Raw genomic sequence first — 128,008 nt, 5'->3', positions numbered from 1 at the left:
GACAAAAAGAGAGAGAGAGAGAGAGAGAGAGAGAGAGAGAGAGAGAGAGAGAGAGAGAGAGAGAGAGAGAGAGAGAGAGAGAGGGGGGGGGGGAGATGGGAGTAAACTAAGGTGGCTGTTGTCAGAATGAGCACATCCCTGAGCACATCATCTCTTAAAGGGACAGTTCAGCCAAAAATAAAATTTCTGTTATCATGTACTCACCCGTATGTCATTACAAACCTGTATATTATTCTTTCTTCAGTAGAACACAAAAGAAGATATTCAGAGAAATGTCTTTGTGGTTTTGTGTCCATACAGTGGAAGTCAATGAGCTCCAATGTTGCTTGGCAAAAAGTTATCAATCAATAAATACAATTAAATGCTTTTTTCTAATTCTTTTTTTCTTTTATTATTGTCATTGCTCAGAAGACTGTCAAACAAAGTCTTTATTCTAACTGTTGATTCTAACTTAATCTGGTTTATAAGAATGGTGTTACCCCGGATCGGTTATGCTCAGCTCACATCACCATATCAAAATATAAAAAACTGGTAAACTGGTGCTCACACAATTTGTTATGTAGGAAAACATTGTTTTTAAACCTCTGCATTTACAACCGGAATGGCTAATGACAAAAATGATTCAAATGGAAATTAACCCTTACTTGATTCAATGGTACTATTCATTTTAGAACAAACAGGTAGAACACAATAAGACATATACTCAAATCCCATTGTCACTTATTGACACTTTGTATACAGATGATTGTAAAATTAAAAAAAATAAGGGACCATTCCAAAATGTTCATTTAATCATCATTTCAAGAATTGTGGTCATTCCAGTCCAGTGTCTGTTGAATTTCAATAAAATCAAACCTCAGTAGACATAAAGTCATCCAACAGCAATGTGAAAGACACATGAAAACTGTGATAAAAATTGAGGTCATCACGTAAAAAAAAACTTTTCCTGAATACATGTACAAATATTACTGTTGTATTGCTTAAATGTGAATATAAACTTGTTTTCTTTGCAGCATTAGAGGTCTGAAAAATATAGAACATCTTTTCTGTTATTTTCACATGTTTCTCTAGTTTTCATTTTCTGCAAATAAATGCAAATAGAAACAATATTTTTATTTGAAATGTGTGAGATATTTCACAGAATGAAACATAAATGATCATTTTACCTAAACACATACCTATAAATAGTACATTTTAAAATCAGAAAAAAGGGTCTCTGAAATGGTCTCTTAATTTTTATCCACGGCTGTATTTTCTTAGGAGACTACAGATCTTGCTCTTGTTTTTTCAATTGGTAATAAAAAGTGTTGTGCAATATATGCAATATATGAGCCAAGTTTAGTAACCTGTGTGAGAAAAACAAAACAGGTTAAAATGATGTCTGATCCTTCCCATATTTTTTACTGGGAATATTAATTTATACCATCAAATAGAAGACTCAGAATGAATAGACTACTCAAATCCTTTGTTTATAAGACAATAAAACTAATACATCAGAATTGGGGATCTAAGTAGATCTAGGACATGGGAATTGCAGTTGGATGTGTGTATGGTATTGTTTGGTGTTGTCTGTTGTGGTGTCTAATCTTTTTGTGATATTGATGTGAATAAAGTGAAAACTGAATTGAACTGTAAAGGTGAAAAGACAAGACACAAGACTGAAACGAGTAAAAACCAAGAATAGAAAGTCTTCATTGCCATGTATTGTGCAAAATTCAATGAAATTTGGAAACTGTCTGAAAACACATGCACCATCTTGCTAATGATATATATGCTTATTAAATATACAAATAAACCTTACAATGACATCCCAATAAACAAAACATCTGAATGACCGACAATGGCACTGTGTAGTAGTGCACTATGTCTAAAGCTTCGAAGCATCAACATAGTTTGCTGTAAAAGCCTAACCGTTTCAGAAGCCTCGCTTGGCACATCCCTTTCCGAAAGGACTTTTGTCAGCATTTTTACAAATATAAATGACTCAATACAGGTATGCTTTCAATATGTTATGATTTTGTGTCCATTTTGTGTGGAAGAATGGAAATATTTGTTCTCTCAATGCTGGTGCCGGTTAATTACATGGCACATCTGAAGGTCCTGGGGAGTTTTATGGCTGCCCTGGCCTGAATCGTAGGGTGAGAGAGGTGATTTGGTGAAAAGGCAAAAACCTCTGGACCAATGAAACTTTAGTTTATTGACTACCATAGTAGGAAAAAATACAATGGTAGTCAGAAATGCCCCAGAACTTATTGCTGTCCTACATTCTTCAAAATCATTCTTACACTCAAAATGTCTTCTTTTGTGTTCAAGTAATCTTTCTACTATGGGAGTCAATGTGGGCAAAATCTGTCTGGTTATGAGCATTCTTCCAAACATCTTTCTCTGTGTTAATCAGAATAATGAAATGCATACAGATTTGGAACAACTCGAAGGTGAGTAACTGATGAGAGAATTTTCATTTTTGGGTGAAGTATCCCTTTAAAGATATGTCAGTGAGTCATTCCAAGAAACCGGTATGATTTGAGTCCCTCTGATCTTTTTAAGTGTATTTTATCTATTGGGTCACCAAAATCAATTTTCAAATGCTTTTATCAATTGAAATATCTCCTTTAATAAAACTTATAAACATGACACACATTTTTCCTTCATATTAGAAATGATCTTGTTTTTTCAGTTGACACCACCTATTTTGCCATGTCCCTCATGGCCTTCTATGAAAGTGTACTTACAGTAAGATATAAATAATAAAATGAGAAAGAACTCCATGTCCATTTTCATTCAAATCAAATTATTTAGTTCCTTACCTCAGTAACCCCTCAACCCCATTACACAAGTAATCCCCCCCTAAAAAATAATAAACTGATCCTTGTGTGACATCAGTAGCAGGAAGTGACATCATTGAAGTCTTCTGAACAACATTATGTGTTCGAGCTCATGCGGCGCTGCGCAGACCGATCGGCGAGATTAGCCGCTTGCAGTAGATGGAGGAGTTGAAAAAGAAGCAGTCAAGTCGGACACCTGCTGCTTGCCGTAGTGACGTTCGCACCGTGTTTCCTTTTCAAAGTGCGATTGAAGTGGATTAGAATACTGGATTTGTCCAATAAACAAACGTTTAAATTAAAAAGTAGCAACCATAAACTCTTCATATTGCAAATGTTATGTGCTGCTTAACACTGTGTGCCTAAAAATCACGGTAAACATAAGTATATATTATTAAATTACCAACGGAGTCTGTATTCATTTCATTTTTATTTTATTAAACAACACAAAATAACATGTTTATTATATTTGTACGAACAGAGTTTTAGCTGTTTTAAAACATGCATTAATAAGTATTAGTTGAACTGAGGGTGTTATAATAAACCCGAAACGCACGTGATCGTTGTCTAGCCAATCATGAAAAGCTATGTCGTCATCACAGCCTGGTGCAGGCGCTCGTGAGATGCTGCTCCGGCTGAGCAAGCCGGCTGTTTTCGAAACGCTCTCGCGCTACTTTAGAGCTCCACGTGAAAGTCACGTGGCGTCGGCGCCGGTTTTAGTCGGACAAAATTCCTAACCGGCATGCACTGCTTCAAATCAGATTTCGATCGATCGGCGCAGCGCCGCGTCAAGTCGAAACACCTATTGTGTGCAGACACAGGCAATCACCTTCTTTCATAACTGTAACTTATTTATATTGTGGTTGTCAAGCTCAACGACTCAACCATTACATCAAATAAAGATGGAAAAATGATCTTGGTTAATTAAACAATATACATGATTTCTTAATATCATGCATGAGGTCTCATGTTATTCACTACATGTAGAACAGTGGCCACTTTAAGCCAAAAATCACAACCCTGTTACCATCTTCAACCACATTACCCTAGTCTCAAACCCTCACACCTACATTTATATATATTTTTTAGTTGTTCATGAAAATGTAGTTTAATATTTGTTGAATTCATTCTGAAATTGTCAGTGCAATCATAGGATACTGATTTTAGTTCAAATTCTGAAATTAAGCCACATCTTTGATAAGAAATGAAGAGGTTGCCATCAGTGTTGGGTGTAACTAGTTACTAAGTAATTAGTTACTGTAATTTAATTACTTTCCTTTGAAAGGGTTTAATTACAGTTACTTCTGATGTAATTAAACTAAATACTGTGTAATATATTCAATAGTGGAAATGACATCAAAATTATAAATCTAACTTTAAAATGTATGCTGTAATGTATCCTTCTCGCATTTGAATACTTTGGTTGGTTAATAAGAATAATTTATGTTGTTATTTATTATTTATTTGAATGAATTAAATAAGCCGTTTCACATCTATCCTTGAATCAATTATAATCAAGGTTGATGTAGGATATAGAAAGTAATTAGTAATAAGTAATTAAATACTTTTTGGAGAGAGTAATTTGTACAGTAATCTAATTACACCATTGAATATGTAATTAGTAACTAGTAATTAATTCCTTTTCAGAGTAACTTACCCAACACTGGTTGCCATCACAAAAAGTGTTAAAAAAAGTGTAAGACTTTATGTAACTTTTATATTTGCAATTACTGAATTAGTGTGAGGGACATCTGATTAATAGGAAAATGTTGATTTCATTACAATTACATTTTATAATCATATTCAGAGGGCTTCTATAGTGTCCATGACTAAATACACAGGAAAGTTAGTTTAAATAAACAATTTCCACACTAAAATGCACAATTGTGTTCCAACTCAACAGAATAAACAAAGTGAAAGTACGGTTTGATACTGAGTGCAAAGTTGTTTGTAAAGTCAAGGAATCAAAACAAAATAAACCAAGTTTAAGTAGTCCTTCTTGCTCCTTTGTGTTTACATATTATCATAAACATTATACTGTAATATTACTGAATCCTTGTTATGTGTGGTCGAGGGAAGAAGGCGCACACAAAAACATCCATCAAGCAAACAACACCAGACAAAGAACTATGGCAAACACATGAGTTTAAATAGAGGACATAGCAAGGGGGAGGAGCTAATCAATCAATCAATCAATCAATCACCAGGGAAACTAACAAGGTGGGAAAAGGAACAAGGGAGAACAGGGATTAAACAAGGAAGTGAAAACAGAAACAATGGGGAACAAGACATTTTTGGAAATAGAAAACACAAAACCAAGACAGTGTAACATAGATCATGACAATTATACAAATAAAAAGGGGTGGCAAAATGGAATTACTACTACTGGCAAAATGTCAGATAAACAGAGAAATTGTCTCAAAGCAGATCCGATGAAATAGATATAAAGTAGAAAATAGGAACTTATTAGAGAGAGCTGCAAGATTAAAATAAATCATTATTGTTGATTATTGACTTTGATATTGTAATCATGATTATTAATGTCAATTAGCACAATACATTATAAATGTCATGTTTTTATAGGCTATATATATACAAAACAAGCTGAGAAGCATTTAGGAGTGTTTTTTTTTTGCTGTTTTATGCATTAGAAAACATGAAATTGTATATACTGTACAGCACAAACACCTTACACGTCCACATTTTAAAACAATTACTTTAGCTTTGAAACAATTGTAATCCTGATAGTAATCACATTTTTTACTCATTGTAACTGTAATCTGATTATTTTGTTTTTTCATGTAACTGTAACGGATTACAGTTACCAAATTTCCGTATCGTTATTAATGTAATCCTGTTACATGTAATCACTTACTCACCAACCCTGGTGTGTGTATGCAAAAAAAGCTTAGTGCTGCTCACAGAAACATAAGATTCAAGATACAATTGGTTTAAATAAAAAAAAAAACAAGGCACACTGTTATACATTTTATTCAATCATTCATTAAAGGGTAAATAAATCACTGATGAAAAGGATATAATGAAAATGAGGTAGAGCATCAGAATCCACCCCTTCATCATCAGCAACCAGAAATTGGGAAAAGGACAGAAACACATCATCACCCAGCACCACACACACACACAGGTTTCCATGTTTTATGGGGACATTCCAGCGACTTCCATTTATATCAGGCTTGTGATATATTCTATCCCCTACCCCAACACCTAAACCTAATAATCACACAAACCTTTCTGCTTTTTTTAATTTTCAATAAATATCATTCTGTATGATTTATATATGGAGCGATTTTAGTCTCATTAATTAGTATTATACACACATGCGTAAACAGTTTCACATAAATAAAACCTAATTTACATGCACAAAGTATAAATATACATTTACAAAAAGCAATTCACGTTCGTAAAACAAAACAATTTTCTCATAAAGTACGTTTCGCAAACATACGACTGTGCACAAATATTTCAAAAGTTTAAAATGTACACGTTTATCGTCTTATGTGAATGTGCAAATCGTCACTCACGTGAAAATCGCCTTGGATGTGGGTGTGTGTTTTTTGAGACTCTCCTGGCAACCCAACCCCTCCCACGTGGGTTGTCGTACTCTTTAGCCAATCACATTCAACCTTACCATTCAACCAATCATAAACGCGGAGAGCACAGGACTCAAGGAAAACGGCTCTGTGCACCTTTTGCGCAGTTTGACTCACTTCCTGTGTTGCCAATTTAGTGACTTTTCAGCCCCCTTTAGCGATATACAGTATTTCCCAAAAGGCAGCTAGCTACAAATCTATGCACCCATACAAAACAATGTTTCCAAGAACTAGTAATTTATTGTCCTTGTTTGCCCTTGTTCATTTAAAACATACATTGTATGGACATACAATCTCAAACAGGCAGTTTGTTACCCAGACGGATTTTAGCAGTTCAGTGGAAGTGACTGCTGGTTGTATAGTTTTAAGTGGTCATGTTCACTCACTATTTCATACTTTTTTTCTACAAAATAAGTTAATAAAAACAGATTTATTGTGTGGCTGTATTATGTTTTAATACAGCATCACAACTCAGAGAGTAGATTAGCGAAGCTGTACAAACGAGCCTTTAGTGCTAACACTAGTGCTCCTTGAGTTCTGTGCTCTCCACGATTATGATTGGTTGAATGGTATGGTTGAATCTGATTGGCTAAACAGGATGACAACTCATCAAAGTGGGAGCGACAAAAAATGGGAGGGACAGCGCTGCCAAGAGAGTCTCAAAACACACACAAACAAATCCAGGGCGATTCACACGTGAGTGACAATTTGCACATTCAAATTCAATGATAAACTTGTACATTTTAAACTTTCAAAATATTTGTGCACAGTTGTACGTCTGTGAATTGTATTAAGCGTTTGTGAAACATATTTTATGAGGATATCATTTTATTTTACGCACGTGAATTGTTTTTTGTGAATGTATATATATATAATTTGTGCACGTGAATTAGGTTTTATGCACGTGAAACTGGCTACGCAAGTGTACATCGTGTTTTATGTGTGAATAATTAATGAGACTAAAATCGCTCCATATTTATAAGCTGTTTTCCCTCATGGCCGGGGACCTAAAAATGTCACCACAAGGTCAAAATATATTGGTATTACTATCTTTGTGGGGACATTATAGGTCCCCACACAGTGATGAATACCAGTACACCTACACGCACACAAACTGATCTTACTGTCTATATAAGGATTTATTACACACATTTAATCTGGAATGTTATTTCACTGACAGACGTTCAGCTGCAGTATTAATGAAATGAAGAGAAAATTCTCTATAACATCTCACTTTTACTGATTTATCATGCAGCTCAAAGCAGTATGGGTAGAATCTCCCGTCAGTCTATTCTGATTCATTAACACAGTTTCACTGTTGATCCATTTTCAATACCAAACCCAGGATAGAGCGGCTGAGTGAATTTGGCCTGGACTGTGTGGATGAGGCTCATTGTGTCAGAAACGCTGTAGAAGGACAGAGTTCCTGCACTGTGATCCACATACACTCCTATTCTACTGCTGATGGGCTCTACAGGGAGATATGTAGATTCGCAATTGTGTATGAAGTAATCTTTGGAGGGATTACACCACAAAGTCCAGGATTTATTATTATATCCAAAGAAACACTCATCACCCCATCCATTCCTGCTGATACTCTTATATGCCACTGCTATATACACACTCCCACTCCACTCAACCTCCCAGTAACAGCGTCCCGACACACTCTCTCTACACAAAACCTGATAATTACTGGCAAATCTCTCTGGATGATATGGATACGGCTCATCTCTTTGAGCGAAAGTAATCACTCTGTTCCTCTCAGAAAGATGGAGCCAATTATGTGCTGTGTTAGGATCTAGAGTGAGCTGATGGTAATCTGATTAAACACAGGAGGCAAAAGAGATAAAACACATCAGAATCCGAAATGAGGACAGGAACACACATAAATGACTCATGACAAAGTCACTGAATGTGTGATTGCAGCTCTAGTGACTTACATTGTTGGAGCTCATTCCTGGTCTTAGAAGCAATGTTGTTGAATGTGACTGTGGACATTGACAGACATGAACAATGGGATTCTCATGATCCTGCATCCATTCCTAAGACATTTCTAATAAGATGTTCTTCATTATATGACATGATGGAGGACTCGTTTCCGAGAGTAGATGCACCTCCAGTACTTTACCTGTGTTAGAGATGCTCTTGATCTCTTCTTTGCAGAAATCCTCCAGTTTGTCTGTCAGCTGACGGATAGATTCTTTCAGGCCATCAAAAGAGAAGAAAGAACTGAAGGGAATGTTGGGTACTTCTGTTGATTTGGGAGGTGCTGAGAGAGACTGGAAACTCTGCAAAAAAAAAAAAATCAAAAATCTCATCACCTCAAAACTGATTAATGAAACATAAATGAAAAACATAAATGTGACCCTGGACAACAAAACCAGTCTTATGGGTCAATTTTTAGAAATTGAGATTTTTACATAATCTGAAAGCTGAATAAATAAACTTTCTATAGATATATGAGTTGTTAGAATAGGACAATATCTGGCTGAGATACAACCGTTTAAAACTCTGGAATCTGAGAGCGCAAAAAAATCAAAATATTGAGAAAATTGCCTTTGAAGTTGTTAATCAGGGGCCTGTGGCAGACCATCCACTCACAAAAATAAAGTTTTTATATATTTAAGGTAGGAAATTTACAAAATATCTTCATGGAACATGATCTTTACTTAATATCCTAATGATTTTTGGCATAAAAGAAAAATCGATAATTTTGACACACACAATGTATTTTTGTCTTTTACTAAAAATGTTCCCGTGCTACTTAAGACTGGTTTTGTGATCCAGGGTCACAAATGTCCATATAACAGCACATTCATGGCTGTACACAAGATTATGTATGGCATAAAATAGATGCTATTTACACTAAGTGAAAATAGCAGTAGGTTCTGTTTACACTAAGTGAAAATAGCAGCATTTCTTAGTGATATGCTATTTACACTAAACGAAATAGCTGTGTTTTCTTTGGATTAAGTATAAACAGTAGTTAGATGCTATTTACTTAGAAATAATGCAGGTGACGTTACTATTTGCACCTCAGTATTGTTGTGAATTAAATAGTATGCAATAATAACATAATGTTTATAATATAATGGTATAATAATATAATGTTTAATTTTGAGTGCAAATCATTATATTTATAAAAATGATTAAAATGATGGCAACTTATTGAGATAGTAAAGCCCTACACCTACCCCTAACCCTAACCTTACCCTAAAACTAAACTTTATGAATAAAAATGAATTTTAAGTCTTAAATCAATTTTATTGAAAACAAATGTCTTTATGATCTGTAATGTGATAGAATAAGGTAAAAGAGCGTTTTCAGCATGGATTTGAACCCCAGACTCCCATGCCACACTATATAGACTTTACACCTTTACGCCTCTGGAGTCACTGTTCAAACATTCCAATCACATATTGGTGGGCGGAGCTAGTGCAAATAGTGTTACGGTCTTGGTCGGGTTGGGGTTTCATCTGCACGTGGGTTGTGTTGTTATTGTCGAGCACGTGGTGAGCCGCTGGCTGACTGCGTGCTCGGTGTCTGCTATTTCACCCCGCCCTGGTGTCTCCTTAGGCTTTCCCGCACTGGTGATTTTCCACTCCACACCTACACGCCTGCTGTCACGTTACTCATTAAGCACTCGTTCCCGTAATTACTCCACACCTGCCAACCCTTTCCATCTCGTTATTTTCCCCCCTTATATTCTTTCAGTGTATCTTGTCTGTTGTCTGATCGTTGCTTGTAGTAACTTTTGGTTTCAGACTGCCCCAGAAGTAGCTGCGGCTCGTCTGTAGAAGTTCTTTTCCTTAGTCGTGTCACAGTCTTGGTTTTCTTCTCGCCTGGTCAAGTTAAGTCTTCCTCTCTCCTGTTGTCTTGTTTTTGTCCCGTGTCCCGGCAGCTCTCACTGGAATACTCTACCTCTACCCACGGCAGGCAGCTCTCTGCAGACGGAGTTCTGAATCTTCTTCTGGTCGTCTTCATCCGTCTGGTTCTCTTCGCGGGTCCCGGGTCGAGTGTGGTCCCAAGATACTTCCCTCCCAGCCACAGTGTCGGGGACCTATCCTCAGCCCGAGTCGCCGCGGTCGTCCTATTGGGGACACAAGTTCTTACCACCGCGGACAGCACGTCCGCGGTTGGGATTGTTATTCACCTTTTGTTGCCGGTTGTCTAATAAACTACTTCGGATTCTCACCGCATCTGGGTTGCCTTGTTTCTCTGTCATGACAAATAGTCTCTGCCAACAAGGCGGGCTATTTGTACTCTGTGTAATTAGACACTCCGATTATGTAAATATGAGGTGCAAAATGTGGGCTTCAACACAGCACTGACTCCCTATTAAACATCGTATACATTTAAAAAATGATATAAATATAAAGCCCTGAACAGGTTAGCTCCCCAGTTGTATTTCAGCCCTTCATGTCCATTATGCCTACAAAATTCTGGCAGGTTGATAATACCTAGAATATCAAAATCGACTGCAGGCAGAAGATTGTTTTCCTATTTAGCGCCCCCACCTCTGGAACAGTCTTCCTAGCATTGTTTGGGAGGCAGACTAACTCTGTAACACAATTCCCTAACTCCCTTTGATACAATTCGAAGGGATTGATAGGCTGCATTACTTGCAACTGGAAATGGGAACTATTTAGTTGAATCATTAGCGAGGTTCATTATTCCAGTTACTTAAGTAACATTTTTGGTGATGCTAAATTTATCTTCCAGAAGAAATGCTTTTTCCTAAGACCAGAAACTCCAACCCTGTTTCTGAAATCCCTCAACAATGAGCATTTTGCATGTATCCATAATTAAACCTGATTCAGGTTAGTTTAGCTCATGAATTGAGGCTCCAGGATCAGAAATGGGCGTTTCAGACAAATGAGACATAGCCTACAAAATGTGCAGATTGTCATAGCAGGATCTTGCTTAAGTCTACTAGACCTCTGATACCTGCAGGAACTGGATGTGATCCTGTGTTTGTGAAAGCTGCTCCAGCTCAGCGTCTCTCCTCCTCAGATCATTGATCTCTTGCTCCAGTTGCTCCAGTCCTTCTTCAGCTCGACTCACTGCGGCCTTTTCCTGATCTCTGAACCTCTGTGTCACTTCAGAGCTGCTTCTCTCAATGGTGCGGATGAGCTCTGTAAACATTTTCTCACTGTCCTCCACTGCTGTCTGCGCAGAGCACTGTTAGACACACATCATAACCACACAACTTCAGTGGGACTGAAAGAGCTTTAGAGTAATTATGTAATTAGAGCTTTAACTGAGACTCACAATCTGTGTTGTATAAAGCGCTGTATGAATAAAGGTGACTCGACTCCTTAAAAACTCACCTTATAAGATTTCACAGCCTCTCTCAGCTGCTCAAGATCTTTCTCTCTTTGCTGGATTTTCAGCCGGAACATCCTCTGCGTTATCTTTAAATCGATCTGGAAGACAAACCAGTCAACCCAGGTATTCCGCTTATTCGCTTTTTTAACATTGAAAGCGGAAAAAATGAAATAATACTGAATTTTAGTCTTTTCGTCAGACTAAATGTTACAAAGTTATTGGTTCAAAGCACAATTAAAATTAAATTATAAATGAACAAAGTGTCAGCATCATTTCACTAGCGGCTAGTTTTTAAGGTTGTTCATTCAAAAGTTTGACATTTTGTCATCATTTACTCACCCTCATGTCGTCCCAATCTTGTATGATTTTCTTGTCTGTTGTTGAACACACACAATAAAAAACATTTGAAGGCAAGTCATGACAGAACAACCATGAGTTTATGTTATTGGTGTATTGCCACATGTGACGGGATATCTATACATGAGCTGACCAATGATATTATTTGATTTGAGAGTGAAAATGCCTTAAAATTTGTTCTGTTTATCATACAAAATCATTGTATCACTTATACTTTCTCTATCAGGACTCTGCACAAGGAGTCCATTTGACTAAAATAAAAATAAACCAACTACAAAAATTGATTAATATTTACCCCCAATTGGTTTTGATTCAGCTCCAGCAAGCACAGGAGCCTCAGTACTGCCCTCAGCCTGAGCTGTATGAAAGAGAAACATATCAGAACTCAGTGCCACAGTGAACTCACATTATGAATAACATTCCTAAACCAGTGGAATGCTTTTCCTTTTTCTATAACAATCTCATATCTTCCCCATCAACATCCAACTATGCAGCTCCCTCAGTCGGTTTTGGGGGATTTTTTCAAGGATGCTGGACTGTTGCTTCATTGCTTCCCCATGGGCCCCCAGTCTTTACCCTCTCGTAAAGACAATATTTTAGTGCATTGTGACTATGAAGCAAAAGTCCAGTTCTCATTCACCCGCTCTGATTTCACTTTTAAGACATCTCATCTGGATCTCAGCATGCGACTAATTTATCATAATTAAACTAATCTGTTCTCGACAGTGAAACAATCTCCTATTTGATACATTATGTTTTGCTGAAACATACAGCGACTGGTCATGTGACTTTTTCGTACGCCACGTGACTTGTAAATATGACAAAAAGTGTTTACATTGCAATTTTGCGAAAAATGCCTTTATCTTACTGCCTGAAAAAACACTTCATGCAAGCGTGAATTTTGCGATATATGGGAGTTTTAGCAAAATTGACGTGTTTCCATTGGGCGTTTTTCAATGCACCTTTTCAATTTGTGCATTTTGAAGGGTAATGGAAACGCAGCTAGTAATGCTGTCGAGTCAGTTGAGCCAAGGTCAAAAAGATTATCTGTGCAATTGATCACTGGTCACTGTGAATACTGTTGTTATGTTTGTTTGCTGGACCATGGTTAGTCATTTTTATTTTTCGACATTTTACTTTAACCTGTTACCTTGCTTTTGTTTTTTCTCCAACTCCTCAGCCACATGGTTTTGGTTCATCTTCCTCAGGATGTCCACCGTGATCTTCACAGCTTCTTCTGGTCCAAAACGCTTCATCATAAGATCTACTGTATCAGGTGCATCTGCCTTATCCAAATCAGAAGCTGAAATTCTCTTGAAACTCTTAAAGTGCCATTTAAACCTCTTCAGTTTATCTGCATCTAATTCATCCAGAGCGCCCAGAAGCTGCTCTGAAACCGACGCCATAATCCTTCACTGATTCACTCCTACAGGACTAGCAGGAAAACAGCTGATACAAAAAGATACAAAAATATATCTGATTTGTGTTAATCACCTATAATTACTTTGAAATTAACTTTGAAAAGATTAGATCAGGGATGGACAACGTCAGCCCTGGAGAGCCACAATCATGCAGAGTTTTACTCCAACTTTAATTAAACAAAACTGAACAATCTAATCAAGGTCTGTGGGTTATTAGAAATCTAGAGTCAGGAGAGTTTTTATCAATGAAGTCATTTTATCAATAGTAACTATTCCAATGTCCCTAAAATTACATTTCATGCAGTGTGTAATGTTACTGTATGTGAATGTAAGCAGTCTGCCAAGTTGTAAAGCCGAAAGTGAACAAACAGTTGTTAACAATAAGTTATTGGCTTGTGAAAAAAGGAGTCGACTCTGAATCACGCAAACAAGTCGTCTGTCGTTCTAATTTTAGTTCTGGTTCGGATTTGCGTCACTCCGTGTAATGCCCGCCTACGTTCCATTTGCGACACTGCACCACAACAAAACGGGCCCTCGCACAAATGCTCCCAAATATGCTTTGAGGACGCACAGGCTAAATTTCGAGAGCATATGCGACCATTGTGGCCGAATTGATCAACGAGCCCTGTCAGCGGCGGCGTTTGTTCAAGTACAGATAGTTGAAATGTTCAACTTGGAAGAGAGCGCTCAGCTCATCATAGCACTCTTTACTGTCCAATCACAGTGCAGCAGAGACGGGACAAATACACACCAACCAATCGATGCATTGTACTTGTACAGCTGCATGTCTTTATATAGAGCATTGTATTGTAGTTCCTCGGCTTAAAGGTGTGATAAACTGTTCTTGTTTATTGTTTTATACTGTTGTTTGAGGTTTACTTATGATGTTCGCGTGTTTTTTACATTCAAAAACATTAAAATCAATAAGTAATAGGCTATTTTCTACCCGGGCTTTTAGGCCGGTTTGACAAATGATCGGTTTGAATGGGCGTTCCGCCATGAAGACTTGGAAGTAAACGCCCACTGCTATGATTGGATAGCAGTTTGCGTAGTAAACTTAGTTGGAGCCTTCTGTGAATTTGGTTAGACATGTAACGTTAGGTTACACATTAGCACCATTCGCACAAGATTTGCATTATCTGGGGACCTCGTGTGATTTATAAATTACCTCCCCACATCAGTATTTCATGTGACGCATTCGCATGGGATGATTTTACTCAAATTTACTGACTTATTTCCCGGATGTGATGGCAAGTCTTTGCGTATAGTTTGTATAGCCTATAGTTGTATCGTGTTTAATGATATATGACCGTACCTGTCAGCATTTGAGACCCGTGATCGCAAACCGGACAGAAGATCACCGCGATCGCGGGTCTCAAATGTTACGAGAGTTTCCATGATAAATAAACAAATGGGAGACTCCCGGTAATTTATGGATATGACCCAGCACCCGAAATAATACCAAAACACTTCAAAACAGCCTCCATTATTCGCAAACGGTGGATAAAACCTTAAAAAATGATATATAAGCCCTCCAAATCACAGAGATCCCGATTCGCAAGGGATTAAGATCACAGACAACCTCTGAAATTATTACAAATGACTAACGTTACAGTTCCACAAGTAATACTAACTTAATCGCGTGGGCATATCAAGCGATCTCTAACAAAGCAATAGTGATGCATGGTACAGAAATGTTTTACTCACATAGATTTCTCCTATTGGATTCAATATTGACGGCACAGCACTGCTTTTTAATTTTAGTCTCTCCTCAAATCCAGCGTCGATCTGTGCCTTTTTCACGAATGAACCCTCTGAGAAATGAAACGATCAAACGCTCCATGTTTTTCCCATGTGAGCTGGAACGTCTTTAAACATAAACTTTAACCACGCATTCCTAATATCGGAATCCGAAGGAAGGTTATGCAGCAACTGTGTTCTTTCACAACCAGGCACTGCACAATATTTTGCGATCTTTAACGGCATGTTTATTGCTTGCTCGCTCTATCTGGTTCCGCGCTTCTTGTGTTACTTCAGTACTGTCATGCGCGAACCAGTGGGCGGGGCTAGAGAAGTAGTCGTTGATATTCTTTCTGTGGAGGCGGTGTTCAACCTATCAATGACGTCATAGATTGGTGCATTCCAGAACCTGCCGTTCACTACATTACCCATACTGCTTAGCGTAACATGGTAATACATCACATACGGATGTGTTGCTACCGGCATGTTCCGGTAGCCGAGTGTATGTGTTACATGTGAGTCTAACACATGTAACACATTATTAGACCACACTGTGGTCTAATAAAGAGTTATTATTTATATATAACTGTGTGAAGTTATATGACATGGTGTCAGAAGTTCGTCGTACTCTAACTCAAGGACCAGAAGATGTCGATGTTTCAAGCTCTGGAGAAGATTGACTTCAGTCAGCCCGCCACATGGCCCACGTGGATACAGCGTTTCAAGCGATTTAGGATTGTATACAAAGCTGGATAAAGAGGACGAAGAGGTCCAAGTAAATTCACTGATGTATACTATGGGGAAAGAGGCAGAGACTATATTCGCATCATTTCTTTTCGTGAATCCGGATGACTATAAATAAAAAATACGAAGAGGTAGTGGAAATGTTTAGTGGACATTTTGTGCCATGAAGGAATGTCATACATGAGCGTGCATGTTTTCATCAACGTTCACAACAGATGGGTGAAACGGTTGAAGCTTTCGTGAGAGGATTGTACAAATTGGCAGAAAATTGTGAGTTTGGAACACAGAAGGATGAACAGATCCAAGATAGATTGGTGATCGGAATAAATGATCATGGAGTGTCACAAAGGCTAGAGATGGAAAGTGATCTGACCCTGGGAAAGGCAGTGCAGATAGCAAGACAAGCGGAACTTGTTAAAACTCAAAATTCTGCAGAAACGACTTCCGCAGAAGTGGTGGAATTGTACCAGAGGTCGCGAACAACAAAAAACTACAGTACCGGTAAGGAAAGAAACAAAAACACACAACAAGTACATAGACACACAGAAGAAAAGATGTGTTTACGTTGTAATTAGCATCATAGACCACGTGAATGTCCCGCTTACAATAAACAGTGTCGCAAATACAACAAACTAGGACATTTTGCTACAGCGTGTTTTAGCAAAGCTGTTAGAGCAGTGCATGTTCAAGACGGAGAAGAGCAAGAAAGTGAGACATACTTTTTGGACAGTATCGAGAAAAGAGAATCAGAATCAGACTGGTTAGTGAGTCTTCCTGTAAAAGCAGTGACATTTAAAATAGACACAGGAGCGGATATTACGATTATGTCCAATGACACATATGAGAATCTCCCACAACAGCCATCGCTGATGAAGACTGGTATAAAGCTAAACAGTCCGGGTGGTTATGTCAAAACGCTGGGGAAATTCTATGCAGAGACTGCGAGGAAACCACGTGTCATCAATTCTGGATTTATGTCGTGGATGGATGTTATGTTAACAATCTTAGTAGAAGTGCAGCTTGTGCCATGGGACTGGTGGCCAGAGCGGATTACATTCAAGAGGATGTGTTTGGGGAAATTGGCTGTCTGAGTTGCCAGTAAAGATTGAGCTGAAACCGGACGCACAGCCATAGATTCTGACAACTCCCCGCAGGGTACCTTTTCCATTGATGAAGAAATTTGACGAGGAACTACAGCGGATGCAAACAATGCAGATTATACGAGAGGTGACACAGCCCACTGATTGGTGTGCCCCGATGGTCCCTGTAGTAAATAAAAACGGATAAGTAAGAATTTGTGTAGATCTTAAACATCTCAACAAAGCTGTAAAAAGAGAAAAATTCATGCTGCCGACTTTGGAAGACATTTCTACGAAACTGGCAGGAGCCACAGTGTTTTCGACTCTCGATGCATCATCAGGTTTCTGGTAAATTCCGCTGGACTCAATAATTTCAATGTTCACAATGTTCATCACTCTGAGAGGCAGATTTTGCTTTCAGAGGCTTCCTTTTGGGATCACATCAGCACCTGAGATCTTCCAGAGGGAGATGACAAAGCTACTGGATGGACACGAGGGCTGTGTGGTAGTTATGGATGACGTCTTGGTATGCAGTAAAGACAAAGAGAGTCATGATAAGAATCTGGAGAAAGTAATGCAGACGATCAAAAAGTCAGGTCTAAGGCTAAACAAAGACAAATGTCATTTCGGAAAGAAGGAACTCTTCTTTGGACATATCATCAGCAGTGATGGGGTTAAACCTGACCCTGACAAAGTGAAAGCGATCACAGATCTCCCATGTCCCAAAGATATCGCACAGCTTAGACAAGTGCTGGGAATGGTGAATTATCTAGGAAAGTTTGTGCTTACAATGTCTACAATATTGCACCCACTAAATGAACTGTTAAAGAAGGAGTCAGCATGGGTGTGGGATGCGCTACAACAACAAGCTTTCGACAACGTAAAGGCTATGCTTTCGTCAGCTCCAGTTTTAGCCTTCTACGCCATTGAAAAACCTACCATTGTAACTGTAGACGCGAGCAGCTTTGGGCAAGGTGCTACTTTGCTACAACAACACGGTAACAAGACACTTCCTGTTGCTTTTTGTTCTAGAACACTGTCATCAGCTGAGTTGAAATATTCCCAGATCGAGAAAGAATGCCTGGCTGCAGTTTGGGCTTGCGAGAGACTTGCCTGTTATCTGCTGGGTCTTGGTGAGTTTACACTACAAACAGACCACAAACCGTATCGCTGATTAACACTTACGATTTGGACAAAACTCCTGTACATTGTCAATGTCTACTGATGCGTTTGATGCGGTTCAACGTTAAAGCTGTATATGTACCGAGAAAATCACTGGTAGTGGCAGATACATTGTCCCGTAATCCACTGGAAGGATTACAACTCTCTAACACAGAAGAGGCAGTACAAGCTTACATGGAAGCGGTGATCAGAACAAGACCAGTGTCTGAACCTAAGCTAAACAAAATTTGTGAGTTCACTTTAACAGATCCAGTGATACAGAAAGTGAAACAGTTCATAAAAGGAGGCTGGCCACATCACATGTCACAGGAATGTAAGGATTATTATATATGTACAGAACGAGCGTCACTCTCATGGGCTGAGGAATTGCTTCTAAGAGGTGACAGAATTGTAATTCCAACAGCACTATGATAAGGAATTCTTGACAAATTGCATGATGGGCACCAAGGACTAAACAAATGCAGGGAACATGCTAAAATGTCAGTGTGGTGGCCTGGAATTGCAGCAGACCTCAATGCCAAAGTTTCACAGTGTGTTTTTTTGTCAAGTGCATAAGTCCACACAGAGAAAGGAACCTCTTATCATAACTTCTCTTCCTCCTGGTCCATGGCAAACCTTCGGAGCAGACCTGTGCGAGAATGGAGGTAAAAACTATCTAGTAGTAGTAGATTTGTATTCTAGAGACATTGAAATTGCTTGTTTACATATCACTAGTAGTCGCAGCGTAATCTCCGCGCTAATAGGAATGTTTGTGAGATGGGGAATTCTGAGATAATTGCATTCAGATAATGCTACCCAGTTCAGTAGTCTGGACTTCGCAGATTTTTGTAAAACTTCGGGTGTTTATCATGTGACCAGCAGCCCTCACTACCAACAATCGAATGGTGCTGTTGAGAGAGCTGTGGGCACAGCGAAACACTTTCTGCGTCAGCCAGATCGTCATTTGGCTCTTTTGAATTACAGAGCTCCAATTGCAGCTACGGGAGTGAGCCCTGCACAGCTAATGCAGGGACGGCAAATTCGTACTACATTGCCTGTTTTGAAGAAAACTTCAGAACAGGCAAAATCACATCAGCAGCTACAAAATCACATCAGCAGAAAACTAGTTGCTGAAAAAGACAAACGTTCAAAAGAGGATTACAAGCTATTACAAAAAGAAAGCTAATTTTGGACGTGCAATTCCCTTTTTCACCAGTAGGGGTACAAAGAGAGGTTGTGAAAGATGGCCACTGTCCCCCTCTATTGAATGACTCTGTCTGTCTACCTGCTGGACAAAGCTATTACAAAAAGGAGGTTAATTTTGGACCTGCAATTCCCTTTTCCACCAGTAGGGGTTCAAAGAGAGGTTGTGAAAGATGGCCACTGTCCCCCTCTATTGAATGACTCTGGTTGTATAGGTCTGTCTACCTGCTGGACAAAGCAATTACAAAAAGAAGGTCAATTTTGGACGTGCAATTCCCTTTTCCACCAGTAGGGTTAAAAAGAAAGGTTGTGAAAGATGGCCACTGTCCCCCTCTATTGAATGACCCTGGTTGCATAGGTCTGTCTACCTGCTGGACAAAGCTATTACAAAAAGAAAGTTAATTTTGGACGTGCAATTCCCTTTTCCACCAGTAGGAGTAAAAATAGAGGTTGTGAAAGATGCCTCCATTCCCTCTCTACAGAACTAAACTGCTTTCATGTCTCTGTCTTCATGTTGGACAAAGCTATTACAAAAAGAAGGTTATTTTTGGACCTGCAATTCCCTTTTCCACCAGTAGGGGTACAAAGAGAGGTTGTGAAAGATGGCCACTGTCCCCCTCTATTGAATGACTCTGGTTGTATAGGTCTGTCTACCTGCTGGACAAAGCTATTACAAAAAGGTTATTTTGGACCTGCAATTCCCTTTTCCACCAGTAGGGGTACAAAGAGAGGTTGTGAAAGATGGCCACTGTCCCCCTCTATTGAATGACTCTGGTTGTATAGGTCTGTCTACCTGCTGGACAAAGCTATTACAAAAAGAAGGTTAATTTTGGACGTGCAATTCCCTTTTCCACCAGTAGGGGTACAAAGAGAGGTTGTGAAAGATGGCCACTGTCCCCCTCTATTGAATGACTCTGGTTGTATAGGTCTGTCTACCTGCTGGACAAAGCTATTACAAAAAGGTTAATTTTGGACGTGCAATTCCCTTTTCCACCAGTAGGGTTAAAAAGAAAGGTTGTGAAAGATGCCTCCTTTCCCTCTCTAGAATGGTTTCATGTCTCTGTCTTCATGTTGGACAAAGCTATTACAAAAAGGTTATTTTGGACGTGCAATTCCCTTTTCCACCAGTAGGAGTAAAAAGAAAAGTTGTGAAAGATGGCCACTGTCTCCCTCTATTGAATGACTCTGGTTGTATAGGTCTGTCTACCTGCTGGACAAAGCTATTACAAACTATCACCGTTTTCTATAATCAACGCAAAAAAGAAAAAAAGCTTGATTCCCGATTTTGGTTTTCTAATTTCAAAAGGGAAATCCGTTGGCCGCTAAGTACACGGACCCACTGTCCCCCTCTATTTGACCCTGGTTGTATAGATCTGTCTACCTGCTGGACAAAGCTATTAAACAGTTAACAGTAACAGTAAACAGCTATTAAAGTTATTTTTGAACATGTTGTTCACTAACCGTCCACTAGGTTCAAAAGAGAGGTTGTGACAGTTGTACATTGTCCCCCGCTACAGATCGATACTGGTCTCATGTCTTTATGCCTGTAACAAAAAGCTATTAAAAAATACCCACCGCGCTATTTAAAAAAACGAAGAAAGCTTGCACATTTCCCTTGGTCCCTTACTTACAGCTCCGCAAAGAGTGAGCTCGCCCGACTTAATGCACATTGCGACGGCTTTTGCGGTGCAGTGTTTATCATATCGAGCGAAAAGAATATAAAATAAGGTTGTGAAATATTATCAGCTTCGTCCTTATAGCGGTAATATTATTAAGATATTTGAAAGGCAAGTCGTTTTGGAGTTTTTGGCGTTTAATCGCTGAATGTGTCGGGAATATCGAAAACAAAACTAACTTTACCCCGCTACAAAAGCTCGTGTTAAAATTGTGGTTTTAATTCATGGCACCTTTAAACGCTGTCAAATGCGTCTTCCGTTTTCAGCTGCGTAAAAACGATTCCCAATCCCGCCACTCCCTCTGTATTTTTTTCCTGTCCCGTCCCAATCCCGTGATGAATAGTGATTTTGTTTCCCATCCCACAGGATTCCCGAAAAAATGTCCGCCTCATATCGTGTATGTACGTAAACTTGTTGTTGGACACACCATAAAACAAAGTAGGACCTTAAAAATTACAAAATATTTACTCTTTAAATAATTACCTACAAAACTATTGTGATGTCTAAATACTATCTGATGCTGAAGCTCTAGAATCAATGGTAACATGAGATATATATAAGTCAGTATTTACTAACTTACCGTGAAAAATTAGGATGTTCGTAGGCTTCTCGTTTTACCTTTGAACTGCGATCGTGAGAAAAAGCTCTGAAATTTACCTAAAGCGAGTGGAACCGGTTTTTCAAGAGACACAAGAAAAGCTCCCGAGGAAAATCACAGTAAATGCTGTCAAACAAACATAATGTTTTTCTGATGTATGAGAAAGACTGAGGAATTACAGGCACGGTCATTTCAGACAGTATTTTCAACTTTTATAGCGCTTTTTATGATTTGCATTGCATCAAAGCAGCTGTACAAGAAAACCAAAACCAAGAAAAACAACATAAATTGAACACACACAAAAATAAGATAAACCTTAAAAAGAATATGAAATAGGGCAGGTAAAGTAAAAAAGCTAAGGCACACACATATACAGACCAGGGGTCTCATTTATAAAACTGTGCGTTACTAAAATTGTACGTGCGCCCGAAAACCAAAAAATAGCGTACGCCAAAAAATATTCAGATTTATAAAACCGTGCGTAAGCACACCTGTAAGCAATATTCGCTTTATAAATCACAGATCACCCGCAAGTGTGCGTACGTGAATCAGCCTCATATCCCGCCCTGTACACGCCCATTTTTACCCATAAATAGTCAATGCAAAGCACCTCATGAATACTGATTCGTATATTAATAAACCTGACATCCAATCCGCTTGTTAAGACTGACGTCACGCACCATAATGGACGTATACCGTTTCCGGGTCCAACCGCTATCAGATGCCATAGAAAAATAACTAAAAATGATGTAAAACTGCCGAAAACACCCGATCCCATCCTTTATCTCCGTAACGAAATCACAAATGGCCACACATGAGATTCACTGAGATTTCCAAATTAATAATTGTTATAATTATTAATAATAATTATTATATTAAAGCCAAAGAAGGTCTCTGCAGCATTTAAATGTTTACAGCATTTAGACTGATCATTAACACCTCATTAAAATCACATCAATAATTAGTGGTGTCCTTCACCTGAGATAACATTTGAAGACATAATTGTAAAAAAACGAATGTTTCTTCATTTTTTCTTCATTTTGTTATGAACATCGTTAGGACTGATAACATAAAGAGAAACGATTGTGCAAGAGCTTAATGGCTGAATTTTCAGACTTTGACATTCGATGATCAGTATTTAAGGAAAATATATTTAGTATTTATTTACACTGTGTTCTGCAGTTATCATAGTTGATGCTGTCCCTATTCAGTCGGATCATCTCCTACTCATGCGCTCAGTGTGATGGTGAGACAGCGCTGATTAAATATTTAGATATCATTTTTATTTAAGATTTGAGTTGGATTTTACAAGAAGGTGCATGAAACAATTATCGCTCAATACAAGCGCAAACAACTCCGCAGATTTAATCTTCGTGATAATGTGGATCTTTAACGGATATGAGGTCAAATTAAATGTGTGTGAGGAATTAATGCTTATAATTGTTTTTATCTATCTTAGTATCTGCAATCTAAGTTCACTAACTCACCATTTGTGTTGCCCCTTGTCTCCAGAATGTGCATATGCATGGGTCAGAGTTTGCGTGCAGGTGCGCATATTTTTCCGTCAAGTTTGTTTTTATAAATCCCATCTTTTGCATGGGAAGTGGCTTACGCCTCTTTCAGGGCATGTTTTGTGCGTACGCAATGGTTATAAATGAGGCCCCAGGGCTGTACATTTACGCGTTAATAATAATTAATACGATATGGAACATTAACGCGATTAAAAGTTTTAACGCACCCGCCCCAGATATAAGTAGGTCATCTTACATTTCATACAGTTGACTGGTGACAAATATGACGCTGGCAACAACTTGATATAACATACAGAATACTGTCAGAAAGAACCTAAAATTCTATGCAAAAATTACTCTGAATGAGCTTTTGTCTCATTTTTATTTAGTTATGCAATCACACAAGCGCAATATCATAGCACTGCTATTTTTGTCCAGAAAACTACGAGTGCGTTTCATGTTGATTTTATACAACAGTTAATTAAATAAGAAATACATTTTAAGATATATTTTATAGACAACACCGTCTGTTTTCCTAATTTTTCAACAAAAATGTTAACTAGAAAGCCTCAGGAGAAGTGATGCGCATCTCTGAGGAACATACAGCGTGGTTTCATTTCTAAATGAATATGTTTCTGTAGCGAATCAATTGGGTGAATCAATATTATCAGTGGCTCATTCATAAAGAGTCATTTACTGCATTCCTGAACGTAATGAATTAATGACATTTACTGCCACATACTGGCAGTTTTTAACAGTATTAAAGTAAAAAAAGTTAAATAATAACAATACTAATAGATTGGATATATTTTGCCCCCTAAAAATTCGGTAACGCTTTAGATTACAGCCCGCAATGTACTGCATGATTAAACAGGATTTACAGCATAACTACGTGTAACAATAATGTACCTCTACAGTACATATGTCGTGCCGTAGTGGTGAGACAAGGGGACAAGGATAGAGGACCCAGGTGCAGACAGTGGGTAAGGGGTTAACAAGACGTTTAATAATAACAAAGACAAAACCAAAAACAGGGGAATATAATACATGACAAGACAGGACTAAGACTAACTACACTTAAACAAGACTAAAGTTACATATGACATGAACTACAAATAACTAAACTAGACTTTGGCAAGGCACAGGAACTCACCATACAATCACAATGAACCAGCACAAGACAGAAAACACAAGGGCATTATAAAGGGGATAAATCAAGAGGGGAACAGGTGCAGGGCATGAACTAATTAACGATCAATAATGAGGAGGGCCAGAACAGAGACGAGACCGGAGAGAGTGTATGGCATGCCATAACAACAATAAATGTCTCTCTCCACACTAAACATGAGGTTCTGTCATGATCCTGCCACTAGACCAAGAGAAACATGACATGATGCGGCAAAATCATGACAACATAGGTAAAAGGGAACAATATGTAAGGTTTGGGGAATAAAGGGGTAAGCGTAAGGAAAATTAAAAATAATATTTATTAGGGAACTGCATGCCTTATAAACATCCAAATCAAACTGTTCTAGACCTACTTGATTATAGTCTCAAAAGACCAACATTGATTCTGCACATTTTACAATTTAAAACTCATCAAAATAACACATAGTGACCAACAATCCTTTGAACAATCAACAAATTCATCCTAAAGCCAAAACTTAAGTTGACAGACACAGTGTTGCCCCCAAGGGGGAGCCAGGGGGGTCCGCGGCCGCCCCAACCAGAATGAGATTTTAAATGTTTGAATTTTTATATTAGAATAATAGTTGTAATATTTATTAATTAAAATGTACATTAACGAAGCACTATGTAGAAAATATAATAAACTTGTATAATGTGTTATGTAGAATACGATCTCAACCCCTCCCTGAGATTAGTCTATAGTCGCTAAGGCATCTTTTTGAAATTTTCTGTTGCTCATACTCACATGTCGATCGATCACTATACTGTACATGTTTGGTTAATATTACTCCATCAGCTGATCTTTAAATTATTGGATTTGCAGTTTTTGGCAACATTTGATGTACAGTAATGTTACTATCATTGTTTTTTATAGTCAAATATATGTAGCTGTAAATTGTCCATGGGTTAATGTGTACATTATTTTCTTTTGTATTAAAGTTGTGAAATTTACATGTGCTGCAACAAATTATTATTTGGGGTCTGCAGGAGAGAAAGTATTCAGACAGATAAAGGGACTACTCTATTAGCTAATGCGCTTTATGTTTTCTGTGTATTGTAGATTTCTGTGCATATAAATGCACTCATGTAACCTTAATAAAAATGTGTATATCTCCATGCTTTGTTTTTGATTTTATCCTAACAGACATCACATATTTTCAGTTAGGTTTTTATTTTTCCCATCAGTTTTATCATACAAGTGGTTTTGGTGAGTGAATATAGAAAATATGATGAAAAGTATATTTTGCATAAATGCCTTTTTAAAAAAACTTGGCATAGAAATAGGAAAATACGGTATTTTAAATGGTACATGGAGTGGAAATATTTGGCCCAGAAAGTGCTGTGAAAAATTATTTTGTTTTCTAGTACAAATATATGATATTTTAGGTACAAAATAGGTATTACTTTCTGAAGTTGTTAATGCAGTTTTCATGTGAAACAATGCAATATAATAACTACTGTGGGATGTTCTATTGATAACTGTAAAATGCATCCAGTGGTTCACTTATAATTTTCTTTTGAATTAGAGATGTAAGATTTGCACTTTTCTTGAAATGTACTGCAACAGTAATGACAGTTTTATGTCAGGGGATAAGCATATATTTTTGTACTTTACTCTCATTTTAACTTTTAAATTTGCACTCCAAATAAACATGAGGGTAATTGCAGTTGAAATGTGGAGTAACTTTTTTTCTATTTGGCTCTAGTAAATCGTAATACTAGTAATAACTTTATATGCTCCCAGTAGTATTAATGGCAATGCCAAAACTCTTTACCATTAGATTCAGGCATAATACATTTTTTGAATTGTGCCCCCCTAAGATTTGTACTGGCCCCTTTGTGCCACCCCATAAAAAAAATCCTGGGGGCGCCACTGGCACAGTCTGCGTGCTTCATTTGTGCTGTTTTGCTTGTGCAAAAACTGAACACATCATTTCCCTTTATTTCATGTTTGCTATGATAAAAAACCCTGCACTTAATTGATAACCACAGTAGCTTATTTATGGGTACATTGTGATTACAAAAATGTAGTGTATGTTCATGCTAACATTGTTGTATAGCATACTGCAGGTCATGCATACCACGTTATATTAAAATAGTTACCCCTTAGTTTTAAAATACTTACTGTATCATTTTTTTTTATTTTATTCCTCACACTTTGCATATGTTCCCCTTTACCTACAAATATGTACTGTAAAGGAATATTATTGTTACAATTAGTTACAATGTAAAATTCAGTTTAATTATGCGGTAAATTGTGGGCCGTAATCTAAACCGGTACCAAAAATTCTGCTTATTTACATTTACTTACCATTTAACTTGAATTACTATTTCTTTGGGGAAAAGGAAGATATTTCTTAAGAATGTTTGTAACCAAACTGTTAATTATAATAATTCAGCTTCTGAAACAAGAAAATTGGCCGTTTTACATTCTGAACATCTGAAGCTACTTACTGTATTGTGTGATTAAGTTGCGATTAATTAGATTAATTAATCGCAACATCATGTAATTAATTAGATTAAAAAATGTTAACGCTTCACAGCCCTAATAGAGACACATACAACTATGTAAATACAAATACAGGCCCTGTATACTTTGTAATATTAGTACTATGTTCATGGTATTATTGTAAGTCTTACAAATGAGCTAGAAATACTTGATTACATATATTATTGCCGGTTCGATTCCCAGGGCCGGCGGGTAATGACTGAGGTGCCCTTGAGCAAGGCACCTTACCCCTACTTGCTCCCCGGGCGCTGTAGTGATAACTGCCCACTGCTCCGGGTGTACGTGTGTTCACTACTCTCTGGATGGGTTAAATGCAGAGGTCACATTTCGGGTATGGGTCACCATACCTAACAAATAGGTCTCTTTCACTTTTCACTTATTAATAGGTCAAATGTGAATTTTTAACAATATCATGGATTTTGCAAAACTGCAATGATGTAAACAAATGGAGAACAAACCTTGGGAAAAAACAGACTCGACCAGAAGAGCCAGTTCTCCACTGGCTTGTCAAGAAAAACTGCTGCATCTTGACAGGCTAAGCTTGTACAAGCTATAGGCCTAGATACAACAATTAATCGTAAGAACGGGCAAGTAGAAAATAATAATGTGATAAATAAATTCAATGTTTAAGTATTTATCTATTATCTACTGTAATAGCTTGTTGCCTGGCCATCATCAGTCTGAATATGAGCCAGATTGAGTTTTGGTTACCAAAGGAAAATGAAAAGTCAGACATACTGAGAGTTGAATACATTCAATACCATTCGGTGTATCAATAAATCTCTTTAATACTCTTGTTGTCAACATTGAACATCCCAATCACATCTATCCTGTTGGCATGACTCTCCAGTAGATGTTCATTACAAAACCCTGCATAGTTCATCAAGTGCACTTAACTAATCCAGGCATATTATGAAATCGGGATTAGACATAGGCGTAAAACAGAGGGAGGGGTAGACGGAACACAGTGTGATGTTCGTCTCTAAGGATGAGCAAACATAAATAGATTAGCCAATCAGAACATGCCTAGACAATCTCTAGTAGAGATAGACAACAGCTTGACAAATGTGATGAACACACAGGGCTTATATATCTCCACATCTCCAGCTTCTCTTGCTACAACCCATGGACTTCATAGTGACCAAGACAGTCCAAGAGAGCTATTGCATGAACAATCATGTCTTTAGCTGTGAGTGATCAAACTGATTAACAACACTGCACATATCACATCCGGTACGCCTTTATTGGCCCCGACTCAAGTAAAATTAAGGCACCGGATCGTCTATGGAAGACCAGTAAAAGGACTTTGAGGAGAACATCCAGCAATGGACTGAAGCGAAAAATCAGAGCAGCCATGAGGACAGCCAGGCGTGCCAGCACCATGGAGGTGCCCTCCTTCCTCCGACAGCTGGTGAAGGAGACCGAGAAGATGGTGACCTTTCTCTTCAAGGGTGGGCGAAGGGTAGATTACGACTTCGAAAATGAAGAGGACATTCCCAGTGCGTACCTGGAACGGCCAATTCTGGTGAAGGACACGGAAGAGGGGGGATCAAAATGGGGGATTTACTATGCCATGGCCAGTGTGCAGGGCTGGCGTGTCCACATGGAAGATGCCCACACCTGCATGCCGGAGATGGCTGTGGGATATCCAGACTGGAGCTATTTTGCTGTGTTTGATGGACATGCTGGAAGAACAGTTGCTCAGTACTGCTCCAAACATCTGCTGGATTTCATTCTGGATACAGGTACTAGGTTTACACAATTTGTATTGTGGTCACAGAAACACAAAAAACATTTGATAGATGGAACTTTCAACTATCTACAAAGTAAGATAAAGTCACTGATGTTATGCTAATATACAAATTAACAACTAATAAAATATGCAATAAATCTAGGACTGTGAAGCAATTAAAATTGTAATCTAATTAATTACATGATGTTGCGATTAATTAATCTAATTAATCACAATTTAATCACACATCACATTTGGGGCCAAAATATAATTTATAGCCAAAATATGACAATACAGAAAGTAGCCTCAGATGTTCAGAAGCTAAAACGGCCATAATTCTGTTTTTTTCAGAAGCTGAATTATTATAATTAAAGACCAAAACAGTTTGGTTACTAACATTCTTAAGAAATATCTTTCTTTCCCCCAAAGAAATAGTAATTCAAGTTTGAAACGACATAAGGGTAAGTAAATGTAAATAAGCAGAATTTTTGGGCATACTATCACCATTTTATTAGTATTGTTATTATTTAACTTTTTATTTTAATACTGTTAAAATTCTTTGAAGAATTAAAAACTGCCAGTAGGTGGCGGTAAATGCCATTAATCCATTAGATTCACTGAATTCGTTCAGGAATGCAGTAAATTACTACTTTATGAATGAGCCACTGATTATATTGATTCACCCAATTGATTCACTCAAGAAACGTGTTCATTTAGAAACGAAATCACACTGTGTGTTCCTCAGAGATGCGCAACACTTCTCCTGAGGCTTTATATTTTTAATATATTTTCGTTGAAAAATTAGGAAAACAGACAATGTTAATTTCTTATTTAATTAACTGTTGTATAAAATCAACATGACATGTGCACTCATAGTTCTCTGGACAAAAATAGCACTACTATGATATTGCACTTGCTCTTGCTTGATCACATGAATAAATATGAGACAAAAGTGTCAGAACATCCAGACACGGGTAAGGTAATCCACAAGGCAGGTAGCACAAATAACAAGGCTCGAAGCACAAATCACAGGGCATGAAGAACAAAACGAATCAGCACAGGACTGCAGACACAAGGACATTAAATAGGGGAACTAACAAAGGATAATTAACAAGGGACAGGTGTTGGGAATGAAACACTAATGGAAAGTTAAACGAGGAAACGAGAGGGGTGGGGCCAAAGACGAGACCAGAGAGAGCGCATGTTATGTCAGAACCAACAATAACATGCCTCTCTCCACACAAAACATGAGGCTCTGTCATGATCCTGCCACTAGACCAAGAAAGACATGACATGATGAGGCAGAATCATGACACAAAAGCTCATTCAGGGTGATTTTGCACAGATATCTTTAATTGTGGGTTCTTTTTGACAGTATTCTGTATGTTATATATCACGCAGTAAGTTATTGCCAGCATCATATTTGTCACCAGTCAACTGTATGTAACAACTGTATGTAAATAAAAGATAACCTACTTATGTCTGGGGCGGGATGGGTGCGTTAAATGCGTTAAACATTTTAATCGTGTTAATTTTCCATAACAAGTTAATTATAATTAATGTGTTAAATGAACAGCCCTAAATAAATCATTATCTTTGTCACCGAAACTAGCATACAAGCTTAACTTCTAACAAGCTTTGGTCAAGTAGGTCAAAAGGCAGGTCATTGGCAAATGTTACTGACTCTGTGATTATGTAATCAGGCTGTGTGACGGCAGATGAGGACCCAGAGCAGGTCAAAGATGGCATCAGGGATGCTTTTCTTGCCATCGACCGACACATGCACACCCTGGCCCGTAACCACAGCTGGGACCACAGCGGATCAACGGCTACAGCCGTCATGATCTCTCCGCAAAACATCTACTTCATCAACTGCGGAGATTCACGAACCTTCCTTTGCCGTGACGGCCAGGTGGTGTTCTACACAGAGGACCACAAACCCTGCAATCCCAGAGAGAAAGAGCGCATCCAGAACGCCGGCGGTTCTGTCACCCTACAGCGCATCAACGGCTCTCTGGCCGTGTCCAGAGGGCTTGGAGACTACGATTTTAAGGAGGTGGAATGGAAGGCCCAGACGGAACAGTTGGTGTCACCTGAACCAGAGGTGTACGAGCTGAAACGGACACCGGAAGATGAGTTCTTGGTGGTGGCTTGTGATGGTGTCTGGGATGCTGTGGGAAACGAGGAGCTATGTGCGTTTGTGCGTAACCGCCTGCAGGTGTGCAACGATCTGAGAGACGTCTGTTCGCAGGTCATTGACCTCTGCCTCTACAAGGTTGGTATCAGAGATATCCTCGGTCTAAAGGTCTATGGGGTCATTCATAGTCTGTACACAAATAGCAAGCTTTGCCTAAATTGCAAACGCTAATCAGATTTCCCTGACTGCTTGCCAACTTCAGGTTAGAAGGTGACACAAGTTGTTTATAGCTCTACTTACATGTATTAAAACAATAGTGTTTCCGGTCAAACTTTATACAAGGTGACCTTAACATTAAATGCTTGCGAGATTGACTGTATAGACCTCTTTGGATGAAGTAATCAACACTGGTCCAGAAGAACTTCCTGTTTCAGTTCTTTAACACTACACAAACGTTTGAACAAAATTACAACCAACAAAATATTTATAACTGTTCAACAAACATCTTAAATTTAAGATTTGATTATACATTTAAGATTAAAATACTACTAATAAATAAATACATATTCAAATCATAAGTTCTTCTGGACCAGTGCTTACATCTTGCAAAGTGGTCTATAACTAAATGTTCTGGAAATCTCCCACATTTACTTCTAATGAGTTATGGTTAGGTTTATGAATAAGGGCATGGTTAGGGGTTACATTTAGGTTTTATGGATTGGGTTACAGTGAAGGGTATTGTTAATGTAGTGTATTTTGAGGGGTAATGTATATTCACATGTTAGCCTAGATAAAGTCAAAATGAAATCAAAAATTTCATTTCTTTTTTTTGGAATATTGAAGTTCTTATTATAATTTATCAGTGAGGGTCATTTTTTTTATTCATGTGCCTCTAATCTTTAATCAAAATCTGAAAATGCACCTCCGCCCTCTAGTGGCAACTAGGGTTGTTGCACAGTGTACCAGTGCAACGATAGCATCGCGATGCTAAAGCTTAAAAATACTTGCGACGCCATTCAATTTTTTTAACTGTAGTATCACGGTTTTTGCGATAGTAATATTTTCAGAATTTGTTTCACTCAGAAATATGCTAGGATACAGAAGACGGTCACCATTTTCAGACTAGTTCAAGTGGTCATGGTAGTTAAGGCCACCAAATATAAAGTGTGGCCTTCTTTGCATCTTTAATCTTGTTTTATGTACAAAAGCCAACAGTTTAATTAAATGAATGATCAAAAAAGGTCATTTAAGGTTCACTCGTTTCAATGGAAAATAAAAGATCAGTAGCTACATAATGTCACAATCAATGTGTCATATTTAACAATCTGATATTAATGAATTGCTGGCACAGAAGCTGTTGCTAATGATAAACATGATTACTAGCAGGCACTTGGGTTATGTAATATTACAGTATATAATGCTGCATGTTGTGGCAAGTAAGATTATAATGCACGTAACAGAGTCAGCTTGATCTGTTCTTCAAATAGAATGATTACGAGAGAGAGAGAGAGAGAGAGAGAGAGAGAGAGAGAGAGAGAGAGAGAGAGAGAGAGAGAGAGAATGGATTACAGGTGAGATACGGTCTAAGGCCTCAGATATATGAATATCCAGAGTTACACATCAACAACATTCACAAGCCAAATGGTCTTTAGATCTCTTTATATCTGTTATCTATTGTGTTGTTGTTTTTTTATTCCAAAGTAACTATTATGCAGGATTTTAAAGAATATATTTAATTTTTTTTTAAATAATTAAAATAATTATTTAATTTTAAAATTCTTGAAATGTCTTGCAAATGTTTCAGGGTAGCTTAGACAACATCAGCATCAACATTGTCTGTTTCAACGGCGCCCCCAAAGTGACACCAGAGGCACTGCAGCGTGAGGCAGAGGTAGAGCAAATCATTGACCAGAAAGTGGAAGGTAAACTCAAACTCACCGATTTATTCTTAAATATAAATTCTGTTAAAAAAAACATCAGAAATCATTTTATGTGATAGCCATTCCAACCATTGAGTGATATAAGTTCTCAAAAAGAGTTTTTCTTTCTAAAAATATCTTCCTCTCACGTCACCCAGAGATCATTCAAGAGATCAGGGCTAAAGATGAAGATCCTGACCTACTTTATGTAATGAAGTTCCTGGCATCTGAAAACATACCGGGTCTTCCACCGGGTGGCGGAATTACAAGCAAGTGAGAGACTGGAAACATTTACAGAAAGTTTACTTAAGGAAACACGTTTTTGTAAATAAAAATAGATGATTCCTTTTGTTAGTTCTAGGAACACCTAGTTACTGTATGTGAGTTTTATCTCATTTAAACTCTTTTCTCTTTGTTGCAGGAAAGATTGCATAATTGCTGCATATCAGAAATATGCATCAGCCTTTAGATCTCTTGAGTCAATGGTATGTGTTTGAAATCTTTGAAAGACAATAAATTAATGTTTTTATTTGATCTCCTGTTGTATGATGTCAAAAAAAAAAGTGTACACTCTAAAAATCCTGGGTCATTGGTTGGGTCACATGGACAATCTCCGCCATTGGTTAAAATAACCTAGAAAATTCAATGTGAAGCAACACAGAATTTTTAGAGTGTAAAGATGAATAAATCAATATTTGTGTTAATTTTAAGGTATGAATTCTCATATATCTTTGTATAATTACAGGAGGTTGTTGGCTCTGAGGATTCAAACTGAGTTTTCCTGGAACTGGAATCAAACCTTGAATGTGATTTCTGTACCTAAAAAGAATACAGTTTTGAGCCAACTTTACAGACGTCATGGGTAGCCAAACGGTTTACCATCTCAAATCATTGTTGTTTATAGAAAGTCAGAAGTACAATTATCAACAACAACAAAAATCATGAAGCAAAGCATTCCTCATACACATGCTAAAGTGAAGTTTAAATACAGTGTGTCTTGCATAGACATGTGTCTATGGCATCTTTAGCACCCTGACCACCCCAACACTGCAAGACTGTTTCAGTCTTGAGTTTGGGGTGGAACTGTGCCCAGCTAATAACCAATGAGGAGTATTCAATCAAAATTATTATTTTTGCAATTTATTATTTGAAAGTATTATTTTTACAGTTCCATTTAGCAATGCAAGTGACACAGGACTTACACTTTCCAGCTTTAAAGAGGCATCTTGTGGGAGATTTTACTTTTTAGTGACCTTAATTTTAGTTATGTCACATTAAATCTATTTTAATCTGAAATGTCACATTGTGGGATTTAACTGTTTTACAACATGATTTGGCACCATTTGACTCAAAATCCTTATGATTAGCATATAAGTGCAAAAGGTTTTCAATATATAATATAGTATTCACTTTTGTTTCTTTTCTTGTTGTGACTAGTTATGACTAGTTCCAGAACACACACAAAAGTTAAATAAAAAGTTTCTATTTATCTTAAAGATCCGTATGCCTCTCTTGGTGAGAAGAAAGACACATACTGAACATATATATATATATTGAAGGTACTGTAAGTCATTTTTAATTAAAAAAAAGTGTCTGCCATGTACAATTGTAAATGTAAAATGGGATTCATGAGTTGGTATTTTTCAAACTCAGACACGAGGTCCTCTGGTGGCAAGTTAAAGGAACTGTATGTTTAGGTAAGCTAAAAATGTTCTTACAAGTGAGGATTGCTGCACAGTTTTTTGAAAATGAATTCTCACTCGTCCACTCTCCAAAATTATTTTTAGTTTTTCTGAAATTTTAAATCAGCTTCCATGTGTATTTCAGCTCTCAGTCTTTTACATTGCTGTTGGGGGAATTTGTCACTCTTTTTGTTGGAAACAGGTTTGCTTTTGTTGAAATGCAGCAGACACTGGATTGAAATGACTATGTGCAGGAATATTAAAGGCAAATATGGATTGGTCTCTTATTTTTTCAGAGCTGTACATATAGAAACCCACAGCTTCAATGTGGTTAAATTTTCTCTAACCACAAACATCAACATCTCATGACATACAGATTACAGTTTGCTGTCTGTATCTACATCTCTAACAATGTTATCGTTGTGCTTGTGGAATAAATATACATGTGTCTTTTAATAACATATATGACATATTTACAGATGACTAAACCAAATTGCCTGTTCCTGGCATTGGAACGTTGTGTCTACTTTAAAAAAGGTCTGTATTCTATAAAAATGAGCTAAAAAAAATTTCACACCTTAAATCAGCCTGCAATGCATTTATTCAACATTTTTCCCCAAAATAACGGTATTACTGGCAAATACTTTGATAATAATTAGACTTAATGGACTGTCTCTAGAAGAACAGCGGAATCTTTAGAATCTCAAATGTTTTAAGTAAAGGTTATGAAATAAGTAGATTACACACAGGTGAAGAGCTGTTCAATCAAATATTAATTTTGACTTACAAAATAAAGAATGGAACATGAGAGCTTATTGGCTGAACTTATGACACTGATAAGTGCAAATCATTTAAGACATTTAAGAATAACAAAATTTTAGAAGTGTCAAAAGACTAAAAGTCCATCCAGCTCTATTTATAAAGCACTTATGCTTAACTAAAATAAACAACTGCTAAAACTTTGCTATTACAAAATATTGTTCAATATGGATAGTTAATATGGATGTCAATATTTCACCAATCACATTGCATGTCCTATATTTCTGTAGGCTGTGCTGTATCGGTCAATAGGTTTTTTAGAATTTGAATGATGCTTTTTAATTCAATAAAACAAGCATACTACCAACTGAAATTATCTGAATCTGAAGTAAATACACAAAATAAAGTAAACTATAAATAACAGGCCCTACATTTAAAGTGATAGTTCGCCCACAAATGAAAATTATGTAATCATTTACTCACCCTCTTGTCATTCTAAACCTGTATGACGTTTCTCAGAAGATAAAAAAATGATAGAAGATATTTTAAAAAATGTTGGTAACTGACACCCATTGACTTGCATTAGTTTTGTGTCCATGCAATAGAAGTGAATGGGTGCCGGCGCTGTTCAATTACCAACTTTCTTTAAAATATCCTCTTTTAAAATACCTTATTTCATTAAATATCTTCTGTTCTGCGGAAGGAAGAAAGTCACACAGTTTGAANCTCTGCATTTCAAAACGACAATAGAAGTCGTTCAGGTCGTCAGCCAGTCGTTGATTACCCATAGACTGAGGGGATGATGGCTTGTAGTTGGTAATTACCAACTTTCTTTAAAATATCCTCTTTTAAAATACCTTATTTCATTAAATATCTTCTGTTCTGCGGAAGGAAGAAAGTCACACAGTTTGAAATGATAAGATGGTGTGTGAATGATGTTATAAATTATAAGTTATAAATCCTGAAAATAGGATATGTACTGACTATAAAGTTCAATAGTGAACAGTAATGACATCTAGTGGCTTTGCGCTGTAATGACAGGATCTTTTTATGTAAAAGCCTAGATAAGACAAGCGGGCATATGGATGGATGTGAATGATTATGCTCTACAAAAAAATAAAATAATTGTACATAATTATTTATGTTTATACTTTATTTTGAACATCTTATTAACGTTGTTTACTGAAGAACTGACGTTGCTAATATGTGTGTAATATAGATAACACACAGCAATAGATTGAATGCTGTGATTGATCTTAAAATGTCTGATGTGTGCATCTGACACGTAACGTTTTTATTATTATTATTTAGCCCGTTAAAGCGTAGGTTAAAGATTTTTTCTGCTCAAAGGGAACTTTAAAACGTCAAAATATTATCTACATTTTCACTATATCTAAATATACTGTGATTTTCACAAAAATGATACGTTTCTGAAAATATTATTTTAAAACAATATGATTTTTTCCTCGAAACAATAACCCACCAGTCTTTATAAATAATATCATCTTTTGCTATTACTCACAAACAATGATTGTGATTGGTCCATTCCGAACGCGCTGAAAAAAACAACTCTGACCACATGTAAGTTGTCGCCTAAATATTGTCACTTGATCAACTTTAATATGGCTAATTCTTTTCGTAAGTGAGCATTCCTATCCCCTATTCAAGTCGAATAGCAGATTTAATGTGTGAACACTGGAGGAAGTAACTTAGCTCTATGTATTTCATAACGTGACTACACCTTGACGAATCGCGTAGAAAAACAACGTAATTTCTCTTTACCTGGAACAAGGTTTCCTTCAAGGGCGCAAAAATGCAGTTTTGAATAGGTCTATAGTGTTTCAATACTTACATTAAAAAGAAATAAACAGTATCATCCTTTTGTTTTTAATATCATCCATTGTACCTGATTAACAAACGGCCACGTTGCCCCTCCCATGTCGTGTGTTAATTGGCTGAAGTGACGTTGTAAAGAGTGTTGTCCAATTAACATTGAGCTTTGCTGCCATTTAAACCCACTGCCTTCCTTAATGTTAACAGTATACACAGGCCCTCATAACATGAGCTGTTCCGGCTCCATTCGAGTTGACAGGGTGTAAAAAGATGGCAGCAGGTTGTTGACAAGAACAAGACCCTCTCTGTTTATAAACTGGTGAGGATTAAAATGTATTTATATTTTTATAACAGAAAAACTAGACATTCAGTACACTTGATTGTGTACAGTGGCCTGTATTTGGCAGGGTGTACATGTAATATTTACACTTGTTACATCAAGCAAAGCTTGAAAAAAAAAGTTAGGAGTTCAACGATAGATATACGTAGATATTCTTTTAAGGCTGCCAAAACAACCCCTTTTCACTGTTCCAAAGCGTAAGATCTGTCAACCAAAATAAAGCATCAAAACACTGCAATTCAAAATGACCTTAAAAATCGCTGTCACGTTCCTTATTGCAAAGTTATGTTATTTCATACTTGAATATGCACGTGTTAAGTTATATTCGCATATAAACTGTAGAATGTGTCACTGGAGTGTCATGGGCCATGGCACCTCTGTACTAATGACTTAAACATCATCTTTAGTGTTCCTGTCATGCATTTATTTTCAAAGAGGGTTAGAAACAGAAGTTCAAGGATAAGAGAGCGTTTGGAGCTCACAGGAGGTCAGCTGAACCTGTTCTTCGTTGCAACTGCCGTAACATTATAAATTGAGTTTGTCATCACTATAAACTGAAAGGAACGTCACGATCGGAAAGAGACTTTCACTTTAAGACGTCCTCAACAGCAACAGGTAATGTGCGGCTTACAGAACAACCAACAGCTTTTTAGCTAAGTGATGTGGTTTTCTATTCTTTATTTTGTTTCTTCTTCTAAACTCGTGTTACTTTCTTGTGTAACATCTCCTTTTGTGTTACACAGAAGAAAGGCCATTCAAATGCATTTAAAACAACCAAAGTCGCAAATGAGAGAATTAAAAATTTCTTGGTGAACAATCCTTTTAACACACAATTGTCAAAAGTTTTTTGTGCCTCTTCCAGATGACGCTGAAGGTAGAGGGGGATCCAGGCTATGGCAGCATGTCTGCCGGATGTCGATTCACCGGTCTGGATGACTCGGAGACTGTTCCCCTGCTTATTCCAGACCCCGAGCTTCGCCAGCACACCTGGAAGCCACTGAACAAAGAAGAGCTGGAGAAGTGCGCAGGTGGACCAGGATGGAAAAAGATTCGTTCTTGTCTGGTTCTGGCCTTCTGGGTGGGTTGGGTGATCATGCTGGCAAGTGCAATCGCAGTGATCGTTCAGACGCCACGAATGGTGACTCCTCTGCTGCTCTGGTGGCAGAAGGATCCCTTCTATCGACTGCAGCTCGTTGTTGATGCAGAGAATGGTAAAACCAGCAGTATCTCAAGTAAATAATGCTGAATGAAGTCATTTACAGTAAAAAGAACTGCAGTTTGCTTTGTGAACATTTGATTCGGAATTCACACCTGCATGTCAAAGTCATTAATACTTCTGTGAAGTGTCCATGAAGGCTAGAAGATTATGATGTAACAAAAACACTTTTTAAATGTAGGTTGAACACAAAATGTAAGACAAAACATGCCTGATGTTGTATCCGCAGAACACAAAAGAAGATATTCTGAAGAATGTTGTTAACTGGCCGCCATTCACTTGCATTGGTTTTGTGTCCACACAATAGAAGTGAACCCAGTGCTGTTCAGTTACCAACTTTCTTCAAAATATCTTCTTTTGGGTTCAGCGGAAGAAAGAAAGTCATACAGGTTTGGCATGACAAGAGGGTGAGTAAATGATGACAGATCATTTCATTTTTGGGTTAACTATCACTTTAATGTGTGTAATCCAATGTGGGTAAAGCCTAGTGCAATGGCATTTCTCTCTCATTCAGGGTTGTCTAAGCAGCTGCCGTACCTGAAATCACTGGGGGTCGGGGTCCTGATTCTGGAGGGTCTGTTACGTAAGGACGTCTCCCTGCCGAACCTGACGCAGATTGATCGAGGTCTAGGCACTCGTCCACAGTTCAGACAGCTTATGACAGAAAGTCGTAAAGCAGGTAGGCTACGTATTTTTCTATCTATTCTTTTTGGTAGTTTGCTCACATTCATGTCTCCTTATCAATGTGTTGAAAAATAAAGTTGTTTGGTTTAGGACTGTACCACCCTTGAGATTCACTAGATGGTGATGTTTAGCCATATTTGATCAATCTATTGTGCACAGTCATTTGGATACTTTGGGGTCCTTGTAAACTTTCATGTAAACAGTGGTAGTGTGGGGGGATTGAGGCCGTAAATCATGAATGAATGAATTTAAAATGTGAATTTGGTATTTGGTTTAGGTCTGAGAATAATGTTGGACCTTTGCGAAATGGGCCCGTTTGAACCAGTGTTGAGCAATGACACTGAGGTTCGGTCGGCTGGTTCAGGATACATGCAGGTAATGTATATTTGTAGAGTTTGGTTCCAAAATGAGAACTCCGTTTTTGAAAATTTTCAAAAATCATGTTTTTTTATTGTGCGTTCCAATTAATATCAAACAAACTGCAGTAGGTAGGCCTATGTTTTGATTTATGCAATAATAACTAAAAAAATACAGCTAACTAACACAATAAAACACAATAAAAACACGATAACTTAATAAAAAACAAGATTTTTGAAAAAATTAAAAGTGGAGTTGTCTCATTTTGGAACCAAACTCTTCATTTGCACTCTTACCATGGTAAAGCGACCTATTTGTCAGTTATGGGAGTACGATATAGATACCATGGTATATGAATATCCCAGGCATTCAGTGCTATTATATATAAAGATACTATAATGCTATTACTATCTGATACTGCCCATCTCGTATGTTTCTCTTAGATATCAATTTCTATTTTCATTTCTCTTAAGTGATTTTAGGGAAAACATCTGAGGCTAAATTGATACATTTTCACTACAACAATGGATTTATTTGATATACTGTATTTTGTGTTTTATCCTATCCAGGACTCGTTAAGATATTGGCTGGAACAAGGTGTGTCAGGGTTTGAATTCTGCGACACAGACGTGACCTCTGTGAAGGTAAAACTGTCTGAAACTTTACTGACGTTCTTCTGGCAATGTGGGGAGAAAGTGTGTTGATGTTTTGCTTTGAGTAATGATCTGAGAAAGCTTGTGTATTTTACATTTATTATTATTATTTACAGTAATTGATGTGGTTTATGGTTTGCAGACGCTAATGGAGTGGGGTGTCCTGATGCGAGAGTTCAGTTCACAAGATGACGAAAGGTAAACTCATAATGGAGATCAAACCCAAACCAAACAGCAGCATCCGGAGTTAACATGGAATCTAAACTGAACCTGTTTACTTAAACACCTTCCTGGTTTTATTACAAAATTAATCTGCGAATGTTATTTTATAAATGGAAAAATGTGTGTTTGTAATGACATTAGAAGTCACATGGAAATAAAATGGCTTGCGATTGCAATGTTGACTTTATAGTTTTCTATACGTCCACAGCATTTCAATACCTGTTACACTCATATCAAACAAATGTCTGTTAACAAACGTGCTTGCTTTGTTTAAATAAGCCATGGTTACTAATGTTCTTGTCTCATTTGTAAAGAATTTTGATGGTGAGGCAAACAGGTGTCACGCTTCCAGAAGTCACTATGTCCAATCTCGTTAACGGTTCACTGGTGAAGATGGTTACAAAATCACTGATTCCTCCATCGCATCATCCGCTGTCGGCTCCTGAAGTAGCTGAGGCCATAGAAACCAATCTGCAGATGCCACAGGAAGACTGGCCAAGCTGGACTGTGAGTGGACATTTCTATGTGACTTTACAAGTGTATTAAACCGTAGACATCTCTTGTGGTTGTACGTTCAAACACTGCAAGGGATGAACTATCACTATTTGACCTGTAAGGTTACTCCAGGTGCACTGTGCCTTTAAGAATTGTTGAGCTAAATGTAATCTTGACCCCTCTGAATATTTACTAGGAGCCTTTTACTTTTGCCAACATACTTTACTGAGTTAAACGCTTGAGTTTCTGATTAAATCTTCATTTTTTTCTTTTTAATGGTTTGCGGGAAAAGAGAATTTTGCAGAGAACAAAGAGAGACTTTGTTTGGAAGTAAACTCTGAGGTAGTGTCTTGCATATGGGAATCATAAACTTTTCACAATGTTTTGGTAGGTTTTTTATCTTGCAAAAAAGCTGAAGAAATTTAAAGTGACAGCACCAAAGTGGTGAATATTTGTTTACAGTAAATAAATACTATAATCTATAAATAATATAAATAAAAGTTATCTGATGGTGATTCTCACGAAATCTTGGTTTCAAGATGTCAAACACGATTTTACTAAAAACACTTGCATCAACACATTTCCTTTTGATTCATTTAAAACAAGGTATCACATGTTTAAAAGCAATAATTAAAAACAAATTACTGACAGCTTAACAATTTTTACAACAATTTTTTTTACAAAAAAGACCTTCAATTCTCATTACCGCAACCATTTAAAACTTTGAATCCCATAGTATGTTTTGCTAAAAATGCGAAAGCATGATGCAAGTATGGAGGAATTTCATGATATGTCTTTATGTTTTTGATCATTATTCACTATGTATTGCTCTTCGTTTTAAACACATTTGTATGAGATTCTGAAAAGCACCCTGCACAGCTGTGTTTTTGATGTCTGGCAGTGTTTATGAAATCTGGGGACTTTTTCCGGCCCCAACCCTACAGTATGACCAAATCTGGGCATGTTCCGCCCCGTTACTATGACTATAATCTACATTGAGCAAGGCCACAGTTTTACCACAGGAGGTGAAGAAGGGGAAACAGGTCATGATGACCATTACATAATTGTGGTGGGCGAGGATATATAAAAATATATTTTAAAAATTAGGTAATAGCCAGCCTACCACGAATAAATACGCACCTTGTTGCCTGGGATATATTGGTGGCAGAAAATAACAATTGATTAATAGAAATAAGAGATAACGGGAATCTACTTGATTGGTTTTAGAAAGGACCACCTTTCAGAAGTTTCACTATAACTGTAGACTGAAAACACTTGGTTTTTAGATGACTTTGAACATCTCACTTTGTTTGGCTCGAGCAAATAAAGTTAACTCCTCAACATCCGGACCTTCTCTGAGAGATTTTTGAACTACAAGACTGAAATTTTTCCACAACACAAGTTTTTATTAATCATACATAATAAGACACGAATTAAGTATATTTTAATAAAAAATGATACCTGTAATGTTTTCTTAAATGCAGAAAACTACCTGTATCGGTAATGATGATGGAAAGTCTTGTACACAGCACATCAATTTGTGAACATCTATTAGAACATCCAATTGTTTCAATTTTACTCTGTTTCAGTAGAAAAAAATGCGATAAAATACATAATTCATTCCTGTTTTAAAATTATGCTTTGTGCAAGCTAGAGAACACAATTATGCTTATTATGATCATTTCTTGTGTTGCCGAATTATGTTTTATGATTAAAATCTTGCCATGATGTTTCAGTGGCTTCATGAGAATGAAGCTTATATAATTAAAAGTAAAGTGATAAATACAGTGATGTCACCTGCTTTCAGTGTAATACTACAAAAATGAACATGTGAACTACCGTACAAATACTAGTGTTGACTCAAGTCGGATCATCTGAATAAACACATTTGTTACGATGAATCAAACTTTCCGACACTAGCGAAAGGTAAATCGTAAACATGTGTCTTAAATAAGATTCTTTTGGTCTCTATATACAGTATAATATAATGCCACAATTTCCTGATGCAATGAGTGAACTATATTTCGGTAGGCCTACATATATTTTCAGAGCAGTCACTGTGTAATGGAGAAATGATCACCTGAACATTGTATTGGCTATTGATACAGTTTCTTGAGTTAAACCTGACAAGCAAAATTTGGATAGCCTTTTTAAATCAAAAACATTTATAACACTTTATGGTCGTAAAGTTGAACAAAAAACCTCTGTTATGAATTTAGTGAGGCAGTTTGGCATATGCTATGTGTGGTGTATGTGTATAGACAGTCCTGCTGCGTCCCAATTCGCCTACTTATACTATGCCCTATGGAAAAGTATATACATTTTAGTGCGACGCAAAACTGTATGCACGCACTGGGACATACGAATGCAAAACGACACTGTGATCCTTAACTGTCACGAACATCAAAATGCAGCTCTTCCTTGCATTTGAGTATATTATTTTGCATGTAATATTTACTGTATACTTACATTTATTAACTTAGCATCTTTTATTTAATTTGATTAATGCAATGTAGCGTCCCTGAACTTCCGCCCTCTCGCGGTGAATTGTGTGTAATATCAGCCATTAAGTGTCCATGGATTTACACTTAGAATTTTCACCGGAAAGAGTAGACCATCCGGGTACTTTGTGAATACTCATTTCAGCATACTATGATTTGGGACATACTAGCTCTATTTTCTAATACTATTTAGAACGGATAATATGCGAATTGGTACGCAACTTCCGTTTCATCAGAAGTGCCTTACTGGACTGCCGTTAACTTCCGGTCTGTGTTTATCTTTTGGCTAGTGTCTAATAATATAACTATTTATATTTTATTTCATTTGTGTTCATATTAGTTTATATAATTATTTTATTGTGTGGTAATTGTACTAAATAAACAATTTGTTGAATGCGTTGTGTATCTTTGTCGCATTTAAAGAAACCATATGGGACATTGACATCTAGCGGTTGATCTGCGTATCGCGGTCTAAATTCAAAATATTGGGACATTGACATCTATCGGATGAGCTGGGTATCGCAGTCTAAATTCAAAATATTGGGACATTGACATCTAGCGGATGAGCTGGGTATCGCAGTCTAAATTCAAAATATTGGGACATTGACGACATCTAGCGGTTGAGCTGGGTATCGCAGTCTAAATTCAAAATATTGGGACATTGACATCTAGCGGATGAGCTGGGTATCGCAGTCTAAATTCAAAATATTGGGACATTGACGACATCTAGCGGTTGATCTGGGTATCGCAGTCTAAATTCAAAATATTGGGACATGGACATCTAGCGGTTGAGCTGGGTATCGCGGTCTAAATTCAAAATATTGGGACAGTGACATCTATCGGATGAGCTGGGTATCGCGGTCTAAATTCAAAATATTGGGACATTGACATCTAGCGGTTGAGCTGGGTATCGCAGTCTAAATTAAAAATATTGGGACATTGACATCTAGCGGTTGAGCTGGGTATCGCAGTCTAAATTCAAAATATTGGAGAGTCAAGTTAAACCAAGTAACGGTTCTTCTCGGTTTCTTTTGCTTGTTGTCATAAATCTACAGGCACTCTATTGTTTGTGAATGTGTACCGGAATTTGAAGGCAGTCTACGAACGTGCGCATGCGCAGCAATGTTTATGATGTTGCTTTGGAACCGTCTACATGGTGTCATAATGTATGTTTGTATAAATCACAGGTCGGTGGAGAAGTACCGTGGGAGCTGCAGAGAACGATTCTCATTCTGATAATGACTTTACCTGGAACTCCCATCATCAAGTATGGAGATGAGATTAATCCAATACAGGTGAGTATTTTACAAAGTGCCAATATGCCGCATTCATATGATGCGAATTATACAAAATCTCTAATTATTAGAAAAAAGCAAGAATGAAGTTCCACCCCTAAACCCAACATCACTGGGGTTTAAGCAGATTGTCCTAAACAAACAAATGAGATCGTACAAATTCAAAGAATTTGCAGCTTGTAAAATAGTTATGAATTGCCATGAGCTACTGCTGGTCACAGTTTGATATACATACTTTAACGGTTGTTTTAATCTGTTTTATTTAGGATATTTATGTGAACGTGTCTGATGGGAATGGAGATGCCACAAAACAGGTAAGCAGGTGTTGTTCGTTTCACATTAACAGCTGCTAAAGAATGTAGTGTTGCTTGTTGCAGAATAACATTGAGGCTTTCAGGTTAAATGCTGATTTTTACCTTCATCTGAATGATTCTCAGAGTTTGGATGAGCTCAGACGTCCTCTCGCCCTGTTCCGTTCTCTGAGTCAGTCACGCGCCCGTGAAGAGGCTCTCCACTTCGGCAGCTTCATCTTCCTCCCCTTCAACACCACCATGTCTTCCTCCACCTTCAATGCCACAGCCACACCTCCTCTAGCGTTCCTGCGCTCATGGGGCTGCGTTCAATTCCTGGTGGTGTTTAATTTGGGACCTGAACCCCACGCTGTTGACCCGGAGTGGGCTCAGAGTCTACCTGATAGTGGGGTGTTTGTTACCAGCACTGGTCTTGACCGACTGGGCCCTGTGTCTCTTCAGTCATTAAAACTGCAGCCACACGAGGCCATTGTCATAAAATTGTTTCACACCGATAACTCTTCCTGAGATGTTCATGTAAAAGGCTTGTGATTGGTTAAGTCTAAATTTATGGATAAACTGGAACTGAGAATACAATGGTATGATTGGTGGTTTAAAATATTATTATATTAACCAAAATATTTAATAAACACTATAGGTGAGGGATGGAGGGCTTTAGGTAAACGTGTATTTGATGTGCAGTGCTATTTAATTCTAAATGTTAAAGGTTTTTAAATGAATAAATATTTACAATGGCATTAGAGTGGACTTCAGATACAACATACCAATACACAAACACTTATTCAAAACAATTGTGCACACTATTGTGTTAAAAAATCTATCTTGTTTGTAAAATCTCAAACTGCAGGTTTCACGTACAAAACCTTGATTGCAGTTTCTTGCAATGTTGCACAATGATCACGTCCACCCGTCTTTTTTATTTATTTTTGTCACACGTTCTTACACAAACAAAACGTTGTGAAAGTTGTCATACTTAAAATGGTAACATGAACTGGGTTGCACAATTGAGGTATCTGCATGAAATAAGATATTGCTGACACCAAGTTAGTGTGCTTAAAAGTTTGACTTTTTTTTTTCTTCCCCTTTGAAAAAGGCACTGCATGTGAACACTGATCTAGTTTTTTTCTTATATTATTTTTGGTCTTACATATTGAATTAAATCTTAAAGATATTTGTTGAACATTTTGATAGTTATAAATGTTCTGTTGGTTGCCTTTTGTTCAAACGTTCGTGTAAAACAACTGGAAGTTCTTCTGGACCAGCATTGTTTATGTCCTCTGAAGTGGTCTATAGAAAAGAAGGAAATGTGATGGATTGTAGTTAAAACTTGAAAAAATTGTGCTGTCTACCAGTTCATGCCCGTTACTAAAAGCTATCCTAAGGATATATATATATGAAGAGTTTAAAATTGAGAACTCAATTTTCAAAAATCAGGTTTTTTTTATTGTGCATTCCAATTAGTACCAACCAAACTGCAGTTGGTTTGTTTTGATTCAAGCCATAATAACTAAAAAATACAGCTAACTAACACAATAAAACACAAAAAAAACCATGATAACAATGAAAAACATGATTGAAGTCATCTAATTTTGGAACCAAACTCTTCATACATATATATATATATATATATATATATGAAGTACACATTTAGCAATACCCACAAACCATTATATTTCCAGAGGTAACTAGTCTTAACAGTGTTTAACTTGTGCTAAATTTCCAAAGACCGAATACGAGTACTGATATTTTTTTCTGTACTTGCCGATACCAATACCGAGGCCTGCTCCTTTTTTGGGGGGTGAGGTGGCAATTTCCCAAGCACAACACACTGAAACTAATAACTCTGCCTCAAACCACATTATGAAAAAATACACTTTTATGTGCTTGTCACAAACTTTCAAAGCACAAATTTCAGTCAGTTCTGTCAGAATTGTCACGTGAGATATCGGTCTTTGGTATTGGTGTATCTTCTGTATATGAGTACGAGTACATGAGCTTGGTATCGGGTCCAACAATAACATTTTTACACATCGGGCCCGTTTCAGAGAGGAGGTTTAGTGAGAACTCTGAGTATATTAACCCTGAAATGAGGGAAACTCTGGGTTTTCCGTTTCAGAATGTGAGGTATGAGAACCAGAGAAAGCGGGGTAACTCAAGCCCGTTTCTAAAAGAGAGGTAATTTATACTCCGAGTCAGTAAACGTAGTAACTTACTCTGTGAACCTAACCTGGTCGGGAGCAGGTTTTCTTTGGTAAACCCAGAGTTTCTTTCGATCTCCTCCCCCTTTACGTCGCAAGTGGTGTACCTCATTCATTCATTCATTAATACAGTCATTCATGGCATGCATTTTGATCACACAGAGACCATCTCAGCAGTTTTGTGCAAGTTACTTCCAAACTGTAATACATTACAGATTACTTGTTACTGTTAATTAAAAGTAATCCCTTACCTTGCAATATTACTGTCTCAGAATTGTAATACGTTACATGACTCCTGTATTATTTTTGAGTTACTTTCACCAAAATATTAGTTTGTATTTTAAATGGATGTTTTTGAAACACTGCCCATCCATGCAGTCTAATAAGGAGGTTGATTGGCAAAAAGTATTTTAGTTTGAAAATACAAAAATTCTAAGATTAAACACATTTAAATACATTACTTTTTTTTCAAAGGTATTTAAATACATCTGAGTATGAACAAGAATCTCATCAATTAACATTTATCCTTAGAATATAAATAAACATTTTGGTGGCCGCAGTACATTATGAAAGTAGAAAGTTAATTATAGGTATCGGGTCACTGGTATCAGAACGTTCTGGCATTGTGGTTTAGTGTTTTAATTTTTCGCTGCAGTTGACAATCCAACATGGATTTAATCATGTCAAATGTAAATCAAATGTTGTGGTGGGAAGCAATTTATTTGTGACAATCAACTCCAGCGTTTCTCATATGCAGATGTTTACAAACACGATTCAACAACTTCACATGATTGTGCACAAGGGGGAAAAAAAATGTGTGTTATGCATCTGGATGTTCCTATATAGTGTCCTCCAAACTATTTCATTTCATCTTTAAATAGTTGAGTCATGAACTAACAAGTCAAACTACATTCCTGTTAGTTTTAAAGCATTTTTTAATACTTATTTCCTGTAGCTCAGATGAAAAGTTTTGCACTAGTAACACCAAGGTCATGGGTTCGAACCCAGGGAATGCATGTACTAATAAAATGTAAATCCAGAATGCACTGTAAGTCACTGTAACTCGCTTGAAGAACTTCTAAAAATCTGAATCCAGTTTTTAAGACACAAGCCCAAACATGTCTGGTGAATTAGCTGCTTAATGGAAAGAGTTTTGAATTATCCCTTTACAAAATTCTGTCATATCTGTTTCAGACTGAACATCAATCCAGATTCGCCCTGCAAATCAATATTACCTTAAAATTAATCTGGCTTCCCACAGACATTTGTGACTGAAACACTAGGCCTTTACATCATTTTCAGACACTCCAATTTAAACCACATTTTGGTTTTGTACACTAAAATAAGCAATTGTTTTTAACGTATTAAATATGCAGACACAATTTTGACCTTTCAGCCTAATGACGTGTGAGGTGCATGTATCAGATCAAACGGCTCTCTGTAGTACTTCATTCTGATTGGACAACTGTAGCATTGAGCCATTAAAATATTTTTAACTGCTGGAATATTTTGTATGACCAGAAAAGAAAACTATTTTTTATTAGAAATAAACCATCACCCCCTGGTGGCTGGCTGCAGTATTTGTCATAAACCGTGACCTCTCTATGTAAACAAACGGGAATCAGGCAAAAAAATTAAATTACACTTCAAATATGTTGTCTAAAATATGTAATTTTAGTTGCCATAGAGTACCTCAGAGATGACATATTTTTTGTATGCAAACCCCGAAAGCGAGTTAGCATTTTAGCACTTCCGGTTCCATCGCCCCAAAGTCTATGGGGTTTTTTTTTTATGGGTTTTTGGTAAATCGCCTGAAATAGGGTCTGTGGTTAAGGTGTTATATGACATAAAACACACCAGTTATAACCTGCTTGTGATTTTATACCTTTATTGTGTCTTAAAAACGGCGGTTGCTAACAATTTGCTTTAAGTGAAGTCCTCCTTTGGCGTGCATGGGGACGTTACACGTCATCGCTCATATAAATCTCACAAACATGGACACAAATCTCTAAAAACGTAAATGGAGATTCATTAATGGAGTAATAACTTCCAGGGAACATGTTTTTAATAAAGTTTGAAAAAGTTGTAGGAGTCTTCGTGGTGGTGAAGTTGACATCGAGCGACCGTACCGTACTGTTGTCTGTTTATAGCCTCATGTTAGCATTTTACTTCTGCTGATTGTACTGTATTTAGGCTTCAAAAGATTATCTTGGTAGACAAAATGTGTAAACATCATAAATTTTTGTTAATCACAGATCTTATTTTTGCGATTTGGGAAAAATGCATAGGCTTTCTGTCGAGGGAACCAGTCGTGCAAAACTGGTTGAAGCAAATGACTGAAGCCCCACCCCTAAACCTCTAAATCGTACTAAAATTTACAAATGCGATTGTATATACAAAGGTTTGACGTTCTTGGAACCCGGCCGGTGTAATGCCGAGAAATGCACCCCTGCCAGATTATGCACCCACCCTTCCCACAATGGTTAGGGTGAGGATTAGGTGTTAGGGGAGGGGTTAGGATTAGGATTAGGTGTGGGGAGGGGTTAGAATTAGCTAATCGGACATCGTGTTATTGGAGGAGGTGCATAATCTGGCAGGGGTGCATTTCTCGGCACAACACCGGAGCTCTGAGACAAAACCGCGCCTATCCCGACATCAGAAGCATCGACCTCGACAATAAACTGCCGTTCAGGATCTGGAAGACAAAGCACAGGTGCAGAGACAAAACGGGACGTGAGAATATCAAAGGCTACCTGGGCTTGGGAGTTCCATTTGAATGGAACCTTGGTGGAGGTCAATGCTGTAAGCGACGCGGCCACTTGGCCGAACCACCGGATAAATCGCCGGTAAAAATTGGCAAAACCCAGGAACCGCTGTAGGGCTTTGCGTGAGTCGGGCATGGGTCACTCGGCGACGGCTTTGATCTTAGCAGGATCTTTTTCAATGCCTTTGGGCGAAATGATATGGCCAAGGAATGAGACGGTATCGCTGTGGAATTCGCACTTCTCCGCCTTGACAAATAGTTGATTTTGAAGTAGGCGCTGTTTTAACACCCACACTTTTCCCGGTGAGAGGGTTCAACACCCGCACTTTTTCTGCATTTTTTCCGCAGTTTTGCACAAACGCCTTACAGCAGTCGCTCCTCCGTTTCTCTGGCCGCTCTGTGTCTGCGCTCACTGCGGCTGCCTCCTCTCCCCTCCCTCTCAAACATGACACCGGCTTTGGGTGTGACCGGCTGATGATTGGCTGTTCTGCCATAATTCCCGCCTTTCTTGGTGTGTTAGATTTATCGGTCAGCTCGTGCTGAGGAGGTGGGAACTTTTGGTTATGGTTATTTACATCTCCCTTTTCCAGGTACTTTAAATGAGTGTTTATGCTTTCGAGGTTTTTAAATAAGCTTGATATGTGTTTGGGAAGATGTTCTGTTTATGTTTTGTTGACATGTCGAGTGTTTTCTGTATTATATTTCGTTTTTTAGACTAATGCTAATTGCTAATTGGGATATTTTTCAGCAGCTAGCTAAATTCGGTTATGTATGTGGCATGCAATGTATAAAGTAACTGTGATGAAGAAGGTAGGGAATTGACGAGGAGGAGGGACAAATTGTCATTGTTAAGCAGTGTATTTATGGGTTTTTTCCAGTGCAATTGATTTTGATATTTTGAGCATTGTTTGTTGATTAGCTGTATACTTTTGTGGATACTTACCTGTTGTGTTTGATTGTACCTGTTGAGGAGAAAAAAGTGAGAAATTATGTCATTGTTTGCATACCTGTTGAAGAACTATGAAAGAAAAGTGTATATTATTTTAATGTTTAAAAACAGTAAATTGTTACATTATTTATACCACCAGAGAAAAAGCTTTGTGCGTTTTTTCTTTGTTGTTTTTTATATCCCTGTTTTTTATATCCCCCTTTTCAAGGCGCAAGTAAGCAAAATTTAGCAGTCTCAGTCACAATCCTGTCAGACCCATGTCACTATCAAGCTTACCACCGAGTGTGTTTTTATACTTTTATAGTATCACTCATTTAAATGGGAAGCTTTTTTTATCTTGTATGTTATACCTTTTGTACCCTTCTGTCATTGTATTCATCGTTTTTATTGTTAACAAACAAGCCACATCCATCCCCCGCACTTTTGAAAAGCTTGCTACGCCCCTGGGTCAAACCAAAAGGGAGTACCAAATACTCATAATGTACCGATGGTGTATTGAATGCCGTCTTCCACTCGTCCCCCTCACGAATGCGGACCAGGTGAATTTAATTTATACTTAATTGTTCTTACTGTCAGTTTAAGGTTTTTTGTCTTTCAGTTTTAATTTGTTTAAGTGTGTTAATTGATTTATCATTTTATTTCTTATAGTTTACAGTTATGCTCATCTAATTTTAACTTTTATGACAAGGGCCCCTCACAAAAGTTTGCATAGGGCCCCCAGACGTCTAGGATTGGCACTGAAATACAGTACAGTTGTGATTTAACCACTCATTTTGTTATTTAGATATTTCTTAGATAAATATTTTTAGCATTGTACAGTATTATCCATGCCTTAGAATACGGTTCTTCAACTACTTTTATTTGAGGGCCAGATTCCAAAAGTATATAGGATGTGGGCCAGTTTTCACCATATTCTCATCTGTTATTTTGTATTTCTGTCATTTATTGCATTTTGTTTATTTTATACTGTTTTTGTTGCTGTTACTTATAGGTCATATATTAAAACATGCACACAAATATTGCATCCAGTATTTTTTCCTTTTCATGATATTTAATTAAAAGAGATAGGCCTATTGTCTTTTTATTTTTTTCTTATATTCCTTGACGAGTTAGTTTACCCTAAAATAAAATTGCATGGGCAATTCCAGCGTTATGGACGTGACATTTTGCGTTTTGGACGTGACATAAAAATGCTCAGAGAATGAATTTGTTATGATTATATTGAACCATCTGTTTATATTTTACTGAACACTTGTGATAGAGTCTAAACATCAAAAAATGTCAGTCTATGAATAAAAAAATATTTAAAAAAGGGAAATAAACATGCTTTATGGATGTGACAAAAAAAGGACGCGGTTTTTGTGAGACGATAAACTTTGTAGGATTTCTGTCAAATAAAATGCACAATCCTGAAGCAATAATACCCAATGAATGGAGAAGGGATGCCTCTTTATAGAACATAAAATAGTTACTTTATATTCATTTTCATGTGTCCATTTATGAGGAATATGTAGCGTTATGGATGTGACAATCCTGAAAATGGCACTTACCTGACTATGAAAAATCATGCACTAAAAATAAAACAAATGCTTTACAAATTTGAAGAGAGATCTCACATGGGTATTTGAACCACCAAATGTTAAAAATCTGTGCTGTTACCATAGTAAAAACCGCTGGTAAAAACTTAATTTTTTCGTGGCTAGGTTGACATTTTCGCGGAATTGCCCTGCTGTTAATTTACTCACCCCCAGTCCATCCAAGGTGTGGGGGTGGCATTGTTTTTCAAGAAGATAGTTATGAAGATATTTGCTTGGATTAATGAAAGTCATCTCAACTCACTATACATTCAGCGCAAAAGTAATCCCTGCCTCTTGTGACGTTAAACTGGCCTTAAAGCGATTAAGCGAATCAATTGATGTGTGCAAAAAACTGAACGCTATTATAACATCTTAGGGTGAATTACAATCTTATTCATTTTCCCTACGCACTTAGAAGGGCAGATCCTTTGCAGTTTGAGTTATGGAGGGAGATGAACAGATGTTTTTTTATCCTTTTAAATCATACATAATGAATGCAGTAATAAAAACAACACAGTTTTCCCATATCTGAGACAATCGTTCACGTGGTGTATCCTTCCTGCAGTTACATTCAAGGGCACAAGACGCGTTTTGGACCGCGACCTATCGCGTGCTCAACCCGACTGCCTGTCGCTGTGGATTGCCGATGATAACATTGTAAATAATTACGTTTCTTGGACAGACCGATCAAATCGCTTTATAAGACCTCAGTATATCGTTATGAGCCGCTGAAATTACTTTTGCATTGAATGTATCAGCGTTTGGGACTTTCAAAGAGGTTGCGTCTCAAGATCGACGTGCATTTCTTAAAGCACACCGTTCTTAAAGTCCACTTATTTGAAATGTTAAGGCGGGCCAGGTAAAGATGATTGGCGGTCCCCTAGTAGCCCTGTCTTAGAAGTTGCTTTGTCATAGCTCTGTCAAATGTATTGAGCTCTCATGTTTCATTTAGGTATCAACTTTGTCTCAAAATTCCTTAAGAGAAATATAAATAGATCTAAATGAGACCGTTGTTGACTCCATAATAGTAAAGCGAAGTGGGATAGCACATTTGGTCTTGGAAAAATGTGATGAGAAATTAGTTATTGAACACTGGACTTTGTATGAGGACATCTGAACTCAGTCTGACCCTTATTTGTAATAGTTGCCTGGGACAAACAGAAATATTAAAAAGATCTTATTTGTAATTTTTCGTTATTCGCATATATTTCTTTTGATTTATTTCATACTTGTGTTAAACTGCGACTTCGACATGATTCATCTCCAGGACAAGAGAATATGATACCGAGTAAAATCTGTACTGTAAGCAGCAGAACCATGTGTAATGGGATGGGGGGATAAGCCATTAAGTCTAAAAGGAAAGAATTGCATCTGTTTCCTGTAGAAAAGTGCTATATAGTTATTTCCCATGGCTCCAGGGTACTTTTCAAAGATTTATAATGCATGCTGATGGACAAAAACAATCAATGTCAATATGAGCTATATATACACACTGAACACACGCACACACACACTACTGTGTCAATCTAATTTTAGACTTGGATGTTGTATTCATTTACATTAATGGCTGGATAACACAGTCAGTGTGCTGATTTTGGCTGTCTATGGTTTTATACAAGCAGAAGAGTTATGGAAAGCATGCGAGTTAATTTAATCTCAGACCACAATAATCTCTCCCTTTCCTTGCCTTCACAAAACAAACACACGTTTATCCTGCTTTCTGCAGGTCTCTGGAGACAAAACAGGTCCTTTGAAGCATAGGTTAGAAGTAGGCCTAAGTCTGTTTACATCAAAAATATGAGGTTGAAGGAAAACACTTAGATTTCTCTCTTGACATTTCGAAAAAAAACATCAGGTTTGGATGTTGTAGCAATATTCATTTGTAAGGTCAGTTAAGTACCATAAAACGTTTTTATTTTATGCAAATCAATAAAATGTTGAATAACCGAACACATAAGTGAAGGCTGTCAAATGCGAACTGCCCCTCCCCTCTCTCTCTCTCTCTCTCTCGCGCGCGCGCCGTTTATCTGTCAGCCACAGGAGGGTTATTGAGTCATTGTAGTCTACCTTGACATCGAGCTGCAGGGACTTCAAGAAACTGTAGACAGCAAGAAGAAAATTATTACCTTAGAGGCGAATAGGTTAAATTGCTGTCTCCGTAATACACTCTGGAGTTGTTTTGTATTTGAACGTTGTAAAACCAGTGGGAGCGGGAACTGGACGGGCAAGTAATCCAATTTACAACTGTTTGTGAACGTATAGAAGTAGAAGAAACGGAAGCCCGAGGACATGGCACATGAAGTTCGCATTAAAATGTTGTGTTTGGAGTGACAGACTTGAGTTCAGAAGTTAATGGACGCAGCGCATCAGTGACATGGACATTACGCGGACAGGTACGCGCTCACTTTATATTCAACGTAATGCTTTTTTCCCACGACACTAGGTGTTCGGTTTTGCTTTTTTTATGGAATAGCCTACAAGTTTTTTATTTAGTTATGCCATCTAGCCTACTCCCAGGAACACACATGCTGATAAAAATGTATAATCTATGTTTTTCAGCATTATTTGTTACTAAATGCATCTTGTGCAAAGAAATCTGAACATGATCAACGTCACTAATTTGCTTGCATTTTACTTTAAATATTTCGTATTTCATACAGAATGAATTATAATATTTTCCTTTCCATCTTGTCCCTTTTCACATTTCACATAAAAAATGCTGTTTACTTTTATGTTCAAGCAAAACAAAGTTTTCAATGTGGTCTTCTGTATACGTTACATAGGCTATAACAAAAACAATCTCTACACCACTACAGTTACATATACACTGTTGCCTTAAAGGGACAGCCCCCCCCCAAAAAAAATAAAATAATTCATCATTTACTCAACCTCATGTTATTCCAATCATGACTTTCTTTCACAAAACACAAAAAAGACATTTTGAAGAATGTTGGTAACGAAACAACATCGGCTCCCATTGACTTCCATTGTATGAACTCAAAACCACTGAGATATTTTTCAAAATATCTTCTTTTGTGTTCCGCAGAAGAAATAATCATGGGTTGAATAAATGATAACAGGCAATTTTTTAAGTATTTAGGGTTATGTTCAATATAAGACAATAACAAAACCAAACTCTGAACATTTCCTAATTTGTGTCTTCACAGTAAACATCTGCTATAAGCAACTGTGATAGAAATCATTGAATCTTAACAAAATATGTATTTTTTCCTTACAGATTATTTGCATTCTCAAAGAAGAAAAACTGTACAATAGACAAAAAAATCTGGCCTCTGCCAGATCCCAGCCTCAGGGATCGGGTGTAAGTGCAAAGCAGTTCCAACATGCTTTCAAACAAGTCCTGTGAGAACATCACTCGAATAGACGTGAACGGGAACCCGGTGATGAGCACTATCATGTTCATTGCTGGAGTAGTTGGCAACCTGGTTGCTCTGGCCATCCTGGGGGTCCACCAGAAGGAGCGTCGCACCAAGTCCTCGGTCTTCTGCATTCTCGTGACGGGACTCGCTCTGACAGATCTGTTGGGAACGTGTTTACTCAGCCCACCTGTTTTCGTTTGCTACGCTCAAAGCACATCCCTGGTGGGCCTTACGGGAAATCATTGGCTGTGCGGACTCTTCGCCTTCGCCATGACGTTCTTCGGCCTTGCTTCTATGCTCATTCTGTGCGCGATGGCTGTCGAACGATGCCTCGCTATAAGCCACCCATATTTTTACTCCAAACACGTACGGCGAAGCTTCGCTAAGATCAGCCTGTTCCTCATATATCTCTTCACATTTGCTTTCTGCTTGCTGCCTTTTTTTGGATACGGACGACACAAGCAGTACTGTCCTGGAACGTGGTGTTTTATCAAGATGGAAGCGGAGGGTGAAGGCGAAGATGAGGAGAGAAGAACTCTGGCCTTTTCGCTGTCCTACGCAATGCTGATGGCGCTCCTAATCGCCATAGTTTTCTTGTGTAACGGTTCGGTCATTGTTAGCCTGTGCCGCATGCACCGGAGTCAGGTGACTCGCCGGGGTTCGGTGGTGTCGGCCGGACGCAAGAGGAGGCTGAGCACCTGGTTTGGACAGGGAGAAGAAGAGATGGACCATCTGCTGCTGTTGGCCTCCATGACCTTCATCTTCGTCATTTGCTCCTTACCTCTGACTGTAAGTACTGGTTTTACGCTCTGAAATGCTTCCTCCAACCCAGATTGAAGTAAATCCTTGAATAAATTTCAATCTCTTAATTTGTTTACTTCATGCATTCTGCCCTACAAAGGCAAAAGACCTTATTGCTAGAGACTACTCGCTTCACCCAAAAATGACAATTCTGTCATCATTTACTCACCTTCGAGTTAGGGTTAGATCAAATCTGTATAAATTTCTTTGTTCTGATGAACACAGAGGAAGATATTTGGAAGAATGCTTATAACCAGACAGATTTTTCCCCCCATTGACGACCGTAGTAGGAAAACAGCATAATTTACTCAAGATACTTATCCACATGATAAAGGAGGTCTTGAATGTCTCAAAAATATCAATAACTTATTTTTGACCAAAGATGAAGTTACTGCCTTTTGCATTTGCAGGGCAGTATTGATGGTGCGGACTTGCGTTCAAGTCACGTTGGAAATAAATTACGAAATATTTACGAGCACAATGTCCTAATTACGACTGGGAAACATTTCCCATCTCGAGTTCCCCAGTTGGGGGTGTGTCTGTGAGAAAACACATATGATTCTTAAATACTGTAGAATGATTCTTCTCAGAAGCTGATTTCATTTTTATTTGGTTTTATATGTAGCTTTTTTTATTTACTGTATGTAGTTAATAAAAACTAAGAAAATCGGTTAGCCTAAGTTGTAAATGTCTATGTAAAAGAAATTGTTAGATTTTTTACTTCTTTGGAATCTAAAAGTTTTAATATCGTCATTAAGAGAAGGTACACCACCATCTTGCTGCAACCAAATTGACTTGAACGCACCTGAAGACATTATTACGACTATCCTCCTCGAAAATACGAACTTCCCAGGTGGACCTAATTGCACCATCAGATGTGCTGTTAATCAAATGCATTTAATACGAATTCATTTCATGATATCGTTGCTGTCCTACCAAAACCTTGTATGTCCAAATTCACAATTTTTCAGGAAAGGAAAATGAACACTGTACTTTTTAAATTTTAAATACTGTGTTGTCAAAGTTGACAAGCACTTTTTATACTTTTATTGGTTAGATATTGGCAAAACCCAGTGACAAACATAAAGGGTGACTAATAAAAATGATTTATTATCACAAAATATGGAGGTACAAGGTTTCATAAGGACAGCAGCGATATGCTGATGTATGCTCAACTCAACTCAACTCAACTTTATTTATATAGCACTTTTACAATTTTCATTGTTACAAAGCAGCTGTACATGAGACACATTGACTACAAGCAAAATGCTGAGAATGAAGATAATTTATTGTTGTGTCAGATGTGTAAATAATTGACAAGACATTACCAAAAGTCGGTTTAAGTGAATATATTATTTATTATTTTGGTATTCTTTCATTTCAGTTTCATTCAACTACACTGGAGTTTTTACGCTATTTTTAAATCGCTGGTCAGACAGACGACTTTAGTCATTGCGGGTTTTTTTAGCACCTCACACCAAGTCAAAAGTTCATCATTTAAAAGCGTGTCTTCTGACCCCTGCGTCCCGCTCCAGTTTGTTCCGCTCCATCTAGCTGTCTTTAAACGCAGGAACAGACCCTTGCTCATGAGACATATTTCATCACATTATTTTTATGATCAATTTCAGTGTGTTAAATTGACTGACTTAGTTTTCAATAGACTAACTGAATGTCAAATATTGATGTCATCGACCTTTTAAAGGTCATCTAAGTTTCTAATGTGTAATCTGACAGTAAATTATTTGCATTTGTGGATTTACAATTGTTTATTGTTTGGTATCTATAGTAATTTCTATATTTCTTAGTCATTTTTTAAATCTAAAACTAAACCTTTTTGTTTGCATCCCCCCAACGAAACCACAGTTCATATGATTCACAAAACACAAGCGCTTTTTTAGGAATTAGTCAGCTGTGGACAAAAATATCTGAGCGTTTGTAAGCTCATTTTTACCTGCTGCCTACTCAGCGAGCTGTAGGTCAAATGTGTTTGTTACGTGTAGTCACTGGGCGTGTACCTCCCCCAAAGGGATCTGGGATCAACTCTGCTTTTCAGTTCTGAATTGCATAACAAAGGCTATTATTTCTGAATGATAACTCCAAATGTCAGTTGATGTGTTGATTTAGCACACCGTCAGTATTGTCTTTTTTATGTGGAGGCGTGCTACAAACCTGACAACCCTGGGTAACTGGATTAGACCAACCCTGCTTTTCATGTAACAGTTCAAAACAAAAATAGATCCGTGGTGTTTTTGGTGTTATTTTGGTATATTTTAAAACAGGTGGAATAAATGAAGAGAAACTTTATGTTTGTGTATATAAGCTTAATGCTTAACCTAATTATTAACCATCTTTGTTGAGGCAAGCATTACTATTAAATGTGCACCAACCCCTAATCTAAATATTACAGACACTTGACTCGTCCTTGTACTATTTTTTGTTACAGAGATGAATGACTCTCAAAAATGTGCAGATTTCGAGGAAAGGTGTGCTATTGTGTTTCCAAGACATTAGGTTTATGATTTTTCATTTTCGATATAAGCAAACAAGCATATATAGTAACTAGAATATAGGCATGTGACAGTATAGATGTTTCACACCACAATAACTGCTCAGTCTTTCATTGCGATATATGGTATTATTGTGGTATCTTGATATATTCAGTGTCATCAATGGCAACACTTTCATATACAGCTGGTGCCGGGTAGCTTTTCATTTATTGATTGCATTATAGATAACTGCATGCTATACATAGACAAGATATATACAGTACATTCCTCCCATCATTGGTTTTGTTTACACTGGCTCTCCATAAGCAAGAGTTGTGTTAGAGCATTCTTAATCGTCACTTATTGATAGAAAATGAATCAAATTTCAGAAAAATTTAAGTAATTATGCTTATGTTATGTGGAATTTTTCAAGGTATTTTAAACTGCCTATTGTAATATTATTGTTCAAATCAATTATCACCTATCAGGATTCTAGCAGCCAATCCGAACTGCAAAGCAACACACATAGACACACAAAAAAAACAATCCCAGCACCTCAGAGCCGCTAGGACATTTGCATTGTAACACTGAACAGGCAGATTTAGCGTATAAAAAGGGTAAAAGGATGGGCAATATTTACATTAGATAAATTTCTATGGGTGGATCAATATGGCGGTGCTGGGGCTTCAGTGTTATGATGTCATGAGCATCCAGTTTTTTTTAGATCAGCGGTTTCAGTTAGGGGTGTGAATCGTCACTGGTCTCACGATTCGATTACGATTAGTATGTCACGTGCTTCTTTGATAACGTGAGGAGACATTTTAAATGCAGTGTGGCGTCTTTAACATGTCTTTGGAGTGCTTTCTATTTTAACAGTAGTCTCAGCCTCAGACGTCACGCCCACGGACCGTTGGCTGAACATCTGATGCAGAAGGCACACTTTTCTGGAAACACTTCAGCACTTTTCAAGTCGTCATCTGATTGGTTGAATTTTACAGGATTTCCTAGAGACATGCGTGTCACGTTCTTTAACGGTCCGCCTGGAAACAACACGAAGCCATCTGAACGAAGAAGTAAGCTGTCGTGTTTACATCGGTTGCAATAAGAATTCAGCACGATCGACTAAATGCTAAATTCTTAAAAGTATGCGAAGATCACGGCATAAACTCATAAACATTGTTTTCGCTGTTAACTCTTGGCACGTTCGTGAATGTACACCGGTCTGTTTTTGTGGGGACATTTCCGCGCCTCAAAACATGACGTGCACAAAACTAAACGTGATTGGTTGCTTTACCTGTCAGTCATAAGGCCTCTTGGGTGGGCCTTGACCAAAGAATGCGGCCAAAGTTCCCAGACCTTCAGTATGAATGCGAAACTAATAAACAGTAACCACTGGCACATATGATGCTTAATTGCATGTTTTAATAATCAGTTATTTGATTTTATGCATCGATGCAGTAAGCGTTTGCATCTACATCGCAATGCATCATAAACTCAATTATTTTTGACAGCCTTTTTCAATACTGTATTGTGCAGGATGACATGAACCCTTGTGTGATTATTTGTTAATGCATTTTTTTTTCAACTTCAGACATTTATATTTATGCGAGAAAAACTTTTACTTCGGTTTCAATGAGAATTCATCACAATCGACTAAACGCTAAATTCTAAAAAAAAAGTGTGCAAGGTTCATGGCATAAACTCATAAACTTTGTTGTTGTTACAGACATGTTCGTAAATGCACACCGGTTTGTTACTGTGGGCTGGAGACATTTCCACACCCTATATATGACGTGTCACAAAACGAAACGTGATTGGATGGTTTACTTGTCAGTCATACAGTATGGCTTCTTGGGTGATCCTTGGCCATTCAAAGGTTCTGCCAGGCAAACATGAACTAAGAATGAGCAATATAGTTTTAAGCATTTATTAATCTTTGCTAATGTCAATATGCACATTAGTTCATGGTGCATTAACTAATTTACAGCATTCGATTTAAAATATGTATTAGTTAATGCTGATATTAACATGAACTAAGATTAATAAATGCTGTGGAAGTATTGATTATTGTTAGTTCATGTTATCTAATGCATCAACTAATTGTTTACAAATACAACCTTGTTAAGTGTTACCATTTTTCTTTTTAGTAAATTTTTACTAAAATACGTTTGTAATTGGGATAAAATAAACATCTGTATAGTATTTTTATATACATTTTAATGGCTGTATTCATGTTAAAAATGAATAATGCTGTTGGTCCACCAGACCACCGAACAACAGCTGAGTAACAAAAACATAAACACGGACAAGGGTTATTCTTCCTTTTTTGCACAGGAATCCATGTGTAATAGTTGGACAAATTACAAAAAGTGGGAAAGGCTGACAGATTGTACTTGGAAACATGCATTTAATGATATTCTATATCTGTTAAAAACACCCCAGAGATGCAGTTTTCCTCTGGAAAATGACAGATGACATGAGTGGTCTCATGAGAGCTTTTCCTTCTGGAAATAAACACTAGATACTTAATCCAAAGCAAATAGTTTACATAACAAAACCATTGTGATTTTCTTTCCATATACACACAGACTCACAATGAAATCGATTTACACGCATACACACCCACCCAAATGTCATATATGACCTGTGTAACAATAACCCATGACGCTTTATGCACTTAATCCCGCAAAATATACAGCTTGTGTCTTTCTTGTTACATAGACCGTATATATCCAGCCTTGTGTGACAACATTTGATAAGACCTGTTCGGTAAAGTTAAATACATAGGCCATATTTTAATAGTTTCGATGTCAAGAAGATGTAAACCATAAGTTTTGTCAGCTGTAGTCATGGCACTGGCCATTTGCCAAACCCGGATGTCTGTCGCACCACACGCACCAGGAAATGACACGAAACCTGTAAACGTTCTGTCATCTAAATTTAATTTATTGTTGGACTGCTGTCAGACGTAACTGTTTGCTCAGATACAGCCGTTGACCTTGAATCCAATTCGCCAGGTGTATTTCAGCACGGTTAATTCAATGTTCTCTAGCTGCTTTAAGGGTTGTAATAGGCCGCCTGTTTCTGAGCTATTGGACTCATATATCCTTAAATTTCCCTTTTATCATGTGACGTTTATTATTGCGATCAGTTTTATTGTGATTAATTTATTGTGAAAATTGTCTTTTTTTTACCTTGACCAATAATAAGCTCTCGAAGCCAGGGCTGGACTGGAACCTTAATTCGGCCCTGGCATTTTTGACCAGCTTCGGCCCTCCACCATTTGTGTCGACGGGGGGGGGGGGGGTTGGGTTTGTTGAGGGGCGTGGTGCGAGTGGTAGGTTGTGCTGCTGTCATTGCCTTTCCTGCATACATGTCCGATTCGCAATTGCATTCGCGTTCCGTGCATACGTGCCCGATTCACGCTTCTAATCCTTCCATCTCTCCGGTCCATGCGTCTGTTTCGGCCCAAAAACTACATCGGCCCACCGGGAAAATTCCCTGTATGCCCGATTACCAATCCAGCCCTGCTCGAAGCCCCAAAAGAAGCCTAACATTTCATAAATAATGCCTTCCATTGATGAGAATTCACTCTGTTTTATATAATTATACAAATAATTTCTATTCAGATATGTTTTTAATATCTCACTTAGGAGGCGTTTATGGATGTAACTGCTCAAAATGCCTGCACTACTAACAATATTTCTCCCAAATTTCAAATAAAAATCTTATTTATTTGCAGAAAATAAAAACTGGAGGAACAGGTGAAAATAACAGAAAAGTTGCTCTCTTTTTTTCAGACCTCAAATACTGCAAAGAAAACAAGTTCATATTCACTTTTAAGCAATACAACATTAATATTTTTTTATTAATGAAAGTTCAAATATATACAGTATATATATTTTATGTGAAAACCTTGATTTTTGTCACTTTTTTATGTGTCTTGTCATGCTGTCAGTCATTCACATTGCTGTTGGATGACTTTATGTCACTGCTGAGGTTTGATTTTGTTGAAATTCAACAGACACTGGACTGGAATGACCACAATACATCTAGTAATGAAGATTAAATGAAAAGTTGGAATGGTCTCTTAATTTTTCAGTGGCTGTATATATCAAAGCTTCACGAAGGCAAAACACAATCCTAATTGCCATATCTGAAGTTTCTCCACTAAGTTTATCTGAAAGAAAGTAATGGCCGCATTAAGGCATTGATCAATACTGAGATCAATACTGTGGTAAGTTTGTACATTACTGAAAGACTGCTGACATAAGGAACACTATGATATCTGAAACCCTCTGTAGTAACTTCTAGAGACCAAACAATATATAGTTGCACACGCAAGCTGAATAGGGTCATGTGAAACCCACCCTGTCGTAGAAATTCGAGGATATTTGACCATGTTGGAGATGGAACCGTTGACTGAGGACCCAGTTATATATTACACAAGCCTGTATCAAGACTATTGATAGAAACCTTTGTCGGATTGGTGAGCCAAAGAAAATAGCTAGTCTCCTTTGGGGAAAGGTCTGGATTTCGAGAGCAAATCGACTTTCAGAAAAAGACTTCAGAATGTAACGTGACACGATCAACTTTTTTATATCCACAGTAACTTTCTCTTTGTAATCGCACTGGCACCTGTGCTGCGCACTGTTTGGGTGGTGAAGAAAGATGATATGTCGTGTTTTTATATACAGTTTACAATTAAAATATTAAATAATTAGATACTGTTTGACTTTCTTCCTTCGCCAGAACACAAAAGATATTTTGAGTAATATAAAGAAGATAGAGTGAGTAAATGATTACAGAATTTTCATTTTTCAACTGTCCCTTTAATGTAATAAACCTTTATTGTACAGCTTCCACTGTGACAACTTACCCCAGATAGTGTGACAACATGCCCCACTATTATAGTCAAGAAACTGGATGTTCTTTCCCTCTTTCCAACAACGGGTAGTCAAATATACATAACTTTCCAAATAGAACTGACCTAAAAATATTCTCCCCCTATTAGGTGTGTTTAAAGCATCCAAAAATACCTGCCTGTTAAAAAGACGTCAAAAAGAGGCATGCCAGTGTTTGGTATGTATTGGGGTATTGTTCTATTGTTTTAAATAAGACACAATGTCACACATCAGAAAGCCTCAAACTTTACCAATGGTCATGTTTCCTGCCCTACCCATCTGAAAATTACAAAGTGAATATTAGTGCAGTTGTGGCTTGTGGTATTGTGGCTGTCTGGCTAATGCTCTAAAGTATTCAGGGCTCCAGAATCAAAACCAGAAATATGCCAACTCCAGATCATGTGTGAAGATCATTTTATTTTCATAGGAGATGTTTTGTTTGGAAACTAAACCATTAAGTTGTTGCAGTGGATGACTAATTAAAGAGCTCAAGAAAGCTTTATTGAATGCCTTAATCCTCTAGAACAAACATTACGAGTACATCAGTTCAGCTATGAAACAGAATATAGGTGAAAAAATGAATGCAACACAAGTGGTTCACTCGAGGAGTAAAATATAATTTTGCAAACCTAAAAGGGATACTTCACCCAAAAATGAAAATTCTGTCATCATTTACTCACCTTCGAGTTGTTCCAAATGTGTATACACTTCTTTGTTCTGATGAACACAGAGAAAGATATTTGGAAGAATGCTTTTAACCAAACAGATCTCAACACCCATTGACTACCATAGAAGGAAAAAAACAATGGTAGTCAAAAGTGCCCCAGGACTGTTTGCTGTCATACATTCTTCAAAATGTCTTTTGTGTTCAACAGAACAAAAAATGATAAAGTAATTTTTCCTATAGTCAATGGGTGTTGAGATCTGTTTGGTTATAAGCATTCTTCCAAATATCTTTTTCTGTGTTCATCAAAACAAAGACATTTATACACATTTGGAACAACTCGAAGGTGAGTAAATGATGGTGAAGTATCACTTTAAGGGCGTCAAAACGTTCATTTCTGTGCGCGAGCTTCATTGTGAATTGTGAACAAGAACAAGCAGCTTATCGTGGACAAAAACAGGCTCTTATTGTAATACAATGATTTATTACATTAAAATTCAACGTATTCTTGTAAGGTTTTCACATGTATAGTCTCTTGTGGAATGGTACTACCTGTTATTACACAAGATGGAAATAATGAATTGAAACGTGCGTGTTGTTGTACACAAATTTGAGACTTAATTTTTATATCAATTGTTATAGTTTCTTAAATATGTTTTTTTTTTCAAAGTAATGTAAACATTTGACCTGACCTGTAGACGCTTCTGAACCTCAAAGTCTTTCCTTGTGTATGCATCTTCACCTTTACATCTGCATTTCAGATCTAGAAAATGTGGCTTGTGCTCAAAATGGGGAATTCCCATTGGTATTATGAGTTAAACAGTGTCTGAGCTGTAATAAAGGATGCAAATGAAAATGTAAATGCATGGCCTTCACTACAATATGTTGTTTAAGCATTACTCTGATTGAGTTGCTTTCAAATCTCTGCATTAATATACAGCTAGCTGTACTGTAAACTTGAATTATCATACAGACTATTGTTTTTCCTTAAATAAGCATCATTTAGCATGTTTATTATAATTGTTTTCTCATTTGGACCGCTGGCTGGGTCCAACAATGTGGATCTCAGGTTTTACTATCCTTGTGTGAATATTTGACCTAAAGAATAATCCCCCAACCTTGTTAGACTAAAATACAAAAGAACATTGTACTACTGTACTGTCATATCATCTCAGAAAATATACATCTTTTAAAGTTAATCAATTGTTAAAATCACCTGTTTTGTATCTGTGCCGTATGTTGTGCAATGGTCTTAAATAGGCAATGACATGCATGTTACAATTTATTTACATTGCATAATGCATAACTATTCATGTCAATAGATGAAATACAAAACATTTTAAGTAATGTTTTAAAAAATTGACATGTGGCTGTGGTAAATTCAATGCTTCCATGGAACAGCTAAAAGCATCTCTACAGAATTGGGGTCTGTGGTTTGAGTTCACCAATAGCCTATCATGTTCGTTTCTGAGACTTTCTGAGGTTTATGATGTTTCTTGTGCGTCAAAGTGGGTTAACTCTCAAAGCATGTGTATGAGATAGTCCTGCCTTTGTTTTCTGGAGTGATGAAACATTCTTGTGAATTCACAATATTCCAAAGTGAAACATTTCCCTTAAAACCCAAGATGTTTTTCAGTTAGAAAATCTGAAATGTGTGTTTGGTGGGAATAGCAGAATACCATTGGGATTGTTGGAGCAAGGTCAGTTCTGTTGAAAGAGTCTGCTTGTTTTGTATCTCATGCATTGTCTTTTTTGAACAGATGTACATACAAAATAACTGATCCTGTTCTCTTTAACCACAGATATTCATGCTTTCTCCTCAATGATGGCTTTGATGGAAATTGTTATTGAGAGAGGACATCTTGACATTGATTTATAATTTAATAAACGTTCTTTTAAGACACCTAACCGGAAAGTACAGTGGTAATTTGGGTTGTGTATTTCTTGTACTCTCGTACAGGGGCGTAGCACAGAATCTCGGGTTCTGTGCAAAGGCAATGTGTGGGGCCCCTCCACGCTATATATCAAGTAAATTGTTATATTTATTTATAATACAGCACTGAATCTAATTTCTGTAGGAATTGTGATATGCTTAAATATGAATAGATCATCTCAGTCTCCCCTTTAACATGAATTGACAGTTGAACTATAATTTATTTGAATTGTATTTCATTAATAGAGACACTGTGCTGTGCAGTGTAGTCCAAAACATTACACATTTAACTATTGAACAGTAAAAAAATAAGAACATGCTAGTACTCCATAATGGTAGTAATAATGCCACTTCATGACTGTAACTGAGACTGCCAATTAATATTTCTTAAAAAGTTTAATGCCAAGTCGAGAATGTCAAGAAAAGATGGCTCCCCTCTTATCAATTTTTATTAAAAATAAAAAGGCCTAAATACACTTATTTTATTTCAATTTTATTACTTACATATTATTGACCTTTTTAACTTTGGCATGTTATTATTTTAATTTAATGTTTATATATTATTACGGATAAATCGAATATGTCAGAAGAACTGCCTCAACGTCGTACATATCCAAAGTTTACCTCAATAGGCAGATAAAAACAAAAAGCGCAAGATGTTTGTCCCTTTATGCGCTCCGTAGTCCGGTGTACATTGTTTTCAAGTGATTGTTTTAAAGTTAGCAGCTTGCCCTGTATATTCAATTCGAACTGTTTTTGGGTTGTCTGCTGAACATAACTCACAGTCCCCTGCCTTAATTTTGTAAAGGCTAAGAACAGCGAATTTGGTATTAATTTAGACCCCCGAGATCGATTTCAATCTTTTAAGCAGGCTTCCAAAAATACTGCTACTGCACTTATACATTTCTGAAATAAATACTAAAAACAAACTACCCAAATACTACTTTATCGGATCAAGCACTAGCTGTTAAGTGTATTGTACTTCATCTACCTGTTGATGAGACTATCCATCATCTGCTGTGAGCGGAGTCAGAACGCAGACTGTGAGCGGGAAATGGAAACCCGGAGCGGAGTACACAGATATCTAGCGGAGTGATAACAGAATGCTTTTAGCAGGGATGTGAGTCCATTCCACTGTCCTCGTGTGAGGCATTTACACAGACGTCTGCCGAAGCTTCTCAAAATTAGCAGAGAACAGAGAAGTTGTACAGAGTAGACGCGCAGTATAGGCGCACAATTGTAAAATAATAATAATCATAATTTCAGGAGCTTCAAGGCCCCTCACATGCCAAGGCCCTATGTACTCACTCACCGTTTTCCCCCCACTTGCGATGCACCTGCTCTCGTATATGTAAAAGAAACAATGGAAATATGAATAAATTAATTTATCAAATACAAACTGTTCCAGCACATCTCATTCTGTTAAAGCTTCTGTCCCGAACATCTTTCATTTCAACCACTGCCAGAAAAGTGATTTCTTACATTATATGGCCTTTAAGCACAATACATTCCCAATTCCCAGACTTACTATGCCATTACTTCATTTCTCTAAATGGTGAGATTCAAAAGTCCCAAACACACTATTAGCGTCTTTTCCTTTGTTTTTTCCTGCTGTCTCGTTCATAATGACCCTATCGTTTTTCCCTGGTTAGGTACATTTTGCAGTCAGCGAGTCGTCTTGGCTTGATATGAGCTGTTTTGTTTGATATTATGATGTAGAGTCGAGTGTATCTGGCAAATGTCCTGCCTGTGTGGTAAAAACACAGTCGGTTCCCTCACGTGAGCGCCGGCTAATGTTTAACTGATACACTTTGCAGTTGAAATATCAAGTCAAATTTAGGTCACTTCTTCAAGCACTCTCTTTCCCTACCCACAAAACATTTTCAGTTGCTTGTGGTGCAGAATTCAACCATTGCATAAATCACAAGTCCTAATCACAAGTCACAAGACATACAGAACGAGATGAGATTCATTGATCTGAAAGGTTTAATTACACCAATGAATGACCAATGAAATGTTGCAGTGGTTTTGTATATATTGATATGTATAATGTGGGCAGAGCCGGCAATAATTATTTAGTCGTTTCCCGTCTTAAATGAATCTAAAGACATTCTAGATTTTCCCACAATGGATATAGTGTGAACACATTGGCTTACGAGGTTCATAAACTATATTTGTAACTATAAAACGAGGTTCGTATAAATGCTATATAGCGCCAGTGACGTTGGATTTAGGGGTGGGGTTAGGGGAGGGGCTTCAGTCTAGCTTTTTTCTAATGATGTACGTTGTTTGTACGATTCACATCAAATTCATACAAAAAATTGTGAAAAAAATATTCTTTAGCATAATAATATAATTAGTGCATATTTTACTAAACATTGTCATAAATATCCAGTCAGTGACCACGTTTACATGGACGTCAGTAATCAAATTATTTGACTTATTCTGAGTAAGCTAATATTACGATTAAGGTGTTTACATGAGTTGCTTTAAGAATATACCTTTCATGTCCCCGTTTTACATGTTACACTACATAGTTCGATTAATGGCATACGTCATTACATCCCTAAGCGACGACGTTCCCTTCATAATTTCATGTATCAACAAACAGTTCGTCTTCGCCATGGTACCACATACAGTTTTTGGTGTTTCATTTATTTTCTAGAATTGTTGGCATCTTTCTTGTTAACGTTCGGACCAAAAATGTGCTTTCTTGCTTGAAGCCATGTTGTTTGCCGTAAAACAAATCGGCTGTCCACTGCCGTGCGTGTGTGTAACCTGTCGCAAAGTGCCGTGAAAGTTCCTACACGACGGTAATGGTGCGATTAAGGTGTGTACATGTCTATACTGCACTTCGATAATGCGACTAAAATAGGAGTACTCCACCCGTCTTAATTCGATTTGTGTTTGCTACGATTATGATTTTAGACGGATTAAGCTAATCAAAAAGCTCTGTTTACATGGTCCATTCTTAAATAGAGTATTGTCTTAATCGTGTTAATATCGGATTATTGTTGTCCATGTAAACATGGTCAGTGAGTGAGTCACTTGATATTTAAGTAACCTCTCTGGGGTGCGTTTCCCAAAAGCATTGTTAGCTAACTACGTTCACAAGTTCCCTCGTACCTGTATAGTTCAACGATTCTATTGTTTCCTGAAACCATCGTCATAACGATCAATGGCGAACAGCATCACAAAATTGCGTGGTGGGAACTACTGCTCTCGAGCTGTGGTTAGAAGCATAGTTCCTTGTTATTACCACCTGTGTGATGTCAACAACTAAATTGTTAAACCAACGTGGTCCAAACGACAAATGTATGACAAATGTACTACGTTTTCGGGAAACAGTCGTGACTGTCACGGCTGGCGTGGCGGAAGAACCCAAGTGTAGGCGGTGGGTAAGGGGTTAACAAAAACTTTATTTTACAAATAACAACCAAAATACCCATGAGGGGGTGTCAAAACGAGAACAGAACTGGTATACAAAACTTGAAATCAAATACTTCCCTCGATGGGGCAAAAGTAAACTAAACGAGGTACGACACAACGTCACAAAACAGGGAAAGGTAAACCAAATAAACAAACAAGGCAAGGGGATAACACGAAGCACACTAGGCACAAAAACTCACAAAACTCAGGACGAAGATGTAGTGCATTAAACTCAGGCCGTCACATAGACCACAAGCACAAGGTACACAGTACAACAGACGAGCAACAAGACAATGAAACGTGGACTATTGAAAGGGAACACAAACGAGGGATAATAACACAGGGCAGGTGAGGGTAATGAAACACAGCAGGGAAGCAATACAGGAAACGAGAGGGGCGGGGCCAATGACAGGACACGAGAAAACACATGGAGTGTCAAAAAGATAAACACCCCATGGCTTTCTCACACTAACCCAAAGGCTTTGTCACGACCAAGAAAACCATGACAAGATAAGGCAGAGTCGTGACACGTGACTAGGTAGTTAATTTCTCCAACGATGCATCGTACTATGGTAGTTAACCAGTGAGTTATGTCGTCATTCGGGAAACTCACCCCTGAACGATTGACTAATTTAAACTGATAACTTGGTTGCTTCTTTTTTTACCGATTTGTTAAAAGATCCTACTCTTACGTTGCTTTGTCATGAACTACCACTATCGTGCTGTTTTGAAGACAGTGAAGACAACGAAATAGAAACAATAGTAAAAAATATTGCTGCGTTGCCGATGTGTTGTTAAAGAGTGCCAAATAAATACTGGTACAAAGATAAGAATCTTGTTCTTGCTGTTGCTTTGTAACTCTTAACAAATGTCATTAACAAATGTCAGAAAGCCATTGGAAGCTTTCGTCCTGTCAAGACTTTCTGATGTGCAAAATGAAAAAAATGCTTTAGTAATCTTGTTTGCTTAGCAGTCAGCACTTAATATCATATTGCATAGATTTGTTGTTGTTTTTTGTCGCTCGGAGTAGTCTGTGACCTTACATGAAAAACAGAAATCTCAGGCTCACAAGAGTGAGAACAAAGAAACCACATGGAAATGAGCTTTCATGTACATGCAAATAAGTAACAGAGACACCAAACGTCTGAGAACCTCTGACACACATTGAGAACATTGTTTTGGCATAAAATACCTCCAGGTCAAATCTGTCTATTGGTGGGCATCAGTATGCATGTTCAGTGCATGATATTCCACACAGACCGCATGTAAGGTCAGTCAAAGGTCCACAAGACAAACGAGCACCATCAATGTTTATTTCAGTGATTAAAGCAATTGTTCACAAACGATGTTTGTGTGCAGACCTGATCTGCTGCATGTTGCTGATTTTTGTATATTGCCGTCTTGTAATGATACTTAGACCTGCGTGTGCCTGCACATATTCTGGGAAACATTTTTAGATTTCTGTTTGATTAGTCCCATGTGTAAATGATTCTATACAATGGCCTTAGAGTTGCTAGGGTCATTGTATACTCCTAATGTTTTGTGAGAGAGGAACCACCTGTTTTATGATGGAGGTACAGCTACATGATCTTTCAGAACTAAGTACTCGAGTGTCAATTTTTTCAAATGTTTCTGTTTAAATTTCTCAAGAGGAATATTAACAGACACAAGTTGCGAGGCAATTGTTAACATAAAGTAAAGAATATAAAATAATGTGAAGAAATGGATGAAAAGTGTTTGTGTTCATATTGAAATCTTTGTAGGGCTGTCACGATAGCAGGTTTGTCCAAACGAAATCGTAGTAATAATTTTATCACAGTATCTGTTTGTAACTGGTTCAACCGTCTGGCATGGGAGTAGGGATGCTCATTTCGGTTAATTTCCCTAACTGAGAATCGACGTTCGTTATCCGAACATGAACCGTTAACTGATAAGATTTTAATATTAAATTGGAATTAAATAAAAATACATGCTGCGTCTCATTTCGAAGGCTGCGTCTTCTGGAGGTAGCGTTTTTCGGCCACATACGCCTTCGCATTACATCCAGAGGACGCAGACTTCTAAATGAGACACAGCTACAGTTGACGAGGGTCTGTGACACGTTAAAAATACAACGTTTTTTTTCACGATTTATTTTACAACGCAAACAGCAGTATAACGAATATATCAACAACAGCACCTGCATTCTCATATTATCAGCGTTTTGGACAATGGAGAAAAATTAAAATAATATAAATCCAAAGCGTAAAGTAAACAGGCAAGAAAATTACTTAAATAATTAACATATTATGACAAAACGAAAACACAGAAGAACCGGCAAAGTTTATTTCTGTCAGAAAGTTTTTTCATCAAATTAAAACAGCAGGCCTACCTCAATCCAAAGCTTGGCTAGTTTTTATTTAATAAAGTAACATGTTTACGTGTTGTGGGGACAGTCTTGAGCCTGTTGACAGTTAGACCCTCGTTAGAAAACACCCTTTCAGATGGGACGGATGTCCCGGGAATGCAGAGATAATGCCTCGGGAACGTTTCATTTACTTTCCACCAGCCAGTATTAATATCCTAAGAGGGCACTTGGCCACATAAATGTGTCTTAGCTAAACAGATATAAATCCGATCTGCTATAACTGCGCAAAATACAAACATTATGTATTACTTATTCATATTTCACATTCGTATTTTTACGTCATGTCTAAAAGAAGGCAGGGAAACCACAGGTCGCGCCATTTTCTCCTCCTTTCCAAAGCTCACGGGAGGCTGCCGATGCTAAGCATCCAGGAGATAAGTTTATGTAAAGGATAAATTGATTGCTAGGATTCACAGCTTTGCTTTGCTGAGCTTCATTTCGCTGTGGTGTAGAAACGCCGGGAAGACAGAGAATGTCACAGCACGTTGTGAGCGCGATTGTCGCGCGTCTACATTTAAAACAACGAATTTGAGCTTGAGCAAGGCTGCCAGTGACACACTCCATTTGGAGAAGTAAAGCCCTGACAAATGTGGCCTCAACAATAAGATGAATTACACAACTGATAGTATTAATCTGTCAATTTTTTTACTATCGGTTAACGGTTAAACGGTGAGTATGAACATCCCTACATGGGAGACAAATGCGTTTCTAAATACTTCATTCCTGTATGAGTAGAAGAAGTACTCTGACTGACCCTTAAAGAAACAAAAGAGAGCTGGTCAGCATTGTGCTAACAGTCACACAGGCTTATACAACATAATGATGCCTCTTTTATTAAGTTGCTGAGCCAAAGCGGATGTCAGAATGTTCTGTGTTAATATTTTGGCGTTAGCTATTGTTAAGATGGGTTTGTGTGTGCCTGTTTTCGACACGCCTCTTTATTCACTTATCCAACTAGTATTGACCTAAATTCTGATCTACAGCAAAGCCTTTCAACTTGTTTAAAGCCCTTACAGTGAAACACAATATAAGCGTGGATGTGAGAAAAGCTTAATGTTTTACCGGCCTGCTGCTATTTTAGGATGTAAAATGCACAGGGAGGCTGAGATGTCACCGTATTAAACTTGCGAAACATCAGATGATCTAATGAACCTCTGTGCAACAGAGCAGCATTCATACACTTCCAGACAATATGGCGAGATGTTGAAAATTACAGCGCTTTGAGATTTACACTCTTAAAAATAAAGGTGCTTTAAAGGTTCTTCACAGTGATGCTATAGAAGAACCATTTTTGTTTCCTCAAAGAACCATTCAGTGAAAGGTTTTTTTAGTCTCGCTTAGCCAGATCTTCATACTGAAGGTCTGGAACTTATCGCCGCTTTCTTTGGCCAAGGCCCACCCAAGTGGCCATATGACTGACAGATAAAGCAACCAATCACGTTTCGTTTTGTGCCGCGTCATGTTTAGAGACGTGGAAATGTCCCCGCAGTAACAGACCGGTGTAAATTCACGAACGTGTCAAAAGTTAACAGAAACAACAATGATTATAACTTCATGCCATGAACCTCACAAACTTTTAAGAATTAAGTGTTTAGTCGATCGTGATGAATTCTTATAGCAACCGTTGTAAACACAACAGCTTACTTTTTAGATCAGACGGCTTCGTGTTGTTTCCAGGCCGACCTTTAAAGAACGCGACATGCACGTCTCCAGGAAATCCTGTGAAATTCAACCAATCAGATGACGACTTTGAACGTGCTGAAGTGTTTCCAGATAAGTGTGCCTTTAAAGAACCATCTCTTTCTTACTTTTTTTGTAATCTGAAGAACCTTTTTTCGCCACAAAGAACCTTTTGTGAAACAGAAAGGTTCTTCAGATGTTGAAGGCTCTTCTATGGTATTGAAGAACCTTTTGAAGCATTTTTTTAACAGTGTATGTGATATGTTTTTCTTTTAAAGCCTGAGGCTTTCCCAAAATAGATTTATTAGTCAATCAAAACATGTATTGTCACTTTGATGTTTTGGTACATCCAAAGGAGGTGCTAGACCTGTCCTGTTGGGTTACATTCTTTGATGAAGTAATAATAATTATTGAATGTTTACAAGACAAGACAAGTCTTGCCTGTTTAGAATTGACCACAAAAATACAATTTTCTGGGTGGTTGGTGTTTTTTAGTGCAATGATAAATTATGTTTTATTAACAAAGTTCGGGAGGAGCATGTGCAAACAATTACGCAGCTGCAAGCCATCAGCCATTACGTCTCCCGTCCCATCAAATCAAGAGCAAACTCTATAAATAGTTAAATCCGGACAAGGTGGAGTGCTCCGGCGTCGGGAGAGAATGCCGACCCCGGAGCCCTCTCCCTGGACAGCACTCCAAATACGCATACAATATTCTCTGCTTAATTAAACTGCCGCCTATTTAATTATTTGCTAAGGCGAACTTGTGAAGTGGTTGTTAGGGTGTTCTGGGTTGTTGTTAGGGTGCTGTTGCATTTTGATTTTGAACAAATGCATGGGTGGAGCGTCTTCATTTACCCTGACCAATCAGAACGCTATACATTTATCAGCATCTATGTTCCCATGACATGTGCTGCGTTCCAGTTTGTCTACTTCAGGGGTGGGGAACCTTGATCCTGGAGGGCCACTGCCCTGCAGTGTTTATCTCCAACCTAATCAAACACACCTGAACCAGCTCATTAAAGTCTTCAGGGTTACTAGAAACTTCACGACAGGCGTGTGTTTTAGCTGGTTGGATCTAAACTCTGTAGGACAGTGGCCCTCCAGGATCAAGGTTCCCCACCTCTGCCCTAAAGTCTGTCCTGTTTTTGTTATGGACAAGTTTATATATTTTAGTGCTTAACAAAACAGTATGCATGCATTGGGATATACTAAGGTGAAATAGGAGTGGCCGCTGTTTCCTAGACACCATTTTGATCATTAGCAGTCACACACATCAAAATACAGCATTTCTTTCCAAGTACTTCTTCGTTCATTATTTCTCATGTAATGTCTACTGTATACTTACATTTATTATGTAGTGTCACTAAACTCTGCCCTCTCGCAATGAGTTTTGGGTAACAAAGCATTTGAGTGTCTATTGATCTTCACTTCGAATTTTCACCGGAAACAGGAGCCCATTCTGGTACTTTGAGAATACTAATTTCAACATACTATAAGTTTGGTACTCACTAATTCTTATCGCATTGTGCAGTGCCAATTAGTTGCTACAGGTGTTATGGGTGGTTCTCAGTATAGCTCAGGTCTCTCATAAGGCTTTGAGATTGTTTGCCCATTTTATTTCCCCATCTAAAATATATTATACCATAGTCTGTTTGAATACTCGACCGTTTAATGCACATGTAGTTCCAGTCAGTTTGATCAATGTTTGAAATTAACTGACGAAAACTGTCATTTTCACCTGTCTGATCAAAAAGTACACTGTAAACAGCTTTCATCTGGCAAATAACCATGGTAAGCGATAATCCAGGCTAGTTGTGCACTAAAGGTGTCATGAACTGGCCTTGTTTATTGTTTTATACTGAGTTCTATTTATGACGTTCGCGTGGTTTTTACATTAAAAACATCAAAATCAATAAGTAATAGGCTATTTTCTACCCCGGTTTTGAGGCCGGCTCGACAAACGCTCTGTTTTAATGGGCGGGCCGCATTGAAGACTTGTAAGTAAACGCCCACTGCTATGATTGGATAGCAATTTGCGTTGTAAACTTAGTTGGAGCTTTTTGTGAATTTGGTTAGGCACGTAACGTTAGGTTACACATTAGCCCTATTCGCACGGGATTAGTATTATCTGGGGACCTCGTGGGATTTATAAATTACCTCCCCACATCTGTATTTCATGTGGCACATTCGCACTGGATAAGTGAAGCCTGTGATTTTACTCAAATTTACTGATTTATTTCCGATTACGACAGTGTTGGCAGGTATGGATATGACCCAGCACCCGAAATAATATCTAAACACTTCAAAACAGCCTCCATTATTCGCAAATGGTGATAAAATCTTGAAAAATGATATATGAGCCCACCAATTCACAGAGATGCCGATTCGCACGGTATTAAGATCACAGACAACCTCTTCAATTATTACAAATGACTAGAGGTCCCCAGGTAATACTAATCCCATGCGAATAGGGCTACCAGGGCATATCAAGCTATCTCTAACAAAGCAAAAGTGACGCATAGTACAAATATGTTTTACTCAAATAAGATTGCTACGCTTTTCTTATCGGATCCAATATTGACTGCACTGCACTGCTTTTTAATTTTAGTCTCTCCGCAAATCCAGCTTCGACCTGTGCCTTGTTCACAAAGGAATCTGCGGTGAAATGAAGCGAACAAACCCACGTTTTACCCACGTGAGCTGGAATGTCTTTAAAAATTAACTTCAACCACAATCCGAAGGAAGGTTATGCAGCGACTATGTTTTTCCACAACCAGGCACTGCACAATATTTTGCGATCTTTAACGGCATGTTTATTGCTTGCTCGCTCTATCTGGTTCCGCGTAACTTGTGTTACTTCAGTACTGTCATGTGCGAACCAGTGGGCGGGGCTAGAGAAGTAGTCGTTTATATTCTTCTGTGGAGGTGGTGTTCAATCGCTTGAATACGATTCCCTCTTATATAACAAAAGCTCGGGTTAAAATTGATGTCTTAATTCATGACTCCTTTAAGGATTTTAATGCACTCGTCAGGTGGTTCTTGCCCTCCACGTCGTTCCCTCAGCAGGCAACACTTTGTTTTTTGTATGTGTTGCATTTTACGCCCATCACTGAGAAAAACTGTGTCAGAGCACACAGAGCCTCAAACTGCTGCTGTCTGTGTGGTCAGGTTAGATACAGTATCGAGACATATTTTCAATGGTTGGAGGGAAAGTACTCAGATGTCTCTGAACGGCTGAGAGAGGCAGCGGTAGACACAGAGTGGAGGGAAATTATGCTATCTGATGAATACAATGAGTGTTGGAAAATGCTCATCAGAAATGTGATGATGGATGACTATAAAAATGGAGATGAGTGATAAAACCCCAAGCAAAATTGATGAAGGTAATATTTTTAGAGGTATTCACAGTTCACTGGAGTATGTAGCACAATACTTGTAATGGCCACACTTTGTAACAGTCACCCTAACAACATTTTCCCATAATACTTGTGACACGATTACCGAAAACCTCCAAGTGATAGTCTGTAGGTGTGGTAAAAACCACACATCTGTTTTAAAATAGGCCAAACTTGTATGTAAAATCAGGAAATAACGTCTAGAAGTGTTTTTAAGGCAGGAGTGAATAGGTTGCATCAATGAACGATTCAGTTTCATTTCTGCTGAGGAAGTCAAACCATTTTGCTTGTTGTTTTAAGTGACATATAATTTCCTTTAAACTTCAGCTGAAGTCTGTCAAGTGCACAAAGCAAATTAAAAAATAGCATAGCTATACTGTATATGCTGTGACAGAGTAAAATTTGGCAGCTATTCACCTCATGGATCTCAACAGAGGCTTTATATATATCATAGTCATGAACAGTGCAGGCGGTATTAACGGGAAGCACCTTCTCAGAATGCCTCATCCACATTTGTGGTCCAATTTCCGTGAAGAGAGATATCTGCCAAAGGTTAATGCTGTCTGTTTCTAAATACACTACAATAGATTGGCCTCAAAGCAAATAGACGTGCATCTTGTGCAAATTACAGAATTTATAATTGTACTTAATGGTTATAGGTAAAGTTGTCAGTACTCCAAATGAGCAGATGACCAGCAGGGCCATGGGGGTCAGTGCATTTGCGGTTGGCGTTCACTAGATGTGGTTGTTCTCGAACAGGACGTGATTTCCAGTCTGGCTCGATAATTTCCTGATCTCATCACACCCACTTCTCCACATCATTTCCTGTCTTATCTCTACAATCGCTTTTAATTAAAGTGGCCCAAAAATGATGCTGTAGGGTTTGTAGTAACAGCGGCTGTAATTCATGTTTCTGACGTTAACCTTTAATTCGGGACCCATTTGTGGGTCGCACAGTGAGATAAAATGGCTCATGCGAAGCCACTTGGCTGTTTCAGTAGGGGAGACTGGGGGCGGTTGCAACACTTTTTGTATTTCCTTCAGTTTCTCAGAGACTGTTTTTAGTAGAAAGCCAAAATGTTAATATGTTAAACCCACATCTGTCAGCTACCCACCTACACTGCTGCAACATGCATATTTATAATAATAGATGCACAATTTATACTTGAACAGACAAAGTCAAATGTTGCAACTGTCCCCAGTTGCAACACTCCACAGGGACGGTTGCAACATTAATTAAAATGTAATAAAAAATATTCTATAACATTATTTTGCAATTTCTTAACTTTACTTGTGAACAAACTGGCCAAAAAAAATAAAAATACTGAAAATGTAGCCTACTGAAATATTTGTGCGCACTTCTCTGGACTGAACTGTTTTGTTTGTTTGTGTGTGTGAACAGTTAAATTGATTGTATAAAGACTAAATTGGAAAAACATATTTCCAAGTAATGAGTAACAATGTTTATTATTTTGTATTATTATTGTTATTATTATTGTTGTTGTTGTTATTATAATTGTTAGGCTATGTTTTTAATGTTGGCTACATTGTGGTCTAGTCTGATAGTATCTACTTTAAAAGGTAGCTATTGAAAGTGTTCTTTATTAATCCATAAACTTAGAATTCATGCTAATTTGACAATTTTTTACATCAGTGTTGTCATAACTGTCAACACTGGCAGCCATGAAAGATATTGCTATTCTAGCTAGACACAATAGCTTTGACACTAGCAATGCCTTTTAGAAGCTAAGAAAACACTGATTTAAATGATATACATATATACATAATATACATAATAGTTCACACAAACAGTTAGACAGTAAGAGAAAAAAATCTTGAGTATTAAAAAAGTACTTTTTCATCTTGAAATTTGGTTTGGCTAGAAGGAACGGTCACATATGTCAGATTTTTTCCAGAAGGGTGAAGGGGATAACTACTGTAAACATATGCAGTATGAGCATCATCACTCTAGCTCATTCCTGACCGGAGGAATAAGCCATGTTGCAACTGTCCCCAGTCACCCCTACATGACAGAGTTTAGTCTAAATAATGACTAGCAATGACAGTGGTTTTAAAATCTTAATGTATTTTGTATTTAGGTATTGCAATTTTATCTTATGTTTCAACCATACTATACATTTTTATTTAAAAATTTGTTATAAAAAATGTGTATTTTACGGATTTTATTTACAGAGTTTTAGGGATGCACCGAATGTTTGGCAACCAAAGATATTCGGCCAAAAATAGCAAAAAAAAAGCATGTTCGGTGTTAATAAGTGAAATGGCCGAATAAATTTTACCGAACATGACGTGTGATATGATCAAGCAGTAACCAGCGCGAGAGAGACGCCCGCGCTTTATTAAGGCCCGATTCAAATTTCGCGTCTAAAACCGCGCGGAAAACGCGAGCCGCGCCTCTTTCTCTCTTCAAATGACCCGCGGTGCGCGCGTGGCACTCCGAAAAGTTGAACTATTTCTATCTCGATGCTGCGCCGACGCGCCTAGAAAAATGTGCGCACCGCATGCGCATCGCGACCGCGTCGCCCCCTGTTTACGCGCACCTGCCGCGCGTCTACATTTTCAATAACGAATATGCTCGCGGAAAAGCTTTTGTGGGTGGAGTTTGGAGGAGAGATGTGAACTGAAATGGTTGTCAGTCAGAATTGCTTGCATGGATGTTTTTTTTAAATCATTTTGCAGTGTAGCCTATAATAATCCAACAGTTTTCGTTTATTCATATTTTTATCTTATAATGTTGAATGACACTTTTTAATTAAGTATTTTGTTGCAGGGGTGCAGTACCTATTCTTTCAGCCATCAGTTATAGGCCTAATATAGGCTATTCAAGCCTTTTTTATTTAGCCTACTTGTTTTGCTCAATTTTATTTTAAGTTATATTGTATTATATTGAAGAGCAAGACAAATATATAAAAAGCACATTTTGACCATTCAGTTTATGCAATAGTGAAAAAATTTGCTAAATAAATAGAAGAAATACGAAAAGCCATGTTCGGTATTCGGCCCAAGTTTTTCATTTTTATTCGGCTTCGGCAAAGAATTTTCATTTCCACTCATCCCTACAGATTTTACATGTGGTTTTAAAATACGCTAAATAAACAACAAATTTACCATAAAAAAATAATTTTACATGACAAAACTGTTATTTTAAGGTATTGTACTGGTGCCCCAGCTGCAGAAAAATTACTTTAAAAAAAAAAAGTGTATTTTTGAAATACGGTAAAAACCGTCAAATTACAGAAAAAGACTGCAAATTTACAAGTAAACCATGTAATCTTGTGTGACAAAAGTGTTATTTTATGGTATTTTAGAGGCCGTTTACATGTGACCTTTTCAGCTAAAAATGGAAAACTTTTTATGTATTTCTGCTGTTCATTTACACGACAACAGCTTTTTGGGGGACTGAAAACGCAAATTTTTGAAAACGGGTCTCAAAGTGTAAGTTTTTGAAAATTACACCATTATCGCCTCCTTGTAAACTTAGTTTTTCCAAAAACGATGACGTCATATACATGCGCATTACGCGTTCAGTCTGTAGGCATGCGCAAGTATTCCCAAAACAATAATGGCGGCCTCCATGCTGTATGTTTATGCTGCATGACCTACTTATTAACATTTCTCTAGCAACAAGTAGATTTACTTCACCACTACGACCAGTGGAGACATAGTATTTATATACACAAACTATGAACAAACATACACACCGACAAAAAGCTCTTTTAGCTTAAAATAGGGTATACGTATGTGGGCAGTCACATAGTGTTTCTTTACAGCGCAACATCGCCATCCACTGGCTTGGCATGCATAATACGGCGTTTTTATTCGTTTTCCCGAATCCGTGTAAATGCAGATTGATTTGATAACGCTGTCCTGTGTACTTTTCAGTTTTTCATCGTTTAAATGTACTTTTAATTACGAATTCCCATTAGATCGGGCTGTACCAGCAGGTGGTGAGGAAGCCAAACTTTGCTTTGGACCAATTGATCAACACAAGTGTCTAAAACAGTCTTAAAGAGATACGGATGGGCCATCTTTGGTGTCCTGTCACAACTTGATTTGCAGCCCACCGGCGAGAAAATAACAGCGCTGGAGGACCATATGAGGTCTTATGGACATGTAGGGGAATTATTTGGGGTGTGTTTGCTTAAGGTGTTTTGACAACTGGTGAAACATGCGATCGCAGACTCACTAGTGATACCTTGCAGAGCTGGTGGCACTGGATGTCAATTTATTTGCCAAAGCGGATGATTGGAAACCTTGCAGGAATGACTCGAGACAGTAGCATTAATGTCATTCCTGTAGCTTAATATTAACTTTTACATTATTAAAGTTGGATATTAAGCCTCAAACAGCAACATTTACACAAATCTATCCAAGATAAAACACAAATGATTTTTGGCTCACGCAGCATCTAGCATAGTTACAGTAGTCAATGTATTGATATTAATGTTGCGTCTGGTGATGGAATATAAACAATGACATCACCACATAGCTGCTGTTGCAGACAACTAAACACAAAGCGCACCAGCACTTCTTGTCAGTAAGAGACACTACGCAGGTCTTCCTGGTAGCATTGTCACAATACCAGCAGAAGTATTCCACTATTCATGCATGCATTCACTCTAATTTAATAGGATTAATAGGATTGTTTTTTTAACCCAACGTTGGGTCAAAAGGGGATGAACCAAACCATTTGGATATAATTTAACCTATGCTGAATTGGTTCAAGCCTAAAATGTTAGGTTAACCCAACAGTTGGGTCTGTTCCTTTTTGACCCAATGCTGGTTTGAAAATACGACACTGTCACTCCCGACTCATCACATATTGACGTTTGGGCAGCGCACCTTAGCGTTGCTTTTTAACGTGCACGTGGCATTTTACGACGAGCGGGGTAGGCTACTCAGTTGCTTTAGGTTGTTATCTATACGCTCCAGACCGAGACACATTTAATTCATTGCATTTGTAAAAATAGTCAGATCAGATGCTTGGCAGACCATCAACGTCGTCCTGTTTTGTGTGCACTGCAGTACGCATGTGGCAGTGCGTCATGAAAACTAGAACTTCATAAGCAAAATACAAGTGAAAGTGTTGTGTAACCCAGGGTTAAAAAACACTTGAACCCAAGTTGTCACCTGAACACTCAGGTCAGGACACCTGCTGGGCCTATTTATCAATGCCACTCGTTCCTGACAGAACATCAGTATTTCAGGCAAGAACACACAAAATAAATCTTTACGACATTTTCAGTCTAACTCAATCATATATTAAAGCTGTGGAGTGAGAAGCTATCAAGAGGAGGGCAGCATCTGGACAATAAATATGAGCTGATATTTAGTGCCCTTATAACCGCCCTTAATCTTGATATTTCATCAGTGCCAACCCTACACAGAAAATAAATAATTGCAGGTACTTTATCAATCCCAATAAATCACGTTAAATAAATCAAGTTTTCACAAGGCTAACTGACATTTATAGCAACTTTAACATGTTTTTTTCTGACATTGATGTTTGACTTGTGTTGAGAATCTTGTCCATATGTGTACACACTATTTCTGTTCCCCCGTATGTGCGTAGATTGTGATTTATTTAACAGATTAGGGCTGTCAATAGTTCAGATTGCAATTAAATAAAAAAAAGATAATAGATATGAACTTTGAGGTACATACACAGCAAGGTAAATTTAGTTTACTTAAACTAAAAGTTTGAAAACGTTCCTGTTCATTGAAATCAAATACTTTGTAAAATATTGACCTAATAATTATTGGAAAAACTTCACTCTGTCGTGATTCTGCTGCGTCATGTCATGTTTCTCGTGGTCTAGTGCAGGATCATGACAGAACCTCATGTTTTATGTGGAGAGGGGCATTTTTGTCCGTATGGCCTTCCATACACACTCTTCGGTCTCGTCTCTGTTCCCTCCCTCTCGTCTCTTCATTATTGCTTGTTTATTGTTTCATGCCCCACAGCGGTCCCCTCTTGATTTGATCCCTTTACAATGCCCTTGTGTTTTCTGTCCGGTGCTGGTCCATTTCGATTCATGTGGGTGAGTCCCTGTGTCTAGTTCAGTGTAGTATAGTCTAGTTATTTGTAGTTAATGTCAAATGTTATCTTAAGTCTTTTCTAGTGTAGTTAGTCTGTGTTCCTGTCCATCCACCATGTTTCTACATTTGTTCTTTTTATTTTACCTCCTCGCAGGTTTTTGTTTTGTCTATGTTATTAAAATTATCTTTTGTTAACCCCTTACCCGCTGTCTGCACCTGGGTCCTCTGTCCTTGTATCCTTGTGTCTCACCCCTGTTCGTGAAAAATTGAAATGTTGCCTCAAAAATAAATTGAAGTAAGTTTAAAGCAGTAAAATTATAATAATAAACTAAAACAAAACAAAAATGTATTAATCTTATATAGCAACATTAAAAATAAACCAATACATTATAAAATGACTAAATCATATATTAAAATTGCTTAAACTTGAACTAAAACTTAAAATATAAAAGCTAATTTAAAATAATAATAAAACTAAAATCAAAACTATAATAACTCTGATACACAGCATGTTGAAGCTTTTATCTTTGGATCAGTGTAAAACTACGGTAACTTTGGTTTCCAGAAGGTTGTTTTTGGTGTCATGTATTTGGTTTTGCTTGATGCAAAAGTTGAATTAATGGAAAATCAGGATATGAAATCAAATAGAAACAAGTGAGGAAAGAGATTAGGAATTGAAACCATGACCGATGTCTTACCTCTTTAGAACAACATGTTCCTCAGATTTGGAGAACTTTCTCAACCAACACAAAACAAGCTCCGGCCCAAAAGCTAGAAGGACCACCATTTAGAAGCCATGTGGAAGTCTAAGAAATATGTAATTGGGGGAATTTAAGAACAGTGAAATTAGACGCCCTACATCTGCTGTTTCCTCCTAATTGTGGCCATGGTCTTGGTTTCTGATTTTAACTTCAAACTCATGTGATGCACAAAGCGTGCTAACGTGCAGACTTGTTCTTTCCAGAGCACAGCCTTAATCGCAGAACAGATCTGTTGAATATTTATTACAGGAAATCTGGAACCGATAATAATACTACATTCATTCAGGGAGATATTTTGGGCAGGTTTGTTGTGCTGGTCCTCATCTTGGTTTAAAGCAGGGGTTTTTAAACTTTTTTAACACCGTTGACCTAAATTATTAACTTGAAGTACCCCCTGAGAGGTACTCCCCTGAGGAAGTAAATATTTCAATTTAATATTTGCACGTTTAACTTCAAAAACATTACTTTTTTTGGTTTTTACATAACTATTGTTATAAAAATTTCTTTGGAATTTAAATTTTTTCCAAAGTAATGGAAACAACTTGTATGTGCACTGGTAGACATACAGTTTACAAAACACTCAGAAATTAACAGTTATTTAACGTGAAACAATTAACACTCAAATTTTTTTAAAGAATTTTAAAGCTGTGAAATCAATGAAATATACTGTTTAAATTGTGTAAAGGTATGTTAAAAAATTAAGTAAATCTGATTTTCTCAAATATTTTTATTAGAATTCAGTTCACCAAAAATATTTAGTGTATAATAAATATACAATTTGTTAATTAAATACGTCTTTTTTCATTAAATAAACTTAAATAATATATGTACATTTTATTAATATGTAGCTTTTATTAAGTTCATATATATATATAATATATAATTTATTTTTGTGATATTTACTAAGACACATGAATTATTTTTTAGAGTGAACCCCCTGCAATTCCCTTGTGAACCACCAGGGGTTCGCAAACTCCAGTTTGGGAATCCCTGGTTTGAAGGAATAGTTCATGCAAAAACGAAACAACAAAAAATCGGTCAACGTTTCGTTTACTACTCATGTTTTCTCACTAACACTTCCGACATTTACACAATAAGTACCAAAGCCGTATGCCTTTCTTTTTTGTGTGAAACACCAAACGAGTGATCTAACCAAATGTCAATGACTAGTCTTAATCCACCTTCACCAGCTTTGACAATCCTATAGATAATGCCCTCTGTGTTTCACACAAGTAAACATATCAAATGGATTGTAACGACGTGAGGATGAGTGAAAGATTTCATTTTAAGACAAAGCTTGTTTTGTCTTGAAATGGACAAACCTGCCTTACAAAATAAACTGACATTTGTGTTGTTTTACATCTAATCCTCATCTTTCACATTACATTTGTACAGTTATTATAGATTTGTACAGTGTACAGTGTATTGTGCTCATATACAGTCAGTGTGCTCAAGACGCATTGTTTAAGAAAAACACAGCTTATCTGTCAAATGCTTGCAGACTAGACAAAGATAGATTGAAGTTTAGAGAGAGGATGTTTTGCTTTCTTGCCTCTCCCACTAAGCTAATCTCTCTCTCTCTTCGTTTCTCTCTCAGATTTGTGGTTTTGTGAACGCCATTAGTCCGGTAGGGAATGACCAGCAGAACCTCATGGCTTTCCGCTTCTCTGCCTGTAACCCAATCCTTGACCCTTGGATCTTCATCATCTTTCGTAAGGCGGTCTTCCACCACCTCCGAGCATTCTTCTGCTGCCGCTTTCCCCGAGATGCCGTCAATACCCCAGCTCAAAGTGCCCTGTCCTTCCCGCTGGAAGGCGGAGACCCCAGCCACAGTTCCAGCATTCAAAGCAAGATCTACTGCAGCCTCCCACAATGAGATCTTGAAGAACAGGGGCATTTCTGAATAGAATACTTATGACGTTGTGCACTACGGTATATCGGGAGTGAAGGTGAGGAGACTTGGTGAAGTCTAAAAAAAGACGGTATGAATGTGTCTACGAACCAAGAATGTTGAAAAATGGACAACAGGGTATGGCCAAAGTTTCGTGAAATGGAGAGCGAAAGACTCAAAGAATTTGGGAACAAAGGTTTACGCTTAAGCAAACTCTTCCATGCATGTAAACCACAGCATGTGGGTGTGAAAATGACTAGAGGACTAGACGTGCAAGTGTGCGCGCTACAATAACTAAAACCAAACTTATAAATACAACCTTTAAAAAAATGCGGTGCAGTGGCACATACCAGAAATCACATGCATACCCAAAACAGAATGTACAAATGATCACAAGCACAGAAGAACATCATAAATCAGCAACTTAAAGTTAGCATAAAAATGAAAAATATAAATAATTAAACTTTGAATTAAACTCATGTTTTACCAAACCGTAGCCTTTCGTCAATGGAACACACTCGTTTTCATTTTATAGCATGTTGATGCTGCTATTATTTCATACAATGATAGTGAATGAGGACTGAGACTGTCAGTCACTAACATTCGGCCTAAGATCTTTTGTGTTCTGTTGAAGAAAGAAAGCCTTATGGGTTTGGAACAACATGAATGTGAGTAAATGTTTGTAGGATTTTCATTTTTAAGTGAACTGCCCCTTTAAGAGAAGGGGAAGTCCTAATTTACTGCAGTACTGCAGAATGTTGAGCTATCAGGTGATACATCAAATGTACATGTTGTGACAGCATTTTAAGGCTTCCCACATTATGTTTAACTCGGGGATGATGTCTTTTTTTATTATTGGGGTAATAGCCACTTTTATCTCTGGATTATGCAACGTTTCCCACTTTAATTCTTAAAAGGAATTAGCAACTTTTTTAAAACAACACTGAGTTAAGGTGATGGTTCACCCAAAAATGAAAATTCTGTCATCATTCACTCACCCCCATGTCATTTCAAACCTGTATGACTTTCTTTTGCAGAGCACAAAAGATATTTTGAAGAACGTTGGTAACCAAACAGCATTGGCCCCCATTGACTTCCATTGTATTTATACCAAAGCAGACATTTCTCAAAAATATTTTCTTTATTTCAAATGTAAATCATGCTGTATTTGATCATTTTGTTTGGAGCACGATTAGTCATATCTGATAAACTGCCCAATAATGTTGATTTTCAGACCTACAATCTTAGATCTTTTTTGGTATTAAACTGTGTTTTAAAAGTGGGCATTTTGTGAAAAATGACATTTCAATTTGACTACAATCTTAGATCTTTTTTGGTGTAAAATGTGATTTTAAAGTGAAAAAGTTTGTGAAAATGACATTTCAATTTTTTATTTAATCGTGGTATGTAAGTACAAATAACCTAATTTAATTATTATGGTTTAATTCAAATAATATAAAGAAAAGACTATAATCGGTAGGGCTTCTGTATAGTGTAAAAAGCTCTGACCATGTGTTTAGATTTCAGCTGAAAGTTGAAACTATCCCCTCCATCGCACTGCATGCCTTCTCTCAAAATCTTAAATATTTATTATAAAACTGTGGATATCTGACTTTAGATAGACTTGCTGCTGTCGAACATATTTGCTGGGTATTGTAATGGAGCTGTGCAACATTCTGCTGATATTTATAGACTGTGAACACAAAGAGACAGTCTCATTATGTGTAATAGGGTCATTGTCATGATGCTATTTGTACAAGAATGGAAAGTTTATGTTTATTTTGTTTTAAAAGTAACCATTAAACCTTCAAGACATTATATTTTCATAGCTTTACCTACCATACATTCATATTGCAAATCACCCCCATGCCTGTAAATAAGGTAAGTGATATTTATTATTACAAATCATAGAGGCCTGTTCATTTTATCATAGAAACACAAAGAAAACACAAATGGCATTGTTTTCTGTGAGACTGAACACTAACAGTGCCTGGTGTTCAAAACTGGCGTTAAGAGGGAAGTTATTACTTAAGCTTCTGTTACAGAGTAAACAAACTAAGTGATTGCTTTCATTCATGCACACAACATTAACAGGTTTGACATGTGTGTGCAGTGCAAGTATACGTTTCCTCTCTTTCCCATCATATTTGCTGGTAATGTGCTGTCTGCATGCGTGCTAAGAACTTGACGCCCTATGATGTGATATGATATTTTGTCAATTGATGCGTTGTTGAACTTGGTTTCTTCGCACGGTACATTATGCGATACTGTTCAATTGCACTCTGCAGCTTGAGAATTCACCATGCTTGTTCATGGAAAATTTGTAAAGAAACAACACCCTCTCCAAACATCCACGTGTCTTTGTCTGTTTCTCAGAATATATATGTATATACACACATACACATTGGGTTTCCATGTTTTAAAAGGAAACTTTCCATAGACTTGACTTTCAAACAGAAAGTTCGACAGAGCAGTTGATGTTACTAATTATTTTAAGTTCAGTCTATTTAGAATTTAGTGCAATGCCCTTTTATATGTTGGATGAGCTGAACATTTTAAGTTCTCTTTACTCAAATATCAAATACACATTACTTAAATTTTTTAAGGTAATCGGTTACCTCAAAATGTTTAAGTACACTCAACTTGTCCGGGTTTACAGTGTGTTTGTGAGAAGGGTTAAGGGACAGAATATCTGTATGTAAGTCCAGCTATATCACCCTTTAGCCCAAGACTGGTTTCCCACTGAAGCTAAGCAGGGCTGAGTCTGGTCAGTACCTGGATGGGAGACCTGCTGGGAAAACTATAGGTTGCTGCTGGAAGAGGTGTTAGTGAGGCCAGCAGGGTGTGCTCACCCTGTGGTCTGTGTGGGTCCTAAAGCCCCAGTATAGTGACGGGGACACTATACTGTTAAAAGCACCGTCCTTCGGATGAGACATTAAACTGAGGTCCTGACTCTCTGTGGTCAGGACGTCCTTTGATTAAGAATAAGGGTGTAATCCTGGTATCCTGGCCAAATTTGCCCATTCGCCTCCTAATCATCCCCATGTATACTAAAAACTGTCTCTTCTCCACCAATAAACTGGTGTGTGGTGGGTGTTCTGGCGCAATATGGCCAAATAAAAGATTCCCCCTTTCCATGTAAAAGTGATTTGAGTGCCCAGGCATAAAAGCGCTATATAAATGTAATGAATTATTATTATTATTATTAGTTTGGAGTAGATTTCATAATAGGTGTCAATTATTAATCTCACCCTAGTGGTAATGGTGTCATAATGTGAGAACAAACTTCAGAGGCAATGTGTTTACAAGAGCTATTGTGTGTTTGCTCTTTGCTGTCAGTCGAAGCAATTGTACAATAGATTGAGCGGCAATGCTTCAGTGAGTTTAAAATGTGTGACAAATGTGGGTTTCTCTTATGCAACAAGATATTTCATATTAAAATTTTGTGTCCAATTATATTCTCAAGTCCAATAATTTAATTATCCCCCGCTTTGCATCCTGATAAATCTGTCAGGGTTTATTCTGCGATAACCGAATGACTGCACATTATCTCTTGATAGTTACACTATTAAAGGGATAGTCCACTTCTGTCATGAATTACTCCCCACCAAGTTGTTCCAAACCTGTATAAATTTCTTTGTTCTGTTGAACACATATTTGGAAAAATGTTAGCAACATAGATTTCTGGGACATTATAGACTACCATAGTAGGAAAAATTTAAATGGTTGTCAAAGGTGCACTACAACTGTTTGCTTTCTAAATTCTTCAAAAAACAAAAAAACAAACGAAGAACAAAAAAATGATATGACCATTTTTCCTACTATGGTAGTCAATGATGTCCCAGAAATGTAACAATCATACATTAACATTTTGCATATCATCATTTTGACATAATACATTAAACAGCCATTTAACTGTAAAGCACCAATGTTAATTGATTGTAACAGAATTTATTAATAAGTAAATGTTTAAAGTGTCTTAAAATAAAATAACACAAACAATGTAAACAAAACAACAATGTAAACTTTAAAAAGTGTAAAGCCTGGTCAAAAGTATAGCCATCTCAGAGTTTCAACGGACTAGCCCAGCAAACGGAACGTTCCACGAACAATAATTTTAGGTTCTAAGAATGTTCTGGGAACCAAAAACTACGGTTCGATTTATGTAAAGAAAACTTTTCTGGATCAACCAAAACAAACCTTAAAAATAATGTTCTGGTAACCAAAAACTAACGTTTTTACACAAACTAACGTTTTTAACTAATGGCATACACCTGGAAGGTTCAGATAAACGATTCTTGGCAGCAGAAAGTGAATAAATCTCTGTGATCTGATTATACTTAATAAGACACAAATTATCGGAAGTTAACCGGAATACAAGAATCAAAGCTTGTGGTTATTATAGTTTTATTTGTGAGTGATGAGTCACTGATTGTGTTTGTGTTTTAGCCACGGTTACCCCCCTGCATGAAAACACACAATTGTATATTGTTGCATAAAGCACACAACGAGATGAACAGAATTACACCAAAACTCAAAAGAAATTTATACTACAATACGTCGCGTATCTCTCTCAATGGTGAGATTTATGGAAACTTAAAAAATAATGGTTTATTGTGTATCTGTGTTATCATGTTCATGTTTCATGCAACATATTCTTTTTAATGCTGCATTGAGATGAGAGATTTTTTATTTACCGTAAGTTTATGTGGCAAGCTAAATGCTCTTGGAAAGTCTCATGATCTTAATCATTTTCAGTAGCTCTTAAGCAGCGGAGACTCAACAAGCCAAATGATTAATGCATTAAACAATTAAACAAGGTTCCACTTTCTTTCCGTATCAACAAGGCATGACCGATTCAACACGTCATCCCAAAGGTTAATACCACACAAATAATGGCATCGTGCTGTAGACACTGTTTTCGGTGCTCTTACCTCAGGATCCCTTCACCTCATCGTTGTGCTATACTTGTTTCCCACAGAAAAGGTAAATGTTGAGTGTGATGCCAAACACGAGGATTTATGATTATAGTGCCCTGCGTACATGTTTAATGGGAAGTGAGAATCCCTTTGGCAACAAACATCGGACATGCAACAGATGGCAGAGCTTTTTATAGAGCCATGAATCAAACTTTGTTAACATTTCAACACAGCCAGTTGGTATTTGCGATCTTATTTGTTTATTTGAAATCTACGAAAGGTCACCGATTTTCCTCAGGACTGTTTCAGTGGTCTGCATCAGATGTAATGGCTTGGTTTGTTTTTTATTACCTTATGCAGGGCTTCTGAAAGGAGCGGTGTGGTACTATGGCCGCAACAGTGATTTTAGGCGTTACAATATTATATTATAAAAATGTTTTACCCAAAAACATATCAAAAGCTTCAAGGCCCTTTTTGTCTTGGTATTCTAACTAAAGTATAAATACTACTTACTATACTATACTATACTTTTTTCATGTGGGCTACCACAAAATTTGCTAATCTTATTCTAGTGAAGGTAAAATGAGTTTATTGCATACTATTTAGAAATGACATCAACGTGTGAAAGAGAAGCTAGTCAGCTTGTTGTTTTTACAATAAAACTGTCCAATACAATTGAATTGCTATTAATTGCACAAAAGGCTATGTACAAAATTGTATCCATCATTAACAATATCAATATACAGTATAAGGCTCACTGGTTTATAAAATCGATAAAAGCAATTATTCACACAATCGGCCGATAGTTTAAAAACAGCCGATGATCAGGGCCGATATATCGCGTCAATCAAAAGTGGACAGAAAAATTCAATGAATTTGTGCTCTGTGTATAGAAAATGTTGAAAAAAAATCACAAATTTAATGTTCAATATTAATAGTCATTATATGAATTAATAACATTCAGAAAGTTAAGAAATATGAATTTAATCTTCTGTATTGGTATCGACTGATATCACTCTGAATTATTGGTGGTATCAGTATACTGTAAAAAAACAACTATAGGACTTAATTCATTTTTTTGTGTAAATTTGCGCAAGTTTTGCACACAGTTTTTTAAGTAAATTTTACTTACTTTTTTTGTAAAGTTTTTGCACAACGTTTTTTAAAGTGAAATTTTGTGCAAATTTACTGTACTCAAAAAATGTTGTGAATATTACTAGTTGATTTTTACAGTGCAGTATTGGTGGAGAAATTTAGTATCAGTGCACCTCTAGTATTTCTATTAAACCAATTAAGAAGGATTTGTGTCAGTCTATTGTTTTTCTATGAAACTTTTAGTTTACTTTCATAAATGAGTACATGTGGTCACATTGCTTTTCTCAGTTTACAATCGATGCCACAAACCATGATATGAGGGAAGGTGGAATTGTGCAGAGAGGAAGAGAAAACCAGGCAATTTTCTCCTCCATTTGCAATTGGATCAATAAACAGACGTCAGCTTCAACATTGTGTGGGACACAAACATTTTCCACAGTCCCGGCTCACTGCGTTCAGGTAAGATACGCTTACAACTCTCATGAACTGACGTTCCTTCTTCCCCACGACCAGAGTTTCAGCCACAGGTATCAGATTTTGCATTATATCCCATGTTACGCAATTCTGTTTCACAATATTCATACCAATGATTTTTAGATTTAGATTCAACTTTATTGTCATTGCACATGTACAAGTACAAGGCAACGAAATGTGACCTCTGCATTTAACCCATCCAGAGAGTAGTGAACACACGCACAGCAAGTGGTGAAAACACGTACCCCCGGAGCAGTGGGCAGCTATCACTGCAGCGCCCGGGGAGCAAGTAGGGGTTAGGTGCCTTGCTCAAGGTCACCTCAGATGTAGTTGTATACGGGACTTTCTCTAATGTGGGTTGGGATATATTTTTTATATATGGCATCAATATAAAGCTTCAATGTTTTTTTTTTTTCGAGAACAAAATGATCTTTCCCCAATCACACCATGGGGAAAAGCCATCTTTTGTTCAAAAAGAGGGTTTGTATTGCATCAAACTGCTTTTCAGCTGTCCGGTTTTGTAAAGTTGGTCATTCTACCCTGTATTTAACCATGAAACTAACCTCAAATATGAATTTATATAATTGTTCTGCCTTCAGTTAGATTAGACAATTTAGGTGTGTTCCTCAAAAATAAAACCTTTTTATGATATGTGTCCGAGAAACCACTGTCAAGTTAAAAACTCCTCTTAAAAGAAACGCTTCGATCCAATCTCACATTATTTGCATATTGCATAGTGTTAAAGCACATACAATATGTATCAAGAGTGGATGTAAGTGATAGTTCACCCATTAATGAAAACTCTGTCATTGTTTCTTCGGCCTCTTGTCATTTTAAACCTACATGACTTTCTTTCTGCTGCAGAACACAAGAGAAGATATTTTGAAGAATGTTGGCGACCAATCAACTCTGACCTCCAATCACTTCTATTGTATGGAGACAAAACCAATGCAAGTCAATGGGCACGCTGTTGTTCGGTAACCAGCACTTTTCGAACTATCTTCTTTTTAGGGTGAACTAACTACTAAGTTGCGGTCAACAGTGTTACACAATTATTATGGCTGCCATTTTTAAAAATACTTTTTGAGTAAAACTTTTTAATACATGTATTTCTACACATACCACATGCTCATGCTTTCTTGTTGAGTATAGGCCCAAAATGTCAGCTATGTAACTGTCCACTTTGTTACCTAGTAAAGGTAAAAAAACAGTTATCCAATAAGTATTTAATGAGTGTAAGCTTTTAAGGTTGTAAGGCCTGCTTGTGTTTTGAGAAAAAGACAAAACACATTTTCAAAGTGTCAACTGTAAATGTAACGCAACACGTGGTAGTTCTGTTTTTCACATCCCCAATCTATTTCCCCTTTAAAAGATTTAGAAAGTCATACTTGCTCTCTTTATTAGAAGTGCTATCATTTCTGAAAAACTTGACACAACAGCGCCCCCCACAGTCCAATTTGTCTAACTGCTGTAAATGACACCTAGCAGGTTAACAGTGCAACTTCTTCTCAGAGCTGAATGAAATACTATAATTATTTAAAAGTACATTTTTCAGGCAATAGAACGGTTTTGTCCTAGAATTATAACCGTATGATTTCCTACGTCAAATAATGGCTTCCTCTTTCCTAAGCAGCACGCGCTCCCATTGGTGACATGTAACCCCTATGAGGTGTGACATCAGAAAGTGTCCCTCTAGTAAACCTCTGAATACGGTCCATCTGCACAAGAACTATATAAAAATAGTTTAAAGAGACTGGAGACTGTTTCCTCTCGGGTGACCTAGAGCAGTGGTTCCCAACCTTTTTTCCAGGGGACCCCTATTTAAACATTCAAAATCCTTAATGACCCCCAAACCCCCTCAGACACATTTTGCATACTGACAGAAAATACAATCAATACATATCGTTACATTTTTAATAAATGCAAAAACAGCTGAATAAAATAGTTAGGGCAATATGAAACAATTCAGAATAGATTTTCTTTACAACAACAGGCTCCACTTTTTCTTAAACTGTAGCACAAATACCACAAACAGTTTCTAAACTGAAAATGTAAATTTCAAGTAATTAGAGAAATTACACCATATTATCAAACAAATTCATCAATTGCATTTTTAACCCCCAAAAATCTAAAAACATAGATAAAAAATGTAAGAACAATAATATTTAAAAAAATGCTGTGTGTGTGTTCATATTTATTCTTGCCATTTATTGTAGCCAATCTCTGAATGATGCCCATTTTCAAGTGTGTAAGGATTTTTAATGTGAGCTCTGGCCTTGTATTTCCTGAGCTAAAGATTGGATAGCAGGCGTGATTTGTGTGACAGTCAGACGAAAGTCATTGTGCACGTCTAGCTTGTTGCGTGCCTTTGTTTTGATTTTTACCAGAGAGCTGAAAGCAGTTTCTGACAGATATGTTGTGGCAAACGGCAGGATGAGTCTGGTTATGGCATGTTGCGCAAGCTTAGGCGCGAAGACGGACCCTTTTGTCCTTGACCCTGTTCACGAGCCAGAACCGTTTGTACCCGTGTTCGGTAAAGAACCTCTTCAGAAGAGAATTCGTTTTAACGTCCAAGAGCTCGTCCTCCGCGTCTAAATACTCCACGTCCTCCACCTTTGCGGTAAATGGATCCATTATCCATGCGCATTTGGCGACATATGTTCATCAACATCAGAGAACCGTGACTTCATCTGCTCCTGTAGCAGTTCCATGTGACACGTGAATTCGCGGCTCAAGGGCTCAGGTAAATTACCTCCAGTATGATTGAAAAGTGATGGAAAGTGCTGTAGTTCCTGTTTCTTGAGTTTATTCTTTCTGAATTCCACTTTTTGCACAAATGCGTCAATGATTTCCTTGCATTCCATGACGTTCGCGTCCGCGTTTTGCATGCGCTTGTTTGTTTCGTTGTATAGGCTGAAAATATCAGCCAGGTATGATGTTCTTATAAGAAATTCGTTGGTCATTTCGTCAAGCAATTTCTGGTTGTTCAAGCTCAGGAACTCCTTTATTTTTTCTTTCAGCTCAACAAAACGGACCAACACTTGACCCCTTGATAGCCAGCGCACTTCGGTATGAAGGAGGAGTGTCTGGTGCGCCTCATCTTCACACAGCTCTGCACAGATGCGTTTGTTCAATGGACGGGCTTTGATAAAGTTGACGATCTTTACAACCATCTTGAGCGCTTCATTCAGCTCAACCGAGAGGTGTTTGCTAGCCAGGGCTTGGCGGTGTATCATACAGTGAAAAACAAGACAGTGAGGAGCCTTTTCCTTCAGACGTGCATTGAAGCCTTTGTTCTTTCCCATCATTGAAGCAGCTCCATCTGTGCAGCATGCGACTAAGTTATTATAAGGAATGTTTTGCTTGGTAAAGTACATATCAATAACATGGAAAATATCTTCACCTCGTGTCGTTGTTGACAAATTGGAAGACAAAAGAATGTCCTGCTTTACTTCGGCGTCTTCAATGTATTGCACATATGCAACGAGTACTGCTTCGTCTGCCACAGTGGACGTTTCATCAAGTTGAATAGAAAATGGGTGCTCCTTTAACTTTTCAACTAACGTTTTTTCAACATTGTCTGCCATTCGGTCGATCCTGTCTTTTACTGTATTATTTGACAGGGGTACAGCCACACATTATTTCTGCCATTTTTACACAAGCGGGTTTGATTAGCGTTTCTCCGATGGTGTGCGGCTTTTTGGATTTGGCAATTAAAAGAGCGCACTCGAAGGACGCAACCGTTGCATGTCTGTTTTTATTTCCAGCTCTAGTCAAAGCATCTTTAATGTTCTGTGGCCTTTTTGATATAACAAGTTCTTTTTTCGTTAGGAAAAACTCTCTGGGTTTACCCACCATCTCAGGGTGTTTGGTGGTCTGATGTCTCTTCAGTTTGCAGGGCTTCACGCTTTCATTCGCTAGTCTCTCTCCACAGATTACACACTCAATCCTCACATTGTCCATTGCTTCAATAAAACCAAATTCCAGATAACTGTCCAAATAAATCCTTATTTTCTTTTTAACACACATATTTTTCTCTTCTCCCTTGCGCTTTGCCATATTCGTTCGTTTTCTTTGACTATTTACCTTGTTTTGAGCGTTGCGCTGTACAACGGGCATTCTGACATATGAATTTTGCCTCGTATTTTTTTAAAGTCACACTCCGCCTTTTCCCGACTCAAGCAATACACATCTAAAAATGAAGAAATTGCTTCTTTTTTCATTCATATAATAAGAGAACATTACTAGAATAATCAACATGGTTTTTACATAAAAATGCTTCCTATTTTAACTCAAATTTAATTAACATTGGCGACCCCTCGTAAACCTTTAGCGACCCCTAGTGGGGGTCGCGACCCCCGGGTTGGGAACCATTGACCTAGAGGCTTACAGTACCTTGAAACCAATTAACCAAACACATGAAACACAGACACGTATGCATAACCGTATACATTTATTTTTATTGGAAAACACAGATGCATCACATATTATCTGTACATCTTTCACGTCGATTATCTCCTATCCAGTCGCTCATTTTCTAACCCTGACATAAAACTGTCTGGACAGTCCTGAACAGAGTAAGATAAGCCATGTAAAGCTCTTCACCACAGAAGTAATACGTTTAGAAAATCCAATTATTAGACCAACAACAAGCCCTTCAAAGTAACCCGAGTCTTGCTAGCAATATAATTTAATACATTTTCTAGTCACCCCACAAAAAACCTGCCTTCGTCGATCTTCCTGCAAGCGAAGCGCAAACAAAATCCAGAGCACTTCACAAGGTTGTGACAAACCCACGAGAGCAAAAGACGTATGATCTGTAGAAGCAGCAGGAGCGGGTTCCTCCTCCATCACTGAATGTATAATCTACACCAAAGTGCAAATATACTGTATATAGATATATAGATTATGTGTGTATAGTTATATATTGATAATATACATCTTAATTGACTACAAGATATCTTGCAAGAAAGTTGAGGCGTACGAGTATTATGGCACGTTTCAAGACTATGGTTCACACAAATGTCACAGACCTTACTACTGCAGATTAACAATAGGCAATGCAAAGTTTACCAGACGTTAATATTGGTGAACAGTACATTTATAAAGCATAACACTGATAGCATTATGATTCTCTGTGTAACTATGTTTTTTTTAAACAGTTAGCGATCACGTTTTGATTCTGCTGTACATACTTTGCATCTCGGTGCACCCACAAAGATTGAAGCCGTCATAGCACAGGACAAAACCCACATCGTAACCTTACAGCCCATAAGACACACTCTAAGTCACTGTCAATAAACCTCAGTTATACATATTAGAAGTATGACGTCGGGTTTTAACAATAAACATCCAGTTTCGAGTCTTAAACGGGAGAAGGCAATACAGAAAAAGCATGACTTCACCACAAAAGGTCACACGCAGTTGGTTTTGCTCAGTTTGTAGTAAAGGCAGCACTGTGGCCCTGGACTATATTCCACAATTGCTTTGCATTATTGTAGTTTGTTATTGAATCTATTTTTTTTTTTTGACGCAATGACAGAACACTCATGGAAGATGTTCTCTGCATTTAAAAGACTTCAACTCATTTGCGACTAAAGTGACGTTCTGTCCTCAAAATGTTTGTCAGGTCTGGAGACGTTTGCTCCGAAAGGGCTCATGCAGTTATGCTTGGTCCATTCACTTCTGCTGGGACAAGTCCGCGATTGTTTTTCCACAAATTGCTTCTAAAAATTTGACGTTTTTGGTAAGAGATCACAGAATTTGTATACTCTCTGAAGTAAACTCGATTTTTTCTTTTTAAAGACAGAGTGATCTTAGTAGGACAAGCAATGTAAGAGAGAGAGAGAGGGGTTAAAGGATAGGACAATCCTTCACTTTGCGGTCATCATCTGGACAAACTCTGCAAAAACAAAAGAAGGAAATAGACAAGAACATAGGTTTAATAGAAAATAGACACTAAAAATAACTTTAAAATATTACTTCTTATTCAAATAATTTCAAGACTTTTCACGTACAGTTTTTTTTTTACGTCAAATATATGCCACAGGCTCCGCAAAGCTACAGGAGTCACATGCATCTCTCCAAAAACAAAAAGATTTGTGTCATGTGTCTATACAAACCTCTACAACCATAGTAATAGACCATTTTACCTAAATCACAAAAAAATAACTCTCCTGTTGCTTCGACTGCTTCAGGAGTCGTACAGACCAAAACAGATGTATTTAAATAAAAAGTATACATTTATCTTCATGAATCTATTCATTTATAGGTATTAAATTGGCTTTTTAAATAGCTTTCTATTTGTTAGCATTGTTTCAACATGGCAATGTTGATAACTTCCAATCTGATGTTGTTTTTACATGTCTCGTGACAAAATATCAATGAGATTATCAATGTGCAATTTGGTTTGGTTTCAATTTCACAAAATATGCTTAAAAAAACTCACTGTTATCTCACACACTATTTCGCTGCACAAGACATTTGATAACCCAGTGGATTCATGCTTTTTTGAGCTTCAACATTTTGGACCTATGACGGTTAAAGTGGTGGCTATTTTATACAAAACTGAAATAAGGAAGTCACACACATCTAGGATGGAACCAGGGTAAGAAATTCTCAGGCGATTTGTTTGGATGATCTATTTTTTATTATAATCTTGAATAATAGTGCTGCTTTTCCTTAGCAAACACTTCAGATTAACAGGTACAACAGCACACTAATAATAGAAAGATCTTCTAGATCTGATGGACAGAATGTTAATCGTAGGTGCAAAGAATTAACACGTCAAAACATTCTCTCTGGTGGGTTCATTAAAAACATCTGGAATCTAATTCACACAACAGTGAAAATGAACAAGACAGGAAATGATACACCCTGTATATAACCAAATTATTGAAAGAAATTAATCCGAACTTGATCTATTCGATGCAACGGTTATATGATGTCATGTTAGTAACGATACATTCACACGGGGCGTCAGCGCTTCTCATTTACTTTTTAATAGGTGACGTCATGTGTTGACGAAATGAATTGTGGGTCCGTCAGCGTTGCGTCATTGGCATTGCTCACGGAAGTTACAAATTTCTTAACCTTTCAAGCGCCAATGCAGGCGTCAGCCAATCAGATCGCCTCATGCAAATCACCTAGTGCAGGCGCTAGCCAATTGCGTTCATGCAAGACTGGAGAACGTTGTGATAGGCTGTTGTCACTATGACGATCACGTCGGCCACGCTTCAGACACGCCCTCCGTCAAGCATTGATGCTGACATCCTGTGTGAATGTACCGTTATATAAGCAAAAAGCAGCGCTCCACAACAACTCACCTTCGTAGTTGACCTGACCATCTCCATCAATATCTGCCTCTCGTATCATCTCGTCCACTTCCTCATCTGTCAACTTCTCGCCGAGGTTGGTCATGACGTGACGGAGCTCGGCAGCACTGATGTAGCCATTTCCATCCTGAGGGCAAGAGAACATTACGCTGCTTACAATACAGACAACATCACGGTCTAACTGTATTTACATTGGAATGTTCATTGGAAGAACAGTTATCAATGTTAATCCTCTGTCAAGCCCACTGTCACACCAATGACGTGATGCAAACACATGGTAAATAATCGCGATCGCTGCCAGGCCCACACACCTGTACAGTTTTTCTATAAACACAGCACATGTCAACAGCATTTGCAGCACGTCAACAACCGGGTTCACTGGGTCTTCAAGTTTCATGTTCGTGGCAGCTGCAGTTAACAGTGACGTTTTCTCACCTTGTCGAAGACTCTGAAAGCTTCTCGGATTTCCTCTTCGCTGTCCGTGTCTTTCATTTTCCTCGCCATCATAGTTAGGAACTCTGGGAAGTCTATAGTTCCATTGCCTGTGGACAGACAGTACCATGTTTTTACCACAAGATTAAACAAAACAGAGTGAACACAACTATGCTAACATCTTGCCTTCACACCAAACGCAATGCGAGCGCAGATGAACTTCGTGACATGATCGATCGGCTTCAGTTCATTTACACTTGTACAATAAGCGATGATGATTTCTTTCTTGTGTGCTCTGCAACCATCTGCCGTCCAATTTGCACTGTAAAACCATGTAAGCGAACCTCAAAGAATCACAGGAAGACTGATTGTACTCATGGTTAATGAGTTCCACAGACTGATATAAAAATGCTGTAATCTTCTGGACTGAGTACTGCTAAAGTTCAATCAGTAGTGACTTTTTGAAAATTAAAAGTGGCAATGTCTATTTCCATTACTTAATCATACCCGGTTTTAATGGGGCTTAACAACTTGACACTAGTGTAAAACTGACAGGTGTTAAAACACCAGATTTACTGCTACTGCATATTCAGTTCTATTCAATTTTATTTAGCGATTGTGCAGTGTTGTAAAGCAGACTTCCAGAAAATATTTAAACATAAAAAACAGTACACAGAGAGAAAAAAAAACAGATAAATATATATAGAGAGTTGGGAAAATTATATATTACCATGACAAGGATGATAAATAAATGCAAAAATTTCATAGGATAGGTAAAGGATGGCTTTCATAACGCTGCATTCTTAGCAATAATACAAATGTATGTCTTGTATCTTAAAGTGACAGTTCACCCAAAAATGAAAATTCTGTCATGAATTACCTAACCTCAAGTTGTTCCAAACCTGTTGAAATGTCTTTGTTTGGTTGAACACAGAGAAAGATATTTGGAGGAATGCTTGTAACCACACGGATCTTGGACACCATGACACCATGAAAAATGACAATGGTAGTCAAAGGTGCCCCAGAACCGTTTGCTTTCCTACATTCTTCAAAATATCTTCTTTTGTGTTCAACAGAACAAAGAAAATTACCATAGTAGGATATTATATACTTTATAGTCAATGGTGGCCAAGAACTGTTTGGTTACAAGCATTCTTCCAATTTAAATATCTTTCTCTGTGTTCATCAGAATAAATATATGTATACAGATTTGGAACAACTCGAAGGTGAGTAAATGATGACAGAATTTTTATTTTTGGGTTAACTGTCCCTTTAATACATGTCAGCAGTGGTGAAGACATGCTTTAGAGCAGATGTGTCCATTTCCTACAAACTTCCTACATTTAGTTTGAATCCTGCACCACCGCACCCGTCTACTGTTTTCAAATAATTCACTACACTATGTTTAGCTGGTTCAGGTGTTTAATAAAGTTTGAAACTTAATACTAAACAAACACGGCCATCCAAGAACAGGGCCTGACATTCTTACTGTTGTGAAATTGTAAAAGAGTTTTACCATCAGCATCAACCTCATTGATCATATCTTGCAGCTCAGCTTCAGTGGGGTTCTGACCCAGCGAACGCATCACTGTGCCCAACTCTTTAGTGGTAATGGTGCCATCGCCATCTTTGTCGAAGAGTGAGAATGCCTCCTTGAACTCTGTTTTAAATCGAAGACATAACGCATGCGTTTAATCACTGCAAGGGATAGTTAAACCAAAAATGAAAATTGTCACAATTTATTTTAATGCATGTTGTCTAGTTATCTCATAAATAAAAGTTATTTCAAACAGAAAGAAATGGATAGTTAAGACACGCACAGTGTTTGGTTGTATGTGATATACTACATAGACATTACAGTTGTTGTAAAACGTGCATACATGATACAGACAAAAGTCGTTTTTACAAACAGAATATTTAGATTCAATACTGTACAATAGCTCATCCAAGAAGTTCTTTCATCATTTATTCTCCATTGTGTCATTTCAAACCTGCGTGACTTTCTATCTTCTGCAGAACACAAAAGAAGATATTTTGAAGAATGTTGGTAACCAAACAACATTGACCCCCACGGTATGTACAGAAACATTTCTCAAAATATCTTCTTTTGTGTTTCACAGAAGAAAGAGTCATGTACAGGTTTTGAATTTGAACTACATAAATATGAACTAAAACTACAAATGATTTAAAACGTGGACATCCGAGGAGTGCGTGGGTTTTGGCTAGATCCACATCAAACAATTAGAAAGCGTGGGTCACCATAATTTCCAACATCTGACCTTATTTACAATATATTGTCTTTTTGGTGTACAAAAACTGTTTTTCTGGACAAAAACACTGTTTCAGTGTGGATGAAACATTTATGGGGAATAATGTGGGCATAGCCAGTTATGAAGCCTAACATGTGAATGCACTCACCAGCGATCTGTTCCTCGGTCAGCTGGTCAGCCTGTATATGAAGAGAGTGAAAGAAAATCAATCACCTGCATGCCACATCACTATCAGACGAGTTTCACTTCTGCAGTTTTCACACACCTGCGTGTTATACTAAATGAAGGACATGTATAAAAATACTCCTTTCAAAATATTTCTGGCAGATATAATTAGACAGTGCCACTTATGGGGTCATGAATGCGGCACACTTGAAATGATTGCACTTCTCTCTGACACGGAGTTCATTACTCAATTATTAAACAGGAGAGGATTCATCTGCACATGCGACATATTCAATATGATTCATTTGCCGTGATTCAGCTGTGCATCTTTTGAGGATCCAAAGGCTGGTGATTCACAAAGCCCTGAGCCTAAAATGAATACGGTGGAACAAGATCTATAACAGAATAAATGGGAGATCGGCCTGACTCATCCACGAGGCAATAACTTGAGCTTTAATCCATTTGGCTTGCCATTTGTGGGGTGAGAAAACAGATGATACCAAAGTTTAGCACAATAATGTGATGATAGAGCTAGATTCAAGATTTTTATCCAATTTTAAGCTGTAAAGGAGGAATCAGGAAATCCTATATTTTACATTTGAGTAAAATAAAAAGGAGTGTTCGCCAGGGCGTTGTTATGCATTTGCTAACGTGTGGCTGTTTACAGGCCCAAGTCAGATGACGTCAACCTTACGGATGTATGATATTCTGGTCCTGCTAGATATAACTTAGCCATGGATATCATCACTTGGAAAAGCCCAACTCTCCAGAAACCAGCTGCATAGATGCTCAAAAGACGCTTAACACCTGGTTAGGATGCAGGTGGACCTCTCCTTCTGTTGTCGCTGCATGGCTGACATATTCTGCGCTGCCTTTCAGGCCTCTAACCGCATTTCAACGGCCACAGCAATTACGGCGGATTACGAGGAGCATGGGGGGCAAAATGTTTGCCATGCAACAAGAGTCCTCCCCGAGTTGCATTCCATTTCGATGAGCGTGCGTGAGCGTCTGCACTGCAGATCCTGTGTCAGTGTGTTACTGCACCAGCTATGATTTGGTTCAATGCAGGGGGAAAGGGGGGAGGGGGAGAGATGGATCTGAGAGGGGGGCAGCCAGAATCTGTCACTGCAGTTCAGCCTGCTGCAATATGCGATCTCAGTCCATTCACGTTTATGCCTTATACAGCTACGTGGGGCTTGGAGATGCTGAATTGCAGATTTTGCACAGAGTGCGCAACAGCTACTCTACACAACGTTGGCTCATGCACGCGCAACAGACAACCTTGCCTATGTCTGCAGGATCTATAAGGACGGGGTGACTTCGCAAACTTTGCACTGGGTCTATGAACGACGCGGGCAAAGCCATCGAAGAGGAAGACTCATCCAGAAATGAGGAACTTGAGCGCATTTGCTTTGCTGATGGTTACGGTTATTTTTACACCACCACGCCCACACTTATCGTTCTGTTAAGGCAATGAGCTCAGCCCGTGTAAATTTAGCAGCCGGTCACTGTTCACACACCGAGACGAAGCGCCGCGTGAACGCAACACGCGTGATGTGGTGCAACATTAAAACGCCTATAAAACTAGCAGTCAATGGTCTGGACAGGGACCGTGCATTTAATTCTACACATCTATACACAGCTACTGCAGTCTGTTGAAAGACAACAGCTAGTTTGCATTAAAATAAACGAATTAATATTTCATATTAAGGCAGGAATGCTACGCGCTGAAATGACAGGCTTCTGACAATATGACACGAGCGCGCTGAACTGCAACGAAACCAATGTATTCATTTACCCATTTTAAAATCTATTGGTTGTCAAAATACAAAATAAATACATCAATAGGGTATGTCATTTCCTATAACATAAATTAACACAATTATGGAATTACAGCTCTTGCTTGAGTTTACTGGCTAGTTAACGTTAACGTTACCTCTCTGTACTGCACAAACACATCGACGCGTGTTTAATTTAGCAAATCTTATTATCTTTAAAATACAAGACCCACGCGTAAATTGTCATTCTAATAACGTTAAGTATTGTAATTTGTCTGTCAAGCTCTGTCTGGACAGGATGCTAAAGCGGCTAAAACCGTGAGCTGTGACTAAACCTCACGTTTAGAACAGTTTTACTCACCATCTTGCTGGAGTTATTTAATCAAAGCCCGTCCGAGGAGTGTGTCTCAAATCAGCAGCAGAGAGTGTGTTTTAATAAACGCGATAATACAGTATATAACGCAGGATACGTGTGTGTGAATGTGTGGGGATGAGAGCTCTTGTATCAGTCCGCAGCGCAGATTACGGTGTACTGTAGTAATGCGCCGCAGCGCTCTGGCCTCTCGCTGTATCCCTCCGCGTCGAGCTGTTCGGCTTCATGCTGCTCTGCGGCGTATGACAGTGTAGTATCGCGAGAGCATTTTAAAGCTGAGGGAGATGTCTGCTCTCGCGGTACCTTGATGATCGATCTGCGCGGCGCACCTATATTCACTATTGTGGTATATAATGCTCCTCATATCTCATATCAACATTCATTCATGGGGGAAAACGCAAGATCTATTTTAAAATAATTGATCAAATAAACATATTTTTGACAAATACTATCAATTTTTCTGTTTACATGAGGAAAATCACTATTCATTTAACACATGTTACATGGTTTCATTTAGTTTGTAATGTTCTTCCAGATTAATGTTTGTTTCATGCAGGTGATGATTTGACACAGCAGAAGTGCATACTTCGTCGTGTACACTATTATGATCACTAGTGGTGCTGACAAGGCTCAGTGCCTCATCCTCTGACCCTTCTCTTAAAGACCCACATCCAAACGCAGACCTGCCGTCAACTTTCCCCCAAGTTTTGCTCTCTCAAACAGTGTCTACTCCAGCGCTGGTGCACCTACACACGGAGCTTAGAGAGTTCTTGACTCCGTGACAGGTCCCGTGTGGCTGCCCATGACTCTGGATCTGCTGATTGGCCGTTTTTGTGACTTTCAGACCTGCGACGGAGCAGCAACAGAATTGATCTGCTCCACCGTGTTCCCTCTCAGCCGAGCAGCAATGCAGACCCAACAGCTTGGCCAAAATCCAATTCAACATCTGTCTGATGATGATAGAGGTGACATTGAAAAGCGAGTAGGTACAGCTGACACCAAGAATGATAATTAAAGAGTTAGCTATCTGATAAACCCATCGTGCTTCATAACAGGCCCTCTGCACGCTCACCATGTCTCCAAAGCCCATGGTGCTGAAAGCCACAAAGCAGAAGTACATCGACTCTAGGTAGGGCCAATCCTCCATAGCTGAGTACAAGCCAGATGCCCCGCAGCTAACCAGAAATGCAACTGCTGCCAAAATCAGGGTCACGTAGTATACAGATGGTTTCCAATCCTCCTGCCCGTCTCTCGGTTCTGTGTTTAGATGTGTTTTCAACCTCCTCTGCTTGCGGCACCAGCGTGTGAGGACGGTCATCAGGGTTATCATGTGTTCCAGAAAGAGGTTGAAGAAGAGAATAGTGGTGGCACAGCCTATCAGTCCGTAGAAGATGAGAAAGATTTTTCCATTGAGAGTTGCGGGTGCTGCCATTCCAAAGCCTGTATATCCACACAGAAATAAATAATCATTTAAAAGTCACAAATGCTATATAACTGCGCAAAAATGTTTTCATGTAAAATTGATCACGTAAAAAAATCAGTCCTTAATTCTAAATTGTTGCAATATTTGGTGACATTTACAGATTCCACTATGTGTATTGGCAGATTACAGTTGGACATTGTATAGTTTAGGTGCTGTTTAAATGTATCCATGATTGCAAAGCTATTATAATGTGAACTAATGTGAAAAGATTTGATCGAAGTCGATAAAATAAAAGATTGCTATGTAAACAGCTTGTCAACCCTGAAATGTTTGTTTGAATACAAAGCTTTAGAAGCTAATGGAGTCTGGGAAAATATTGGTAGGCTTCTTCAAATACATGGACAGATGTGTGCCACAAAAAAGAAATGGACCTGTAAATAGACTTTGTCAATATAAGTCAATTAACGAAAGCTAGATATGACACACCCAAACTCATTTAGTGAATTAACACTTAACGAATATGTTTTTTAATAAAAAGTTTGTTGCTTTTATATACAAACGTTTATTCTTCTATTTTATGCTTTGTACTTATTTTATTTTACAAACTGATAAAAGACAACATAGTGCAGACATGAAATTGTTTACAAATCTGAATTTTTTTACTTTCGATAAATACTAAATCATAATACTTGTAAAATATAATGTATTACAAATTATATTTCTCATAAATAAATAAATGCTTTAAAAATGAGAATCAACCATTAGTATGTGCTACACTGTTTATGCAAAGTGACCCACATTTGCGTTTTGACTGGGTACAATTCTACAATTTGCACATGGAGTCACATTGAGATCCTCATAAAAAATATGCTTCCAAAGGTTCTTTGATGCCTTAGAAGAACCTTTTGGTCGCTGTGAAGAACCTTTTAAGCACCTTTATTTTTAAGATGGTATGTTTGGGATTGTATCAAATACGGTCATATAAATAAAAACTGGGCATTAGTAAATCTTTAATTCTTCAGTTGCACGAATGGACACTTCAGAAAAAGAACACAAAAATGTTTGTGCAAAATTTGCATTTGATTTAGAAGAGCCTAAATCCAAAATATGTGATTATTATCTCATCCTATAAGATTCACTGTACCGGTCTCGTGTGCAGACTTACCAATAGTGCTGACCACAGTAGCCACAAAGTAAAAAGCTCCGGAGAAATCCCATCGGGGTCTTCGTGGTTCCATACGAATCCCAGTGGCAACGGCCACCTCATAGTTTCCCAGCAGCTGATGTAACTCCTCGGCTGGAATCTGGTGATCCTGAATGAATTCTGCCAGCTGTCTGTTCCATTTGCAATGAGCCTCCAGTTCTGAGGGTCTCTCGAGGGCCGAAAAAACTGCAGCCCCAAATACAGTGTAGAGGACAATGACTAACCATAACAGCAGTATTCGGGCCATGCCCAAGTTAAAATGAGACCAAATGCATCCACAACCATTCTTGGTCCCGCTGGAATAATCTGATTGCACCATTAATATGAACAGAAAAAATAGTTAAACTTAAATTTAAGGTGGGTTTAGAATCACAGTGTTTTGCACATCATTATTACTGTAAAAGCTATATTGATCCTCAGAAGCACTAAATGCTTGTTACTGTTGTCAGTAAGATAACATGCAGTCATGCAAACTAAAGGCAAACATGGCCTCCCACAGTTTATGTACACACCAGAAAATCTCCTTTTATTGCTGTGCATTTATGGTTGACTTTAAGAATTTTGTTCACAATCCTGTGAATTAACTATATTACAGACCTGTTTATAATGTACAGTATTAGGATTTTTCCTACATGTTTTTATGTGTTAGTAAGTACATTATTGTCACATATTGACTAAGGAACTAAAACAAGGGTCAAGATACAAAATATCTATAGTTAAGCAATTTCATCACAATTCATCTTTTTCACTTTGTGAGGGAAATTTAAAATATATAAATTAATTGTTATGCCGATGTCGTGATTCTGCCTCATCATGTCATGTCTTTCTTGGTCTAGTGGCAGGATCATGACAGAGCCTCATGTTTTGTGTGGAGAGAGACATGTTATTGTTGGTTCTGACATAACATGCGCTCTCTCTGGTCTCGTCTTTGGCCCCGCCCCTCTCGTTTCCTCATTTAACTTTCCATTAGTGTTTCATTCCCCACACCTGCCTAGTGTTAATTTACCTCTTGTTAGTCTCCCTATATAATGCCCTCATGTCTGCTGTCCTGTGCTTGTTCGTACTGGTACTTGTGCTGACACTACGTGTTCGCACTACCTGTTTTTGTCGAGTCTAGTATTTACCTTGCCTGTTTGCTTCGTTGCCTTGTATGTAGGCCTACCTTACCCTTTTGGATTACCCTGCCGTGTCTACCTGTTACCCTGTTAGTACGTTGCGTCGTGTTTGTTATTTTAGTCTGGTTCCTGTTTTTACCGTTAGTCTTAGTTTATTCTGTGCTATTGTTTTATCCCCCTCGTGGGAGTGTTTATTTTCAGTTTAGTCATTTTAGTCCTGTCCGTGTTTTACCCCATCGTTGGTTTTTGTTTTGTATCAATAAAGTCTTGTTTCTTGTACAAGCGGCAGCGCTGCCTGCACGTGGGTTCTTCCTCCTTGTAACTCCACCGGTCGTGACAGCCGAATTCCGACTCCCTGCCAGAATCTGACTCCCCTCACATGCACGCACATGATGTCGCTCGCTTATTTTGCCTGTCTACATATTAGCCACTGCGTTATTTGTTTTCAGAAAGATGTGTGAAAACTGATCACATGCATAAACAGTGTACTAACACAATGATACAGGAAAGTTTGTATGTCTGTTTTCACCATGCATTTAGCAAAACTCCGTAAATGTTAGCATTTAGCATTTGTGATTGTTTTTCTAGCGTTTCAGTTGGCCTACATCTGCTATAATGTGCATTGCTATGCATGTGGTTTAAAATGTGTCGTGAAATGTATATATCGTGTAGATGGCCAGCGAAATTTAAGAGATATAAATAAAGTTGAATTGAACTGAATTGACTTTTGCTATTTTAACTGTAGGTTGTGTTGTTGTTCTAGTAATTGTAAAATGTGATATATTAATGACTGTATCATTTTTTTGTCATTACACCTAAATGTGAATGACAATAATAAAAATAACTGTTCATTGATCTGTATTATTGTTACACTCGCATGTATGCAAGTGTAAATGAGTACTGCCAGAATATCCGTCTCTCACATGTTAGTGCTACCAAAATCACCCCCCCCCCCAAAAAATGCTTTCTATTCAAGATAGGAGGCTTGTGATTTTTAGGAGGCAGACTTCAGACTGAGAGATGTCTGTCTGACCAGCATCAGTTTCATGTATCTCTGACCTTGAAAACATGAGATAAGTGCATTTTCTTTCTGAGAGGAATAGTTCACCCAAAAATGAAAATGTTGCTGTTGTTCTATTTGGTGTGGACATTACATTATAAATCACTTTGGTGAACTATGGGTTAAAAATGGTTCTGTAGGACAGAGCAATAAAGTGTAATCCAATTATGTTTTTCTCTTTATCATATTTTTCCTATACATCCTGAGCAATACAGCGAGACCCAGTCTTTTGTGCTTACTATACCAAAACATGCACAGACAACCTGTTCTGGAAAAATAGTTATAAAATGGCTTGTATACTCACAAATGTGGCTTATTTGGATTTTTAGACCTTTATTGCTAAGTCTGGCAATATTACAGGGCAGGAGAACTCTCATGTACCTCACACCAATGCAGATATTCACTACAACATCACTTTGGAGTGTTCTATTGCTTTAGTCTCGCAATGCATTGTAAGTCAAACTGCAAATAGTACATTATTACAGATAAAAATAAAGAAGACAAATTTAGCATTTTCAGCCAGGCAACTTTGTCAACAATATAAGTTTAAACCTGGTATGTCATACACTAAAGGGCGCTCCGTGCACTACACTTGATTCAATACGATTGGTGACAGCGCGAGCGCTCGCCGGGTGCAGTGGCGCGCGCCTGTAATCCAAGCTACTGGGAGTCTGAGGCTGGCGGATCGTTTGAGTTCAGGGGTTCTGGGCTGCAGTGGACTATGCCGACCGGGTGTCCGCATTAAATTCGGTATCGATATGGTGTTCCTGGGGGAGCTCGGGACTACCAGGTCGTCTAAGGAGGGGTGAACCGGCCCAGGTCGGAAACGGAGCAGTTCAAAGCCCCCATGCTGATCAGTAGTGGGATCGCGCCTGTGAATGGACACTGCAGTGCAGCCTGAGCGATACAGCGAGACCCAGTCTTTTGTGTTTACACCCCCCTATAAAGCTTTAGAGGTAAATTGTGCTTACCTACACTCAAAATACAGGAATTACATGACAACAGTCAGTCGGTGCTCCCACGCAGACGTTGATCCACTTCCATTGACAATAGGCCTACATGACTCTATTGGGAGGACCAAGGGGTGTAGGAGCACATACGTATATGTTTTATGATAAATTACACTTTGAAAACCCCAGCTCTTTTAAGGCATTCACTGTAGACATATTCTTTACAAAACACTTTATTTAAAACACTTCTGAATTAAGCCTTTAATATTTATAGATGTGGTTGCTTGTGTTTCTCAGTCTTTACATCTGAAATAAAAAAGTAAATGTTACAGAACATCCGCTATTCACGTATTCTTTACACTGATACTTAACAGCCATTGGAAGTGTGGTATTGCTTTATAACTATAAGGCTGTTTTGCATTTTTATGGACATCACTTTTGTCTTTAAGTGTAAATCTCCGATCTCATACACTGACTAGAGGACGCGCTCAGTGCACTAAACTTGGTTTATTAGGAGTGGTGATACCTCGAGCGAGAATTTTTGTGGTTTGGAACTTTGGATGTTCGTACAATCAAACAATCGTACAATCCTTTTCGTTGTTATACGCAAATCCATCCGGTAGGTGGCAGAATAGGACCGCGGTATATTTCAAACACCCTGACATTGACTGTAGTTCAGTGTTTTACATTTACAGCATCTAGACGAGGAGGACCACGTGGAAATTACGAGCAGCATCAATATTTACCAAGCACCGTGTGTGAAATCGACATGGTTGAGACGTGGATGAAATAATAAAGGAAATGCTTGCTGGAATAGACATCCGAGAGGTAACTTCTTGTTCACGGAAGTAGGCACGTTGTCATTGCACAAAACCTGCATTATACTGCAATCTGTTTGAACAAATTCTTCAACGTAGTGTACAGATAGCCCGAATCAAGGCGTGATGTCGACTTTTCAAGTTAGGAAATACATGATGTGTTTCTGATGGCGCTGCCACGTCTGCGAAACTGCGGCGCAGACCAAACCGTGTATGACATCGAATTATCTCGTGAACGATTCGACAGATTTAATACACTTTTCTGCTTTAACTGGGCTGAGCAATAACACCGCAAAACCGTGTCACTGAGGTCTGCAGATACAAATACAGGACCACAAACATTTTGTTGAAATACGCAGTGATTCGTAGAGCTACAGCGCCTCCTGTGGTTAAACCGCTAAACTGCCACATATAGAGACCCTCGTGTCAATCATTAAACTCCTCTGATCACTGGATCTTCAGTAACACAACTTTAAGACCACAACAAAGTATGAAAAAAAAACAATAGATCTGCTGAACACGAAGCATCCGTGTGATGTTGTTTTCCTTGCTTTATATTAAAAACAACAGGTCAATAAAGTACATCACAATCTGTTCACTCGAAAGCTTTCGTTTGCTAAAGAACACTCCAAAGATCTCAGCCAGGTTGACCATTAACCCTACCATTGATTACAGCTTTTTTCTGACCCAGCTAGATCTGCACGTTTCATTTCAGATGCTCCGCTGAAGAAGAACCCTGCTGAATTGTGACTTACTTTTTATCCTTTTTTAAACCGTGCCAACCATGGCGAAGTCTGGATATGGCTACTACAGGGCTACTATCTTCCTTGCCATGTTTGTGGGCTACACGTTGTATTACTTCAACAGGAAGACGTTTTCTTTTGTCATGCCCTCTGTAATGCAGGAGATCACGCTGGATAAGGATGACCTGGGTGAGCGTGTGCAGTATTTTAAATAATCTGACAGACAAAGATTGTCTGTATTTAAAAGCAATATAAAGTTACATATTGTTTTTTATTCAAGTTGTTTTATTCCAACATATCTTCCAATAAGGAATGTCCATTTCTGCATGGTTCATAACATTCGTTTTTTTTTATCCCAATGTATAAGAAAAGAAAATCTGACACTTTGTTGATGTTTGCACTCTGTCTGTAGGGTTTATGATTGCACTTACACATGGTTTGGGTTCTTGTAATTGCACTTTCTCTGAGAAATTTATTTTTTGACATGACATAAATGCTCATAATAATACACTGAAAGTTGCTATTAGCAACTTTATAAATGTACAATATATGTATTATAAATGTAAATACTTTCCCACAAAAAGCACTAATTTTATAGAATAATCTTCAATTGTGGTGACTTTTATTATGCAAAAGCCACTTGTAAATTAATATTTAGGACTCATCTGTCCCACCATGTTTTTTTTCATTTGTTTTCTGAATTTAGACTTATCAGCACAGTGATTGAATTATTCTTGTGCACAAAGTCTACAGTCCTAGTTTCTTAAGTGATTTTAAAGGGATAGTTCACCTAAAAATGAAAATTCTGTCATCATTCACTCGCCCTTAAGTAATTCCAAACTTGTATAAATTTCTTTGTTCTGTTGAACACAAAGAAAGATATTTAGAAGAATGTTAGCAACTGAGATTTCTGGGGTAGTCAAAAAATGCCAGTCAAAGGTGCCCCAGAACTGTTTGTTTTCCTAAATTCTTCAAACAAAGACATTTATACAGGTTTGGAACAACTTGAGGATTCATTTTCATTTTTGGGTGGACTATCCCTTTAAATGACAGGCGCTCAGTCTAATGAAACGTTCTGTCATCTCTCTGCTCTGCAGGTCTTATCACTAGCAGTCAGTCACTGGCTTACGCCATCAGCAAATTTATAAGCGGTATTCTCTCTGACCAAATCAGTGCCCGTTGGCTTTTTTCCATCGGCCTCTTTGCGGTCGGTGGCATCAATGTGGTTTTCTCCTGGTCCTCCTCAGTGTCAGTGTTCGCAGGCCTGTGGTTTCTGAATGGGCTGGGTCAGGGTCTGGGCTGGCCACCATGTGCAAAAGTACTACGTAAGGTATGGATCCGTTCCTTCATCGACTTGCATTCTACTGTATATAGAAATACACAGATGTGATGTTTCAGCTGTCCAGTTGTCGTCTTTTCCGCATTTTTAAAGAAATTAAAGTGATAGTTCACCCAAAAATAAAAATTCTGTCATAATATACTCACCTTCGAGTTGTTCCAAATCTGTATAAGTTTCTTTGTTCTAATGAACACAAAGGAAGATATTTGGAAAAATGCTTATAACCAAACAGTTCTTGGGCCCCATTGACTACCATAGTAGGAAAAAAAATTGTTCCGTTGAACACAAAAGAAGATATTTTGAAAAATGTAGACAGTTATGTGGTGCTTTTGACTACCATTGTCATTTTCAATGGGGTCCAAGAACTGTTTGGTTACAAGCATTCTTCCAAATATCTTTCTCTGTGTTCAACCAAACAAAGACATTTATACAGGTTTGGAACTCTAGGATGAGTAAATGATGATCATTTTATTTTTGGGTGAACTGTCCCTTTAACAGTGTTGGGCAAGTTACTCTGAAAAAGTAATTAATTACTAGTTACTAAATACATATTCAATAGTGTAATTACATTACTGTACAAATTACTCTGTCTAAATGTATTTAATTGCTTATTACTAATTACTTTCTATATCCTATATCAACCTTGATTTGTTGAGTGATTCAAGGATAGACATGAAACGGCTCTTTTAATTCATTCAAATAAATAATATAAAACTGCATAAAGTAGTATTATTAACTGACCAAAGTATTACAGATGTGATTATTATACATTAAAGCACAAATTATAAAATTAGATTTTGAATTTTGATGTCAATTCCATTATTGCACACACATACAGTATATCATACAAAGTATTTAGTTTAATTACATCAGAAGTAACTGTAATTAAATTACAGAATTTTTGAGTAATCCCTTACTTTACCTTTTCAAGGGAAAGTAATTAAATTACAGTAACTAATCACGTAGTAACTAGTTACACCCAACACTGCCCTTTAACGTGTATATGATATATTGTTTCCTGTATATATTTACTATTATATTGTGGTATCTATTTTCTGTTTAAATAGTGGTTTGAGCCATCTCAGTTTGGCACCTGGTGGGCGGTGCTGTCCTGCAGTATGAATTTGGCAGGGGGTCTGGGGCCCATCATTGCCACAGTGATGGCTCAGAGCTACAGCTGGAGGTCCACGCTGTCCATCTCTGGCCTGACCTGTGTGATCACGTCCATCTTCTGTCTTCTGATTATCCGCAATGAGCCCAGCGAAGTGGGCCTGCCAAATATTGAGGCCGGTCCAAAGAAAGGCAAAGGAGGTATGATGTCATGGCTCTGCTTCCTTTAGTCATGTTTTTCTTGGTCCTGTAGCAGAGCCATGGCAAAGCCTTTGGTTATGTGTGGAGGGAAACATATTATTGTCCTTTTGACAATAATGTGCGTTCTCTCCAGTGTCTCGTCATTGGCCCCGCCCCTCTCGTTTCTTGTATTGTTTTCCTCTCGTGTCTTATGTTCCACACCTGCCCTCGCTCGTTATCCCTCGTTTGTCTTCCCTTTAAATACCCTCTTGTTTCTTTGTCTTGTGTTCGTGGATTATGTGTGTATGCTGGTGTTTTGTTTGCCTTCCCTGTCGTGTGCCTTTGACCATGTTTGCTATGTTGCCTGTGTCCCTTGTAAGTGTTTATACGTAGTGTCTCGTTTTTGATTTAGTTCAGTTTTTGCCCTCTCATGGGAAGTGTTTTGTTTTGAGTTCTTGTTCTGTTTCCGTGTCCTAGTTATTGTTCTGTTTTTGCACCCCATCGTGGGTTTTTGTTTTGTCTTTTGTATTTATTATTAAAGTCTTCTTTTGTTAACCCCGCCACTGCCTGCCTGCGCTTGGGTTCTTCTCCACGCTCATATCGTGACAGAATCCACGAACCATCTACGAACCCAGCAGGTATGGACAGTTCCCTGCGAGCCCGCCAGACCCGGTTATTGTTCGGGCTTCGCCAGGGTGATCGGGGGGTACTGGAGTTTGCCCGTACCTTCCTGGATGCGGCGGCAGTGACGGGGTTCGGTGAGAAGGATCTTACCGTAATTTTTAACAGCTGTCTCACCGAACCCCTCAAGCCCAGCGAGATGAGGATGCTGAGTCCCCTGTACTTTGGTGACATGCTCAGGTACGTGGTCAACCGGGACGGAACCATGGCCCACTATGCCATCCTGGGTATCCTCTCCGCTGGCTACTGTCCCGGAAGACCTCGTCCTGGCCACCGTGACCTTGGGGGACTCAGCTCCTCCATCCTCAAGCTCTGTCGTTCCGCCCACCTCCAGCTCCGCCGATCTATCTCCACCGTCCACGACCCTCCGTGGCAAGCGAGCAAGGAGGGCGTCCGGGGAAGTGTCTACAGACTCTTCCGGTGCGGAGCTAGCCACGCCCTCCACTGCTGCCTCGCAGCCGACCACAGGCCCTGCGGTTCGGTTGAAGAAGAAGAGGCAGCGGAGGGGGGCGCGGACTCCAACCCAGCCAGTGCAGCCGGCATCCAGTCCGGTGCAGCCGGCATCCAGTCCGGTGCAGCCGGCGTCCAGTCTTGTGTCCAGCCCGATGTCCAGTCTTATGTCCAGTCCTGTGTCCAGTCCTTTGTCCAGTCATGTGTCCAGCCCGGTGATCCAGCCGGCGTCCAGTCCGGTGCAGCCGGCGTCCAGTCCGGTGATCCAGCCGGCGTCCCAGCCGGTGATCCAGCCGGTGATCCAGCCGGCGTCCCAGCCGAGGATCCAGCCGGCGTCCCAGCCGAGGATCCAGCCGGCGATCCAGCCAGCGATCCAGCCGGTGTCCCAGCCGGTACAGCAGCCGGCCTTCCAGCCGGTGTCAAGCCCTGTCCAGCCGGCCTTCCAGCGGTGTCAAGCCCTGTCCAGCCGGCCTCCCAGCCGGTGATCCAGCCGGCGTCAAGCCCTGTCCAGCCGGCCTTCCAGCCGGCGTCAAGCCCTGTCCAGCCGGCCTTCCAGCCGGCATCAAGCCCTGTCCAGCCGGCCTTCCAGCCGGCATCAAGCCCTGTCCAGCCGGCGTCAAGCCCTGTCCAGCCGGCCTTCCAGCCGGCGTCAAGCCCTGTCCAGCCGGCCTTCCAGCCGGCGTCAAGGGACTGTCCCCCAGGACTCCTCCTAAGTCCCCCAGGACTCCGCGCCCTTGAGCGCAGCCGGGGACTAAGACTGTTCCCCCTTCTCCCCTCCCCCATGGACTGCCTCCCATGAGCCAGTGTTTGGCCCCTCCCCTGTTTGTTATTTTTATTGTCTCACTCCGATCCCATGGTTACCTTGTCTTGTCTGCCCCTGATTTTATTTTCTCTGTTCTGCCTTGTCTTGTCTGTCACCCAGTCTGCCTTGTCTCGTCTGTCTACCCCTTGGTGAGCACCTGGAGGTGCTCATTAAAGGGGGGGCTTCTGTCATGGCTCTGCTTCCTTTAGTCATGTTTTTCTTGGTCCTGTAGCAGAGCCATGGCAAAGCCTTTGGTTATGTGTGGAGGGAAACATATTATTGTCCTTTTGACAATAATGTGCGTTCTCTCCAGTGTCTCGTCATTGGCCCCGCCCCTCTCGTTTCTTGTATTGTTTTCCTCTCGTGTCTTATGTTCCACACCTGCCCTCGCTCGTTATCCCTCGTTTGTCTTCCCTTTAAATACCCTCTTGTTTCTTTGTCTTGTGTTCGTGGATTATGTGTGTATGCTGGTGTTTTGTTTGCCTTCCCTGTCGTGTGCCTTTGACCATGTTTGCTATGTTGCCTGTGTCCCTTGTAAGTGTTTATACGTAGTGTCTCGTTTTTGATTTATTTCAGTTTTTGCCCTCTCATGGAAAGTGTTTTGTTTTGAGTTCTTGTTCTGTTTCCGTGTCCTAGTTATTGTTCTGTTTTTTCACCCCATCGTGGGTTTTTGTTTTGTCTTTTGTATTTATTATTAAAGTCTTGTTTTGTTAACCCCGTCACTGCCTGCCTGCGCTTGGGTTCTTCTCCACGCTCATATCGTGACATATGATGCCATAAGTATTCATAGGTCATGTTAAAGAGGTCATATGTGACGGCTAAAACAAATATTATCATTTGTTTTAGATGTAATGCAATGTGTATACACACGATTCAAGGTTCAAAAACGCTGTATTTTCCTCATACCGTGCATGTTTGTATATCCTTTTGCCCCGCCTCTCTGCAAGCGTGTGATGGAAATGTAACGCCTCTTACCATATTTGGAACATCAGGTTCCAAAGCAATTGTACTGACAGGTACGCCCACCTTATTTGCGTATACTGTACATTTGGGAGGTCTTAGTCAAATCATACCACAAACTGATGTAGATTTGTGGGGGTGTGGTTACACGAGGCGTTTCAGGCAGGTCTGGGTGAGCATTCACTTTTAGATAGAATGCATCTTTTGTTCTGACACATACATTTTTTAAATTTTACGTGTCTAATACATGCATGGGCAACTTATAACACACCAAAGACACAGAAAAACACGTATTCGCGCCATATGACCCTTTTTTAAAAATAGTAAAAATCAAATGTTGTAATTACAATTAAGAATAAAATATTCTTGGTTTGTTGCATATGTGCATATTATTCATGTAATATAAGAAAAATATATAAGAAATATGTGATCATCTGTAAAATGACTTTGATGTTAACATAAGATATCACTTAATACACAAAGATACACTGAGAATTCTTTGACCATTTATTGTCATTTCAAACCTGTACGACTTTATTTTATCTTAAGAACACAAAAGAAGATATTTTGAAGAGTGTTAGTAACCAGACAACGTTGGTCCCCATTGACTTCCATTATATGGACACAAAACCACTGAGACATTTCTCAAAATATCTTCTTTTGTGTTTCACATAAGAAAGAGTCATATACAGGTTTTGAACTGGCAAACTATCCCTTTAAGAGAGGAGTCCTCTGTTCTGGTGTTGAAAGCTCACTTTTCACAGTCTCATCTGCCATTTTCATGTTGAATATTCTGATTTACTCAAACACCACATGGAATGGAATGGAAGTAAATGGAGTTGATTTTTATTCTGCATACTTGACACTAGGTTAGTGTAGTGTAGTGTTGTTGATCTAGGTCATTGCTGTTCTGTGAGGTTGTGAAAGTGTGCATCGGATAGAAAGTTTCTCCCCTGATTCTGTGATCTTTTGGACAGAGTGCATGGGGTGCGTGTTCATTCATGTGTTTTCTGTTGAAGGTCACTGCACTGAACTAATGGACTCTCCTGAGACAACATTGTTCTTTCATAGTCCTGTTTGTCCTCCGACAGATGTACAGATTCTGATCCATTATCTACCTCTGAATTTCAGGCTCCAGCAGAGATGAAAGCACATTCAAAGACTTCATCCTTTCTCCATATCTGTGGGTGTTATCATTGGGCTACCTGGTAGTGTTTGGGGTAAAGACTGCTTACACAGACTGGGGACAACTGTTCCTTATTCAGGACAAGGGCCAGTCAGCATTAATGGGTACTGAGCAAAATGCATTACAGAATTCTTATTACCCTCATTTTAAGTTTTAAATCCTTCTGTACAGTTTGTTTTTATAGTACTTAGACTTTAATCACAGTAAAAATGTAAAGGGATAGTTCACCCTAAAATGAAAATTCTGGCATCATTTACTCACCCTCAGATTGTTCCAAACTTGTATACATTTCTTTGTTCTGTTGCAACCAAAGGCAGATATTTGTAAGAATGTCAGTAACCAAACAAATCTCATGCCCCAATGACAATGAATGAGGCATTCTTCCAAATATCTTTCTCTGTGTTTAACAGAACAAAGACATTTATACAGGTTTGGAACAATCTGAGGGTGAGTAAATGATGACAGAATTCTCATTTTTGGGTGAACTGTCCCTTTAATTTCTCATTATATGACCCCTAAACTGTGTATTTCTGCTGATATCCACAGGTAGCTCTTTCATGAGCACTCTGGAGATCGGAGGACTGATGGGAAGTTTAGCGGCAGGATACCTATCAGACAGAGCCGTGGCAAAGGCAAATTTGTACCACTAATATCCATATATTTGAAATCCAGTTTTTCCATGCTACAAATCACAGTTACAATAACTACTTATACTATACTATAGTAATACATATTTTATGGTGTTTAATAACACAAGCATATCTATATGCAATGCTTATTAAAGTTATTAGGGCAGTTTCCCAGACACAGATTATTTTAAGGCAGGACTAGGCCCATGTTAAATTATAACATGCCTTATAAAAAACATTACTGGTGTGCATTTTGAGACAACACAATGGCACTAATGTTTTTTTAAGATATGTCAGTGCAAATTGTTTTCAGTTTGGACAGCTCTAACATTTATTTTAATCCCTGTCTGTGAAATGGCCCCATTATGAGTTATTACTTGTGCAATTGCTTTTGGAAGCATATTGACAGTGGTTTTGATGTGTTAAGTTGTGGTGGACACAACTGGTGAAAAATTCCCATAGACTTATATTGGGAGAACCCAAGCTGTATACTGTATATATAGGGTTAGGCTATAAGTTCAAATCTAGTTTATACATTTTGTTTATTCACAGCAAGGGCTGAGCTTATATGGAAACCCTCGACATGGTCTCTTGCTCTCCATGATGGCTGGAATGTGCATCTCCATGCATCTCTTCCGCACTACTGTCACGGCACACAGCTCAAATGTATGCTGTATTATCTGTCCTCACATTATTTTATCATGACAGCAATACCTGTGCTTTTAATATGCGGTTGTCATTGACGGACAGGTCTGGATTCTTTTGTTGGGGGCGGCGTTTGGCTTCTCTTCATATGGACCGATTGCTTTATTTGGAGTTCTTGCGAATGAGAGCGCACCATCAAACTACTGTGGAACCTCTCATGCCATTGTTGCCTTGATGGCAAACGGTAATATTATTTTTTATTTAAAAGCATAATTTATATAATCGTTTAATGCAAAAGACAATTTTTGCTGACTTAAATGCCTATTTCAGAATGTTTTTTGTACTCCTAAATTAAAAAACTAGTTTCTTTCCGTGTTTTCTTTTAAGTTGGCGGTTTCCTCTCAGGGTTGCCATTTGGCACCATTGCTAAACACTACGGCTGGAACAAGGCATTCTGGGTAGCCGAGATAACCTGCACAGTCACCACAGTTGGATATTTCCTGCTCCGGAATATTCGCACCAAGATGGGAAGCGTACAAAAGAAAGCTGACTAAAAGTTTATTTAAATGTATTTTAACTCGTTTTTTTTGTAAGGGTGCAGTCTGTAATTACAGAAAATTAGTGATTTTTTTCTATGGATTACCTTTGGTGTTTGTAAAATATATTCATATTCTTTTCACTAATAATAGATGAAAATATTGAAATAATATCAGCAACTTTTTGGGACTTTGCCTATGAAATGTTCATGAGGCTCTATGAGATATTTAGTCTCAAGACATTCCATTCAGAAAAGTGTTATTTATTTTGTATTACATTAAAACTGGAAGACAGTATTTTAAGTGGTTCTGATCATTAAAAGCTAACGTGGATGAATTTTATAATTACTTGTCTTTATAAAGACATTTTCTAGCTATTAACAGACTTCATCAGTTTTTAACTGGTCCTACCTCTATCTGCATTACATATGTATAATGTGACATATTTGTGGCAATATGTTACCACATGAATTTTAAATTGCACATTTAAATGAGTTTATATAAATAAAAACATTTAAATCACATTACGCTGTAATCATTTACATGTCCAGGATACGATTGCTCTATTTTACCAACATTTGAACTTGACCAACTTTGTTTTTGACCTAAACAAAGGAGACTAAAGTCCAAGGTACAGTGTACTTGAAAATACTCCAAACCACACGATTATATTCTGCTGACGGAAAGCAAATTATATGAAATTACTAAAGACACATTTGGACAGATTCCAGTAAACATAGCAAATAAACATGTCATGCTGTAGTCACATGGTGAGCCGCAATCTTAAAAAGCTTTGTACAAGAGCCTGTAGAAGAAACTTAAGTGGTGTCAATGTAGATTATATACAGGTTTATCAAGAATTTCATCTCATTACATGTTTGTATTGAACAGCTTTGAAAAGAGGCTGAAGGAAAGTCTTTTTTCTCTTCCTGTAAAGAAGAGTCCTAGTGCCAGCTCCACAATCATTTTAAAGACATGGCTGAACATCTAGAAATGCTGTCAGGTAAATATTCAATATGAAAATCCAGATCAGGAGCCTGGTCCAAATGTTCCAGCCTTCTCTGCTATTTCCAGGGCACTTTTTAGATTCTGGTCAAAAAGCTCACATCTGAAAAAATAAACGGTTATGTTTTATGCACAACATTTTGAAGTAACACTACGTGCAAAGCTCATGCAAATATTACATACCTGATAGGCATCTCTAAAGAGTAGAAAGGATTCTTGAGTGCAAAATCCGAGTAGATTTCATAAATCTTTCTTAATAGTCCATCGATACCAGTCTGCCGAGGGTCTGCCAATACAATGAACTTTATTCCTGCAAATAAATAAATAAATATGAAAATAAGAACCACTAGGAATTTATTCAGCCATCACAACCACATATAAAAAATATTAACTTTTTATACTAATATCATACCTGTGAGGGTCTGAAAGCAATGTAATTTAAACACATCAGTCTCCAACATCTCAATACCAGAGCTGCCAACCTCAGGTGATAACTGTGATCCAATAGCAAAAAGTCTTAAAGAGAAAGAAAGTAAACATCCAACAGATGTTTTTACCCAATATTTTTTACATTTTATTGTAATCACTGCTTATTGGCACTCACAAGTTTTTTTAAGTAATGTCATGAAAGTTTGGTTGGGTTTATTCATCAATTTCACGTGTTTTGTACTTTTGGGTGTTTTGTACTTTATAAAATGGAACTTCTAATTTTCATATTCATGTATCATAGCATTACTTAAATACTTTGATACAACAATTGTACATTCGTGAAGCATTATTCAAAACGTGTTAATAAGTGACTAATAAAAGTGTTACACTAATAAGTCATCAGCTCTTTTTGACGGCCGATCTGTTATCAGAGTATCGCGATACTTCGATGTCATCAGCCGATCGGTCTGCTCTGCGCATCGCCGCACGAAATCAAACATCTTTCATCGCTCTGATCCGATACTGATTCTCTAATACTCACGAGTGGAACATTGAAGCCAGCATGAGTTTCTCATTAGAGGTGAGTCGAGGTCGGCCGAATCTGATGGACACTGGATAGTTTGCAGGATCTTTAAGATACTCCAGTATCTCCTTCCCTTCCGCCGTGTATTTACCATTCACATCCACCCCGTTAATCGATAAAACGCCATGGCCCACTGCATACGAGAAACACGTCATATAATTCACAGAAACAAACAGGGGACTAATGTGAATGTTTCTCTAACCGTCCATTCACTTCACGAGAAGGCTAAACACACGCACCTCTGATGCCGTCCCGCTGTCCGAATGAAACAACTACCTTCTCATCGTGAATCTTTAACACTAAATCAAGAGGAAAGCTAAATGTTTTCTCCACTTCAGCCCGAGTGACATAATTATCGTACTGGTAGATGAGTCCACCAGCCTTATTGACAACAAACACACTGAAGATCGCCATATTTCCTGCTCCTACCGAACAGCTGACGCGTGCGGCAGAGTCATGTGATCTTGTCACGTGACTTTGTTACGTTTTTGTTATACCTTTAAAATGAATACAAACAGCAAACATCATACCATTCGCACAAATTGTACTTTTAATCGTTTTTTAAATGTAAAACTGTAATTTTAAATGTAGCTACTTAACTTGGTATTGAATAACGAATATCATGTGGTATTTGTAGTTTTTCTCAGCGCTTCTGAAGATGGACCAATTACTGTCGCGTGCGATACTATGAGGACTTTTTAATCATTGTTAAACTTATGTTTATGTTGTAGCATAATGGTTGTATGTTGTACTTGTCAATATTTGCAGTTAATAGCATGAAGATAATGCACAACATCCTATGCGCAGTTATATGAACTAGCATTAACCAATGAAGCGTTAAGTATAGGCTATAACGCAAAAAAACGCCCTTACTAAAAGTTACTGTAAAGTTCTCAGATAGGCCTATTGTTTGGAATTTTACATTGGTTCTCATTTGATGTATGTTTCTTTTAAAACAACATCATGTTGGTAAATACTCTGATATAAGATTATCTGGAGGATTTAAGACTACGGTTAAAAAGGCAGCATGGTATTACATTTTATTTATCACATAATACAATACAGTAAATGAACAGCTTGTGCCACACACATATTGATGCACATGAAACCTTAAGTCATTATTATGTGTTGTGTTTTGTTGTGATTGTGTTGAGTATATTTATTTAGTAGCTCACTTGTGTATTCATACAGTGATTGGCAGCTTTTCCCCTTGTTTTAAAATGAGCAGAATTTTCCATTAATGGAGGCACATACAGTTTTTTTATTATACAGCATATTGTATTTGTATCTCAGACTGCTGTTAACTGTGAATGGATGAGAGACAAAACCTGGCATTGTCTTTGCTGGCACAGGGAAAAGTCAGAGGTCAGACATTGATGGATGTGGTCAGCTGTCTGTTTTATCACTGCAGCCCCTGCCTAAACAGACAAAGAACCAGAACGTTCACTGAAAACGTTGATAAATCTGCAGTTCGTCATGTTACACAAAATTTGAAATACAGTGGGTAAAGCACAGATATAAAATTGAACACAGAAAATGCAATCTTATAATAATGTGATTTTTGCTTTTTAAATGTATAATATTACCACAATAAACTATATAATAATAATTATAGTATTTAAAACAATAGGTGTTATGGGGTATTGCTAGGGCATTAAGCCAGTTTTGACGTCAGTTTTCTTCCAATATGGAATCTAGTCCACTGCTTTCTGTGTTTATTTGTTTTATAACCATACTTATAAATCTTTTTAACTTACTGTTTAAACTATGTAAAAATAACAACACAAACCTCTGTGTCTAACAAACATCCCAAAGCCACGCCTCCTGGAACAGACACATTCATACTTCATCCTGTTTTAGAATGACCCGTCTTTATAAAGTGCTCGCTGTCATACAGAACATCAGATACTCAATAATTCAAGGCACCAACACTCACACGCTTATCAAGTGAGTCACATGCTTTCATGACAAACAAATGCAGAAAACGCCACCCAACCCTGTCCAATTTTCAGTCATTTTTTCCTTCTTCCCCTCCCTCAACCCGTCCCTCAGAGAGAAACAAAACAACCAGCTACTGCTGTTCATGTGTCTGGCTCTGAAGTCTTGGATTTGTGTAATGCTATCGAGAGGTATTGAAAACAGCGTGTGGTATGTGATATACAGCGAGGAAGTTAGGGGGTGACCATGGAGTTTAGTTGAAACTGATCCAGAATCAGATTTATGGAGGCAGCTGTTGAGGCTTTGACAGACAGGCGGGTCGGAGAACCAGCATTGCTGCGTAACAGAAGCAGATCTGAGCCACTGCTGCCTGCAGACGAGTGTGTCACATCACACTTCAACAGCAGGGTAAGTCACTTCTTATTTTACTCTCGATTGTTCAACAATTGTTTTCTCACGACTAATGTTTGTATGACCAGTAAATGTATTCATTTGTTATCTAAATGAATGGATTGTACAGGTATTAAGCTCTTTTTAATGTGGTAAAATGATGCATTCTTCATTTTGTCAAAATAACAATATCAGCCATTGGAATGAAGAGTCTCAGTTTGTGTTGCATCCTCATCAAAATACTAACTCTTTATTTAAAAAACTATTGCTGTTTTTCCTCTTTAAATGGGGTGCATATTACTGGGACCTATTTTTAGAGGGCCGGGGCATTACGGCGCACTGGAGTTATGCAGACGGCAAGATTAGAAGGAGTGGGAAAACTTCATACAGCATGTTGTGTTTGCCCACAGTTTCTCAGCACAGACTTTTATCTAAAGTCCTCAGTTTCTCATCTCAAAACAGTTGATCATCCAGCATCAGCAGTGCAATATTAAAATTATTTGACTCTCCTTCAATGTAAAAAAAGATTTTTAGATCGATAATAATAATAATAATATTTTAATATAATAATTGTTTATTAATTTAATATAGTAATGTTTATATAATAATTATTAATGAATTAATTTAGACTAGTATGAACTTCAAACTGGTTTCTCCTGAAATGTTATTATTCAATTGTTTGCATTTGATTGCAATTGAATATTTTATCAAAATATTGTTGTTGTTCTTGAATTTGTCACATTTAGCAAGTCCCTGTTTTGCAGTGTGTAGTTAATGTTATTATAATAATAATTAATTGATTTTTACCCTCCCCCTCAGAAAAGACCAACTTGGACTTTCATGGTTTTGGCTGGTTTAGAATGGTTTTGATTTTTCATGCTGGTTAGGTAGACCAGCCTAGCTATTGTTCAAGATGGTTAAGGTCCTGCATGTCCAACATGCTATGTTTTTTTGCGTTTTAAGTGTACCGTGTCGTTCCTAGGGTTGTGCCATGCAAACATTTCCGGAAGTTTCCTAATGTAGTCATTTCCAAACATATATTTTTTTACAACGTAAGTTCTCTTGATATATGATCAGGTCTAGTTTTGACTGCACGAGAGGTCTGGAATCGCTGTTAAAAAGTCAAACCCCAGTGGTTCGGAAACAGTGTACAGTGCACTGCTGTAATTTCTTCTCTTGGCAGCTTAGATGAAACTAGAAACAGTGAAAGAGCATCGGCAGGGTGAGTTAATGGAAAAAGATCCTGAGGGAAACAGAGGCTTATATTAGTCTGTCTCTGCGCAACTTGTGGAGTCAAGATGCTTGACTTTCTTTTAAAACTTTTATGATCTTCTGCATTCGCTGATATAATAAAAAGGTTTAATTACCGGCTGGTAATAAAGCTGTAGAAAGGATTAGGAAGAAATGGAAATTGGATCCTGAAGTCCAGAACCGAGGAATGTTTGGATGGGTTGCCATGGGGAGTTCAGTTTTGGAACAGATACTTGCAGGCTGCGTTTCAGTTTTTCCTTCATTTAATAATCCGCTTAGTAGGTGATGTAAAACGAATATGCACTATACTTAGTACTTTTCCAAAATCAAGTAAAATCCGAGTTTCTATGACATGGTCTCTGTCTCAGTTTGAGTCTATAGGATATTTTTGTCTGTTTTACCATCCAATCAGAAATGACTGTCTATAATATATTAGCACTCCTCTTCATAGCACAAACATTATGGAACAAGTTGCTGCTAAACAATTTAATGCCTATAATTCAAATCCTTAATCATAATTTTGACATTGCTTATGGCTGTCTCATGAAGCGAAAATGATAAATGCTTCTTTATTTGTGAAAGCTTTGGAAAAACGACTTCTTAACAAATAAATGTAAACATACCTGAAAAAGTTACAGCGAACAAATTGAATTGAACAAATTGAAATTTACTCAGCACTTTATTACACTTATGGCACTATAAGACTTTTTACATTATTCTGCATTGCCGCAAAGCAGCTGTGAAGTTAATACATTTAAGTACATATTAAAACACACTTAGATGGACCTTTTCTGAGCTGATTTTACATCATTTAGTCTCTGGTTTATAGAGAGTATCCAGTTTGCCGCAGAAGGAAATGAGCTGTGCTTCTCATCATCTCAGGCAATATAGATCATTGTATAAATTAGGGAATTAAAAGGTTGTATCTGTGGATTAATATTACATCATTAAAATTGCTGATTAAGCATATTGATTTGTTTAATAGTTTTCCTTCAAACACTCAAACACACACACCATACACTGTATGAGTAATGTGAAAATGTACGCTGAAATAAACTGGGAAAACAGTGCTTTTTATATTCAAAAATACTTTCTCCTATGCCAGTTTAAAGCCTAATTCACACTGATCCAACAAACACCAACGCTCTAAATTCTCATTGATATTGACCCAACAAATGTGTTTTTGTGTGTTTTAATTGTGCTTTTGATTGTGTTGGTTTGCAGATGGTCCGTGAACAATATATCACCACCACAGAGGAGTCTGGGCTCCTGGCTCCGGTCAATGAGTACATCTACATGATCGGGATCTATGGCTGGCGAAAGCGCTGCCTCTATCTGTTTATTCTCATTCTCCTCATCATCATGGTAGTGAACC

General features: G+C 37.9%; 9 protein-coding genes across 15 annotated transcripts in view; 5 read left to right on the top strand and 4 right to left on the bottom strand.

Annotated features, from left to right (window-relative positions):
• Positions 1–7,337: 7,337 nt before the first annotated feature.
• Positions 7,338–21,761, bottom strand: LOC130565150 (tripartite motif-containing protein 16-like protein). 2 transcript variants are annotated; one of them, XM_057351729.1, is made up of 9 exons: positions 21,723–21,761; positions 13,269–13,544; positions 12,414–12,476; positions 12,101–12,135; positions 11,764–11,859; positions 11,381–11,614; positions 8,562–8,721; positions 8,374–8,421; positions 7,338–8,252 (listed from the first exon to the last, which is right to left on the bottom strand). In XM_057351729.1, the coding sequence occupies exons 2-9, from the start codon at positions 13,522–13,524 to the stop codon at positions 7,735–7,737; spliced, it is 1,410 nt and encodes a 469-aa protein (XP_057207712.1). In that variant the 5' UTR covers positions 13,525–13,544; positions 21,723–21,761; the 3' UTR covers positions 7,338–7,734. The 2 variants fall into 2 exon arrangements, with proteins under 2 accessions (XP_057207712.1, XP_057207713.1); XM_057351730.1 differs by lacking the exon at positions 21,723–21,761 and adding an exon at positions 15,247–15,685.
• ppm1na (protein phosphatase, Mg2+/Mn2+ dependent, 1Na (putative)) lies at positions 17,826–34,801 on the top strand. Of its 2 annotated transcripts, none has more exons than XM_057351732.1 (6): positions 17,826–18,928; positions 30,384–30,955; positions 32,622–32,739; positions 32,895–33,009; positions 33,158–33,221; positions 33,482–34,801. In XM_057351732.1, the coding sequence occupies exons 1-6, from the start codon at positions 18,754–18,756 to the stop codon at positions 33,509–33,511; spliced, it is 1,074 nt and encodes a 357-aa protein (XP_057207715.1). In that variant the 5' UTR covers positions 17,826–18,753; the 3' UTR covers positions 33,512–34,801. The 2 variants fall into 2 exon arrangements, with proteins under 2 accessions (XP_057207715.1, XP_057207714.1); XM_057351731.1 differs by lacking the exon at positions 17,826–18,928 and adding an exon at positions 28,043–28,693.
• Positions 34,802–37,225: 2,424 nt separating this feature from the next.
• si:dkey-202g17.3 (4F2 cell-surface antigen heavy chain) lies at positions 37,226–46,190 on the top strand. Of its 4 annotated transcripts, none has more exons than XM_057351502.1 (10): positions 37,226–37,329; positions 38,213–38,582; positions 39,081–39,245; positions 39,528–39,625; positions 40,177–40,251; positions 40,403–40,458; positions 40,797–40,989; positions 44,666–44,773; positions 45,040–45,087; positions 45,211–46,190. In XM_057351502.1, the coding sequence occupies exons 2-10, from the start codon at positions 38,213–38,215 to the stop codon at positions 45,589–45,591; spliced, it is 1,494 nt and encodes a 497-aa protein (XP_057207485.1). In that variant the 5' UTR covers positions 37,226–37,329; the 3' UTR covers positions 45,592–46,190. The 4 variants fall into 4 exon arrangements, with proteins under 4 accessions (XP_057207485.1, XP_057207483.1, XP_057207484.1 ...); XM_057351500.1 differs by lacking the exon at positions 37,226–37,329 and adding an exon at positions 37,854–37,965; XM_057351501.1 differs by lacking the exon at positions 37,226–37,329 and adding an exon at positions 37,920–38,007.
• An 8,453-nt stretch (positions 46,191–54,643) lies between these two features.
• Positions 54,644–87,649, top strand: ptgir (prostaglandin I2 receptor). 2 transcript variants are annotated; one of them, XR_008964302.1, is made up of 4 exons: positions 54,644–54,965; positions 55,811–56,741; positions 86,073–86,424; positions 87,404–87,649. XR_008964302.1 is itself a non-coding variant. In XM_057351208.1 (3 exons), the coding sequence occupies exons 2-3, from the start codon at positions 55,917–55,919 to the stop codon at positions 86,349–86,351; spliced, it is 1,104 nt and encodes a 367-aa protein (XP_057207191.1). In that variant the 5' UTR covers positions 54,644–54,965; positions 55,811–55,916; the 3' UTR covers positions 86,352–87,649. The 2 variants fall into 2 exon arrangements, 1 of the variants encoding a protein (XP_057207191.1); XM_057351208.1 differs by having other exon boundaries at positions 86,073–87,649.
• Positions 87,650–97,290: 9,641 nt separating this feature from the next.
• Positions 97,291–105,371, bottom strand: calm3a (calmodulin 3a (phosphorylase kinase, delta)). The gene is made up of 6 exons (XM_057351435.1): positions 105,195–105,371; positions 103,039–103,069; positions 102,137–102,280; positions 100,624–100,730; positions 100,180–100,315; positions 97,291–98,756 (listed from the first exon to the last, which is right to left on the bottom strand). Exons 1-6 carry the CDS (start codon positions 105,195–105,197, stop codon positions 98,728–98,730), a joined length of 450 nt encoding a protein of 149 aa, XP_057207418.1. The 5' UTR covers positions 105,198–105,371; the 3' UTR covers positions 97,291–98,727.
• Positions 105,372–105,921: 550 nt separating this feature from the next.
• Positions 105,922–108,080, bottom strand: si:ch211-261a10.5 (potassium channel subfamily K member 13). The gene is made up of 2 exons (XM_057350532.1): positions 107,795–108,080; positions 105,922–106,646 (listed from the first exon to the last, which is right to left on the bottom strand). Exons 1-2 carry the CDS (start codon positions 108,078–108,080, stop codon positions 105,922–105,924), a joined length of 1,011 nt encoding a protein of 336 aa, XP_057206515.1.
• Positions 108,081–111,589: 3,509 nt separating this feature from the next.
• slc37a4a (solute carrier family 37 member 4a) lies at positions 111,590–121,413 on the top strand. Its single transcript, XM_057352006.1, has 9 exons — positions 111,590–111,786; positions 112,570–112,708; positions 113,617–113,849; positions 114,926–115,169; positions 119,173–119,331; positions 119,774–119,859; positions 120,409–120,522; positions 120,607–120,745; positions 120,889–121,413. Exons 1-9 carry the CDS (start codon positions 111,760–111,762, stop codon positions 121,053–121,055), a joined length of 1,308 nt encoding a protein of 435 aa, XP_057207989.1. The 5' UTR covers positions 111,590–111,759; the 3' UTR covers positions 121,056–121,413.
• Positions 121,414–121,526: 113 nt separating this feature from the next.
• Positions 121,527–123,543, bottom strand: trappc4 (trafficking protein particle complex subunit 4). Its single transcript, XM_057352008.1, has 5 exons — positions 123,294–123,543; positions 123,013–123,187; positions 122,455–122,558; positions 122,226–122,352; positions 121,527–122,145 (listed from the first exon to the last, which is right to left on the bottom strand). Exons 1-5 carry the CDS (start codon positions 123,466–123,468, stop codon positions 122,067–122,069), a joined length of 660 nt encoding a protein of 219 aa, XP_057207991.1. The 5' UTR covers positions 123,469–123,543; the 3' UTR covers positions 121,527–122,066.
• Positions 123,544–123,639: 96 nt separating this feature from the next.
• The window catches only part of sgcg (sarcoglycan, gamma), an 8,760-nt gene continuing 4,391 nt past the window's right edge, over positions 123,640–128,008 (top strand). Inside the window, exons 1-2 of the mRNA XM_057352007.1 lie at positions 123,640–125,400; positions 127,858–128,008. The exon at positions 127,858–128,008 is cut by the window's right edge and continues 44 nt beyond it. Of these exons, the coding sequence (XP_057207990.1) occupies positions 125,275–125,400; positions 127,858–128,008 (277 nt within the window). The 5' untranslated portion in view covers positions 123,640–125,274. The remainder of the gene's footprint in view (positions 125,401–127,857) is intronic.

Source organism: Triplophysa rosa, linkage group LG14 (assembly GCF_024868665.1).
Source record: "Triplophysa rosa linkage group LG14, Trosa_1v2, whole genome shotgun sequence".
Lineage (NCBI taxonomy): Eukaryota > Metazoa > Chordata > Actinopteri > Cypriniformes > Nemacheilidae > Triplophysa > Triplophysa rosa.
The sequence above is the reverse complement of the archived record's forward strand: the minus strand, read 5'-3'. Positions and strand labels throughout refer to the sequence as shown.

Coding starts and splice junctions, on each gene's coding strand:
- si:ch211-261a10.5 (XM_057350532.1), bottom strand. CDS start 108,080: ATGGCCCGAATACTGCTGTTATGGTTAGTCATTGTCCTCTACACTGTA. Junction 106,647..107,794: donor TACTGTGGTCAGCACTATTG/GTAAGTCTGCAC, acceptor GTGGATATACAG/GCTTTGGAATGGCAGCACCC.
- si:dkey-202g17.3 (XM_057351502.1), top strand. CDS start 38,213: ATGACGCTGAAGGTAGAGGGGGATCCAGGCTATGGCAGCATGTCTGCC. Junction 40,990..44,665: donor AAGACTGGCCAAGCTGGACT/GTGAGTGGACAT, acceptor TATAAATCACAG/GTCGGTGGAGAAGTACCGTG. Junction 45,088..45,210: donor ATGGAGATGCCACAAAACAG/GTAAGCAGGTGT, acceptor AATGATTCTCAG/AGTTTGGATGAGCTCAGACG.
- ppm1na (XM_057351731.1), top strand. CDS start 28,303: ATGAGGACAGCCAGGCGTGCCAGCACCATGGAGGTGCCCTCCTTCCTC. Junction 28,694..30,383: donor GGATTTCATTCTGGATACAG/GTACTAGGTTTA, acceptor TTATGTAATCAG/GCTGTGTGACGGCAGATGAG. Junction 33,010..33,157: donor GGTGGCGGAATTACAAGCAA/GTGAGAGACTGG, acceptor TCTTTGTTGCAG/GAAAGATTGCATAATTGCTG.
- LOC130565150 (XM_057351729.1), bottom strand. CDS start 13,524: ATGGCGTCGGTTTCAGAGCAGCTTCTGGGCGCTCTGGATGAATTAGAT. Junction 11,860..12,100: donor AAGATTGGGACGACATGAGG/GTGAGTAAATGA, acceptor TTTGTCTTCCAG/ATCGATTTAAAGATAACGCA. Junction 11,615..11,763: donor AGGCTGTGAAATCTTATAAG/GTGAGTTTTTAA, acceptor TGTGTCTAACAG/TGCTCTGCGCAGACAGCAGT.
- calm3a (XM_057351435.1), bottom strand. Junction 100,316..100,623: donor CTTTCAGAGTCTTCGACAAG/GTGAGAAAACGT, acceptor TCTTGCCCTCAG/GATGGAAATGGCTACATCAG. Junction 98,757..100,179: donor TGGTCAGGTCAACTACGAAG/GTGAGTTGTTGT, acceptor TTGTTTTTGCAG/AGTTTGTCCAGATGATGACC.
- slc37a4a (XM_057352006.1), top strand. CDS start 111,760: ATGCTTGCTGGAATAGACATCCGAGAG. Junction 113,850..114,925: donor GTGCAAAAGTACTACGTAAG/GTATGGATCCGT, acceptor CTGTTTAAATAG/TGGTTTGAGCCATCTCAGTT. Junction 115,170..119,172: donor TCCAAAGAAAGGCAAAGGAG/GTATGATGTCAT, acceptor TCTGAATTTCAG/GCTCCAGCAGAGATGAAAGC.
- trappc4 (XM_057352008.1), bottom strand. CDS start 123,468: ATGGCGATCTTCAGTGTGTTTGTTGTCAATAAGGCTGGTGGACTCATC. Junction 123,188..123,293: donor ACAGCGGGACGGCATCAGAG/GTGCGTGTGTTT, acceptor TCTCGTATGCAG/TGGGCCATGGCGTTTTATCG. Junction 122,146..122,225: donor TCTTTAGAGATGCCTATCAG/GTATGTAATATT, acceptor TTATTTTTTCAG/ATGTGAGCTTTTTGACCAGA.
- ptgir (XM_057351208.1), top strand. CDS start 55,917: ATGCTTTCAAACAAGTCCTGTGAGAACATCACTCGAATAGACGTGAAC. Junction 56,742..86,072: donor TTTGCTCCTTACCTCTGACT/GTAAGTACTGGT, acceptor TTTCTCTCTCAG/ATTTGTGGTTTTGTGAACGC.